The sequence below is a fragment of the Hemiscyllium ocellatum genome, chromosome 23, assembly GCF_020745735.1.
Source record: "Hemiscyllium ocellatum isolate sHemOce1 chromosome 23, sHemOce1.pat.X.cur, whole genome shotgun sequence".
Taxonomy (NCBI): domain Eukaryota; kingdom Metazoa; phylum Chordata; class Chondrichthyes; order Orectolobiformes; family Hemiscylliidae; genus Hemiscyllium; species Hemiscyllium ocellatum.
Genome location: NC_083423.1, coordinates 48269899 through 48414077, shown reverse-complemented (window position 1 = coordinate 48414077; position 144179 = coordinate 48269899). Strand labels below are relative to the sequence as shown.

The 144179-nt window shown below is 42.0% G+C and overlaps 1 protein-coding gene across 1 annotated transcript; it reads left to right on the top strand.

Moving 5' to 3' along the window:
- The first annotated feature begins 36090 nt into the window (after positions 1-36090).
- On the top strand, positions 36091-140488 carry LOC132826925 (serine/threonine-protein kinase 33-like). Its single transcript, XM_060843225.1, has 13 exons — positions 36091-36308; positions 38620-38739; positions 91521-91634; positions 100517-100621; positions 118199-118337; positions 122130-122218; positions 127032-127125; positions 127233-127308; positions 128684-128796; positions 130126-130211; positions 133679-133873; positions 139161-139367; positions 140363-140488. Exons 2-12 carry the CDS (start codon positions 38659-38661, stop codon positions 139338-139340), a joined length of 1272 nt encoding a protein of 423 aa, XP_060699208.1. The 5' UTR covers positions 36091-36308; positions 38620-38658; the 3' UTR covers positions 139341-139367; positions 140363-140488.
- The last annotated feature ends 3691 nt before the right edge of the window (positions 140489-144179 follow it).

The following is a 144179-nucleotide window of genomic DNA, read 5'->3' as shown; positions in this document are numbered from 1 at the left end:
AGGACCTGGAATGATCAATAAAATGTGTAAGATTTTAATAGAGCAATTTGATTGACTGCATTATCATTGTGGTTGGACTGGAGCAGGACTCAGAGAGGAAAACAGAATGGACGGATAATTGGCTAATAGAATTTAATGCAGAGGATGTGGGAGGATGGTGGCACAGTGGTATTCCCAATTCCTTCGTCTCCGCCGCATCTGCTCCCAGGAGGACCAGTTCCAATACCAAACAATACCTCTGTATTGGGGAGACAGGCCGCCTACTTGCAGAACATTTCAAAGAACACCTCTGGGACACCCGGACCAACCAACCCAACCACCACGTGGCTCAACACTTCAACTCCCCCTCCCATTATACCAAGGACATGCAGGTCCTTGGACTCCTCCATCACCAGACCATAGCAACACGACGGCTGGAGAAAGAGAGACTCATCTTCCACCTAGGAACCGTCCAATCACAAGGGATGAACTCAGATTTCTCCAGTTTCCTCATTTCTCCTCCCCCCACCTTGTCTTAGTCCCAACCCTCAAACTCAGCACCACCTTCCTAACCTGCAATCTTCTTCCTGACCTCTCAGCCCCCACCCCCACTCCAGCCTATCACCCTCACCTTAACCTTCTTCCACCTATCGCATTTCCAACGCTTCTCCCCCAAGTCCCTCCTCCCTACCTTTTATTTTAGCCTGCTTGGCACACTCTCCTCATTCCTGAAGAAGGAGTTCATGCCCGAAACGTCGATTCTCCTGCTCCTTGAATGTTGCCTGACCTGCTGCGCCTTTCCAGCAACGCATTTTCGGCACAGTGGTAGTGTCAATGGGTGAATAATCCAAAGGGTTAGACTAATGCTTTGAAGATATGGGCTCAAATTCTGCCACAGCAAATATTGGACTTTGAATTCTGGAGTATAAAACTAGTCCCAGTACTCATGACCATTACAGTTAGCATCACAATTGCTATCATAGCCCATCTGGTTCACAGATGTCCTTTGGGGAAGGCAGTCTGCCAACATTACCCAGTCCAAACCCTGTGGTTGACTCCTAGCTGCCCTCTAAGCCCCTCACTGTTACATTTGGGCAACTAAAGCTGGGACTTGCTTGTGATGTCCACCTCCCCTCAAAGAATGTTTTTTTTTAAAAGTATAATATGATACAATTTGGGAGAAGGGATTGTTTTAAAAACAGTGCAGGGACAAAGGAATCATCTTGAAGATAGCAGGAAGTAGAGAGGCAACAAATATGTGGGATCTTTGGGTTCATTAAATAGAGATGTTTTGTACAAGAACTGGAATATTATGCCAAATCTGTATAAAACGCAGGTTAGGTCCCATCTAATGTATCACACCCAGCCCTGGTCAGTGCATGTTAGGAACTACATGAAGATTTTGGAGAGGGTGCGGGTAACAGCTGGGGAGAGGGTGGGGTTGCCATTCACTCCCAATTAACACCTCTTGTTTGGTTCCTTGAGAGGGCACATCGAGGGCAGCAAAAAGGGAGGTTGGCCTAGGAGTAATTGGATGACGGGTGGCACAATTCCTCCAGAGATGTGACAGTGGATGTGTGAGGATGGTTCAAGACAGCTGAGTGTGGCAGGAAGACCTACACGGAGGACTGTAGGAGGACACTACTTAAAGAGCTTGATATGGGGTTGGGAAGGACATTTCGAAGTGACAACTAAGAAAAGTGCTTGCAAGTATCAGCTGGAAGGAGCAGTGCAGGGAATCATTATGTGATGTGGCTGATGGATCGAAGTAATGTAACAAACGCAGCGGGTCAGTACCTTCTGATTGACTATTTGGTCGCTTCTCTGTACTGTGACACCACTGGCTCTCTGATCTATACTTGCTCTATTCTGCATGACAGGGGCAATGTGTGATGTGCCTGTCAAAGGCAATTCAGAGCCAGTTACTGCTTCTAAAGGGTGGCCTGCACCATAAGTTGGCTGCCATGCTTGCCTCTGGTCTGGTTGCTTTCAGAACACACACACACTGTGGGATTGAGACTTGGAAATGATCTTAGTATCAGGCCGTTGACCCCAGACTGAGATTCAGACTCTGCACCTCCTTATTTCTTATGGTCCAGTCTCGTTTCTAATCAGACTTACAGAAACATAAAGTTTCACTGAAATACTAACATTTCATTATAGCAGAAAGCGGCTTTGATGTCTGAGGCTGTTTATTGGTTTTCAATTCAGTGTGACCCTTGGGCCTTGTGGTCAAATATTCCATGGCTCACAAGTGCTATACTTCACCACAGACTAGCAATCATGTCTATTGGTTAAAATAAAAACACCTCCTACAACTATTAACAAGTCACTCTGGTTTGAAGAGCCTTTTGGCTTTTTGCAGTGCATGCAAATTTAGTCCATTTTGCCCACGGAAAAAAACTTCCTGTGTTTCATTTGAACTATCCATGTTCTTCCTGGGCTGGGTAGCCTCACATGTCTCAACCACATCTTCCAATGTTACCAATGCTTACTCCCCTGACTGAAAGGCACCTCTGAGAGTGCAGCATCTTTCAGTACTATATTGGGGTGTTAACCTTGATTTCTGTGCTTAACTGGGACTTGAACACACAACCTTTGAACTCATAGGCAAAAGTCCTACTAATTCTGAGCCACAGTTGGTTTCAACACAAGGGTTTTAAGGAGGCAGGAACGTTACATAGAATAGAATGCGGATGATTGATTTGTTAGATTGTGAAGACAAATAGTGAATCAACTAGCTCCAGAGTGGGAAAGCGAAAATGAGATGTGACTGAAACTAGCCCATTGCTGCACACATGCCCAATGTGCAGCTGGGATTGTTCTATTAATATTAACTATCCCAAAGAAAAAAGGCCGAGATTCTGCAATGTCACAAACGGGGAATTGGAGATGGATGGAGACAGCCTCACTGAAGGCTTGGGTCAAGTGCAGTTCAAGCAGCATAAAAAAATCAAACGTCGAAGTTGTTTGGGAATAGCTGGAAGGCAGTGGCCTAGAGGCAATATCACTGGACTAGTCAGAACCAAGGCTTGACATAGGTTAAAATGTCACGATAGAAAATGGTGAAGATTGACTTCAGTTTGGTGAGAGGCCCTCTTGTAGCACAGTGGTAGTGTCCCTAATCTGGACCAAAAGTCCCAGAGATGCATAATAATATTTCTGAACAGGTTGTTTCGTAAAATAGGTTAATTGTTTTTTAAGTCATGAAGCAGATCCAGTCTGGGGGCTCTTGTGGTACAGTGGTAGTATCCCTTACTTGCAGGCAGGAGGCGTATGTTCATGCTCCACCTGCTCCAGAGGTCAGTAGCATCACCTCTGAGCAGGTTGATTAGAAACAAAATGGAACAGGGAGTTGAAGTAATCACTCACATAGGTCTGAATCCTGCTCAGAACTATTTGGACATGTTTGGCAGAGTCCTGTCCATCTTGACCTTTGATGTCTTTAATCTAGAACAATGTAGTCTTACTATGCAAATAGGATGTGACCGGGAACAGATAAAAGAGGGTCACCCCTTGAGGCTTTTCTAGAGCTTGCACAGATTGGAGAACAAGAGGTACATGGACATTTGTGTTAATTGGATCTTACCTCAAGAGGAAGTGAGGACTGCAGATGCTGGAGATCAGAGCTGAAAAATGTGTTGCTGGAAAAGCGCAGCAGGTCAGGCAGCATCCAAGGAGCAGGAGAATCGATGTTTTGGGCATAAGCCCTCATTCCTGAAGAAGGGCTTATGCCCGAAACGTCGATTCTCCTGCTCCTTTGATGCTGCCTGACCTGCTGCGCTTTTCCAGCAACACATTTTTCAGCTCTTACCTCAAGAGGTTTTGCTTCAGTAACAAAGCCTCCAAAATGTCCCCATTTTCACTGAGTTGTTTCCCATCATATATTTCCAGCAAATTCTCTTTGTATTTTGGATTTTCAGCAATTGTTCTTGGATCATCCAATGTAGCATATGGTGAATGTCGTGTTTGCTTTTTAAAACTGTTGGGAGAAAGCAAAGATCAGAACGCGATGGCAAAGAGCAAAGAAGGAGCTGAGGGGAAAAGGGACCTTTTCATCCAGTCACGAAGCAATGAACGAACGAATGATTTATTGTCACTTGTACCTTACGGTCATAATACAGTAAGGTACAGTGACAAGCTTCAATAGTTGTCACAATCCAGTACCATTTTAAATAGTTTAAGAATAAAAAGGATAAAAGATATGACTGAAAGAGAGTTCTGAGCTAGCTCACCAACAATGTTTGCACTGCTATCCCTCCCCCACCGCTTTGCTGCTGCCTGCACTGGACCCACCAACGTATGAGTCACCATTCTATAGCTGCCATCTCTTTGCCGCTGGGCTACCTTTGCCGATACAGTTGTTGATGGTGATGCTGGGTCCTGTGCTGAACCCACACTCACCCTGCAACTAGCACCCATACCTCTTGGTGTGAGAGTCCTGGGTGTGGGCATACCACGCTGTCGCCGTAGCAACCGAGGCCTTGCCATCACCAGAAGCCCCCGCTCTGGACCTACTGAAACCAGGAGACCTGGCTCCACTGCTAGACCAGGCCGCCGCTGCCTCACTGAGAGTTCCCGCTCTGGCTTCCCTCCTCCAAGATTTCACCTTGCTGGTGCTGCCATCTTGAAAGGTCGTCGCCTCCAATCGCTGGAGAGCTTTGCTGTCTCTGTCACCACTGGCCCCAGAGAAAGATGAACAATCACAGTAACATGGCAGAATCTCTGCCTTCTTTACTTCTGGCATTTCTAAAATTAGATTAAGGATTCATGAACCGATTACAACAGCAGTGGGGGAGCATAATTTCCAGCATTGGCAGTTTGGGGCTTTTGAGAACATACAAATATGAAAAGCAATTGACTAAGGACAACTCATAGTCAGTTCATGCCTAGAGTCATAGAGATATACAGCATGGAAACATACCCTTCAGTCCAACTTGCCCATGCCAACCAGATATCCCAACCTAATCTCGTCCCATTTGCAAGCACTTGGTCCATATCCCTCCAAACCCTTCCTATTCATATACCCATCCAGATGCCTTTTATTTACTGTAATGTTACCAGCCTCCACCACTTCCTCTAGCAGCACATTCCATACACGTACCACCCTCTGCGTGAAAAACTTGCCCCTTAGGTCCTTTTTATGTCTTTCCTCTCTCACCCTAAACCTATGCCCTCTGGTTCTGGACTCCCCCACCCCAGGGAAAAGACTTTGTCTATTTATCCTATCCATGCCCCTCATGATTTTATCAACCTCAATAAGGTCACCCCTCAGCCTCAACCTCTCCCTGTAGCTCAGACCCACCAGGCCCAATCAACACCCTTATAAATGTTTTCTGAACCCTTTCAAGTTTCACAACATCTTTCCGATAGGAAGGAGACAAGAATTGCACACAATGTTCCAAAAGTGGCCTAACCAATGTCCTGTATAGCTGCAACATGACCTCCCAATTCCTGTACTCAATACTCTGACCAATAAAGGAAAGCATACCAAACGCATTCTTCACTATCCTATCTACCTGCAACTCTACTTTCAGGGAGCAATGAACCTGCTGTCTAAGGTCTCTTTGTTCAGCAACATTCCCCAGGATCTTACCATTAAGTGTATAAGTTCTGCTCTGATTTGCTTTTCCAAAACGCAGCACCTCACATTTATCTAAATTAAACTCCATCTGCCATTCCTCAGCTCATTGGCCCCTTGGCTTCATTTTGGTACCTTCTGCACTGTAGTTGGGCACATGTTATGCAGGTGGGTCTTTAATTATTTTGATAAGTCAAGGAGAAATGTCCGAAATGTAATTCCTTAAAGCAGCTCCATTTTATTTATATGATGCAGATGTAATATCACCAACTTCCACCAAGTGGCAACATTGTACTTTGTAAATTCTTTGGTGAGCTGCTCTGTACAAATGCTTTATTTGTGCAATCATATAGAGTCATACAGCACAGCAACAGACCCTTGGTCCAAATCAACCGTGCTGACCAGATGCCCCAATTTAATCTAGTCCTTTTTGCCAGCACTTGGCCCATATCCCTCTAAATCCTTCCTATTCATGTACCCATCCACTTGCCTTTTAAACGTTGCAATTGTATCCCACCACTTCCTCTGGCAACTCATTCCATACACGCACCACCCTCTGCATGAAAAACCTACCCAAAGGTCCCTTTTAAATCATCCTCTCCCCCCCTCCTTAAAGCTATGCCATCTAGTTTTGGACTCCCCTAACCTGGGAAAAATACCTTGGCTATTCACTATTCTTGCCTATCATGATTTTATAAAGTTCGACAAGGTCACCCCTTGGCCTCTGATGCTCCAAGCCCCAGCCTAATCCACCTCTCCCTATAGCTCAAACCCAACAGTCCCATCAACATCCTTGTAAATGTTTTCTACATCTTCTCAAGTTTAACAATATCCTTCCCATAGAAGGGTGACCAGAATTATACATGGTATTCCAAAAGCGGTGTCAACAATACAACACGACATCCCAACTTCTATACCGAACGTTGTGACCAATGGAAGCAAGCGTGCCAAATTTTCACTACAGTTAGTTCTTCTATAATACAATGGTTGGATTCTTGTGCAACCCTAAGTTCTAGAAAAATTGCCCTTTTGAAACTATACTTAAAGTGTTGGCACTGTAATCACGTTACAGCCAACACGTGTTGTAAACACTCATGTTGTAGAAACAGCATCCCCATTTCGTCAATTGTGTTACAGTGAATTCACATTGACGTGTTATAACAGAACAACTTGCATTATCTCGTTCGAAGCACGTAGAGGTTTTGACTCATCACCTCTTCCAATGATAGTACAGCCTAGCTTGAGTTATGGAGTTGGGACTCAGTTCTGTGTCATACATCATGCATTAGCCTGCCCTGGGAATGAGGGGGTGAATAGGATCTAGGTTCTCTGAGGAACAATTTCTGAGGGTATATCAGGAAGAAAGTGCTATCGAACAGGAACATTAGAATAGACCTGAAGCTTGCCTTTAAAGAGGTAGTCCCATTAGAGTAAATGTATATAGAAATTCATACTCCTGTTAACAAAAAAGGTTAAGTAACAATAATGGCTACACTGAATGTGCAGAACAGCGATTGGAGGCCTGCGACAGATCAGTCAAGGCCTTATTGAATGACAGGGCTGGCTTGAGGGGCCGAATGGCCTACAGTTTTTCCTATTTTATACATTCTTATGTGAGGAGAGGATGGTGATTGAAAATGAATTTATAATCTAAAAATTGCCATGCAATTTAAAAGAAAAAATAATACAAATGATGGAGGTGCAGAGGTGGGTAAAAACAGGTGAAACATAAGCCTTTGTTTGAATTCTATATTGAAGAAATAGTGTGTGATAGATCAGTAGGCTTAGTCTTACCATAACATAGATATCTCAAATATTTTATCTCTAAAACAATATTTGATGTAAATATGTCCGCTTTCCCCTCCTTGCCAGAAGACAATGGGAGCTGTATAATAATCCTGAAAAAGAGGCTTTTCTTCATTATTTTCTTTGAATGATCATGAGAGCCAGTAATAAACGTAACACTGCTGTCCACCTTTGATTGAGGCATCCATGTTATAGATCGGCTTGAATCAGGCATCACTCAGGTTTTGGGTCACCGGTATTAACCAAAGCCCACTCATGGCTCAAAGATGTAAGTGAAGGATGCCAATTTGTCAACCGAGCTCATATTTCCATGGCAACCGAACCACCCCAGTGCAGAATCCAACTACTCAATGATTTAGTGCTTTTGGAATCGCAATACTTCAACTCAAATTACTTTTAATCAGCCTGTTCAGAGATACATCGAAACATGGAAACATAGAAAATGGGTGCAGGAGTAGGCCATTCGGCTGACCATGCAATCTCAGTATCCCATTCCCTCCCTCTCCCTAAATCCTTTGATTGCTTCAGCCTCAAGTGTCATGTCCAGCTTCCTCTTGAATGTATCTAATGAACTGGTCCCAACTGTGGGAGAGAATTCCACAGGTTCACAATTCTCTGAGTGAAGAAATTCTTCCTCATCTCAGTCCTGACTGGCTTACCCCTTACTCATAGACTGTAATCCCTGGTTCTGGTCTTGCCAACATCAGGAACATTCTTCCCACATCTAACCTGTCCAGTCCCATCAGGATTTTATACCTTTCTATGAGATATTCCCCTCATTCTTCTGAATCCCAGTGAGTATAAGCCCAGTCGATCCAATCTTTCCCCAGTTACAACATATCTCTGGAGCATTTGGAATTTGAAGCTAGGCCTTCTGACCCAGAGGTATGGACACTATCACTCCAACACAACAGCCTTCTGTATTTCTATTGTACAGTTATGAGTTGAAGAGGGACAGATAATGTATGTAGCTCCCCTTCTGTACCTGGGATCAGCCATTCCACACAGTTTCCACTGGTTACTTTGAGTGAAATTCACCTGAATTCAATTCAACTGAAATGAAAGAGGTAGCAGAAATTCAAGTACAATTTGATTTCACTACCAATCAACTTCCGTTAGTCTTGAAAAACATAGTTTTAAAAAATATAATGTGCTTAGAGTCCAACATGACTTGTGTTTTTTTTTTAAAGACTCCCTACAAGTATGGAAACAGGCCTTTCAGCCCGACAAGTCCACACCGACCCTCCAAAGAGTAAGACACCCAGACCCATTTCCCTACATTTACCCCTGACTAATGCACCAAACGCTATGAGCAATTTAGCAGGGCTTTATCAAGAAGAGTCACATTGGATCCCGAAGGTTAACTCTGTTACCCTCTCCAAAGATGCTTTACAGTTTCTCTCGCACTTTCTGTTTCATTTCAAGTTTCCAGCAAATGAAATATGGTGCTTCTGCTACTGCAGCAAGTTTCCCACCAAAATGGCTGTGCCCCAGCCTACATTATAATCACTTTTCTGAGTTTCTGATAATTGAAAGAATGTGTCAGCTTTGAGGAGATTCTAAATGTTTCGGATTAAAAGGTCAGCTTTAGCTTTATTGTAAGAATATCGACGGACCACATAAGTTGAGAGCTTTGGCATCATGACGTCAGACCATTTGAAACTGGGACATGAGCTGGCCTTTCTGACCATCCCCTTTCAACGACAAAACAAAGAACAAAAAAGTTTCCATTAAATAAGTGGAGCTGCAGGACAAAACAAAATCTTAAAATAAAGTCCAGTAATCATGAACGAGATGATTACTTTTTTTTTGCAAAAGAAAATTGCTGTTACCTAACACAATCTGCAATAACTGTCCAACTTGGGAAGTTAAATCATTCCACCGAGTGAAATATGACTGGTGAGAATAAACAGCTCAATTGTCATCAGCTTCAAGGTTAATGTTATTTCCAAATTTTGCATAGAACTGGACTTTTACATCTCCTATTTGTATTTGCAACCAGTGGTCAGTTTCTGAGCACATTTGGAAAAAGCATCACATTCAATAATGAATTAAATGTTTCTATTAGTAATGTTGTGCCCACAAGAACCAATTTACTATTCACAGAGTGACCAGGTCTTCATTCAAGTGAATGGATATTAAGAGTTAAAGATCACACAACAACAGGCTATAGTCAAGTAACTGATGAAGGAGCAGTGCTCTGAAAGCTAGTACTTCCAAATAAACCTGTTGAACTATAGCCTGGTGTTGTGTGATTTTTTAACTTTTTCTACCCCAGTCTAATACCGAAATATCCACATCATGAATATTATGAGGCTGTTTTGAATAGAAACATATAAAATAGGTGATGAAGTTCTGATGAAGATTCATACCAGACTCGAAATGTTAACTCTGTTTCTCTCTCCACAGATGCTGCCAGACTGCTGAGTTTCTCCAGCAATTTCTATTTTTGTTTCAGATCTCCAGCATTCTCTGTTCAACATATTTTTGAGAGCCATCTACAGTATTTTAAAAATCAGGTTACTCACACATATTATGAGTAAAGCTTACTTTTATTTTGTGGTAAACTCCTTTCCAACTTGATTAATAAAACTGCATCAAGTCAGAAATAGAAAGTATGTGAAGAAATTTTACAGTGGTATGTGGTGGTTTGGATAAACGACAGGCTAACTGACAGAAAGCAGAGAGAAAGAATGAATAAATCAGCTTCGCACTGGCAACCGTAACTCGTGGGGTAAGTGAGGACCACCTTCATCTACCTATCACATTCCCTGGTAGCTTGCTCCTAGCCCCACCCCACCCCATTTATCTCTCAGCCCCCTGCCCCTGTTCCCACCCCTGCCCCCTCCCCCCACATTCTTGATGAAGGGCTTATGCCTGAAACGTCAACTCTCCTGCTCCTTGGATGCTGCCTGACCAGCTGTGCTTTTCCAGCGCCACACTTTTTGACTCTTGGGTGCCACAAAGATGGGTACTGGGGCTTCAGCTGCTCACAATATATATCAATGGTTTGGATGTGCGGACCAAAGGTAATATTTCAAAATTTGCAAATGATACAAAGCTCAGAGGGTAGTGATATGTTGGAATTCTGCATCCCAGTGGGCTGAAGTAGGTCAGCTTTTGAGTACATACCCAGGAAGCTGGCAAACATTTGATTAGCAATGGCATGAAAGGACGGGGTGTGTAAAAGGCATTGATGTGTTTGATCAACTGTGATTAAATGGTAGAGTTCAGTGGGGGGGGGCTGAATGGACTACCCCTGTTTTATGTTCCTATATTTTTTGACGCAAGCTCTTTTTAAAAATATTACGACACTGCCAAATAGTTTAAAGTAACATATTAGAAATTTGACCTTGGAACTAAAATTAATGGATGCAAAGTCCTGAGTTTCACTTCCAAACTGTTTGATATACAGGCACCATGAGCATGAATTCACCATTTAGAAATCGCTTCACAACTTATTTTCTGCAATCTGGGGATTGCATAATGCTCATCAATGACTGGAGCTTCACTCCATACATTCAAAGCATCCATTAAGGGGATTTATTGCTTTCTGAGAAACTTCCTTGTTCCTTGCTAAACAATCTCTTCTTGATGTTATTGTTATGTCTAACCAAGCCACTGAGGTCAGTGAATATCAAAACTTTGACTCACATTTTGGGGAAGACTGCTTTATTCTGTGCTTTAGGGTACAGTTGTTACTAGTGTAATGAGAAACTTCCAGGTGGTATCTCTGGGCTGTCACCATCTACACATACTCATAAGGCTATGTATCCTTATGCTCGACTTCCACTTCTGATGTAATTAGTTTTTTCGTTCTTCATTAGATTACCAATTACTACTCTTTATTGTAGTCTCTAAAACCCCTCTCTTCATGTGCTTTGTCGCGCTTGATGTCTTCTCCTAATCTTTCTGAGTGAAATCAGAGTTATATTGTCAGTTACTGATTGCTTGAGGATCTTGCTGTGCATTTTGCGATGCCTAAATGCACCCCCTCTCCCCCCCCCGCCCTTTGCAGAATTTCCTAAGGTACTGTTTAGAGCATTGTCTTGTCCAGTATAATATGGTCATTGACTTCTATTCCTAGTCTTTTGGTGTTTCGATGGGGTTTTTAAGAGACTCATGGGGTCAATTTGGGGCCCAGCCATCCTCAGTGTTTCTTGGAGTGCTGATGTTGCTTTTTTTCTCTTTGCGTTGTCCTATTAAAACATCGTCCACTGTAGGACCTATGACATATAGGAATATTTTGACTTAATGCTGCTGCTCCTTTGCATGCAAGCATGTTGCCATTCTACTGTACTGAAACTCCTGTTTCCAGAGCTCCCACTGCTGGCATCACTTAGCAGACTTGATGGGCTGAATAGCCTAATTCCTGCTCCTATATCTTATGTCTTATGGTGGGTTGTCCACGTTATCAAATGACAGTAGAATGGCAAAGTTTCTACCAGAACTGCATCCCTATGGGCTATTGGAGCTTTCTGATTGGATGAGAATATTGCTTTTCCTTTCTTAGTGTGGAGCTGTTCCATTTCTGTGCCTTTATTCTTGAGAGTCTTGACAAAATGCAGCTTGTCCTCAAAGTCTTCTCAGGTTTTTTTTTCTCACCCTTCGGAGTCTTTCCACTCTGTTGTCTTGTGTCCCAGGTTTTCTCTGGTTCTTTGCCCAACATTGAAGTCTTTTCCCTTTCCACCTTTGTACTCAAAGTCTTCCAAGGTTCTACCCTGCCTGAGTTTTCTAGACCTGCGAGCAATCACCCATTGCCGGCTCGGTCCTGTCCTGCAGTGTGGTTTAGATTAGACTTACAGTGTGGAAACAGGCCCTCCGGCCCAACAAGTCCACACCGACCCGCCGAAGCGCAACCCACCCATACCCCTACATTTACCCCTTACCTAACACTGCGGGCAATTTAGCATGGCCAATTCACCTGAGCCGCACATCTTTGGACTGTGGGAGGAAACCGGAGCACCCGGAGGAAACCCACGCAGACACGGGGAGAACGTGCAAACTCCACACAGTCAGTCGCCTGAGTCGGGAATTGAACCCGGGTCTACAGGCGCTGTGAGGCAGCAGTGCTAACCACTGTGCCACCGTGCCGCCCGACATTTTATGAAATGTCACAGATCCATTCAGTTCCCAGCTTTGCAGATACACCATAGTCTCTCTAGCTGTTTCTTGAGTTTCAAAATATGAAGTTCACTTTTTGAACCTGGAGGCACTTCCATCATGTAGGCAGCAGAAAATGTCCACAACTCCCCTAGAGCCCAGAATGGGCATTCTGCACAGTGGAGTTATCCTGCCATCCCAATTAACTTGCTTTTGGATGATTCAATTTAAATTGGAGATAAGTCTATGTGCTCAGTACCTTGGCAATTCTTTCCATTCAAGCTTTAGAGGAGGAAAACCTACATAACAAAGTCCTGTGTTCAAATGTCTGTGCATCAATCAGCTATGTCATTTCCTGTGAGCAAACCAGGCCATTAACCTCCAATTCAGAAAGAAAAGAAGCAGAACGACAATAGTTCAGGGACAGACGTGCTTTATTCTGTCACATGTCAAGCAGTTTGATAAATTGTGTACTAAACAGTCCAATGGTCTTGTTACCACATTCAAGGAGGCAATATTGAAGCCTGTGCATAAAGGATTTGCTTGAGCTTCCTTGAGCCCTGTGGAAACTCAGATACAATATGTTTGTGTTTGTTTTGTCTGGACTTGCAACATTTAATGATGTTGACTGAGCAATATATTAGCTCAACAGCAGTGACACAGAATTTCATGTACTGGGCAGGAAGGGCTAAACAGTAATGACAACAACTTTCATTTCGATCACACGCTTAACTTCATGAAATATCTCAATGAGCTTTGCAGGATCGTTAGAAAGCAAAATCTGACAATGAACCAAATAAGGAAATTACAGAGCTGTTGACTAAATGATTGATAAAAATGGTACCTTTTAAGGAGTATCTTAAATTAGAAAGAGAGAGGCAAAGAGACAGAGATAATATGGAAGGGATTAACAGAGATTTAACTGATGGCACAGCCATCGGTGTGGAGTGATACAAATCAGGGATATACAAGACACCAGAATAGCAGGAGTGCAAGAATCTGGAGAATGACCAGCATTACAGAGATACCGTGGGGTGAGGCAGTGGAGCAATTTGAATTTTGAAATTGAGGGTCAATGTAAGTCGATAAGAACAAAGTAAATGGGCAAATGGAATTAGGATACTGTACAGAGGTTTGAATGGGCTTCAGTTTATAAGAGACTGTAAGATTGGAAGTCAGTCAGGAGTGCGTTGGAAGTCAAGACTAGAGGGGACAAGACCATGGATGAAGATTCCAACAGGAAACAAGCTGAAGCAGATGAGTATCAGGTGATGATGTCGACCATCTCACTTGGATTCTCTCCATAGAATATTGAGGCTTTCGAGCATTTGGAATTCTTATTTCACATTTGCAGGTCTTTTGCTTTTGTACTATTGCTTTCTTCACGTGGATTAAAACATTGAGCTATGCTAGACCTTTCTTAGTTCTCTCCTTCTGCAACATGTTTGGTTGTTGTGACCATCAGAGTTGTATAGTTCCCAGTTCTGAATGATAAGTGTTGCTGCTGAGTGGGTGTTGGGGTAGTGTATTAGGCAGTGAATGAGATTAGTGGTGCAGTTAGTGGATAATATTGCTTGAAACATGGACAATCCTGAGGGGACTTGATTAAGGTGGATACTGAGATGATGCCCCCTCCTCCAACATTAGAACCAGCCCACACAGTCTAAAAACAAGGGGGCACCCATTTAAGATATTGATGAACAGAAATTTTTGTCAATGAGTCTCATGTCTCTGGACCTGTCTTCCCCAGAGAGTGGTGGAGACAGGGTCATAGAATATTTTTAAGAATGATTTAGATAGGTCCTTGATTGGCATGGGAGTCAAGCGTATAGAGGACAGACAGAAAAGAGGAATTGAGCTTACAATCAGATCTGCCATAATTTTCTTGAATATGGAATGGGCTTAAGGGGACAAATGATTTATTGCTGCTCTTGATATGTTTGAATGTGAGGTTGAGCTCATCTGCCTTAACAACTCATGTCCGATTACTAAACTTCTGATTGTACTATGTCCATGTTCTTCAACCCATGTCATTGAACTTCACGGCTACACCCTCTTACTGCCTCCTCGGCATATGTCTGGAATCACTTCTGCCTCTCTACAATCCAGGATGTTTCTACTTCCCTTCACCTCCTTGCGCCAAGTGCACAGTCAGTAAATGTCAGGAGTTCGCTGTCATGCATCTTCCTCAAGACACCAGATTAAGCACATTTAAGTACTTTCCCTTTAAGAGTGCAGAATGCCTTAATGTAGAATTGCCCACTTAGAATATCAGCTGATGCAGCAGCAATGAAAGATATAAATAGTGTTGGGTATTTGCGGCAAAAAAAAAACAAGCAACCCCGATTTAATATGATATCTATAATGCAAATGAAAGTGGTCATATCATCAGACTAGTAATCCGCAACCGCAGGCTGGTGTTCTGCGAATGTAGGTACAAATCTCACTGTGGCAGAGAGTGAGATTTCAATTCAATGGGGTAAAAATAATAGGCTAATAGCAAGCGCTGGTGGTTGTCACAAAAACTCATTTAGTTCACTAATGCCTTCGAGGAAAGGAAACCTGCATCTTTCTCTGCTCTGGTCTACAAGTGACTCCAGATCCACAGATAATGTGCTTGACTCCAACTACCCTCTGGGTAATTAGGGATAGACCATTAATGCTGACCTAACCAGCAACGCCCACATCCTACAAACAATTAAAGGAAAAGTCAAGGCTCGTTTTTGAAGGGCTCGTGCTGTTTAAGCTCTAACCTGTGCTGCGAATCCATAGAGAGAAAAGATATCTTGCAAGGCCAGGCATGAGGGGTATCAAAGTGTGCTACAATTGGGCTTCACTGGGCATGGTTTGAAGAAAATGACAATGCGCCTTAATTTCATTTGGTCAGCATCTGCATGTGTAACTAAATCGATGCACCAGCCATGATTGAGTTCATTTAAATACAACCTTCATCAAAACAGTGCTGCTACCAAAACAGCCTCACTAAAGGAGACAGTGATCAGGCAGCAACTCAAGGAGATTTCTGTTCGACACATGTCCACAGGTACAGAATCACACCAAGAAAATGAAACCAAATCACACAATTGATTTTTGTTGATCTTTTTAAAAGAAAACTACAAAAACTTTCATTAATTTTTGTTTTGTCAGTTGAGCTATAAACTATTGCAAGTCTAACAAATTGAATATGTCACCATCAGGCAAGTGATATGATAAACAGCACTACTCATGAGGTGACCATAACTCACTCACGACTTTCTCATTTGAGAGTTCTCTCATCAAGCTCCACAAGTGAAGATATATATCGCTTGTTATGACACATCCCCACTTTTATATCTAAAAATAATTTGAGGAAAATAAAATAAAGCAACTCATAAAACAATAAGGCAAGGCCAACTCTTGCTTGGAAACTGTCTTGAAAGAAAGCCTTCGATAGTGTGTTCATGAGGGAGAGAAAAAGAGATTTTGTTGGGGAGAAGAATGAGATAGTGCAGACTTCAGTCATAGGAATTAGATACAGCAGAAATCATACAGCCAGCATGCAGTGAGCACACAAGAAAATCTGTTCTGAAATGTGAGTAATGATACACTTTGAAAGAGGACTCTGTGACCCCCTCCTCCCACAAGGCCAAGGTGGGATGCCCCAAGGGAGAACAAGTTAGCAAACCATATGCCTTGGGGGTAATAAATCTTCAGCAACTGACTCACATTTCCCCTGTCTGTGTCACTCTCTGCAAACTGTACTGGATCACAGAATCACGCTTTATAGAATAGGAACTGTACTTTCTTAAATCTTGAGCTATGGGGAGATATGATTTCCTGATACAGAGGAAGCCCGATTAACCGAAAGATGGTGGGTGGTGGGGGGGGAGTATTTTGGAAATCGAATCGAATTAATCGAATTCCAGATAAACGAGTGCCGGGTAACATAGTTTAGCCCAAGCTTCTGCACCTTGCAATCTTGCCGGATAATCTAAAATTCAGATAATTGGATGCCGGATAATTGAAGTTCCTCTGTATTTGTTCCAAGAAGGCACGCTCCAGTGTCCCAGGTAACCGGGTAGATATTTTCTCCTAATATTGATCAGGCCAGACAATGTATTGTTAATTCTTGGATGAGCGTTCCCCAAGAACACTGAACATAAATCTTCCTCAAGTTTGAAAATTGATCAGTTTCTCTCTATTTACTGTCACTTAGACAATTTATGCTCACATTGCTACTTGATTTGATTTGATTTATTGCCGCACGTACCTAAGGACAATGAAAAGCTTTGTTTCGTGAGCAGTACTTGCAGATCATAGGCTGTTTAGACACAGCGAGGCCTACAAGGTTAAGGCTGCACAGGAGGTGCACAAAGAAAGATCAACATTAACAACATCAACATTATTTGAAGTTAGAGAGGTCCATTCAGCAGACAAAGATCTGGGATTAAGTACAATGCAGCAGTTTAATAATGACAGAGAAGAAGCTGCTCTTGAACCTGTTGGTTTGTTCCTGCAGTACAATTCACAGGCTGGTTAGTTAGTAACCAGTTAGTTAGTAACCATTTGGAGAATATGTTTATCTCTGATGAATGTTATTTTTCAAGTTTATTGAATACTGGTGAAAGCCCCTTTTCTTCCAATTAGCAGTAATAAAAATAACTGATTGGCTGTTTATCGCAATTGAATACTGCATTTACACTGTTGCTACGGATTGTGAGGCAGTAGGACAAATTCCTCCACCAGAGTTGTAACAATTTGCATAGTGCCTTAGGATCTATTACAAGTAGAACATAGAGTCATAGAGATACACAGCACTGAAACAGACTCTTCAGTCCAACTCGTCCATGCAGACCAGATATTCCGATCTATGGTTAAGGAGTTTTTTGGAAGACAGGTAAATCATTTATTACTAATTTGCTTGAGTTTTTAATGAGTCAACAGAGAGCATTGATGGTGATAATGACATTGATATAGCGTCCATGGACTTCCAAAAGGCACCTGATGAAGTTCCACGCAACAGTCAGTAGCAATGTATTCCAATCATGTCCTCTCTCAGTTTCCTCTGCTTCATGGAAGACAATTCCAGTCCATTCAATTTCTCTTAGAGGCACGGTGTCATATAGCATGGAAACAAACCCTTTGGTTCAATTAGTTCATGCCTACTATAATCCCAAACTAATGTTTGGCCCATATCCCTCCTAACTTTTCCTGTTCATGAACCTATCTGGAAGTCTTTTAAATATTGCAACTGTACCCACATCCACCACTTCCTCTGGTAGTTCATTTCACATACTAACCACTCTCCATGTAAAAAGATTGCCCCTCATGTCTTTTTTAAATCTTTCCCCTCTCACCTTAAAAATATGTCCCCTATTTTTGAATGCCCCTATCTTAGGGAAAAGACCCATGCTATTCATCTTATCTATGCCTCACATGATTTTATAAATCTTCATAAGGTCATCCCTCAACCTCCTACCCTCCAGTAAAAAAGAAGTCTCAGCCGAACTGGCCTATTTTTATAACTTAAACTTCCATTCCCAGCAACATTCTGATAAATCTTTTCTGAACCCTCTCCAATTTAATAATATTCTTTATACAGCAGGGCGACCAGAACGGCCCACAGTATTCCAGAAGAGGCCTCACCAATGTCCTGTACAACCTCAACATGAAGTCCCAACTCCTATACTCAAAGGTCTGAGCAATGAAGACAAGTGTGCTAAATGCCTTCTTAACCAGCTTGACTACCTGTGACACATACCTCAAAGAATTGTGTACCTGAAGGCCTAGCCTTCTCTGTTCTACAACACTGCCCAAGGCCCTACCATTCATTCTCTTCATAACTAAGACTCTCCAGCCCAGGCAACATCTTAGTTAAGCTCCTCTCCTTCCTCTCCAGTACAATCACATCCCTGAGATAGTAAATAGATCATCAGAAGAGAAGTGGTACTAACACAGACGCAAAGGTGTAGGTTGCAGAGAATAGAATGCACATAAGTGTGGAGAATACTGCATTCTAAGCTTTGTCCATCATGGCATAGTGCAAGGAAATTTTGTTAAACTTTCAAACACTGGTTCGTCCTCAACTAGTGTTACTGCATCCAGTTCTGGGCACTTTAAGAAAAATGTGCGAAGACAGTGCAGTAAAGTAACATCATGATAATGATTCCAGGGAGGGGAGTTTACATTATAAGACCTCAAGACATAGGAGCAGAAATTAGGCCATTCAGCCCATCAAGTCTGGTACGCCATTCAATCATGGCTGATAAGTTTCTCAATCTATTCTCCCACTTTCTCCCCATAACCCTTGATTAATTTTCAACTCAAGAACCGATCTTTCTCAGTCTTAAATATATTCAGTGACCTGGCCTCCACAGCTTTCTGCTGCAATGAATTCCATAGATTCGCCACTCTCTGGCTGAAGAAGTTTCTACTTATCTCTGTTCTAAAGGATCTTCCCTTTACTCTAAGGCTATGCCCTTGGGTCCTAGCCTCTCCTACCAATAGAAACATCTTCCCAATATCTAGGCCATTCAGTATTCTGTATGTTTCAATTAGATCCCTCCTCATCCCTCTAAACTCCATCAAGTATAGACCCAGAGTCCTCAAACATTCCTCATACATTTAGCTTTTCATTCCTGGGACCATTCTTGTGAATTTCCTCTGAACACAGTGCAGGGCCAATATATCCTTCTTGAGATATGGGGCCCAAACTGAACACAATACTCCAATCTAGTTAGATTGGAGAACTCAGGACCATTCTTAGAGAAGATATTGTAGAGAGGAGATTTGATTGAGATACTCAAAATCAGAAGAGATTTGGGCAGTGAACCTGTAACAATTGGTGCAAGGATCTGAAATCAGAGAGCACAGGTTTAAGATCATTGTGCAAAGAAGCAATAGCGATGTAAAAAATAATCTTTTCACCCATTGTGTGGCCAGGATCTAGAATGTACCTCTAGGGAGTGTGACGGAGGGAGGGTTAATTGAAGCATTCAAGAAGAACTTGGACTTCAATCCAAAAAGGAAGAATCTGCAAGATTACAAGGAGGTAAAAACAATGACTGTAGATGCTGGAAACCAGAGTTGAGATTAGAGTGGTGCTAGAAAAGCACAGCACGTCAGGCAGCATCTGAGAGCAGGAAAATTGACGTTTCAGGCAAAAGCCCTTCATTAGGAATAGAGGCAGGGTGCCTGCAGAGTGGAGAGAAAAATGAGAGGGGGGGTGGGGTGGGGATGGAGATCGTAGGTCAGAGAGGAGGGTGGGGGAAGGTAGCAAAGAGTACAATGGGTGAATGGGGGTGGGGATGAAGGTGATAGGTCAGAGAGGAAGGTGGAGTGGATAGGTGGAAAGGAAGATGGGCAGGTAGGACAGGTCACGGGGACAGTGCTGAGCTGGAAGGTTGGAGCTGGGGTGAAGTGGGGGAAGGGGAAATGAGGAAACTGGTGAAATCCACGTTGATGCCCTGGGGTTGAAGTGTTCCAAGGCGGAAGATGAGACGTTCTTCCTCTAGTCATTGGGTGGTGAGGGAGCGATGGTGGAGGAGGCCCAGGACCTGCATGTCCTCAGCAGAGTGGGAGGGGGAGTTGAAATGTTGGGTCACAGGGCAGTGGGGTTGGTTGGTGAAAGGTTACAGGGAGGAGTGGACATGTGACAGTAAGTGAATTGCTCCTTCAGAATGCCAACACAGATGCAACAGACCAAATAGGCTTCCTCTGTCCTGTTGAGGTAAAAACAATGACTGCAAATGCTGGAAACCAGATTCTGGATCAGTGGTGCTGGAAGAGCACAGCAGTTCAGGCAACATCCAACGAGCAGTGAAATCGACGTTTCGGGCAAAAGCCCTTCATCAGGAATAAAGGCAGTGAGCCGGAAGCATGGAAAGATAAGCTAGAGGAGTGTAGGATTTGGGAGAGAGTAGCATAGAGTACATAGAACATAGAACATAGAAAAATACAGCACAGTACAGGCCCTTCGGCCCTCAATGTTGCGCCGACCGAATCCTACCTAACCTACACTAGCCCAATAACTTCCAAATGCCTATCCAATGCCCGCTTAAATGACCATAAAGAGGGAGAGTTCACCACTGCTACTGGCAGGGCATTCCATGAACTCACAACCCGCTGTGTAAAGAATCTACCCCTAACATCTGTCCTATACCTTCCACCCCTTAATTTAAAGCTGTGTCCCCTTGTAACAGCTGACTCCATTAGCGGTAAAAGGTTCTCAGTGTCTACCCTATCTAAACCCCTAATCATCTTGTACACCTCTATCAAATCTCCCCTAAAACTTCTTTTCTCCAATGAGAACAGCCCCAAGTGCCTCAGTCTTTCCTCATACGATTTTCCTACCATACCAGGCAACATCCTGGTAAACCTCCTCTGCACTCGTTCCAATGCCTCCACATCCTTCCTATAGTATGGCGTCCAAAACTGCACACAATACTCCAGATGAGGCCGCACCAGAGTCTTATACAACTGCAACATGACCTCAGGACTCCGGAACTCAATTCCTCTGCCAATAAAGCCCAGTACACCATATGCCTTCCTCACAGCATTACTTACCTGGGTGGCAACTTTCAGAGATCTGTGTACATGGACACCAAGATCCCTCTGCTCATCCACACTACCAAGTAGCCTACCATTAGCCCAGTAATCCATCTTCTTGTTACTCCTACCAAAGTGAATGACTTCACACTTAGCTACATTGAATTCCATTTGCCACCTTTCTGCTCAGCTTTGCAACTTGTCTATATCCCGCTGTAACCTGCCACATCCTTCCTCACTATCCACAACTCCACCGACTTTTGTGTCATCTGCAAACTTACTCACCCAGCTTTCAAGCCCCTCCTCTAGATCATTTATAAAGATAACAAAAAGCAATGGTCCCAAAACAGATCCTTGAGGTACACCGCTAGTAACTGCACTCCAAGATGAACCTATACCATCAACTACTACCCTCTGTCTCCTTCCAGCCAGCCAATTTCTAATCCAAACCTCTAATGCACCCTCAATGCCATACCTCCATAGTTTTTGCATTAGCCTACCATGGGGTACCTTATCGAACGCCTTACTAAAATCCATATACACAACATCTACTGCTTTACCCTCATCCACCTCCTTAGTCACCTGCTCAAAGAACTCAATAAGGTTTGTGAGGCACGACCTGCCCTTCACAAAACCATGCTGACTATCCTTGATCACGTTATTCCTATCCAGATGTTCATAAATCTTATCCCTTACAATTCTCTCTAAGACTTTGCCCACCACAGAAGTCAGACTCACTGGCCTATAGTTACTCGGGCTATCCCTACTCCCCTTCTTGAACAAGGGGACCACATTCACCATCCTCCAGTCTTCTGGTACTATTCCCGTTGACAATGACAACATAAAAATCCAGGCCAATGGCTCTGCTATCTCCTCCCTAGCTTCCCAGAGGATCCTAGGATAAATGCCATCAGGCCCAGGAGACTTATCTATTTTCATCCTTTCCAGTATTCCCAAAACCTCTTCCCTACATACTTCAATGCCATCCATTCTAATCACTTGTGACTCAATATTCACACCAGCAACAGTGTCCTGTTCCTGAGTGAATACTGACGAAAAGTATTGATTTAGTGTCTCTCCAATCTCCTCCGCCTCCACGCACAACTTCCCACTACTATCCTTGACTGGACCGATACCTACCCTAGTCATCCTTTTATTCCTGACATACCTATAGAAAGCCTTTGGATTTTCCCTAATCCTACCAGCTAAGGACTTTTCATGTCCCCTTCTCGCTTCTCTTAGCTCTCTCTTTAGATCCTTCCTGGCTACCTTATAACTCTCAATCGCCCCAACTGAACCTTCACGCCTCATCTTTACATATGCCGCCTTCTTCCCGTTCACAAGGGATTCCAATTCCTTATTAAACCACGGCTCCTTCACAAGACCCTTAACTCCATGCCTGACTGGTACATACTTATCAAGGACACTCAGTAGCTGTTCCTTGAACAATCTCCACATATCATTAGTATTCTTCTCTTGAAGCCTGTTTTTCCAATCCACACATCCTAAGTCATGCCTTACCGCATCATAATTTCCCTGCGCCCAGCTATAACTCTTGCCCTGCAGTGCACACTTATCCCTCTCCATCACTAAAGTGTGGAGTGGGTGAGTGGGGGAGGAGATGAAGGTGATAGGTCAGGGAGGAGAGGGTGGAGTAGATAGGTGGAAAAGGAGCGAGGCAGGTTGGACAAGTCCGGACAAGTCATGGGGACAGTGCTGAGCTGGAAGTTTGAAACTAGGATGAGGTGGGGGAAGGGGAAATGAGGAAGCTGTTGAAGTCCACATTGATGCCCTGGGGTTGAAGTGTTCTGAGGCGGAAGATGAGGCGTTCTTCCTCCAGGCGTCTGGTGGTGAGGGAGCGGCGGTGAAGGAGGCCCAGGACCCCCATGTCCTCAGCAAAGTGGGAGGGGGAGTTGAAATGTTGGGCCACTGGGCAGTGTGGTTGATTGATGCGGGTGTCTCGAAGATGTTCCTTAAAGCGCTCTGCTAGGAGGCGCCTAGTCTCCCCAATGTAGAGGAGACCACATCGGGAACAACGGATACAATAAATGATATTAGTGGATGTGCAGGTAAAACTTTGATGGATGTAGAAGGCTCCTTTAGGGCCTTGGATAGGGGTGAGGGAGGAGGTGTGGGCACAGGTTTTACAGTTCCTGCGATGGCAGGGGAAAGTGCCAGGATGGGAGGGTGGGTTGTAGGGGGGCATGAACCTGACCAGGTAGTCACGGAGGGAACGGTCTTTACGGAAGGCGGAAAGGGGTGGGGAGGGAAATATATCCCTGGTGGTGGGGTCTTTTTGGAGGTGGCGGAAATGTCGGCAGATGATTTGGTTTATGCGGAGGTTTGTAGGGTGGAAGGTGAGCACCAGGGGCGTTCTGTCCTTGTTACGGTTGGAGGGGTGTGGTCTGAGGGAGGTGCGGGATGTGGACGAGATGCGTTGGAGAGCATCTTTAACCACGTGGGAAGAGAAATTGTGGTCTCTAAAGAAGGAGGCCATCTGGCGTGTTCTATGGTGGAACTGGTCCTCCTGGGAACAGATACGGCGGAGGCGGAGGAATTGGGAATACGGGATGGCATTTTTGCAATGAACTCAAGATGTCCTCAGCGTGTTTTAAGTATAATACTTCACTGAACCTTTCTGCTTTTCTGTCTAACTCCTCGTTTCAAGGCATTCATTAAAACCCAACTTGTCAACTGAGGTTTTGAGATCCATCCTAGTATTTTCTTTTATAACTGTGTCCAACTTTATTTAGTAATGTTGATCTGAAGAAGAACCTTGAGAACTTTTACTACAAGGCACTTTATAAATCTATCTTGTTGTAGAGTGTAAATAATAGATGGGACACCAGGAAATCTTACTATTTCTTCTTTGAGTAGTGTCATCGGTTGCTGAGGGCATAATGGGCAAATTAGTTTAAGAACTAATTTGAAAATTATTAGCTCTGATAGGGTAGTGATTGTCAAGACTATGTGCTTAACTCTGGAGTGGGATAGAACATGACTCATTCATGGCCTGTAGATTGGTCTTAAGGTTAAATTTCCTTCACAAAAGTGATTATTTTTCTTTGCCAATGACAGTTTGATCTTTATTGTGTTGTTTTATTGCCATGAGTTAATGCATTGGACAAAAGAGAAAAAAAATGACTTCTACTTCCGTAGGAGCTTTTCTGACCTCAACACCTCCCAAGTGCTGTACAGACAGCAAAGTACAATTTCTGATGCATGGTTGCTGTACTGACATCGGAAATGTAATGCCAATTTAAAAACACAGCAGCAATGTGATAATGATCAAACAGTCTTTTTTCTTGCAATGTATATTTAAGAATAAATATTGATCCAGGAGACTTGGCCTGGCCCCCCATTCTTCAAAACTGCACCCTCTGGATCTGTTATAACCATGTGAGGGAGGAGAAAAGGCCTGAATTTAACTTCTCATCTGAAAGATGGCACCTCCAACTGTATACCAATTCTTTAATACCAGAATCCCTAAAGTGTGGAAGCAGGCTATTCAGCACATCAAGTCTACACTGACCCATGGAAGAGCATCGTACACAGACCCACCCCACCAGTCCTGCATTTCCAATGGCTGGCCCACCTACCGTGCACATCCCTGGACACTATGGACAATTTAGAATGGCCAATCCACCTAACCTCCACATCTTTAGATCATGGAAGGAAACCCCTGCAGACATGGGGCGAATATACAAATTCCACACAGATGGTCACTCAAGGCTGGAATGGTCCCTGGCAATGTGAGGCAGCAGTATTAACTATTGAGCCATCATTTCACCCTACTCTGGAATGTTTTGTGCTTCTGTTCATGGAATGAAAGTAAATCTTAACTGTGACCAAAAGGCAACATTATAGCTCAGTGGTTAGTACTGCTGCCTCACAGTGCCAGGGACCCGGATTCAATTCCAGCCTCGGGCACCTGTCTGTGTGGAGTTTGCACGTTCTCCCTGTGTCAGCGTGGGTTTCCTCCGGGTGCTCTGGTTTCTTCCCACAATCCAAAGATGAGCAGGTCAGGTGGATTGGCCATGCTAAATTGCCAAATGTTCAGGGATGTGAAGGCTAGGTGTATTAGTCATGGGTAAATGTAGAGTAATAGGACAGGGGAATGGATCTGGGTGGGTTACTCTTCAGTGGGTTGGTGTGGACATGTTGGGCCAAGTGGCCTGTTTCCACATTGTAGGGATTATATGATACTTCTAAAAGCTTCAGAAGTAATTTAATGACAAGAAATAGCACGTTAAGTGTTGCTGATTATTAGATTTCTTGCCATTCCTCCCTCCCCATCATCCATCTGGCTAGTTTTCACAAGTTCCTCCAAGTAAAATGACAATGAATTGCTATATCCCCCGAATTAGATTAGATTAGATTAGATTAGATTACTTACAGTGTGGAAACCGGCCCTTCGGCCCAACAAGTCCACATCGACCCACCGAAGCGCAACCCACCCATTCCCCTTTACCTAACACTACGGGTAATTTAGCATGACCAATTCACCTTACCTGCACATCTTTGGACTGTAGAAGGAAACTGGAGCACCCGGGGGAAACCCACGCAGACACGGGGAGAATGTGCAAACTCCACACAGACAGTCACCTGAGGCAGGAGTTAGCTAGGCCCATGCTACTTACGACTAGGCAAAAACTCACTCCTGCTACATGTGAATACCCTTAATAAGGCCAACAATACCAAATCAGGACCTCTATGTAAGATGCAAAATATGGAAGTCACCAAAGATTAAAGGAGTCTGGTAGAGCAGTTGGTGCTTTTGTGACAGATAGTGCTAATGGCTGCTTTCAGAGATGAAATAGGAACTTATGGAAGGCAGTACATCTATTTTAAATTTATAATTTGTTGGTCTGTCTGACTCCTTCCTGGATTTCAGCCATAAAGTTAAGTAGAAGGAAAGGTCCAGAGATGAGATAGCTGTCAGGATAAATGAAATCATTAATTTGTTGTCTGGCTGTTTTTTATTGAGATGTTTTATAAGCAGTGAATGTTGGGATGATAATGTACTTGACAATATGTAAATATTGTATGCTAAAGACTGAATGCGTGAGAGAAAATTATAACAAAATGAATCTCATCATATATTCCTACTGTTATTCAACAGATAATACCATTCTTAGTGGTTAGCTAAATAGTGATATAATCATCCCTAATGAGAGAAATTTTTCAAAGCCATTTCAAACCACCTATCTTAATGGCCACAGGGTCTCTTATCAAGACTGTTAACACAGTAAATATTACACTGAAAAGCTCATTTTGTTTTTGTTAAACTGTATTGAAGTCTTTCCACCTCAATTTAGAAACCGTCACTTTGTGACTATTAGACTAAATGCTAAGTTTGACTGACACAATGCGAGTGATTGACACAAAGCAGACACATACTCAAATTTCTACTCATTTGATTGCTAGTTTTCAAATGTGCCACATCATTTTACCGCGAGAAATTGCATTTAGTCACATTTTTGAGTGAGCATCTCACTGCTTCACAAAAGGACTGCCTAATGATGCAAAACAATTAATTTATTTGTCATGTATAAACTGCTGGCGATAATTTGAAGATGCTTTGCACATGCATATTTTTTGGATTTCCACTTAGGTTTATACAAACGTACTCATTAGGAACAGGAGCAGCCACCCAGCCCCTCAGGTTCTGAGGAAGGGTCACTGGACTCGAAGCACTAACTGCTTTCTCTCCACAGATGCTGCTAGATCTGCTGAGTTTCTCCAGCAATGTCAGTTTTTGTTTCTGAGTCTGAATTCTGGAGTCTTGCACAAGAGGAAACATCCTCTCCACATCCCCCTGTCAATCCCCTCCTCTGGATTTTACATGTTTCAATCAAGGAGAAAGTGAGGGTTGCAGATGCTGGAGATGAAAGTCAAGAGTGTGGTGCTGGAAAAGCACAGCCATTCAGGCAGCATCCGAGGAGCAGGAAAATCGACGTTTCGGGCAGAAGTCCTTCATCAGAAATGTTTCAATCAAGTCAACGTTTACTCTTCAAAACTCCAGTGAATGCAAGCCTAGCCTGTCCATGCTTTCCTCATATGACAACTCATCAATTCCAGGTTCTATTGTAGTAAGCTGTATCTGAACTGCTTCCAATGCCTTTACTTTCTTCCTTAAATATGGAGACCCATACTGTGCCCTACTCTCCAGATCTGGCCTCATCAGTGCTCTGTGTAACTGAAGCATAACATCCCCTGATTTCTTCTCCAACTCGCCTCTGGAGTTTTATCTGAGTGTCATTTTCTCTGTGAATTTCTAGTAGAAAACATGGTGAAGGCAGTAAATAAAAGCAAGTGCTGATTAAAACAATCCAAGGTGCTAATGAGCAGTGGAACCTGAAGGGCTGTAATATCAAGATATCCATGAGCTCTGATTATCATTGCATTAATAGATTGGGAGTGTTCAGACACACAAAAATGGCCTGAAGGAATGTAGGTCTGGCATCCCTCAAATGGTCTAATCCCAGATTAGTACTTGAGCTGCAAACTGTGCCAAAAGAGGAAGCGTGGCAGATGGTGCTGTGTCCTGAGTGTGTCATTTATTCCATTTCTGACAGTGCTTTCTCGAAGAGGCTCAGAGTTATGAAAAGTTCTGATGAAGTCGATGGAGCAAATCTGCTTCCACTGGTGGGAAGGCAATAACCAGAGGCCACGGGTTTAAACTAATTGGCAAAGACACCAGGGAGAAAGGTGAGAAGTTTATTTCATTGAAACAGGGAGTTCTCATGATTCGGAACGCACTGCCTGAAAAGGTGACAACAATATAGAGGGAATTTAAAATAATGACTTAGACTTTGAAATTGCTTTCCATTGATCAACTGCTTTCCTAAAATGGAAGATACATTTTCACTAAAGTTAAACACGTTCAAAGATGAAGAAGTATTAGCTGTATTAGTCTTAATATTTATAAGCCAATATCGGGGTTTCTCACATCTCACAAAGTATTACAATAATAGACAACACCGAAACTGGCCAGTCTGCCTGACCAGTCCTTGCTGGTGTTTATATTCCTCTCAAACTCCGCCTATCTTTTCTCATTTAAATCTATCATTCTTATCCTCTATTTCCCTTTCCCTCATCGAACAATAATATTATCCCAGTAAGGTTAGGGGGAGACACAATTAAACCTCTACTTGCCATTGTGAAATTTACTCAAATTCCAGTGTGGCATGAAATCTATCATGTTTTGCATCAAGATTAATTTTTTGGTAGAGGTTTGCATCTCTTGTTTGTTGTCACTGCATTAATGTCAAAAAATGTGATGACATTTCTTTGTTTGAGAAGCTAGAATAAGGAAGATGGTGTATCCTTGCGACTGATGTGGACTGAACATAACTTCACGGTGTTGCTGTTCACTGCTTTAGGGACAGTGGAAAAGAAGTAAGAAAGAAGAAAACAATCATAAAATCAGCAAAGTCAACACAAATGAGAAGATCAGATATGACCTTACCTAACCTGAATGGCTCAACTGTTGAACAGAATGTTTTACTGGGCCACAGGGGAGACCTGAGCCAAGAGATGGTTTTAAACAATGCAAGCAACTTCCTTACTCTTCTCACAACCTGATTGTATTGTGGTCCTAATTCCCTCTGCGGTCAAGTCACCATCATCCCAAGATTGGATGTTCTAAATTGACCCACAGCCTGACAGTAAATTGTCCCAACTAATTTAAACAATAGCCAGCAGCAACAGAGAACAATGGAAACCAGGATCAAAGAGGTTACAAAGTGAAAAGGGGAACCTGTTTCAACCAGCTCAAGGGTCGTGTGTTGGACAAGTGTCAATCAAGTGTTCTGGCATCTTGACTGCCTGAGTATGTGCTGTTTACACATCCTGGCATGGCAACAGTGAAGGATGTTGGCATGACCTGGTCGGATGCATTAAATCCAGCTCATGCCCCCATTGATGAAAGGCTATGGAACATTTTGGAAAATCAAGAGCGAGGGGGGGAATGAGAACACACATCTGGACATTGCCCCCTCATGGAAGCCTTGACCTGGCCCAGCAACAGATCTCCAACCACCTGGAGAGAGAGATAGATAGATAGAGAGAAAGAGAGAGAGAAGATCCACTCTGACATCCAAGACCCACCTTTATGGAAGAATTGAAGAGGAGGAAGATTCTAATAGTCCAGCTCAAACACATGGATGGTTATGGGAAATATCCTTTCAGAAACAGATAGAGCTAAATAGAGAGGAAATGTTGGGGGAAATGTTCTAATGATGTTCTTAATAAAGAATATTTTGTAAATAAAATTGAGTTGAAGCACTAACCAAATCCTGTATCCTTTTATCCACCTCACTAACAAGAGCAATTGGGTAATGTGGTTGTAATATATAACCTGATGGAAGCATTCGAAGCATGGCCAACAACTCACTTCTCCAGTGGTTTGAAATTTTCTAAATTAACACTTTTTGCCACCTCACACTTTCCATTTGAAGTCCTAACGAAGCCAACTTGTGTGAAACAAAAATAAGCACAGTTAGCCGGTTCTAACTGGTCGTGGAACCGAGAAGTAGGACACGAATGGCACAACTGAATTAAAGAGTCGGAGCAAACCTCCTCCTTGGGTTTCTGACTCACCACCAACCTCTCCCGCTGTCAGTGGGGTCAAAGTTAAAACACTGTCCCCAGCTTTTAAAGTAAAGTGGACACTTTGAAGTTATCTTTAGTTGCCTTTGGGCATTGGATTAAACACTCTGGAACTTCTGTTTGAGTTCACAAGATAAAATGTTCACGTTGTATGGAGAGAATGGGTTTGAGGTGTTTTTTTTAACCTGATTTTTTTAAGGTCTTTAAGTCTTCTGCTGTTTTGAATGTCACCTTCATTGCTGGAGGTTCACTCTGCATTCCACTTAGAGGTGGTGCTTTCAGTTGAGTTCCACAAATTCAATCACAAGTTAATCAATAACTAATGTTGATTTGACCCATGTCACACAGTACACAAAGGAAGTGAAGTGTTAATTTAAGTCTTGCTTCTCTCCATAGGTTACTACAGTTGAGTCTCCATCTTTACATTGCTAACTCTATCTTTGCCTTTTTGTTCCTCTGTGGTATCTCTCTGTGAGCAAATTTATTTTTATCCAGCTTCTATTCCTTCTTTCTGTCTCCAGCTGATATTATAATAGAGCACAATGTCACTTACTTATTGACAGTGTTTTTGTGGAAGAATAATTTGCTTTGGTAAATGTTATAAATATTTTTTATTTTTAAATATTCCATAAGTAAGTTCAAAGATTATTTTTCAGTAGTTGGACAGGATGCTCTATTATGTCTTTTCATCACTAATGTATATGGTCAACAGGCTAATATCTCCAAGAAGTAGGAGATAGTGAGGACTACAGATGCTGGAGAAGTCAGAGTCAATAAACTTTGGCATTGGAAAAAGCACAGCAGGTCAGGCAGCATCCGAGGAGCAGGAGAATTGACATTTCGGGTATAACCCTTCATCAAGATTAGACTTTTGAAGTCCTGATGAATGGTTATGCCCAAAACATTGACTTTCGTGCTCCTCAGATACAGCCTGACCTGCTCTGTTTTTTTCCAGCACCACCGTTTATTGACACTAATACCTCCAGACAGGTTTCCTTGTTAATCCTTTGGGAAGAAAACTCCCTTCACAATGTTCGCTAAGGTGTTATTGGATCCTTTGGCTTTGTGGGGTTCTGAGGGAACTATTTCACCATGGTCATGAATAAGAGGATATTTGAGAGAGCCCAAAATGTCTTTAGCTTCCATCTTGCTCCATCTTTCTCTACTTCTACAAGTCTCTGTAATACATGTAAACAGACAAACAAAATGGTCAGGAATAGACTCACTAATGCATCAACCCTGTCCCAAAGTATTTGAAGCACACCTTTAGAAATATCAGTAACTTTGGCAACAACCGAGGGTTAACATTTCAGGTTAGCTTTAACAAGAAATGCTCAATACAGGTCACTCTGCTAACTTCACCCCATCACTCATGCGCAGTGTCCAATTCTCAATATGACAGACTTCCCACTCTTACTCAGCACAGTTCTTTGTTGCTCTTTCTACTTGGTTGGGTCTATGTTCTCTGGGGTTTAGAAGAATGTAGGGTGATCTCATTAAAACTCAATGCAAAATTTGCCCATTTTGAGTGAAAGTGTTTTGTCGAGTGAGACTCAATGCGCCCAGAGCACTGATCACCTTTTCTCATGCAATCTCCCATGCTTCACCTCACTCATTATGCAAACATGTTCCTGGGCACCTTTAGCAGGAGGTTGCATGACCAGAGATGTGGAAGTGTTCACCACTGCCATCACATTCTGGTCTGTATACACTGCCAACATATTTAAAACCCACTTCAGATGCTACAAGCCAGGAACTGGCCCTCAGGGTGTGGTCTTTACATTCAGGACATGTGCCGGGACAGAAATCCCTTTCACAGACTGGACCTGGAGGTGATGGTGGGTGGTTTGGACGAGAGGAGAGCAGTTCTTTGTCTAGTTGACCTCCACAAAAGCTAAATCATCAGACAAAGCCATCCTGAGCATAGATAAGAGATCAGGTCAATGTTGTGTGAAATGGGAAGCCCAGCAGTACAGCAAGAACGCCAGGGAATTCCTGATAAGAGCCACCGCCTTCTCTCTGCTATCTCACACTTCCCAGGCCAGCAGTCATTCTAACTCTTGTTATTGTCATCTCACCATGATTCATGGACTACAACTCTCACTACATCAGACATCACATCCTTTTCATTGGCTCTCACCTACCTCATCCTCTCAAACTACAAACCCTCCTACAATTTGAGCTTCCTCACTTCCTACTCCTTCAAGGCCTCCAGTTCATGCATTACCTTTAAATGACCTTTCAACCAGTTCCATCATTCTCAATCCTTCCCTTTGACTCATCACAGGAAATAAATTGGCATGTCACTGAGCTGAGGAATCCAAGACTGTTTTGAGGGTTGTGGGGGAGAGGCGGGAGGGGGTGCGCACTGGTGGACTTCAGGCCCTCTCTCCCTATGAGGAGAAAGTTCTAGATTTGGCTGGAGCAGAGCATAGGTGCTTATGTGAAGAGAGGTGCCCTTGATGGAGTAAAAATGCAAAAAGCCTCAATGTGTTGTGTTCAGTTGATCTCCCATTATGAGGACTGCAGATGCTGGAGATCAGAGTTGAAAAGTCTGGCACTGGAAAAGCACAGCAGGTCAGGCAGCATCTGAAGAGCAGGAGAATCGACTTTTCAGGCATAAGCCCTTCATCAGGAATAGCTTTTGCCAAAAACGTCGATTCTCCTGCTCCTTGGATGCTGCCTGACCTGCTGTGCTTTTCCAACACCACACTCTCGACTCTATTCTCCCATTATCACCAGCAATAATGAATTATTACCCTGCACAATTTTTTAACCATCTTAGAAAACTAATTGCCTCTTTTCTCTGAAGCAGGGATTAGTGGCACTCAGGGAACCCGCACAAAGAGGCCAGTGGCAGAGACCCTCAGCTCCATCTTCACCTCAGAAGAGGACCATTCAAACCCTCAGAGGATGCACTGGTGGGCTTTCACTTGTGTCCTCAGACAGTTCCGGGAATTTCACCTTGGTCAGTACTCTATCTGGATTCAGAGTCAGGAGCACCTCACTGACAGGTCTCCCCAGCTGGTCAAGAAGGAAGCACCTAGGTCTGTGATGGTCAGAGGACAGCCCATGCCTCAGCAGCTTAAATGGCAAATGCACTGTTTGTGATTCAGCCAAACATCTCAAAGCCTAAGGGGAGTAGTTCTCAGCCAAATAAAATGTAACTGTCATCAATTCTTCATATTCCCTTCTGAGGTGCTGTCCCTTTGACCTTATGAAGTTTCAGCCCCTCTCCATTTCCACTGAGTCCCTTTGTGTTACTATTATTTTGCTCACTCTACCGAAAGAGCCCATGTTGGTCCTACATCCTCTTTGTGTAGAGGCCAGAGATATTACAACCTGCTTGAACATCCCCATTCTTGAACTTCCAGTTCTGTCCATCCTATTATTACAATTGCCCCCAATCACTACCACCATTCCCGCAGTGACTGAGTACAATGAAACTTATCCCCAGACTTGAATTTCCCACTTTCCCCAAGATGCCATGGATTTGATCCTTGAGTAGTCCCCTGGCCACTCCCCAGGACTGATTGGACTGAATGATCCCTGAACTGACTTGGCAGGACAGCCTTAACTGAATGGCAAACCGCCTGGACTGGTATCGGATGAGCTCATTGACTGACTGTGAAAAGAGGTATGCAGGTCATTGGTGTCTCTCAGCTCCAAAGTAATCTGTCGAAGGTTTGAGGTGATGTTTGGTTGGAACCAGGAGCAAGCTTGGTGATGTGGTGAGGATGGTGATTTGCTGATGCTGACTTGGATGATGAGTCAGGAGGATGGTGGCCATGGAACACCTGGGGACGTTGCTGTGAAGAAGCAGTTGAATGATGACTGGGGCAAGCATTCAAGCCTGAACTGCCAGATACCTGCTTGTGCACCATTAGTTTCTCAGTGAAGGTGAGGAGAATTGCAAGTGGCATATGACTAAGATGACTTGGGCCTTTAAGGAATTGCAAATGCGTGAAAGTAGTCATCACTTGATGGCAAGGTTCTGAAGAGGTCATATGAGCCTTGAAGGGAAAATTAGGAAATTCTTTCTTGACATCAAATATCTGATAGTTTCGTCGTCTCTGTATTTGACTTTACCCACCATTACCTCTGCCACACCAGGGAGGGGAAGATTCTGCCCATGTTAAAACTTAGATGGAATTACTGGGCAGATGGTGTGGAGGCTATTTCTCTATGACTGGAGAGTCGAAATCGAGGGCCATAGTTTCAGGAAAAGGAGTCAGCCATTTAGAATTAAAATGAGGAGAAAGCTTTTCAATAAGAGCATTGCAAATTTTAGGAACTCAGTTGATGGGAGTGATCAATTGATGAGCATTTTTTCAAAGAGGTCAATAGTGTTCTGGATATTAAGAAAATCAAGGGGTGGGAAAGGAGAAAAGTTGAAGTAGAATTCAGAGGCAAAACCAACAAAAAGCTATAATACTGGGAAATAAATCTAACTGCCTCCAATTTTGATATCTACACCATGAGCCAGACCAGTACATGTCATGCATAGATTTTATTGTTTTTTTTCCTCTTTGAAGATCCACCTGATTGTATTGAATGGGTACAGAGGCTTGAGGCCTACTCCTGCTCCTGTTTCTTATGTACACATTGGTAGTTCTTGGACCGGCTGATGTTCAGCTCTACTACATTGACAGAAGTAAGTTGAAATTTCTTTTACCACTCATAAAGCCTGGTTCTGCCCTGTTGTAGGCCGTTTTATTCTGGAAGGGAAGGATTGAATTGGGGGAAGAGGGTTGGGCGAGAGCAAGTGAGGGAAGATCTTGCCGGCAAGAGTGCGAGTGGCAGAGCAAGAACCTTGGTGGGAACTATGTTGCAGGAGCAGAGATACACGGAGTGTATGGTGGCTGAGAGCAAAGGTCATTAATCCTCCTTCGGCATTTCTGCCTTTTCCTCTGCTCTGTAGAGTTGGAACTGAATTGGGAGGCAACGTCGGTAGCAGGCTGACAGGGTCTGGTGGAATGGCCTCCTCAGTCGATTGTCTGGGAAGAAGACTCCTTCCCTTTAGACCACCCCATGCACCAGGCCGTCCAGGTACCCTGAAGGAGAATCACTGTTCCAGCTCCTCCTTGTCCAATATGTCCCGACTCTTTATGTCGATGAGCATGGACCTTCAGAATACCAGCGTTCATCCGGGGTCACAAGAGGCTTTTAAAGGTGGCACAGTCACAAAGGATGCTGGTCTTACGGTGAATATCTGCTGAATGGTGAGTTGCTCTGGGAAAAGTGTGTGGTATACTGGGGACAGATGTAACTACACAGACAGGATAGATCATTAAAGCCGCAATTTTGGTCAAATACAAACAGAAAAGCTTTGTGGTGTAAACCCCTCCCAAAGAAAACCTTGGATCAGCAAAAAAAGTGCCAGATTCAGCCTAGTAACCTGTCTCTCTTTCTGTTTTTTACAAGTACGTATCAGCAAATTCTTATTTCATTTGTACATGGAGAATCCTTGATAAAACTTCTGATCAGACTATCACATTTCAACAGCAAACTATCTCATCCCACCATCAAAAGGAATGAGGTAGCACAATGAGCAATTTATGAAGTTTAGTGATTAATATAACTAGTAAAGCAACTATTATTGTTCCCACTTTGTAGAGTTCAAGAAAAAGTTCTCACTTTTTAAAAAATGGAATGACGCTGCCTTTAAAAATTAAATTACATTCTTAAAATCATCCCTGTAAGAATGTAATGATTGCATCCTTTTTAAAGCTTATTATAATAATTTAAGCTGAGCAGTCACGGCCCAAAATATATTTTAACCTATTCCTTGGCATTGATCACCAGTAAAGCCATGACCACACCAGCATTGTGATTTAAAGGGGCATTGTTCTCAGGAATTTACAGCTGATGAACTGTGGCACTGAGTAAACCTATGATTATTTTCCCATTTGCAATACTTCAACCAGTTTAGAGATGTCCATCGTTTGCAATATATTGGCCTTTCATAAACAGCTGTCGCTACAGCATCACATAGGAGGGGGAATCCTAATCTGTCCCTAATTCAGTTCAGATCAGAGATTTGAGACAGTTTTAAAGAAAGCACTATTCTCTAGTGAGACTACTGAGCATCTATGACCACCACCGTTTGTCAACAAGACATATCTGAGAGCACCTTTAAATCACTAACAAAAAAAGGATGAATCAAATGTGAATAGTGCCTCCGAGGCAATCAATGTCGCTTATGAATAAATTAAACTCATTAGCTGAACATGCCAACAGTCTATAAAGCAAGTAGAAATGAGTTGTTTCCTGAAAATAACTATTGTTTTATTTCCTTCAAGAATTCTGGCAAGGTTCTTGGTGAGAGCTGATGATTGGTGGGTGGGTCAAGTTTTTTTTTGGTGGTTTCATTGCATAAACTCTAACAAAGACTTGTGGAAGCATTACATGATCCACATCAGACGTTACTACGCAACGTGAAACAGGTTGTGGGACAAGAAAGGATTAGGTTTCCATAAAAAGTAAGCTGTTGAGTAGAAACTTCCAACAGAAATATGAACCAAAATGAACGACTCGGGAGGTGATTAGAGGCAGCTTCCTAGTTGGGTGACTAAATTATTTTGTCGAGTAGCTTTTTGCTGTGTGGCATTTCAGAATGATGTACTAATGGGAACTCGTTATCAGAAAGGAATGAAGAAGTAAAAGCTTTTTTTGTACTGGACTCAATAATGTCAAGAGTGTAAGTATTTTCAGATCATCCTGTTTAAGTAATATTCCTGTACCATCCTATCTGTTATTCGTTTTAATGTGATAGCAAATAATTTAGTTGCTAAGTCAGAATTATCTGTTCCCTTTCAGATTGTAAGAAGTTTTAAGTGTCTTGTTACAGTTTGTTCATACAGCACACAGGTAGGGTATGTCTGTGAACTATACAGTCGCAATGCAAGGTATTGAACTATACAAACCCAAACATTGGCTGAGCTATGAAGTTAAATCTCCCTGGGACATTATTGATTTATTAAAGACAATATCATGAAGTATTTAACAGAAACGTTATTATAATGTCACAATTTATTGGCACAATTGCATGCTAATGCTTCAGAAAAAAACTAATGACTGCCATACCGAAAAGGTGTTAAAAACTTTTGTGTGTGATTTGGACCTCAGATTCATGAAAACAAGTGTTGGCATTAACAATCACTTTGTTTTTCTTGAATGTAGTAAAGTTTTATGAAACATTTTCCTTTTATCCATTGTACAAACATCCTCCACTGTGATAGTGCCTTGGTTTCACCTTCCGATATTCCAGACTGGGATTTAATGTAAGATTGACAGCAGGTTTTATATCTGACATTGATAGATTTTTATTGTCGGAAGTTATTATTGAATATTGGCCAAAGGTGAGTCAGTGATTTGGGCCCACAGATCAGAAATGATCTCACTGAATGGTTCAACTGGTGGAGTAAGGGGCAGGATTCTCAGCTAGCAGCAGCATCAGAATTGGAGACACAATGTTGTCCCACTTGACATAGTATTTGTTCAGTAGCAGGCTCCTGATCCAAGCTTCATTGTGTTTGGAATGAATACTTGTCTACAAGTGATGCAGAGTCAATTGTGAGCTATTAAGATCGCTTTATTGCACCTACTGAGATTACCAATCAGCTTGTGGACTTTACACATTAGGCCAAGAAACAGCCAAAGAAGGAGGGGACTGTATAATTAATCCCGTAGGGTTTACCCCAATCTGAACCTCACATCCCAATCATGGCCACTGAACTCTTGGGTCTGTTGCACCAGATTGTGCACATCACTTTGGTTCCAGCCATATGCACGCCATTATATAACATTTATGTCATTGATCCTTGAAGGACCTTCCTGTTCTTTTCGGCAACACAGCAGCAGTCCCCACCAGGGCTACCATCTGCCTTTGCTGCAGATGCAAAGCAGGCAGCTCCCACCTTTTGAAGATGCTGGACACTGCTAATTGGTTTGAGAGCATACCTCCATCCCCAAGTTGAGCAATTATATTTCAAAATTGCGACTCACGAACACAGCAATTGAAGTGCAGCAGTGGGATTGTTACTTTGACGACTTTGCAAACACGACCTCATGTTTGAATCTAAGATGATGGGGAAACCAATTTGATTTGGCATGGGGGTGGTGGGGCGGGGAAGGAAGACGAGGGGGTAAGGGCAGGAAGGGGAATGCAAAGGGAGCAGAAGGGACTCAAGCTCATCCAGCACATAACTGCATTCGTCCAGACTCAGAATCAAAAAATGGACGCCCCACTGATTGTGCCTCTCAGATCACCCAGAAATGGAATTGGAATTAGATTTTGCAGGAGTACAGTGAAAAGTGTCGAGAGTGTGATGCTGGAAAAGCACAGCAGGTCAGGCAGCATCCGAGGAGCAGGAGAATCGACGTTTTGGGCAAAGGCTTTTCATTAGTCCTGATGAAGGCCCTTGCCCGAAACGTCGATTCTCCTGCGTCTTGGATGTTGCCTGACCGGCTGTGCTTTTCCAGCACCACACTCTCGATTCTAATCTCCAGTATCTACAGTCCTCACTTTTGCCTACAGTGTAAACTGTACAAAGTCACCAATCTCTTTGCCATCTTAAAATAGAAAATACAAAACCAGAATTTTAAAAATAACAAGAAGAGAAGCAAAAGAAGCAAAGTCAAAAGAAAAAGAAAAAAAAAATTCAGATTTTAAAGTCCTTATCCAAAAGAAAAGGAAAAAGTCCAGCTTTTAAAGTTTTATCTCTCTGGGCCTAGGCCTGGCCTGGAGTTTTGATCAGCCTCCTCCTGGGAGAAGCTCCACTCATTGGAGAGGTCAGTCCTTTCCATTTCTGCATAGTCCATGTAAATCAAACACGGCAACTTGTGTGTTAGACAAAACAGCAATGGGTTGGAGCCACTTGGAGTTTAAAAGCTGGATTCCCATGTTCAGAACTGTGTGTGGTCTTGCAGACCTTAAATTAGGCTGAATACAGCCTATGCCCGATGAATGCTGGTTAAAATATATGTTCCTTCTCCTTTTCTCATTAAAGGTGATAGTTGAACAGATACTAGATTGTCAAGGCACAAAAATGGCTTTCCAGCGATCTCGTAACAACAGTACAGAAACCACTGTACCTCATAAAAGGATAGAGGATGAGTCTGTTATCAAGGTAAGGTTTCTCCATCTACCTTCAGAAATATCCCAGGACTTGTAAACACAGCCAGCTGTACAATGTCTATAAATTCCAGCAAGAATAATAATGTAATTTAATCATGTACGTGTGACAGGCTTGGTGGATATTCCTCGTTATCAAATAAATATACTGGCCAAAAGTTGATGGAGAGATCAAGTTGAACACGCAAAGTACATAGCAACCGTTTGATCTTTAACACGCTTTCATAGAGTCATACAGCATGGAAACAGACCCTTTGGTCCAACCAGTCCATGCTGACCATAATCCCAAATGAAACTAATCCCACCTGCCTGCTCCTGGCCCATATCCCTCCAAACCTTTCCTACTCTTTCATGTTCCCTGTAAATCAGTAACAGTGGATTGGAGATGCAAAGTTATCCAAAGTTAAATTATCCAGTTAAAGATGTTCAAGATGGGAAACTCAGAAACAAAGGGAATTTGGAAATAAAAATGAAGAAACTATTTTCACTGGTGGGAAGATTGATATCCAAGGGAGACAAAGCATTGGCAACTTATCCAAAAGGGCAGGTGAGGAGAAACCCTTTGCAATAGCAAGCTTTAGGATTTGGAATGTGCTACCTCAGGAGGTGGTCGAGGCAATTCATTAGTTACTTAGTAAACTTTAGATGGAAAACTTGCAGCATTATGGGGAAGGGAAAGGGGAAAGATACTGATTGTACAGTGGAAGTCTTGTGGAGATAATATCCCTACCTCTGGACCAAAAACTATGTGTTCAATATCCACATCAGCACCTGATGGCTGCAGGAAGTGTATCATAACACGAGCAAGCAGGTTGATTGTCAATGTGCAAGTCCATCTGGCATACCTATGGCAGGCGTTGAGAATGAGAGAGTTTCCTGGTCAGCCACAACCAGTTGGACAACAGTCTCCTGATCTTAAAAGATTCTACTTGCCTGTTCTTGGCAAGGGCTTGCCACATTTCTGTAACTAGTTTCATCCCTGGTTCCTGCCAGGGAAATGAATGGAGAATGTAATCAGGGAAGGAGTTTATGAGGGAACCAAAAGAAAGACTTTAGACATCCAAATATCTAACTGGAAGAAATTTCTACTCATTCAGCACTAGGTGCCAGCTAAACAATTTGGTAATTTAGCAAGGGGTGGGTGTGGGGGTAAGAGGAGGAGTCAAGAGCGATAATGGAGAAGAGATCATCAACTTACACAAGAAAACCACTTTCAGTTAATATTGCTGAAGGGTAGTGTGTAGTGAAGTTTGAGAAGATTTGTAGTTCAGTTGAGGTTCTGGATATAAGATTACTCACTGAGCTGGAAGGTTCATTTTCAGATGTTTCATCACCATGCTAAGTAACATCACCTGTGAACCTCCAGTGAAGTGCTGGTGTTATATCCTGCTTGCTATTTATGTGTTTAGATTTCCTTGAGTTGGTGATGTCATTTCTTGTTGTGATATCATTTCCTGTTCTTTTCTCAGAAGGAGGTAGATGGGATCTAAATCGATGTGTTCATTGATAGAGTTTCGGTTGGAATGCCATGCTTCTAGGAATTCTCATGTTTGTCTTTATTTGGCTTGTCCTAGGATAGATGTGTTGTACACACAGATAGTGTGCAAATGAGGAATAGAAACGGACCAAGGATATTCCTTGAGGAAACACTGCAGGTATCATTGCAGGAGCAGGAAGAGAAGTCGGTGCAAGTGATTCTCTGAGTATGGTTAGACAGATAAGAATGGCACCTTTTGCATGCAAAAAATTCTAGCATGAATTGACATGCCTATAATCTGAACATCATGATCTCTTGTTCTGGGTGTCCCCCTTCTCAGATCCATTTATATTTTAAATTACAGTAGTACAGGATCATTTATGCAATTGGTCCTCATAATGTAAGTATTTCCACCCTGCTACCATTGGTAAATCTCTTCTACTCCAGGATTGGCCAGGGACAGAGGCTACATCAAGGCCTAATAATAAGGGCCCAAAGTTCTGGGGAGTTAGGAGAGTAGTACTGCTGCTCTTGGTTCAGGGGTGGGCTGGGGACAAAGACTATGAGCAGCACCAGGGCCCACGATTTCTATCCCAGTCCCTGATTTAAAGACTAATAGATCCTTCCTGGCAGGAAGTTGCCCAAAACAGAACACAATAGTCTGGATAGGATCTGAATGAACTTCTGTTCAACTGAAGCATAACTTCCTCTGCTTTGTATTCCAATCTCTTCAGATAAATCCCAATGTTCCATCATCCTTCTTAATTTTTTACGTGCTGATGGAACAGATTTTAACATATGCACTGGTCCCATAAACCCTTTTCTACCTCCTCAGTCCCTGGTCTCTTGCCATGGAATATTCCAATTTATCCTAATTGGATCGCCATTCATCTAAAACGTGGATCGCTCATTTCTCTGTGTTTAAGAGGATTTTGGCCAATAACTTGATCTCTATATGGGCGAAGAAGGATTTGCTCAGGGGCCATATCAGAGACTGTCTGTTCAATGATAATTGTATGGTATTGCCTTGCAAGGTTCCTCATCCTGGCATGAAACACACTGAAATAAATCATGACTTTTAGAATCAGATCAAAGAGTTTTAGCTGCAACATGGAACTACAGTCCTGACCAGAAGATGAAATGCTGTGAAAGGACAAAATAACACAGCATTTTTAATAACACCGCCTTCTGATTGCCAGATTCTGTCTAAATTACTCATGTTTGGATATATTTTCTAAAGAATTTGATGAGAATTAATTGAGAATATGCATTTGATGTGTAATTTTTAACAAATTGAATCTATATAAAAACTGAAAAAGTGTCTGAAATGATGGATAAGAACCAATTAACCCTACTCTTCATCCTTAGATTCCGGTTACCACTGACTTGAAGATTTAATTATATAAGAGACTGTGGGATTAGGAATGAGCTGTTATACACTTGGTTGAATGCAATAGCCTCCCTAGGATATTACAGCCCTCTCATCACTGACTTGAGACAGACACTTACTAAATTTAACCTCTTGAAAATTTGTGAGGTTTTTTAAGCTGATGTATTTGATAAGATATCGAAGTACTGAAATTATGAGTCTTTTTTCCAGACATTCCAGTGATCTCTGAACCTGGAATCTAATTTGAATTCTCATCAAAAGGGATCTATCCTGTAATAACAACAGGAGCTTGCCTTTACATAGCCCCCTCTTCGGATTTTAGATCTTCCCAAATAAACTCAAGGTGCACTTTTCTGTGTATTTCATTGCTGGAAGATCAGAAATGTGTTGACTAATTTTCAGATGCTTCCTTCTGGTGTTCAGAAGGTTAAGGTCCAAAATATTATATTTCTGCTCAGGTTTCAAAATATCAGATGAAGTAGGGGGCGCTTCTATAGGTTACATTAAAATATTTGCATTTAGCTTATATTTCATGTTCATACATTAAATTCTTATGTTAGATTTTAAATACACCTACAGCACCCTCTTATTCTTTTCAGGTGTAAGATATAAATTGATATCCATCATGAAACATCTATTTCAGTCTGCCTACAATCATCTGCATTTATGTAGCACCTTAAACTATCCCCAGGTGCTTCACAAGAGCATTATTGCACAGAATTTGACTTCGAGCCACATTAGGGGAGATGACCAAAATCTTGGTCAAAGAGGTAGGTTTTAAGGAGCATCTTAAACTTGTAGAGTGAGTTAGAAGTTTTAGTGAGGTATTTCCGGTATTGAAAGGCTTTTGGATCTGAAGCAATGGCACGAATAGTGGTGTAATGAAAATTGAGGATATTCAATGAGCCGGAATCCAAGAATTTTCTAAGGTTGAAGGAGGTGATATAGATAGGAAGAGGTGTGACAATGTTCCTGTGGTATATAAATGCAATTAACCCTACTCTTCATCCTTAGATTCCGGGTACCACTGACTTGAAGATTTAATTATATAAGAGACTGGGATTAGGAATGAGCTGCAGGACTGAAACTTGAATAGCATTAAGGTATTTCAGGTTTATCTTCACAAAAGGTCAAGAGAGCTGATGAAAGAGAGACATGTGGAAGCTATAAAAAGGCAAAGGGAAAAAGGAGAAAAATGGAAGAAAGAAAGGGGGAGAAAAGAGAGAGAGAGAGAGAAATCAGGGCAAAAAGAAAACATTGGAGTTGGGGGAACTACTATATGAGCATACCAGCTCACTACACTGTGAGAACTGCTACTTTTAATGTAGGTTGCTGATACCATCCTCTTTAAGGGTAGGGAGCTTCAGGGCCTGTCCACTTTAGTACAGGAGAGGAAAACCACTTTCTGATGAATCCATTATAGTTACCAAGCACAGTTAATTGTATTATTAGTAACCAGTTACAGGTTACAGTGATACGATTAGACATTATTACAGAGACTTTGAGGAGGAGTTGACATTAAGTTTTGATTTGATTTTGATTTGATTTATAATTGTCACGTGTACCTAGGTACAGTGAAAAGTTTTGTTTTGCCTGCAGTACAGGCAAATCATACAAAGTGCATAAAGGTAATAGAGCAGAGTGAGGAATACAAGTTACAGCTGAAGACAAGGAATACAAAGAGCGATACCAGTATTACATTTAACATTTGAATGACACATTCAGAAGTCTAATAAAGGCAGAGAAGGCATTGTTCTTGAACTTGTTGATACATGTATTTAAGCTTTTGTATCTTCTAACCTTTGTGCTTAAGGTGATGCAGTAAGTGGTGACTTGTAAACTTTTCATTGTACTCATGTGAGTGTATATATAATAATAGGAGTCGAGACTGTGATGCTGGAAAAGCACAGCAGGTCAGGCAGCATCTGAGGAGCAGGCCGAAACACCGGCAGTGCTTTTCCAGCATCACACACTCGACTCTAATCTCCAGCACCTGTAGTCCTCACTTTGGCCACATATAACAATAAGCCTAACTTTAATTCTAATTCTATTTCTATTGCTTACCTTATACTTCCTACCAAAATGCATCATTTCACATTCTCTTGGAATTAAATTTCAGCCGAGTCTTATGTCATTTGTACTGTTGTGTCTGGATGAGGAGGGCGTGATGATCCCAGCTAATGTTATTCCTAAACATTCAAATGCCAGACCAAATTCTGGCTTGCGAGATTATATTTTGTCTTGATTTTTGTTGGTTTCAGTCAGGTGGTCTTTCACAGAAACGCAAGCACACAATTTTGCATATTTGGTTTTATCAGTAAAACAGAAGTTTATTGTGAAAAAGAAACCAAGATAAAATAAAATAAGGCACTGCTGACAACCAGGAGAAGCTGTGCTAAGCAGTATGCAAAGACTGAAGTACTGTGAGCCTTTGAAGTCTTGCAAAACGGCAAGGCAAAGCAGGGATGATGTGAGCATTAAAGTCATTAAAGTCTGTGACAGTAAGCAAGCAACCCTGAGCCTGGTCCAATTCATGTGCACAGTATTCTACCAGCAATATTCCCATCAAAAGTGCCATTTGATTCAAAAGTGCAGCATTGAAGTGCAGAACAGTATTGGAAGGGATTGGAGATGTACCATGATGATGCAATGAGACTGCATGTCAGATGCCAATGATTGCAGACAAGGGGTGGGTGTGGCCACTGTCCCCGGTCTGTGCCCTCATTGTTAGTGATTGGTGTCCAAGATGGAAGCCTAGAGGAGCAAGCAGTCTACTTGAATCACCACTCAGATTTTCATGTTGGGAATTCTCAGCATCTAGTTTTTATACAGCCAGTGGTGAATTGGGAGTTTGCCAAATTGTGAGGGGAGATTAGACAGTATTGAGCATGATAATGAGTGGCACTGCATGTTCAAAGGCCTCTCATCATTCAGTAGTGAGAATTTTGTCTTGTCATTCAACTGAAAAATGGGATTTCTTGCTCTCAATGTGAAGTTCCTGACTTATCAACTCACGCGATTTTTCAATCTTTCTCTGATTCCCCATGTCATTCTGGAAATTGGACTATTCTGCCAAGCAAGTCTTACAGCTTTTGCTTATAAATTAATATTTTCTGCTTTCATGCTAAACAACAGGTGTTGAAATATAGTTTGACGTGTATTTCAGAGTCTAGCTCCGTGGTCTTTCTAACCTGGCTTATTGGTGTGAGAGTCTTTCATCTGACACTACATAAAATTGTCATAGAATTGAATTAAACACAAGGTACAAATTTTCTGAAACTGACTCAGTTGCCTGGTTTTGATGTCTTTATATAAAACCAATAATTTTAGTATGACGGTTTAACATCTTCTAAGTATGTTCCAAAAAGCTCGTCCCAGTCTATGGCCAGGTGACCACGGCAGCCTGTGAAGGTCTATATTCCTACCTTTTTAATATAATTTTAACCCATGACAGGTCTAGTTATAACATTCAGTTGATGGAAGTTAAAATTCAATTGTCCATATTTACTACAGCTGTAACAATGTAAATAAAAAAAGACACAAATTCTTATGCTGACTCATGAGGAACCCAACTATAAAGCATTCTCCTGTTTGCTTTGTTTGCTGTCACCCAGCTAACACCATATCCAAACTGCCACTATCCATTTTATTCCATAGGCCTTAATTTTGCCAACAAACCTCTTCATGCATCATTATCAAACCCCTCTTGGAAATCCAAATACATCATATGAAGCATAGAATCCTCACAATCCATCTCTGTTACCTTAATAAAGTCAACCAAGTTAGTTAACACAATTTGCCTATAACAATCCCATGCTACCTTTTATAGAGTCATAGAGCAAGGAAACAGACCCTTTCCTCTAACTAGTCCATACCCAATATTATCCCAAAGTAAACTAGTCCCACTCGCCTGCTCCTGACCCATATCCCTCCAAACAGCTCCTATTCATGTACTTATCTAAGTGTTTTTTAAATGTGGCAACTGTACCTGCATCCACCACTTCCACAGAAAATTCATTCCACATATGAACCACCTTTTATGCAATAAAGTTTTCCTCATGTCGTTTCAAATCTCTCTACTCTTACCTTAAACATATGCCCCTTAGTCTTGAAATTCCCCAATCTCAGGAAAAGACACATCATAAACTCTGCCTATACCCCTCATGATTCTCAACTTCCTGTGCTCCAGTGAAAACATCCCAGTCTATCCTCATGGGAGACTGTTTAGCAAGGTTAAATCTCATGGAATAGAGGAAGAACTAGCTATTTGGATACAGAACTGGCTCAAATGTAGAAGACACAGGGTGATGGTGGAGGGTTGCTTTTCAGACTGGGGGCCTGAGACCAGTGGTATGCCACAGCGACTGATTTTCATCATTTATACAAACGATTTGGATGTGAACATAGGAGGAATCTTTAGTAAGTGTGCAGATAACACTAAAATTGGACATGTAATAGACAACAAAGAAGGTTACCTCAGAGTACAACGGGGTCTTGATCAGATATGCCAATGGGCTAAGGAGAGGGGCAGATGGAGTTTAGTTTCGATAAATGCAAGGTACAGGACTTATACATTTAATGGAAAGGTCCTGGGGAGTGTTGCTGAACAAAGAGACCTTAGAGTGCCGATTCAAAACTCCTTGAAAGTAGAGTCGCAGGTAGATAGTATAGTGAATAAGGCGTTTGGCATGTTTTCCCTTATTGGTCAGAGCATTGAGTACAGGAGTTGGGAGGTCATGTTGCAGTTGTACAGGACATTTGCAAGGCCACTTTTGGAATATTGTGTGCAATTCTGGCCTCCTTCCTATAGGAAGGATGCTGTGAAATTGAAAGAGTCCAGAGAAGATTTACAAGGATGTTGCCAGGGTTGGAGGATTTGAGTTCTAGGGAGAGGCTGAATAGGCTGGGACTATTCAGTGCAGCCTCAACCACAGGCTATAAACTGGTCACTGGAGTGTCATACGCTGAGGGGTGATCTTATAGATGTTTATGAAATCATGAGGGGCATGGATAGGGTAAATAGACAAGGTCTTTTATCCAGACATAGGTTAAGGTAGAGAGGGGAATGGTATAAAAAAGACCGAAGGGGCTACTTCTTTCATGCAGAAGATAGCGCGTGTATGGAATGAGCTGCCAGGGGAAATGGTAGAGGCTGGTGCAATTACAGCATTTAAAAGGCATAAGAATGAGTATATGAATAGGAAGGGTTTAAAGGGATACAAGCCAAGTATTGGCAAATCGGACTAGATTTGGTTGGCATGGGACCGAAGGTTCTGGTTCAGTGCTGTAAATCTCTATGACTCTATCCAGTCTTTCTTTATAACTCAAACCTTCCAAACCCAGCAACATCCTGGTAAATCTCTTCTGAACCCTCTCCAGCTTAACAATATCCTTCCTATAACAGGGTGACCAGAACTGGACACAGTATCCCAGAAGAGGCCTGACCAGTGTAGAACCTCATCATGATTTCCTATCTCCGATACTCAAAGTACTGAGCAATAAAGGCAAGGGTACTGAATGCCTTTTTAACCACTCTGTGTATATGTGACACAAACTTCAAAGAATTATGTACCTGCATGCCTGGGACCCTCTGTTGTTAGAAAGACCAGTTTATAGCCTGTGGTTGAGGGTGCACTGACAGTTTCTCTATCCCTGATCCAGGAGGCCCAGCATCAAGTTCTACCAGCTCCAGAGGTGTGTAATAAATGTCTGAACAAATGGATTAGAAAAGATATTATTTGATTGCACCATTACCCTCCTCGATAAAAGCCTCTCCTCAAATTACTTGATCCACTAGTTTGACTTGCAACTATGATGCATTTAAGTAAAACAGAACGAAAGGGCTTATGCTCGAAACGTCGAATTCTCTATTCCTGAGATGCTGCCTAACCTGCTGTGCTTTGACCAGCAACACATTTGCAGCTGTGATCTCCAGCATCTGCAGACCTCATTTTTTACTATAAAACAATAGAATTAAAGTCATATGCAATGACTATGGACACCTTTGTGGAAAATCAGTTCAAGTACAAATACTTGGTGAAAGAAGAAACTTCAATTTCTCAACCTGTTTTGGTGTTAAATTTATGTTGTATATGTTGGCCAGTTAAACTGAAGTATTTATCACATTTGATTCTCACCCCAATGGGGTTATTGGCAGTGATTTGATTCTAATGAGTGCTCTGTTACATTCAGGTAGATCTCTTTGAGAGAGAATAAGTAAGGTCTCTTAATAGGAGATGGCTGAATGCTAATTAGAGTTATACCTTTAGGTGCTTTCACTGATACCTAGCTGGTGGAAGGTAAATTACAGTTTATCTTTATGGCCACTGCCTATTGGGACTGATTAGCTATCCATGCCTTCAGTGACTGAATCTTCCTTTATCTAATCATTGTCTCTTTAGGCACTGTTTGCATTGAAGTATACTTGAATTATGTAAGACACGTTTAATACTCTAAGCCCCAAATGTGCACTATAATGCTGCTGCTTCCAACACACCTTGACTTTAACAGCTTCAGTCTTGTTTTTCCTTTGCACTGAGGACATATAACTGAAGGCACCTTACTAATTCATATTCTTTTTAACTTAAGAGCTAACGATCCCATCAGAAGAATGTATGCCTGCAGTATAATAGACTGATCCACTATGCATGAAGGTACAAAGATTCACCACCTTTTCATCCCCCAGTGTCTCAGAGAAACAAAGTATGAACAGAAGAATATGTGTAGGCCATTCAACCCCTTGAGAGTTTTCTGTCACTCAATTAGATCTTGGCTGATTTGCATCTTTGGGAAGACGTGATTGACATGTCAGTTTATTCAAGCTTTTTGGACTTGCTTTAGACTTTAATTATCCGTAGCTGAAGGTTCAGGTTGATTTCTGGGGGAAATATTTTACTTGGCATCATCTAGCTAAATTGTTCTGTCACATATGATCTGTATTAAGCACTAGTCTCCCGACACAGCTTAGTGGTGAGTTGGAGGACAGTCTATCTTCTGATAATGGAGGTTTCATCATCATGAGCTATAGGGAGAGGTTGAATAGCTGGGGCTGGTTTCCCTGGAGCATCAGAGGCTGAGGGGTGGCCTTGTAGAGGTTTTTAAAATCATGAGGGGCATGGATAGGATAAATAGACAAAGTCTTTTCCCTGGGATGGGGAAGTACAGAACTAGATAAATAGGTTTATGGTGAGAGAGGAAAGATATAAAAGATACAAAAGAGGTAACTTTTGTATGCAGAGAGTGGTACGTATATGGAATGGGCTGCCAGAGGAAGTGGTGGACGCTGGTACAACTGCAACATTCAATAGGCATCTGGATGGGTATATGAACAGGAAGCGTTTGGAGGGATATGGGCCGTGTACTGGCGACTGGGACTAGATTAGGTTGGGATATCTGGTCTGCATGGACAAGTTGGACCGAAGGGTCTATTTCAGTGCTGTACATCTCTATGACTCTATATCAGGCTAAGTAAGTTATTCTGGAAAATGTGGCCAATATTTATGGGAAGTGTGCTTTATGTGAGATGTTGAGCATGTACAAGATGTGTGTGTATGAGTCTATGCTTGTGAGAGGTTAGAGGGAACAAAGAAACATTGCTGTAGTCAGTCAGAGGTGGATGCTGATCAGAGTCCCAATATGTACCCAAAATCGGAAACTGCTAGAGAAACTCAACAGGTCTGGTAGCATCTTTGGACAGACAGAACTTCTGAAAAAGGATCACTAAACCTAAAACCGTAATTCTGCTTTCTCTCCTTAGATGCTGCCAGACCTGCTGATTTTCTCTAGCTATTTCAGATTTCCAGTATCTGAAGTTCTTTGTTTTATACAAATGCATGTACCTTAGATGCTATTCACATTGCAGAAGGAGACACACACAGAGAAAAACATGGGGATACTGACCATAATTTCTTGAGATATTCCAACTATTTCAGGAGCCAAGATAAGATTGTGAGCTATTTTACCAATAATAAATCTTGTCCATGGAGCATACACTATCCTTAGGATTATAAACAAGGTTCAAAGATGAGCAACTAAACATTCTCAAGGTGAAGTCATCAACTGCATGAATCTAAAAACTTGTGAACCAACTATTACTTGATAAGCATGTTACTGTGTTTGGGTGAGGGGAATAAATTTGTGTTGGCAATGTAACTCTGTTAGTGTTGAATTCTTTATCACTGATAAGATAATCATTATCAACAATGAAAAATGTACTAAACAAACTATTAGGACTGAGAATAGACAAGTCCCCTGGGCCTGATAACCTATGTCGTAGGGTATTAAAGAGGTGGCAGGGGAGATAGTAGATCCATTGGTTACAATATTCCAAAATTCCCTGGACACGGCAAAGGGTCCAGTGAACTGGAAAATGTCTAATATCACACCCTTATTCAAAAAGGGAGGGAGGTAAAATGTGGGAAATTACAGTCCAGTTATTTTAACATTTGTTTTTGGGAAAGTGTTAGAATCAAACATCAAGGAAGCAATACCAGGATATTTGGAAAGTCAAAACTCTATCCATCAGAGTAAGCACAGTTTTATGCAAATCATGTTTGACTGGTTTGTTCAAGTTCTTTGAAGATGTAACAGGCAAAGTAAATAATGTAGATGTCATATATCTGGACTTCCAGAAGGCATTTAATAAGGTGCTGGACAAAAGGTTAATTCACTCGGCTGGATCATGTGGGATTAGGGATAATTTATGAGCCTGGACAGGTGAGTAGCTGATGGACAGAAGGCAGAGTTGGGATGAATGATTTTGTTTTTTTCTGGATGGCAAGATGCAACTAGTGGGATGCCACAGGGTTCAGTCCTTGAGCCCCAGTTATTTACAATCTACATTAACAACTTGGATACAGGATAGAAGGCTCTACAGCCAAATTTATGGATGATATAAAGGTAGGTGAGATGGTAAATTGCAATGAAGAAATAAGAACCATACAAATGGATATAGATAGGTAGGAGAATGGGCCAAAGTGTGGCAGATGGACTTGAACGTAGATAAGTGTGAGGTCATGCATGTGAGTCGAAAAAATGGGAAGGCCACCTATTATCTTAATGGGGAGACACTTTGGGGTGTTCTGGTGCAGAGGGATCTTGGTGCCCTCGTTGATGAATCACAGAAAACTAGCATGTAGGAGCAGCAGATAATAAAGAAAGCAAATGGAATGCTGGCCTTTATAGTTAAAGGAATAGAATATAAAGGTAAGGAAGTGTTGTTGCACCAGTACAAGACAGTCGTGAGACTACACCTAGAGTATAGTGCACAGCTTTGGTCCCCCTTTTTGAGGTAAGATATAATTCCACTGGAGGCAGTTCAGAGGAGGTTCATTCGATTGATCCCAACGATGAGGGGTTTGTCGTATGAAGAGATATTGAATGTTTTAGGCCTACACTCTCTGGAATTTAGAACAATTACCGAAGATCAAATTGAGGCTTTCAAGATGATAAAAGGTGTGAATAAGATAGATGTGGAGCGGATGCTTCCTCTTGTGGGGCATTCTAGGACAAGAGATCATTGTGTTAAGGTAAAGGGTAACAAATTTAAAACAGAGTCGAGGAGAAACTACTTCTCCCAAACGATTGTGAATCCAAAAATGAAGATGTTTGAAATGTGAAACATTGACATTTAGTTTTAATTTCTCGTGTTTAAACACAATAATATCAAACAAAGAATGAAGAATCAGTTGGGTTAAATCAGTTGATTTTAAGAGTGTGAATAAACAAAATAAACTGACTTTTCAACTGAAAGTTATTTGAGGGATGCCTGTGAAAGTCAAACAATCCAGCGAGCGGATGAAAACTCGTGTTATTTTAGTGCTGAAAGGAAATCTTCCATATTGAGATGGTACCCCGTGAGTGTTTACTGGCATAGTATAAAATTACATAACTAGAAGATAATTTCCTTTAATATACACAAATGTAAATTGCATTGTGGACAAATTGAGAACACAGTCAACTAAGATTTTCTAAATCACTTCATTGTCTTGTTTTTTAGTTATTGTATCTATATTTAACTCTCTCTTCTGCTTAAAGTTTCTCTCAGTTTTGGCTATCTGTAAGTCATTTTGTCCTTTCCTGTTTGATTTATTTATTTTCCTTCGCCTGTATCTATTTTATGTTTATCCCTGTGCTTTAACTTTCCTTCCCTTCCAATTTTTTCATCAACCCTTATCTTTAGGTTTACAGTTTCAACTTCAGTTACTGTACTGCTTTTTAATCAATTCTCTCTGTGTCTTCATTAATTTTTAATGTATCTCTTTTCTGCCTCTGTGCTTGGAAGAGACAAGAAACAATAAAGAAAGCAGCTCATGTGAGCAAGAGGGAACATGGGTGAAACATCATGCCCTTCTGCCTATGTGAGTTGGAGATGGGGGGTATTTAATTAGGTGGGTGTGTGATGCAGAGCCTTTCTGTCTGTACCCTGATTAAGTCTGGCAGGGGAAAGGTTCATGAGCAGTTGTCTCATCCTGATACCAATGGAAGTCTTTAAGTGCTCACTTTAATGGTCTACTTAAGGAGAGTTTCCCACTGCCACTGGGATTTCATAGGGACAGATAGGAGAGACGCCACTTCGGAGCTGAAAAAACAATTTCTTTCAGAATTATTTCCAGGTTCCTGAGAACAGGAGAGGTTCTCATTTAAAGAGGGCCTAATTAAAGGACTTAGCATTAGGGTGGCACAGTGGCTCAGTAATTAGCACTGCAGCCTCACAGTGCCAGGGACCTAGGTTCAATTCCAGCCTTGGGTGACTGTATGTGTGGAGTTTGCATATTCTCCCTGTGTCTGTGTCCCACCGTCCAAAGATGGTTAGGTGGATTGTTTATGAGGAATGCATGATTATGTTGTTTGGGGGGGCGGGGGGTTCGTTGAGTGCTGGGTTTCTCTTTGGAGTGTCATTGCAGACCTGATGGCCAGTAGCACTGCAGGGATTCTATAATGAGCAGAGAGCTACCCACTTGCCGCTGATCCCTTTCTGTTTCCCTCACTGTCCTTTGGCATGAGATCCTTAAGGGATTCTGGGTCTGTGATGCGCACATCCCTTTCGGCAGCCACCACTCCTGCACATGCTGCCTGCAACTCATGAGGCAGCAGCTCATTGGGACAGCATTTCCACTCGCGAGAGTGGTCCTTGATCCCATGGAGGACTTCCCAATGTCCATTTTGGCACCATTGGGCTCTGCCAAAAGGCTCTGGGAGCACGTGAAGCTGGCTGTCTCAGGGATGTTGTCCATAATTACATACTGGACAGGACTGATCATGGGAAGAGAGGACAGTGTTGAACCAATGAAATACCAAGGAGGGATGTGAATAATAAGGTGATCATTAAAAGAGTGAAAGCAGAACAAGTCAGGATTGAAAGTGCAACTTCATTGAAATGCAACCGAATGAAATCCCAAGAGACTTCAGCGCCTTGTGCTAGCTCCACCATGACGATGAATCACCACTTTAATGGTGGGAGCAACAAACTATCACCTTGAACTTCCATTCACAAAATAAATAAATCATAATTCTCTGCCAACGCTGCTATCTTCTTTCGGGTGAACGTGGCCCTCCCTGTCATTTACTGTTGAAAATTCAAACAGCTTTCAAGTCTTGTACGTGCAGTTCTGGGCTTCACATCATGGAAAGGGATTTATAGGCACTGGAGAAAGAACAAAAAGGAAAAGATTTACAAGGATTATACCAGAACTGAGAAGATGTTAGTATCAGGAAGGTTTTTATTGTAGGAACGAATAGGAGTGCTGGTAACTTAATAAAGGTCTTCAAACGTTTAAAGGGGTCCAATAGGATAAGGATGGAGAAACCTATTTCTAATTGTGAAATAGACCAAAACACAAAACTACAATTATGAGACAATCATTAATAAATCTAATAAAGGAATGAAGAGTAATGTCCTTGACTTAGGGATTGTTTAAAATAGCTGAGGCAAGCAGTATGGATGCCTCAACATAAAGGTTAGGAAAGACATAAATGAGATGAAATAGGAGAATGTGCAGATAGGGTTAGTCACTACATAGTGGGGCGAGGGTTATGTGGAGCATAAACAGCAATGTTGTCCAGTTGAGCCAAATAGCCTTTATGCTTTGTTCAAAGAATATCAGTCTATGTGAGCTCTGTTGCCCCCTCGAAGCTTTGTGCATCATTGGTGCTCTTGGTATGCCATGAGCCAATTTCTTGAACTTATTGCAGTCTACCAGCACTCTGATAAAGCTCTCTTGCATTTGTTTGACAAATATAAGGTGGGATTTAGGGTTCTCCTCCCACTGTTTTGAAAGCCAGTGAGAACTCCCTCATTGCTTCCATGTGAGAGACCAGATTTACTTTTACTGCCATCAGGCTTTCCATGGGGTGAAGCCCTCTCCTGGGGCAGAAATTTTACCCTCAAGAGCTGCCCATAATGCACTGGGGCTCGGCTACAGGATCACCATTGGATCCTTGAACAGGCATCACAGGCAGAGTGTCACTGGAGCTCGGAGATGTAAGAAAAGAGTAGGGGGAGACTATCAGTCCCAGAATGCTACCCAATGTCAGGTTCCTTGATTGGGTACTGAGTCCCTGGCAACGAAGTACCTGCTCCCTATGAGATAACCCAACAGGATTCACTGTGTTGCTTTTGTGAGACAAAGGATGGGAAAGCTAAGTGGGATCCAGTAAGTTCCTTTGCCACCACTACATTTCAGTCAGGTCAGTGATAATTGACGTCAGGTAGTTCAGTCATGGGGCTAATTGAGGTCCTGCCACCAATAGGCAAGATTCTCACATTTAGCCCTTAATCAGGGAATGTTTTCCTGGTGCCACATCTCTTGTGTGGGTACCTTTGCCAATTCTCCCAACCCTCTGGCGTCATGCCACCTTTGCAGACTCTATTAAATTATGTTCATTCATTGAGCAACACTAACTTGGACTTTGACGCACTTGCTTCAAGTTCACAATGTTCTGGATTCAAACCCCATTCAAAGCATGTGAACACATAATCTATGCTGATATCTCAGAGCAGTGCTGAGTTATGCATTGTCAGAGGTGCTGCCTTTCCAACAGGACTTTATGCCAAGTTCCTTGCTCATACTCTGCGTTGATAAACAATTCTATTCTAGGATAGGATATGGTGGCATAGGTTCAAGGTCACGGAGCTGATATTCCTTAATCCTAGTTCTGGGACATGACCTCATATTTCAGCATGGTGCGATTCCTGAAGAAGGGCTCATGCCCGAAACGTCGACTCTCCTGCTCCTTGGATGCTGCCTGATCTGCTGCGCTTTTCCAGCAACACATTTTCAGCGATAAAACATCAGTCTAACTTGGTTGCAACCACTATCAATTCTCCTGAAACCTATCTGGTTGACTCATGCTTTAGTAAGGGAAATCACTTGTTGTCATCTTGTCTGGCCTATGTGTGACTCCAGACCCACAACAATGTGTTTGGTGCTGAGCTGGCAATTACAGATGGACAGTGATTGTTGGCCCAGCCCCTGACCCACATCCTGCGGGCTCATTTAAATGATGTTCTCCAGGTAAATCTGGCCAAAGACTCTCACTAATACCAAGAAAATCTTTTCAGTTGGACCTTGCAATGAACAAATGTGCAGCTGCCTACAAAACAATTGAAAGTTAACCCAATGGCTGTGAAATTATTTGATTTATCCTGATGCAACGATAATCAGTGATCAATAAATCTGTGGTCTTTCAAACCAATTCCCAAAAGTCGGTATTATGCCATTCCAAAATGGACCTGACGTTGACCGCAGAGCAGTAATTAAAGTCTAAGCTGTGATGAAAAGTATCAAAACTGGGATCAACACTTTGATTTTTGTTTGTGTGTTACTATATTCTCCTCTTTCTTCTCACTGAACAGGCTCATGCAGCTGAATGGTCTGCTCCTGTTCCCAGGTTTCCTGTGAACTGTTTTCTTTGATGGTGTCGTGAGTTGCACTGTGAATCCTAAACACAGTTGAGGATTAATCCGTGACAGTACTATAGAAGTTTCACTGAACAGGAGCAACAAGACACAAGCTATGATGACATTCAAACAAATGGGACTTACGATTTAAAAGTTCAAACATTAGTATTTTGACGTGGTCTTAATTGTTTACTGGAATCTAACAAGATTGCTGTCAGCCATTCAGGTTAGAAATTTGCTTTAATGAGGTAGCTGTCCTCGATTTCTGTATCGATTTTTTACACCTGTGTGTTTGAAAGAACCACAATAATCTCCATGATGGATAAAACATGCCATGTGCAGAGTGAGAGAGAGATCACAGAGATGAGGTGAATTCTAATCATCTTTAACCTTCAATACTATTCTTTTTAGTACTTTGCTTTTTATTAGAGATCATTTGAAATGGTCAGAATTGTCTATACCAGAACATATTTTTTCTTTCCAATACCTACAATCATACCCAGAGGAGCCAATTAAATGCCTATGCTGGCAGTTTCTGACTCCCTTATTAGACTTATTATTTTTTTATAGAAAAAGTCAACACATTCTCCTCTAAACTGGGCTTTGTAACAGTTGGAGAGTGAAATCTGTCAGGCATCTCTTTTGTCAATATAGGTTAACAGTTTAAACTGACTTTGTCTGCAGAGGTGATTTAATAATGCCATGCCACAAGTGGAAAGCCACCTTTCATCAAAGTGTGCATTGGAAACAGCAACATAGAAAAATAATTAGGCCATTCCAATAGTTGGTTTGTGTCTCAACTCCATGTATTTGTTTAGCTCCATATCCTTAACAAATAAAAACTATCTCTCAATTTTGAAACAGAGCTGTCAATCTGCACTTAGTGATAATGTGTTCGTATCTGATTCTGGTAACATCATACCATTCCAAATCTCTGTCCACCTTGGTCCAAAATGGACAAAAGAAATCAATTCCAAAGGTGAGGCAAGAGTGATTGCCCCTGACATTAAGGCAATATTTAATCTTTGTGGCACTGGATAGTCAGAGGAAAGCACTCCAAAAGCTGCTGTTATGCCAAGGGCATGGGAAGATCGTTGTTATTGTTTGAGATCAATAATCTCAGTCCGAGAATATCATTGCAGCAATTCCTCAAGGTGATGTTTCGAAGATCCAACCAGCTTCAAGAGTGACCTTCCTTCATCACAATCTCAGAAGTAGAAATGCTAACTGGTGGCTCATAGTGTTCAGTTCTATTTGTAGTTCTTCAGGTACTAAAGCAGCCCATCCCCACATGCAGCAAATCCTGAACAACATTGGCCTGATAAGTGGCAAGTAATATTCATGAAACATGAGTGCCAAGCAATGATTTACCCCCTTGAGTCACTGCGACTGAACCCATCACAATCAAAGAGACCTATTACAGGAATCAGTCACATAAATGCTATGGCTACAACATTTTGTTGGACCACGATTTTAAACCCGAGATTAAGTTTCTGGTTTACCAAGCAACAACGATCCCCATGCTCCTATGTACTTCTGAGACTTGGCAGAGATATAATAGACAACTTAAAGAACTCGAGGTATCCCACCAGTAGGCCCTTCGAAAGAGCTTCTCAATCCAGTAGCAAGAAAGAGGGTCCCACAGCTGTGTTGTTTTGCCCAGCATCATTCAAAACTATCTCAAATGACTGGGTGCACTGTGGTATTAAAGATGGTGCAAGCGTAAGGGATGCCAGAGTTTCAGCAGTTATATGGTGTGTGATAAGTTGTTGTGGGAAGGACTTGTGGTAAGATGAGGTGGAAATCCACACTCTAAGGGCATGTTAAGGAATTAATGAGGCGATTTTGGTAAAATATAGTGAGGGAATGCGGTAGGCCTCAAAGAGAATAGACAGGCATTTCTGCAGCTGCAAACGAAAGCCCAGGGATGATATGTTGCCTCCCTGCAGCAAGGGTCAAGGATATCTCGGAGCAGCTGGAGGACATTCTGGGCAGGCAGGGTGAACAGCCAGCTGGCATGGTACATGTAGGCACCAACAGTATAGGTAAAAAAACATGGCTTGAGGTTCTACAGGCTGAATTTAGGGTGCTTGGAGTTAAACTAAAACTAAAAAAAAGTAGGACCTCAAAGGTAGTAATGTCAGGTTTGCTACTAATGCAACAAGCTAGCCAGAGTAGGAATGGCAGGATAACTAAGATGACTGTGTGGCTTGAAGGATAGTGCAGGAGAGAGGGATTAGAATTCCTGGGACATTGGAATCAGTTCTGGGAGTAGTGCAAACGGTACAAACCGGATGGCCTGCACCTGGGGAAGAATAGAGCCAATGTCCTGGGGGAGTGCGAGCACTGTTGGTGAGGATTTAAACTAATATAGCAGTGGGGTGGGAACCAGTACAGGAAGCTGGAGGGAAGTGAGTGGGGACAGAAACAAAGGACAAGTAAGGGGAACAGCGAAAGTGGAAGGCAGAGAAACCAAAGGCAAAAATCAAAAAGGGCCACATTTCACGATGATTTGAAAAGGGCAGTAATTTTTAAAAAAATGAGCCAGAAGGCTCTGTGTCTCAATGTGAGGAGCATTTTAATAAGGTGAAGAATTAACTGAGCAAACAATGACTAATGGATTTGGTATAATTGGCATAACAGAGACCTAGCTCCAGGATGACAAGGGTGGGAATTCAATGGCCAGCATTATTCAATTTTCAAGAAAGACAGACAGAAAGGAAAGGGAGGTGGGGTAACATAGCTTGTTAAGGAGGAGATTAACATAATCATAAAGGAGGACATCAGCCTGGACAATGTGGAATCTGTATCGGTGGAGCTGTGAAACACCAAAGGGAAATAAGACATTAGCTGGAGTTGTGTAAAGATAACGAAACAGTAGTTGTCAGGTTGGGGATTGAATCAAACTGGAAATTAGAATGCATGCAGTAAAGGCACAGCAGTTAGTATGAGTGACTGCAATCTGCATATTGATTGGACTAATCAAACTGGTAGCAATGCAATGGAGGAGGATTTCCTGGAATGTATGAGGGATGGTTTCCTGGACCAATATGTCCAGGAATTACCTAGAGAGCAAGCCATCCCATACTGGGTATTGTGTAATGAGAGAGGATTTATTAGCAACATTGTGGTGTGAGATCCTTTGGGGAAGAGTAACCATAATATGGTAGAATTCTTTATTAAGATGGAGAGTGACACAATTAAATCTGAGGCTAGGCTCCTGAACTTAAAGAAAGCTAACTTCATTGTTTTGAGGCGTGCATTTACTAGGATAAACTGGCCAAGGATTCTTAAGGAGTTGATGGTGGATAGGCAATGGCAGACATTTAAAGGACACATGGATGAACTTTCACAATTGTACATCCCTGTCTGGTGTAAGAGTAAAACACGGAAGATGGCACAACCACGGCTAACAAAGGAAATCAGGAACAGTCTTAAAGACTAAGAGGAGGCTTGTATTTGTCCAGAAATAGCAAGAAACCTGAGGACTGAGAGAAATTTAAAATTCAGCAGAGGCAAAATAGAATATGAAAGCTAGCTTGCAAAAAACATAGAAACTGACTGCAAAAGCTTCGATCGATACATGCAGAGAAAAAGACTGGTGAAGACAAATGTAGGTCCCTTGCAGTTAGATTTAGGTGAATTCTTAATGGACAGCAAAGAGATGACAGACCAGTTGAACAAATATTTTGGATCTGTTTTCACTAAGGAGGACATAAATAACATGCCAAAAATGCTAGGGGACGCACGGTCAAGCGTGAAGGAGGAACTGAAAGAAATCCTTATTAGTCTGGAAATTGTATAGGGGAAATTGATGGGATTGAAATGATAAGTCCCCAGGAGTCTGAAACTGTGAAACCCAGAGTACTTAAGGAAGTGACCATAGAATGCATTGGTAGTCATTTTCCAGCATTTTGTAGACTCTGGAAGAGTTCCAATGGACTGGAGTGCAAATACTGTAACTCCACTCATTAAAAAAGGAAGGAGAGAGAAAATTGGTAATTATAGCCTAACAATGGTGATGGGGACAATGCTGGGGTTATCATTAAGGATGTAATAACTGAGCGTTTGATAAGCGGTGACAGATTCAGTCCAAGTCAGCATGGATTCACTAAAGGAAAGTAATGCTTGACAAATCTTCTGGAAGTTTTTGAGGATGTTACCAGTAGAGTAGACAATGGTGAATCATAGATGTTGTGCATCTGGACTTTCAAAAGGCTTTTGACAAGGTTCCACAAAAGAGATTAGGAAGGAAATTTAAAGGTCATGTATCAGTGGGAATATATTGACATGAATAGAGAACTCATTGGCAGACAGAAAGCAGAGAGTTGGAATAAATGGGTCATTTTCGGAGCAACAGGCAGTGATGAATGGGGTGCGGCAGGGTTCAGTGCTGGGACCCCAGCTGTTCACAATATACGTTAATGATTTAGATGAAGGAATTGAATACCACATCTGCAGATTTGCAGATGACACAAAGCTGGATGGCAATGTGTGCTGTGAGGAGGATGTTAAGAGGCCACACAGTTACTTGGACAGGCTGGCTGAGTTGTCAAATACTTGACAAATACAACATAATGTGGGTAAATGTGAGGTTATCCACTTTGATCACAAAAACAGGAAGGCAGCTTATTATCTGAATAGTGGCAGTTTAGGGAAAGAGGAGGTACAACAAGACATGATGGAACAATCGCTGAAGGTTGGCATGCAGGTGCAGCAGGCAGTGCGGAAATCTAATGGCACGCTGGCCTTCATAGCGAGTGGGTTTGAGTATCAGAGTAGGGATGTCTTGCTGCAGTTATACAGGGCCTTGGTGAGGCCACACCTTGAGTATTGTGTGCGGTTTTGGTCTCCTAGTCTGAGGAAGGACATTCTTGTTATTGAGGGAGTCTAGCAAAGGTTCACCAGATTGAATCCGGGATGACAGGACTGACATATGAGGAAAGATTGAATTGACTGTGCTTATATTCACTGAAATTTAGAAGAACATATCAAATCCTGTTGGCATTGGGCAGGCAAGTTATGGGAAGAATGTTCCTGATGTTGGGGAAGTCCAGAACTAGGGTTCACAGTCTAAGAATAAGGGGTAAGCCGTTCAGGACTGAGATGAGGAAGAATTTCTTCACTCAGAGAATTCTCTCCCACAGGAAGCTGTTGAGGTCACTTTAGATTAGATTACTTACAGTGTAGAAACAGGCCCTTCAGCCCAACAAGTCCACACTGACCCACCGAAGCGCAACCCACCCATACCCCTACATTTGCCCCTTACCTAACACTATGGGCAATTTAGCATGGCCAATTCACCTGACCTGCACATCTTTGGACTGTGGGAGGAAACCCACGCAGACACAGGGAGAACATGCAAACTCCACACAGTCACCTGAGGCGGGAATTGAACCTGGATCTCTGGCACTGTGAGGCAGCAGTGCTAACCACTATGCCACTGTGCCGCCGACGGAATTTATTAGATATATTCCAGAGGGAGCTGGACATGGATCTTGAAGCTGAAGGGGAGAGAGTGGGAATGGGATGCTGAGATTGCATGATCGTATTGAATGGATATGCAGGCTCAAAGGGTCGAATGGACTACACTTGCACCTGTATTCTATGTTTCTAGGTTTCTATGGCAGAAATCCCTCCAGAAAGCTTGATGCAATTCAGATTCAGCCAAACTAGATGTAACATTAAATCCAATATTTTCTCTGATAAAGATGGAGATAAAATAGGTAAAGGTTGGCAAAATGTAACAGAGGCAGCATCCTTGGAGAAAGAAAATGATTTGTTGTTAAACTCATTAACCTTTCAACAGAACTGAAGACTGAGATTATGAATTCCTGATTCTAGGATTAAGTGAGAATAGCCCAATGTCAGGAATTATTTCTTAATTTGCTCATGCAATGTGGGCATGACTGACTATGTCAGGGTATATTGCCCAACTTATTTGCCAAGACGTCAGTTAAAAACTAACCATATTGCTGTGGCAATGAGACCACAAAAAGACAGAAAATTTACTTCTCTGAAGGACATAAGTGACCAAATATATTTTAATGACTTCATAGTCAACATTAGACTAGCGTTTCTATTCCAGATACTGGAATTTCCAGTTTATTTCACCATATGCCAAGATGGGATTTGAACCAATCAACCAGGGGTTTTGGAGTACTAGCCCAATAGCATGACCATTACACCCCCATGTCTCCTATCTATAATACTAAATGATTACTGTATTAATCTCAACTTGTAGAAGTTTGGCCAAAAGTCAATACCTTTGCAAACGTTTCTGGTTATTGATGTTTATCAGTGTTTAACCATTAATGTTAACCAAGCCCCTCTTTCGTCCCATCATAAGCTGACAGCATGGGTGTGGCACTGTATTTCATCTTTAAACCATTTCTCACTTTATTGGTAAACTACACTCAAGTCCTGAGAGGACAAACAAAAAGAAACTGCAAGTGTGGAAATGTTGAGCTAAGGATCCCTTAAATGGAAAGGGTAGGTTTGTTTTCAAATAAAAGGACACCCGTTCCATAATATTAGCGTGTAGTGGGGATGTAAGTTTAGAAATTGTGGTTATACAGTCTATTACAGATACACTTTAACTTCCACGTAGGGGAAACTGTGAGCTATTTTTAAGTAGTTGGATGGTATAATGGCTCAGTGGTTAGCACTGCTGTTTCACAGTACTAGGGACCCAGGTTCAATTCCAGCCTTGGGTGACTGTCTGTGTGGAGCTTGCACGTTCACTCCATGTCTGTATGGGTTTCCTCTGACAGTCCAAAGATGTGTAGGTTTGGTGAATTGGCCATGCTAAATTGCCCATAGAGTTCAGGGATTCTGGAGGTGAGGTGCACTAATCAGGGATAAATGTAGGGGAATAGGTGTGAGAGGGATATTCTCCGGAGGGTCGGTGTGGACTTGCTGGGCTGAAGGGCCTGTTTTCACACTGTAGGGATTCTATTCTATAAGCTGATGATAAAACATTCAGTGGCAAAGTGTCTGCCCCTGAAATGTCAGTAATCTCTGGCTTATGTCACACTGAAATGGATGCGAAACATTATTAGATGATAAGTGTTTTTGTTATTTCAATGGCACATCTATTCTATTAGGACAGATTTCATAACTTCCCCTCCACCCATGCCCCAGCGCTGGACATGAAGACTACACCGTCAGTGGAGATCATAACCATAACAACTTCAAATATTCTCTCATGGGATGTGGACATTTCTGGCTAGGCTAGCATTTATTTTCTTTCCCTAATTGCCCAGAGGGCAATTAAGAGTCAACCAAATTGTTGTGGGTCTGGAGTCACATGTAGGCCAGACCAGGTAAGATAACAGATTTCTTTCCCAAAAGGATATTAGTAAACCAGTTGGGTTTTTCCAACAATGGTTTCATAGTCATCATTAGACTTTTAATTCGAGGTTCTTTGTTATTTTCAAATTCAACCCATCCCATGGCAGGATTTGAACCTGGGTCCCCAGAGCATTAGCTGAGTTTCTGGGATTAATAGTCTAGTGATAATAACTCAAGGCTGTTGCCTCCCTACTGCAACAACTTCATTGGACTTTAACTTCCTGGGAGGGTGGGATTGAATTGAAAATGCAATTAGCTTTTACTAGTCTTATAGCCTGGGCAAGACAGACATTTCAGTGGTAAATCAAGGAGCAACCTTGCCTTATTGGCCCAGCAGTCCAAGCAGCATTGAGCCATATTCAGGGAAGTGGAATGTTAATTTTATTAACCAACAGTGCCATTAGTAACTATATTAATTGGTTTTTGAGTACTCTTTCTGCGATTTCTCTCATTGAAACTGCTCTTTAGGATAAAACGAAGGTTTTTGCTATTTGTGGGAAGGAAATAGATTGATCTGATCAAGGCAGTTTTCCAAACAACTCTGCATGGGATTGATATCATAAACACACAAACATTGTGCAACTTAACTTGGTTGCTGAGTCAATATGCCAGCTCTCCAAACAGTTGATTAGAGCTACACCTTTGTTGCGATGGAATTTCATACATACCCCATAATGCAAGTCAACAGACAGGTTCCAAGTAAGTAAGGACAATGTGCTGGCCCCATTATGCTTGGAAACACAAAGTGAGATGCCAAATGATAATTCCATAAGAATATTCCTTCAAATTTTCTTCGGCTAGAAATATCAGTCATTGAAATATTATGTGCAAGTGGGTTAAACATATTTAAAGTCTATTTCTTATCGTTAATACCACTTCAAACTGCCAAAGTAGTTTGGAAAAGCTTCACAGGTAGTAATTTACAAGTTGCATTCTGCCAGTAAAGGGGATAGGCTGGAAATAGGGCTGTACTGTAGTAGTGATTCTTTGTCCAACACTTTCTTTAGGCCAGGAGTGCAATATTCAGCCAAAGTATTCCATTTTTATTTGGAATTGATTGATCCCTTCTAAAACATTGATCACATTTCATATATCCCTACAGTGTGGAAGCAGGCCATTCAGCCCATCAAGTCCACACCAACCATTCAAAGAGCATCCAACCCACCTTATTCTTGTAACCCTACATTTCCTAATGCTAATTCACCCAGCAGATACATCCTTGGACACTACTGGCAGTTTAGCATGGCCAAACCACCTAACCTTGGCACCTTTGGACTGTGGGAGAAAGCTCACACAGACACGGGGAGAAGGTGCAAATTCTATGCAGAAAGTCACCCAAGAGTAGAATCAAACCTATGTCCCTGGTGCTGTGAAACAGCAGTGCTAACCACTGAGTCATCATGCTGCTTTTCACCCTTTCCATTTGAATTAGATCATCTGAGATTTGAATACTTTTGACCATTTAGAAAGAAATATATAAGTTAATACTTAATAGGTAATATTGTTTGTTTGCAGTTTAAGAAATAAAAGTAAACTATTACTCATGTCAAATGGATGTCATATATTTATTTTCATTGTTTAGAAAATTAAATTACTTTTAGCTTATGACAAATAGTTCATACAAGCCTTTGGCATTGAGTCTGAAATCAGTCATATTGTGATTCATTTCACAACAAACATTTGATTAGTTGCACAAAGGGACTTATTCCCTTCCATCTTTTGCCAGCTCGGCTGGCACGCTTACAGTAATTTTACAAGAACAACTCATTATTTTCTGATTTCATAGTGGGAGGCCAAAAGAAATATTGAAGTAAATTTGGCAAAATCCTGTTAGACATCATATCCAGCCAATGCACATCAGAGAAGAGTGGGGCCTTGGGATTCCACATTTCATCCATTAATATCAGTTCAGATTCTAAGGAGGTCAGGGCTCTGATGATTCTGAAGTGGATAATGTGCCTGTTTTCTGAAACAACATTAGTTGGGTACAAGTTCCTTCCAAATCAGCATCAAAAATGTATCTTTGAGATTAGAGCTTTGACCATGCTTTTAACTTTTATGCAGGATGTAATTCAATGACCCAGCAGTTAATTGGTCCATTGGATGCAAGTATGAAGATGTATTTATAGATAGAGTGAATGGCAAACCCGTGAAAATTGGGTTTTGATATAGAAAACTGAGATTCATAGACTCTAAAAGGACTTTGTTTTTGAATGCTGGTGATTGAGGGAGGACATGACAATTCAATCCTCTTTCTTGAATAGTTTCCATGGAATTTAACATCTAACTGAACAGGGAGAGAGAGCCTCAATTCAATGTCTCAATCTAAGGACCTTCTCAAATGTCATACCCTAAGATAAATATCCAAAGCAAGGTTGTTTATGCTCATGAACTTGCAAAGAACCTATGCCTGTCCAAGCACATTGACAACTCTAGGGTCCTAAGTCCAAATCATACCATGGCATTTCACAAAAGTGAGTTTTAAACAATAAGGTAACTGTGGGGCTAGCACCAAAAATTATCAAGGTAAATGCCAGATAATGGCAAGAACTGAATTAAATTCATGAGTATCTTTAAGACAGGGAACTCAACTTTCTAATATCTGGTCCAGTCTTTATGTAAGTCCCTTTGCAGACTAATGCATTTGATTGTCAATAGTGTCAGGACTATGAGGGATGAGTAATACCAACACTCTCGAATATTTTTTTCTGTGATTATATAGACGATTAGTGAACCTGTAGACTGGAAGAGTTTGAGAAACCAATGAAGGAAGATCAAGGGAAATAGAAAATGACTTTAAATTAGCAAGGAATAGACAAACAGCCTGTTGGAGGTTTACACATATTATAAACTGGAAAAGAGCTGCAACTTAGACATGGGTCCCTTCAGTGCTCAGAGGAAATTTAAATGGAAATAAGGAAATGGAAGTCACATGCAACGAATATTTTGGATCTGTATTCACAGTAGATAATGTAAAAATTAATAAACCAAATTGTAAAGTGACTGACGTGCTTAAATGAATTAATATGAGTAAAGAAATTGTGACAAAACAAATAATGAGACCAAAAGCCATCAGATACTCTATGTCTTGATGATCTACATTGTTTATAAAAGGGGGATTTTCAGAGAATGCATTGGTTATGAACTTCCAAAATTCCCTAGATTCTGGAATAGGTCACAGGGAATTAGAAATTAGAAAATGTAAACAAGGCTATTTAAGAAAAGAGTCAGAAAGGGAACAAGAAACTGGGGCTCGTTAACCTGTTGTCCAAAAACTTTTGGACAACAGAGAAGTAAAGAGAAATCATAATGATTAGTTGGTGTTAACATGCTCTTATGAAAAGGTATGAATGTTTGAAAATATATTAAGAATTTTTGAGGATTTAATTACAAAGTGGATAAAGGGGAATTAGTAGATGTAATGTATTTTGATTTCAAAAGGCATTTGATAAGATGCCACATGGAAATGCTTTAAATAGAGACTCATGATTTTGGGGTTTAAGGTCTGGTTAAAGGACAGAAAATGGACTGGGGTAGTCAGGTATCGTTTGGGCTCGTAGTTACTTACAAACTGACTTCATTACTTAAAGGAGGAGACAGGAAGTAATGCATCTTGCTTTAATGATAGTACAAAACTAGTACAAAAGGGAAAGTAAACTGTGAGTGGGATACAGAGCAGGTTTGGATTAAGTAGGTGTCAGGCTTTATTGTTGCTCAATGTCTTGATTCCAACAATGAGCAGTCATGCTTTCTAAGATTGTCAGATCCACAGCAGTGTGCCTTGATGCCTCAATGCTAGTTCCAACATTCCTTCCAAATTCCCCGCCCTGTCTTTCTTCACAAGCATTTGACTTTGTCTAAATCCCCAGGCCATTAATCTTCCCACTAACCTTTGATCCTTTCACCTCTAGGTCTGTAATCTCTTATTAAGAAGAGCAGCATGTGGCACAGTGGCTAGCACTGCTGCCTCACAGCACCAGGGTCCCAGGTTCGATTCCAGCCTCCGGGTGCTCCAGTTTCCTCCCACAGTCACAAAAATGTGCAGGTCAGGTGAATTGGCCATGCTAAATTGCCCCATAGTGTTAGGTCAGTTAGTCAGAGGGAAAAGGGTCTGGGTGGGTTACTCTTCAGAGGGTCGGTGTGGACTGGTTGGGCCGAAGGACCTGTTTCCACGCTGTAGGGAATCTAATCTAAAAAAAATACTCAGGCAGCATATTTTCAGGGAGAAATACTGTTATGCTTCAGATATTCCCATTCCTAACCCTACAACCGCTCCTTACATCATCCATTCCAGTTGACCCACCTACCCTCCTGGATATCCCAGTCAACATCTCTCCATTTCTGGGTTTGACCTCATCCAAATGTTAACCTACCTTGTCTTGTGGCCCCCACCAATATGTTCCCATTTGATTGGAAGTTGAGCCTGTCAATTGGGTTGCCTTCCTGGCAAAGTGCAGGCTACGTTAAGCTAAGGATGGCAAAATGTGAGATCAGTTACTTTGATGAAAATAATTGAATTTTTTTAAAAATGAAGTGAAGCTATTAAATGCTGGTGCTCAGAGGGATTTGTGTGTCCTTGTACATGAAGCACAGAAATTTAACAGGGGAAAGTGAGGACTACAGTTGCTGGAGATCAGAGTCGAGAGTGTGGTGCTGGAAAAGCACAGCAGGTCAGGCAGCATCTGAGGAGCAGGAGAGTCTACATTTCAGATATAAGCCCTCCTAATGAAGGTCTTATACCTGCAACATTGATTCTCCTGCTCCTTGGATGCTGCCTGACCCGCTGTGCTTTTCTAATACCACACTCTCGACAGAAATTTAACACGCAGATACAGCAAGGAACTGGAAAAGCAAATGTGATACTTGTCTCTATTGCAAAAGGCTTGGAGTACAAATGTAAAAGGGTCTCTGCTACAGGGCTTTGGTAAGACCACAACTGAGGTTTAGTGAATACTTTTGTCTCCTGACCCACTGAAGGATATCCAACATGTCACTGCAGCAGTTTTAGACAGGCACAGTTTTAAACCAGCTATATTGCAAATTCAGAACACCATTATGTGTATCCCATGATTGGACAGCATTTGCTCAATAATTTTGAATGTGCAGGGATTTACATTGCTGATCAAGATTGTCAGTTGGGATTGCAGTGTGATGCACTTTGCACATCCTGCAAGTTAAATATTTAAACACACAGAGCCCTGTTCTTTGCAGCAGGATAAACATATCCACTCCTGCTTTAACGCAGCATAACTAGTGACAGTCTTTCTCTGCTTCATTTCTTAGGCCTTGACCAAAGTCAACTTGCCTGCTTTTATAGTTAAAACAAAAATTAATCATTAACTGTAATCATCATTTAATAGGTCCATTTATTATGGCAATGCCTCTACAAATCAGAGTCCCTTTGCCAATAAACCAGCACTCCCTACTCATTCAGTATAAAACACTATTTTCCTTTCACATTTCATGAGAATTGTTCTGATGAATGCAGGATGAGCATTTTTGACAAAATGTCTGGTTTTCAGTTCTGTACTGCCATAGAAAAAAATGATATGGGGTTTAGTTAAGAAGGTTGAGTTCATGTCGAAGATCAACCATGATTACATAGAGGGGTAAAAAATGACCTTATTACCAACTTCTACTCCATCTCACCATCTTAAATATCTGAAGAAGGGCTATCTGCAGTCTCATTGGGGTAACACCTCGAAATTGAGGTGATATCAACAAAAAAACTCATAAGTGGTCTGTCTTTCCCTCTCCATTTTCCCAATCACTTTTACAATCCCAGGTATTAAATTGCAATAGGTACCAGCCTTCTATTCCAACAGGATCATTTGTCCCAGCTTGTGTTTTGTATACACTGTGGTGAGAAAAGCAGATAGCCCAAAGAAAATCAAAACAAACAATTGCCATAGAGGCCAAATCCTCCATTGTTTGAAATCAGATATGAGTAAGCTTTTTTTTGAAAAGAATTGAGCTCCAGCCAACATTCTGCGAAAGGCACACCTCAATAGCATAAGGTTTTTTTATATATATCCTACATTGATTTGACTCCAAAACAGTAGCCATGACCCACAAGTATCCAAGACATGTTGCCAAAACCATAAATTCAATTTCCTCTCCCCCCAGGCTATCCTAATAAATGGTTCACTTCTGGGACACAACAAATCTCAAACTTACATTTTTAAAGAAAATGAAACCAGAGGCAGCTCCTGCTTTGATAGATTGCAGAGTGGGAATGAAGTTTATCACTTAAACCCCCGTATCATTTTAATTACTCGGAAAAAAAAGCATTGACTCTGAAGACTAAGAAAGCATGTTTACACTCCAAACAAAAATCACTTTGCCATGTTTCGCTTCTGTAAGAGTGCTTGTGAATGCTTCTTAAGTAGTGCGATAAGCTAAGCCCATTCTGCCAGAAGTACAGGTATGTGTAAAGCAATCTTAGGGAAAACAGAAGAATCAGATTTTCAGAGGCCATTATCAGAGAGGCTTAACGGGGTAATTTGCGTAGTTTTCACATTACCACATGGTGTCCACTGAATATCAGACTACATCCACCTTTAAAACTGTAAGAAGACTCCAAGGAAAATTATTCAAGTGTAACTTGATCATTGTCAGAAAGTCTTGATATAACTATTTTTGTGTTGATGTTGAACAACTTATAAAAGTCTATGGCACTTTCTGTTTATTACGACATGATGATTGAACTGATGGCATTAAAGTAAAGGGCTTGTATCTAAAAACAGCTTTCACAATGTTTCAAAACCAGTGAAGTACTTCTGAAGTAATTTTACAATAAAGAAACTGTGAAAACCAATCTGCACACAGACAATTCCCATGAAAAAAAGCAAGATATCTGACCTGAATACCCTGTAATCTGTTTTGGTCATATTCATTGAAGGATAAATCCTAGGCAGGGTAACTGGAGGACGCCCCTTCTGGATGAAGCAAGAGAAGGGCGAAAATTAGAAAGAGAGTTGATATTTTCCATTATGGGGCAAAACCAAAAAATGCAGTCACACATACAGTTACCTATGAATCCTCATTTCACATATTCCACGTCTTACTCTTCCCTTCCCTTCACTGACCTCGATTTCCATTTCTGGGAGTTACCTGTCAACCAACTTTGCTATTATGCCACTGACTCCCAGACTTACTTTTGCAAAGGTTCCTGCCTCTATGCTTCCATGAAGAGTTCAATACCATTTCCCAGTTACTCCACCTTCATTGTGTTGGTCTGATGATGCTACTTTCCACAGCATAGCTTCAATTGCATCTTCATTTTTCCTCGACTGAGGATTCCTCTTTCCTGTAACTGTCAGGGCCCTTGCCAATGTCCATCTTAATTCTCACACCTTTACTCTCACCCCTGTCTCTTTACCTCACCCCCACCCCCACCCCATCCATGAGAGCCACAATAGGATTTTCCTTGCAATGGCCTCCTTTTCTCGCAATTGCTGTCATGTGGAATGTTGAATCAGTTGAAACTCTTCTCCCTCTTTCAACTTCATCCATTGATGGTTCAGCCCATTCGTGGAGAATGTACACCATCTACCAGTTTTCCTTTTTAATACTTTACAGTTGTCTGCAGTAGTTTTAATCTTTCATTGTTCTGTTCACTTGTTCATTTTTTTCCCTATCTCACTCTACCACCTCTGAGCTGACATAGCCGTTCCTCTCTTAGTTTGGTGTTATCTGTAAACGTAAGCAACTTTCACTTAGTTTTCGAATCCAAGTCTTTGGTGTAAACAGTACTGGTCTCAACATAGCTTCTTGGGCCAACACACTTAGTATTCCCAGCCATCCCTTTCCAATATAACTTAACTCATGAGATTTCAAACCAGCAGCCAATAATCGAATGTTATCTGGCCGTCTAAGTAAAGTACGCCTTAAGAACACGTGAGCATGAGTAGGCCATTCAGTCCCTCAAGCCAGTTCCATCCATCATTCAATGAAATCATGGCTAATATGTGGTCAAACTTCATATATCTGTTTTTGGTCCATATTCCTTAATACCTTTGCTTAACAAAATTGTATCTATCTCAAGTTTAAAGTTAATAACTGATCCAGCATTCACTGCTGTTCATGGAAGAGAGTTCCAAACATCCACTTTGTGTGTAGAATTGTTTGCTAACATCTCTCCTAAATTGTCTGCTCCTGATTCTCAGACTATGCTTCCTAGTTCAAGAATCCCTGATTGGAAACGATTTATCTTTATCTAACCTGTCTTTTTCAGTTAGTATCTTGAAGACATCAGATCACTCATTAAACTTCTACATTCTATAGAAAACAGGCCTAAGTTGTGTAATTTTTCCTCATAACGTTACTCCTGATGTCCAGGTTTCATTCTTGTAGACCTACCTTGCACTCCATCCAAGGCCAATACATCCTTCCTTAGGTTTGGTGCCCAGATCTGTTGTCAGAACTCCAAGTCGGGTCTAACAAGGATTTTTCATAACTGCAGCAAAACTTGTGCTCCAATTCTTTAGCTGTGAAGGCCAGCATTCCATTTGCTTTCTTGGTTATTTTCCACACCTATTCGTGACTACCCTGAGTACTTGAGAAGTCACTTCCTCAAAGAAGTCAAAGTGGTTGGTCAAACAGTAATGTTTATTCCAAATCCATGATGTGTTGCTATTTGAATCATTATTGTGTGGGTAATCTTTAAAATGTATGCTGAGAACCAATTGAGTTAGGTTTATATTGGACTGAACTGATGCCAGTGGATCTCCAGTTACCTGTGTTGTATTCACCACTGTTTTAAATTATGTGAACCAATGTTGGCCTATTTCCAATACATTTGAGCCTCTCCAATGTAAACTGACTGCCACAAACTAACTCCACAATAATTAAAAATATCTTATTGATTCATTTTGCAGGTGCTACTGGGGGATAGATGATGGGCTGTATAACTCTCTGATTCTGTTGGAATAGTATCAATCAATGCTTTAAATGTTTGTACTGGCCATAAAGTATTCCTTGCTGTTGAACTGAAAAGTCCATTTCAATTATTTGTTCTCGACATGGAAGTTCAGGCAGAGAAAATGAGGGAAATAATTATAGGGGAACCCACAAACATTTCACCCACAGTCAATAATGCCATCAATTGAATAATGGGAACATGTTACAGATAATTTAATACACTAATATTATGTTTAATTATATTGCAAAAATGTAATAGTAATTTGTTTGCCATAAATAGATAATTAACTATTTATGTTCCTTTAAACTTGCCTGCTCCTCACTCTCATGTTAAAATGATAGAACTAATGTTAGTTGGCTTTCCCCTAGGTTGGGAGGTTTCAAGATTAAGGGGCAAATTTTTAAGGTGAGAGGAGAGAGATTTAAAAAAGACATGAGGGGTGTTTTTTTTTACACAGTGAGTGGGTTCACGTGCAGAATTAACTTTTCTGAGGAAGGGCGGATGCAGATATAATTACTATAATTAAAAGACATTTGGATAAGTGCATGAATAGGAAAGGTTTGAAAAGGCCAGGAACAGGCAGGTGGGACAAGCTTAGTTTGGGATCATGTTCAGCATGGACTGGTTAGACTGAAGGGTCTGTTTCTGTGCTACATGACACTAGAATCCTTATATTGTTAACAAATATTGTGACATAGCTTTGCTTTGGACATGTGTTATATTCAATATTTTTTCCCCAAGTCTTTCAATATTGAAATAGATATGAAATAAAAATATTCAATGGCTAAATGTTGAATACATGTTTGGATGAATTTATTAAAAACTCATGTTATGTAGAATATTCAACAGGTCCCAATTTTATTGCTGACTTTATGATGACTGTTTAGTCAAAGGGAAGTAATTACATCCATTAGTTTGTTAAGAGTAATTTTTTCATTACATTTGTTAAAATGAAAGACTGTGAAGGAGTTCTTAAATAATTCTCCAAGACAGCAGATGTAGATTAAAAACAGAAATAGCTACAGCAACACCAGGGATAGGTGTGATTACATATCCTCACCTCAGTAGAGAAGATGGTGCTGCCCAAGTTGGAAAAACCATAACTGAAGCTATGATCAGCAGTGGGGCTGAAACCATAGTAATGAATACTATGCTCCTACTAACTCGCATTCTCACATACCACATTGCCCTGCTCTCAAATCTGTACTGAATCCCAATCTGCCGGGCTGGGAGTGGTAATTGTAACACTGGTGCCCAGCAGCACATTATCTGATCAAAACCCTTGATATCAAAACCAAGGCTTTTACCACATGCAGAAACATTTCCTGTTTATTTTGCAATTTTGATAGCGCTAGAGGACTCAATAAATTCTATAAACTGAGCAGGACCAAATTAAATCAGCTAGCAATGAACCTGAACACAGAAAAAAATATTCCCTTAAAATAATGCTGGAGGACCCTTCATGAGCTTTGTAGACAAATTATTCAATTGGAAACCTGGGTGATTTACTATTTGGGAACTTAATAATTTGGTGGTTAATCGATGGGATAAAATACCAACATGATTTGGCGATGGGAAATAAAATTCAGTTGTGTCTGAGAGCATTCTGGATATAAAATAAAAAGACTGATGGATTGGAGGGGGTCATCAATCCACACTCCTTGCCCGTCTTCCATGGTTATGTTTGTACTAGAATGTCCAGGAGAGACGACATGCAGTGTCCACCAAAACACTCAAAGCTCTCGGGTAGACATGGGCTGGATGAACACCCACTTCCCTACCCTAATTCTAACCCTAACACTACCCTTAATCCTAACTATAACCTTAAATCCTAACCCCATCCCTAATCCTTACCCTAACCTTAACTATAACCTTAAATATAACCATAACTTTGATCCCAACCCTGTCGCCAACTCTATCCATGACTCTAACTCTGACCCTAACCAAAACTCCAACTCGAAATCTAACCCTAATCCCATTTGTAACCCTAATCATAACCTCAAGTCTGACATTAACCCTAATGTGAAGGGGCTGGTGTTGGACGGGGGTGGAGAATGTTAAATGTCACACAACACCAGGGTGTAGTCCAACAGGTTTATTTGGAAGTATACATTTTCATAGCACTGCTCCTTCATCAGGTAGATAGTGGGGTAAGATCATATTACACAGAATTCTACCTGATGAAGGAGCAGTGCTCCGAAAGCTTGTACTTCCAAATATCCTGTTGGACTATAACCTGGTGTTGTGTGATTTTTAACATAAGCCTAATGCTAATCCTAATCCTAATCCTAAACCCGAACCCCATCCCTAACCCAATCACCATTCCAAACACTATCCATAATTCCTATCCATAATCCAATCCCTAACCCTATCCCTAATCCCATCCCTAATCCTAATCCTAACCCTATCACTAACCATAACTTTAACTGACCAAACCCGAAGCCTAGCTCTAACTGTAACCCTAACCCTATCCCTAAACATAACCCTAAATGTGACCTCAATCCTAACTCTCACCCTAACCCTAATCCTAACTCTAACCCTAACTCTAACCCTAACCCTAACTCTGACCATAACCCTAACTCTATCCCTATCCCTAACCATAACTCTAACTCTAATCCTAACTGTAACCCTAAACCTGACCGTAACCCTCAACTCTAATCCTAAAACCATTTTGATTTAATCCCCCTCTCTTCCTCTACATTAGCTTTTTCTTTCTGTAACTATTGCACTGGCCCACTAGGCAGTGCATTTTGTTACTTGTTTAGTTATTAAATTGGGTGATTTTAGTGGTGTCTTTATAATGTTGGTGGGGTGGGAGGAGGGTGGGTATTGCTGTTAAAGGGTGGTCCATGTGTAGGTTTAAAAGAGGCAGCAAAATTAATATTCCAACAATCGAATATTTAAAATATCTAGGCAAGGGATTTATGGGGAATGCTTGCATTTGGTTTCAAGGGAAATTAATAAGATCAAAGGCAAATGAATGGGGTAATCCTACAGAAACAAAATATAAGCAAAAGGTTAATGAAAACAAAAGCAGAAATTGCTGGAAAAGCTCAGCAGGTTTGACAGCATCTGTGGAGAGAAATCAGAATTAACGTTTTGGGTCAAGTGGCCCTTTCTCAGGACTGATGGTAGCTAGGAAAATGTCAATTTATATGCAGAACATAGGGTGAGGGAGGGCGTAAACAGTAAACACTAGGTGGGGACAGAGCTCTAAGAGTGAGGAGAGCAGTGGGATAGACAAAGGAGTGGATAATGATTTGATTAGGAGGGTGAATAGCTATTAATGGAGACTGTTAGTGGCTAACAGTGGATGGTGTGTAATAGCAGACTATTTCATAACAAGGCCTGGTATTTGGGGGTTGGGGTAAGGATATGGGAAAGCTCAAACCCTAAGGTTGTTGAACTCGATATTGAGTCCAGAAGACTGTCAAGTTCCCAAGTGGAAAATGAGGTACTGTTCTTCCAGCTTGCACTGAGCTTCACTAGAGCACTGCAGCAAGCCTGAGATAGAGATGTTGGCCAGGGAACAGTGTGCTGTTGAAGTAGCAGGTAACTGGAAGCTCAGGGTCATTTTTCTCAAAAGGTTAATGTTCTCTTAAGTAAAACAGGGGTTTCTCCTGACTGGGAACTCTAGAATGCAAGGGTTCATCACTTAGGACTGAAGTGACGAGAAATTTCATCACTTAAGTTGATGTGGTTAGAATATTAACCTTTATAAGAAATCAAGGGTTACAGGTAGGGAGCAGCAAAGGAAAGTTGAGGCAGAGGATTAGTCATGGTTGTATTAAATGCCAGAGCAAGATGGACCACAGGAGACTGCTTTTCTTTTATGTTCTTATGACGCGGGACACGTAAATTGACAAAAGATGTGTTCAACGCTGGGATCAGAAAAACAGCCCACCAGAACTAACTCTGGAAAACAAAATGGCTTCTGAACAAATTGATAGAACACAAAGTGAATGAATCACTAGGCCCTGAATATTCATAGAGTCATTGAGAGGTACAGCGAGGAAACAGACCCTTTGGTCAGATTGACCATGCTGACCAAATATCCCAAGTTAATCTAGTCCCATTTGCCAGCACTTGGCCCATATTCCTCTAAGCCCTCTCTTCCTATACCCATCCAGATGCCTTTTAAATATTGTAATTGTACCAGCCACCACCACTTCCTCTGGCAGCTCATTCTATACATGCACCATCCTCTGTGTGAAAAAAGTTGCCCCTTAAAACCCTTTTAAATTTTTCCCCTCTCATCAATAGGAGAGAGATTAGAATTGCATGCAATAGTCCAAAAGTGGCCTAAACAATATCCTGTACAGCCACAACATGACCTTCCAACTGCTATACTCAATGCTCTGAGCAATAAAAATAAGCAAACCAAACACTTCTCCACTATCCTATCTACCCGTGTGTCAACTCTCAAGGAGCTATGAATCTGCATGCTTTGGTCAGCAGCACTCCCAGGACATTATCATTAAGGGTATAAGTCCTACTCTGATTTGCCTTTCCAAAATGCAGCACCTCGCATTTATCTAAATTAAACTCCATCTGCCACTCCTCAGCCCATCTGGTCAAGATCCCGTTGTACTCTGAGGTAACCTTCTTTGCTGCCCACTGCACCTCCAATTTTGGTGTCATCTGCAAAGTTACTAACTATGTTGTTGGAAGAAGCCAAACTATGAGACAATGGAGACTCTCCCTCATCAATTAGTACTTCTCAAATACTCTGCCATGGAAATGGAGAACAGCTCAGACAAGACACTTTGCTCAGAAGAACGGCTGTTTGGTAAGTTCCAGTAGTGTCGTTTGTTTAACAGTTAAAAATTTAAAGTTTTTTTTTAAAAAAGCGCTTAGAAGACCCGGAAGCTAGTGTCGCGCTAGGTTACCTGGGTAGGGTTTTTTTTCCCTTATTTAAATGCGCAGGCGAGTAACCCGAGGCACTACACGAGTAGTGCCTCCCACCCATCCTCCTCCTCTAACCTAATAATAAGACCAGTTGTGACTAGCAGGTAAGTGCTGCATTTTGCTTGTTTGTTTCTTTAGATTTAGTCGTTTTTTTTTAAAAAAGAAAGCTTACTTTTTAGAGGGATGGCAGTGCAGACAATGCAATGTTCCTCTTGCAACATGTATGAGGTGAGGGAAGCCATTAGCGTCCCTGCTGATTACACTTGCAAGAAGTGCACCCATCTCCAGCTCCTCCAAGCCCGTGTTAGGGAACTGGAGCTGGAGTTGGATGAACTGCGGATCATTCGGGAGGCAGAGGAGGTCATAGATCGGACCTTTAGGGAAGTAGTTACTCCGAAAGTTATAGACAGATGGGTGACAGTGAGGGGGAGTGGGAGGAAGCAGCCAGTGCAGGGACCCCTGCGGTCATTCCCCTCAAGAACAAGTATACGGTTTTGGATACTTGTGGGGGGGATGACTTACCAGGGGCAAGCAAAGAGGTTCAGGCCTCTGGCACGGAGCCTGGCCCCGTTGCTCAGGAGGGAAGGGTGGAGAAAGGTAGAGCGATAGTTCTTGGGGACTCAATAGTGAGGCGTACAGATAGGCGGTTTTGTGGGGGCGACAGAGACTCACGATTGGTATGTTGCCTCCCAGGTGCAAGGGTACGTGATGTCTCTGATCGTGTTTTCCGGGTCCTTAAGGGGGAGGGGGAGCAGCCCCAGATCGTGGTCCATGTTGGCACCAACGATATAGGTAGGAAGAGGGGTGAGGATGTCAGGCAGGCTTTCAGGGAGCTAGGTTGGAAGCTCAGAGTTAGAACAAACAGAGTTGTTGTCTCTGGTTTGTTACCCATGCCACGTGATAGAGAGTCGAGGAACAGGGAGAGAGAGCAGTTAAACGCGTGGCTACAGGGATGGTGCAGGAGGGAGGGATTCCGGTTTCTGGACAACTGGGGTTCTTTCTGGGGAAGGTGGGACCTCTATAAAAAGGATGGTCTACACCTGAACCTGAGGGGCACCAGTATCCTTGGGGGGAGGTTTGCTAGTGCTCTTTGGGAGGGTTTAAAATAACTCCACCGGGGCATGGGAACCTGGACTGTAGCTTTAGGGTACAGGACCTTGAGTGTAGGGAGGTTATGAACAAGGCAGCAATCTCGAAGGAGGGTGCCTGTAAACAGAAGGGTGGCTTGAAGTGTGTATACTTCAATGCCAGAAGTATAAGAAATAAGGTAGGTGAACTTGCAGCGTGGGTTGGTACCTGGGACTTCGATGTTGTGGCCATTACAGAGACGTGGGTAGAACAGGGGCAAGAATGGCTGTTGCAGGTTCCATGGTTTAAATGTTTTAGTAGGGTCAGACATGGGGATAAAAGAGGGGGAGGTGTGGCATTACTTGTCAAGGATAGTATTACAGCGGTGGAAAGGACGATGGAGGAAGACTTGCCATCTGAGGTAGTTTGGGCTGAGGTTAGAAATAGGAAAGGTGAGGTCACCCTGTTAGGTGTTTTCTACAGGCCTCCTAATAGTCCGAGAGAAGTAGAGGATAGTATTGCGAGGATGATTCAGGAGAAGAGTGAAAGTAGCAGGGTGGTTGTTATGGGGGACTTTAACTTCCCAGATATTGACTGGGAAAGCTATAGCTCGAGGTCGTTAGATGGGTTGGTGTTTGTCCAATGTGTGCAGGAGGGTTTCCTGACACAATATGTAGACAGGCCAACAAGAGGTGAGGCTATACTGGATTTGGTTCTAGGTAATGAACCAGGCCAGGTGTTAGACTTGGAGGTAGGTGAGCACTTCGGGGACAGTGACCACAACTTGGTGACTTTTACTTTAGTGATGGAGAGGGATAAGTGTGCACTGCAGGGCAAGAGTTATAGCTGGGGGCAGGGAAATTATGATGCGGTGAGGCATGACTTAGGATGTGTGGATTGGAAAAACAGGCTTCAAGAGAAGAATACTAATGATACGTGGAGATTGTTCAAGGAACAGCTACTGAGTGTCCTTGATAAGTATGTACCAGTCAGGCATGGAGTTAAGGGTCTTGTGAAGGAGCCGTGGTTTAATAAGGAATTGGAATCCCTTGTGAAAGGGAAGAAGGCGGCATATGTAAAGATGAGGCGTGAAGGTTCAGTTGGGGCGATTGAGAGTTATAAGGTAGCCAGGAAGGATCTAAAGAGAGAGCTAAGAGCAGCGAGAAGGGGACATGAAAAGTCCTTAGCTGGTAGGATTAGGGAAAATCCAAAGGCTTTCTATAGGTATGTCAGGAATAAAAGGATGACTAGGGTAGGTATCGGTCCAGTCAAGGATAGTAGTGAGAAGTTGTGCGTGGAGGCGGAGGAGATTGGAGAGACACTAAATCAATACTTTTCATCAGTATTCACTCAGGAACAGGACACTGTTGCTGGTGTGAATATTGAGTCACAAGTGATTAGAATGGATGGCATTGAAGTATGTAGGGAAGAGGTTTTGGGAATACTGGAAAGGATGAAAATAGATAAGTCTCCTGGGCCTGATGGCATTTATCCTAGGATCCTCTGGGAAGCTAGGGAGGAGATAGCAGAGCCATTGGCCTGGATTTTTATGTTGTCATTGTCAACGGGAATAGTACCAGAAGACTGGAGGATGGCGAATGTGGTCCCCTTGTTCAAGAAGGGGAGTAGGGATAGCCCGAGTAACTATAGGCCAGTGAGTCTGACTTCTGTGGTGGGCAAAGTCTTAGAGAGAATTGTAAGGGATAAGATTTATGAACATCTGGATAGGAATAACGTGATCAAGGATAGTCAGCATGGTTTTGTGAAGGGCAGGTCGTGCCTCACAAACCTTATTGAGTTCTTTGAGCAGGTGACTAAGGAGGTGGACGAGGGTAAAGCAGTAGATGTTGTGTATATGGATTTTAGTAAGGCGTTCGATAAGGTACCCCATGGTAGGCTAATGCAAAAACTACGAAGGTATGGCATTGAGGATACATTAGAGGTTTGGATTAGAAATTGGCTGGCTGGAAGGAGACAGAGGGTAGTAGTTGATGGTATAGGTTCATCTTGGAGTGCAGTTACTAGCGGTGAACCTCAAGGATCTGTTTTGGGACCATTGCTTTTTGTTATCTTTATAAATGATCTAGAGGAGGGGCTTGAAAGCTGGGTGAGTAAGTTTGCGGATGACACAAAAGTCAGTGGAGTTGTGGATAGTGAGGAAGGATGTGGCAGGTTACAGCGGGATATAGACAAGTTGCAAAGCTGGGCAGAAAGGTGGCAAATGGAATTCAATGTAGCTAAGTGTGAAGTCATTCACTTTGGTAGGAGTAACAAGAAGATGGATTACTGGGCTAATGGTAGGCTACTTGGTAGTGTGGATGAGCAGAGGGATCTTGGTGTCCATGTACACAGATCTCTGAAAGTTGCCACCCAGGTAAATAGTACTGTGAGGAAGGCATATGGTGTACTGGGCTTTATTGGCAGAGGAATTGAGTTCCGGAGTCCTGAGGTCATGTTGCAGTTGTATAAGACTCTGGCGCGGCCTCATCTGGAGTATTGTGTGCAGTTTTGGTCGCCATACTATAGGAAGGATGTGGAGGCATTGGAACGAGTGCAGAGGAGGTTTACCAGGATGTTGCCTGGTATGGTAGGAAAATCGTATGAGGAAAGGCTGAGGCACTTGGGGCTGTTCTCATTGGAGAAAAGAAGGTTTAGGGGAGATTTGATAGAGGTGTACAAGATGATTAGGGGTTTAGATAGGGTAGACACTGAGAACCTTTTACCGCTAATGGAGTCAGCTGTTACAAGGGGACACAGCTTTAAATTAAGGGGTGGAAGGTATAGGACAGATGTTAGGGGTAGATTCTTTACACAGCGGGTTGTGAGTTCATGGAATGCCCTGCCAGTAGCAGTGGTGAACTCTCCCTCTTTATGGTCATTTAAGTGGGCATTGGATAGGCATTTGGAAGTTATTGGGCTAGTGTAGGTTAGGTAGGATTCAGTCGGCGCAACATTGAGGGCCGAAGGGCCTGTACTGCGCTGTATTTTTCTATGTTCTATGTTCTAATTATCAGTCTAAAGTTTAGATCAATGAGTTGAAGATTATTTGTGGACAAAATCATAGAATTAGTCACGATAACAAATAAGCTTTTAAAAATGTCTGAGTTAATCAAAGACAATTAACATGATTATATTAAAGACAAATTGTGGGTGATTAGGCTGTGGCTGGCAATTGAACTTGATGAAATGTGCTTACTTAATGGTGATTAAATTATTATCTTTCATTACTTTATAGTTTGTCTCTAGGCCATATGTACAGAGCCAGCGTACATTGATAATATGAAAAGTTCCTTCTTCTGTTGATTGTCTGAGCCCATACTATAACAAGTTTAGACAATTTCAATGTGTCTTTGGAAAAGAAGATGATCAAAACCTGTTCACCAATTCACAAATTACAGTCAGAAACTGGGTCATTTTCTCTCAGAAATGCCAGGAAGTTGGTTGATATGGAGACAATGGGAAATCATATTAGTGCATTCTGTTGTGGGTGAAATTCCGCATATCATGAACATCATAAATTCTAGAACAACAATTAATGACTACTCTGCTGCACTGACCCGGGGATGGAATCCATAAGCTTCTAATTGTGAAACCCTTGTAAGTGAATTAGTATTATTTTCTTGATGCATTTGTTAATTCACATCACAAACTAAAGATGGGCCAAAAGGTAGATTCTGTCCACTAAATTGTCCCATCATCTTGTCTCTGATAAATGCTGTTGGGAACTGACACTGGGAGTCACAATGTCAAACTCAGATGTAGTGCAACAGCACTGATCCCATCCTTCACAGGGGATCAAAGCAAACACAATCTTTGAGAATATCTGATCCCCATTTTGTTAGTTACTTTCCAACAACAAATGGAATTATTTACAAAAGGAATACATTTGTAGGAGGGACTGGTTGCTATCAGGTCAGACATCTCATGAATCTGTAAGGGAATATTATATAAAACTACACAGAGTAGACAAAACAAAAATAAGTCATTCAGCCTAGCCAGTCCACTTCAGATGTGTATGTTACACTTGGGCGTCTTCTGTTCCTTCTTCATCAAACTGTATTTGCAGCCCTCTCTGTTCATTCTCCTTCATAGAATGTGGCAGCAGGCTAGTCGGCCCATCCAGTTCAAACTGACCTCTGAAGAGTATCCCACCCACTCCCCTATCCCAGTAACTCCACATTTCCCACCTAGCCTGCATATTCCTGGACATTACAGGCAATTTATCACGACCAATCTACCTAATCTGCACATCTTTGGATTGTGGGGGGAAACCCACATGGACAAGAAGAGAATATGCAAAAAGCCACACAGGTAGTTGTCCGAGGCAGGAATTGAACTGGCTCCCTGGTGCTGTGAGGCAGCAACACTAATCACTGAGCCACCATGCCACCCAATCCTCCATATGCTTATCAAAATTCCCCTTAAGTACATGGACATTATTCATCACAACTATTCCATGTGGTGACAAGTTTTACATTTTCATTACTCTGCCATAATTTTTCCGAGTCAACTCCCAGTGGCTCCCAGTGTTAGTTCCTAACAGCATTTATCAGAGTCAAGTGAATCCATCTTAAATTGATGTCTTCTAGTTTTGCACTAACATCAAACCACCTGCAATGATGGTGGAGGCATTGTTTGAAATATTTTGGAACTTTCTGGATTCCAAGAAGGTTGTAGTGGATTGGAAAAATGTCAATCTGACACTCCTGCTTAAATATTGAGACTGAAAGCAGGAAACTGCAGTGAGTCTAAAATCTGTTGTTGGGAAAAAAAACTTGAATCTCTTATTAAGGAAGACATAGCAAGATGTTTAGCAAAGTTCAATACAAAGAGAATCAACATGGTTTTGTGAAAGGGAAATCATGTTTGCCAGATTTATTAGAGTTCTTTGAGGATGTAATCAGTAGAATTGATAAACAGGAACTGCTAGATGTGGTGTATTTAGATTTTCAGAAAACATTCAATAAGGTGCTACATAAAAGATTATTGCACAAGGTAGCAGCTTTGGAGGGTATCGAGGGTAATGTATAAGCATGGATTGAGGATTGATTGACACACATAAAACAGAGTTGGAATTAAGGGGTCTTTCTCAGGTTAAATAAACATAAATAGTGGATTAATGACTTGGAGGAGGGGCAGAGTGTAATGTATCCAAATTTGAAGATGATACAAAAATAGAGGGGAGGGAATGTTGTGATTAGGACATCATGAATCTTCAAGGAATAAGATTAGTTGAGTGACTTAGTAAAATCTTGGCTGATGGAGTTTATTATAGAAAGGAAGGAGCTAAGAATGATCAAAAGGCAGACTAATATTTAAATAGAGAGAGAATCTGATAATGTGCAGCACAAGGGGGATCTGGGTGTTCTTGTTGATGCAGCACTAATGTGAGCATGCAGATGGAACAAGTAATTATGACAAATGGAATTTCAAACGTTATCACACGGAGTTGTAATTTAAATAGAGAGAAGTCTTGTTTCAACAGCACTGGATGTCAGTAAAGCCCCACCTGGAAATTGAGGTACAGTTTAAAAAAGGATGTGTCAGTTCACACTTCCTTGAAGGTGGAGTCACAGGGAGACAGGATAGTGCAGAAGGCATTTGGTACAGTTGCCTTTATTAGTCAGTGCATTCAGTATATGAGTTTGGAATAATGCATCCATTTCTGATCTCCCTGAATTGGACAGATGTTCTGAAACCGTTCAGGGAAGATTTACAAGGATCTTACCAGGGTTGGAAGGTTTGAGCTCTAGGGAGAGGCTGAATAGGATGGAACTGTTTTACCTGCAACATCACAGACTGAGGGGCGACGTTATAGAAATTTATAAAATCATGAGGTGCATGGAACAAGGTTTTATTTTTCCCCAGGGTAGGGGAGCCCAAAACCACAGGGCATAGGTTTAAGGTGAGAGGGCAAGAAAAGGGGATCTAAGTGGTAACATTTCCACACAGAAGATGGTGCATGTATGAAATAGGCTGCCAGAGGAAGTGGTGGATTACAATTGCAACATTTGAAATGCATTTGGAAGGGTTTATGAATAGGAAGGGTTTAGAGGGATACGGGCCAAGTGTTGGCAAATGGGCCAAGATTAATTGAGAGTATCTGGTCAACATGGATGAGTTGGACCAAATGATCGGTATCTGTGCTGTCCATCTCTATGACTCACTGTGAATGCTCTGCCCCAGAAGGCAGTGGAGGCCAGGTTTCTGGTTACTTTCAGGAAAGAGATGAATAGAACTCTTAAGTATAGTGGAATCAAGGATTATGGGGATAAGACAGGAACAGGATACTGCTTGTTGATGATCAGCCATGATCATAATGAATGGTGGTGCAGGCTCGACGGGCTGAATGGTCTATTCCTGCACCTATTGTCTATTGTCTATTGACTTTATGTACTGGCACTGGTGGCAGTTCTAAAGAGGAGTCAGTTGGTTAATTCCTGGGATGAAGGGTTGGCTTATTAAGAATGGCTAACTAGGTTAGTCCTTTATTCATTAAAGTTTAGAAAATGAGAGGTGGTTTTGTGGACACATTCAAGATTCTGAGGAGGCTTGACAGTGTAGCTGTTGAGAAAATGTTTCCATTAGTGGGTAAATCCTGAACTAAGGGCATAGTTACAGAACAAGGGGACATGCAGTTAAAACTGTGACGTGAAGGAATTTCTTCTCCCAGAAGCTAATGAATGTCAGGATTACTCTACCCCAGAGGTTAGAGGAGGCTAGACACTGGAAGTGTTTAAAGGGGAGGTAGATTTACAAATATCAAAGCGTTGAGAGCTGTGTGGCTCAATGAAAGGTGAGGATGGCAGGATATCAGGGCCAAGAATGTCTCAAATTGTAACTGTGCAGAGTGCCTTTCTTTCCAATGGTTAATCAGATGAATAATGGTCAAGGCTTCACAATATAAAGGACAGACTGTTGGCACGGGTTCTGATATCATTCTGATATCATTCCTGATGAAGAGCTTTTGCCCAAAATATCAATTTTCCTGCTCCTCGAATGCTGTACTTTTCCAGCACCACTATAATCTAGACTCTGATCTCCAGCATCTGCAGTCCTCACTTTTGCCTAACAGTGTGGAGCTGATGTGAAAGAAGAGTCAGCCATGAGTTTATTGAATGACAGAGCAGGCTTGTACAGTGAGTGATTGCCTCCTGCTTCTGTTTGTTCAGCCTCCTTGCTCTTAAAGCTTTTGTCCAAATCCTAAAGAAAGAGTGTTTGATCTACTGAAGCTTCATTATCTAGTGTACAATTTCCCAGGTGTATAATGCAACTATATTTTGAACATTTCTGACAGATTTACCTTAACTGTGCTGCCTAAACAGATTATCTATTGTCACTCCAGAGTTCACTGTTTCCCCAAAATGCATTAGTGAGTCAATAGGCATAGAAGTGCCATGGATTGGGGGGCTATCGAGATGGTAGTGGCGAGGCATAAATTTGCATGGGGACATGAAGGGGCAGGAGAGATGGTAGATGGTTGGGGGTCGGTGCAGGACCTGACAGATTGGTATAGCAGAACGTTCCAAGCTTAATTTTCACCAAGTGCCCTTCGGCAGATGACAGTCCACTACATCTGAGGCACAGTGAACCACAAATCATCGTTAGATTGGCCCAGCTCCCTGGATGTCACACAGGACTGAGACATGCCCATCACAGCAATGGAGTTGGCAAGTTATGAACACTGGGTGCAGACTTCTGACCTGCACCAGCCTACAGTCGATAAAGGAGCTGGTGCAGATTGGAGAGCGCAGGAATGAGGCTGGGAATCCTGGAATTGGGAACCACCACCAGTGCCACCCTTGTCAACTCTGACTCTCCAGCATCTGCAGTCCTCACGTTCTCCCAACTGCACAATGATTGAGTCCATATTACATGCTCTAGTCTCCATTGACTTAGAGATGAAAGAGTACTATTGAGTTACAACCAAGAATTCTACTACAAAAATGTTTTGGTGCCCTATGCCTGGTTAAAATGCACTTAATAAAGGCGATGCTCAAGTAACCGACACCTTAACATACACTGCTCACCTTCCAAAGATGGAAAGCACACCTACATGTGGATATTTTGTGGTCCCACACAACGTCTTTTTCAGCAAGTGCATAGCTTTGGCGGCACACCCTCTCCACTATGAGTGATGCATGGATCAATGAAAGGTGAGGATGGCAGGATATCAGGGCCAAGAATGTCTCAAATTGTAACTGTGCAGAGTGCCTTTCTTTCCAATGGTTAATCAGATGAATAATGGTCAAGGCTTCACAATATAAAGGACAGACTGTTGGCAAGGGTTCTGATATCCTGCCTCTCTGGCGTCCTATTTAGATCACTAATGGTAGGTGCCTCCTGATGGCTGTCTCAGATCTGACTCAGGACAGGAGGAAATTGACCTGAATTACATCAAAACGTCCTACATCATGGCTCCAATCTCTCTCCAAAACTACCTTGCTGTAACCACAGGTCTTCGACAAAAGCTGATTTTATGTGAGTTAATGCCTTGTTTTAAAAACATTAGACACATGAAGATAAAGAAAGGGCACTTGATCTGTTGAAACTCCAGTGGTTAGTGTATAGTTTCCCAGTCATTTATTGCAACTGTATTTTGAATATTTATGATATATTTATTTTAACTGACTTACCTGACAGCTTAACAAAGCAATTAAGTTATTCCTTGTTTTACTTTTAGTTACAATGATATGAGCTTGATCTTTTAGATTAGATTCATGTTTTAATTCATCCACATATTGAATATGCTGACAGTTCTATTTCTTTGAGTTGTGAGTAGAGGTTGATGTTTTTTTTTCTTACTTTATAAATGATCGTCTTTCTACCTAAATGGAGTTAGAGGCTATCTTGAGGTATTGTGGTTAGTATCCCTATTTCTGGGCTTTATGTCCCACCTGAGAACTCGGTGACAATGTAGAAGTATACACACACACACACACACACACACACACACACACAATTACACACAATTACACACACACATACACACTCACACGACACACACACACACACACAATTACACACACACACTCACACGACACACACACACACACACACACGCACACACACGCACACACACACAAACAATTACACACACATACACACTCACACGACACACACACACAATTACACACACACACTCACACGACACACACACACACACACACGCACACACACGCACACACACACAAACAATTACACACACACATACACACTCACACGACACACACACACAATTACACACACACACTCACACGACACACACACACACATACACACGCACACACACACACACGCACACACACACGCACACGCACACACACGCACACACACACACGACACACACACATACACACACCAGTTGTACAGTCTCTAGGTCCAGGAGCTTGCTATGTAAATCCACGGTTGTGAATGCCAGGGATCGAGCTCCTCATCTCCAAAGTGCAGTTATGTTGTGGCCTCTGAGGTAGATTTCTCCACCCTGGCTGAACTGGTGTTTCTGAAGTGTGCACAGAGGATGTAATATTGTGCTCCAGGTACTAATGTTCCATTGCCCTCATTCAGTAGGCTGGCTCACTGATGCCTGTATCCATCACTCTGGTTCGGTTTTAGATCCACGATATATCCCAACCACTCACTGAAAGCTCCGCGTGTTTAGGATGGTGTGCTTGGGTGCTAGGGTGGACGAAGGGGGCATCTAATCCCTTTGGACTCTGTAGGTGCTGTCGGGTCAGTAATCTGTTGGGCTGTGGAGACGGAAGGGTCCTATGTTGATATTGTGTGTTTGATTCTGAGGCTGTTTACGATCATTGCTCCCTGTGCTTGCTTATGCGTGGACTTAGTGCAGTTAAACAAATTGTAGGGCTTGCTGGAAGCAACTTGAAAGTTGGCATTTTAAAGCACTGAGAATAAGCATTTAGAAACTGGTGTGATATCTGCGCAGGTGAGAGATGGATACACAAGGCCAGCAACAGCGACAATGGATCTGCTGCCATATGGCTAGATGTTCCCTCCAAAGGTGGGAAACAAGGATTGGGATGGTTCCCAGGTATTGAGGCTACCAGGGGAAGGGGGAGATGATAACAGCCACTCAATAGGATTGTCTCAATGATGTCTCCTAATTAGCATCAGAAAATAGGCTCTCTTTCCAATTAAGGATGGCCAATTGGATCTCAAATCAGGAGGATCAAGCAATCTTTCAGCTTGAGAGCTGTAATAAATGGTAAGAGAATGGGCATTTCTCATACAGATGCCCAGCTTCCAATGTTTTAAAATTTTGAAGTTAAATCTCCTCTCAGGCTCTCACTGCAGAGGGAAGAGCCTCTCTACATAGAGGCACCTGTCCTCTCCAGCACCCAGGTAGGGGCAGGGGAGGCCTTGTGGCCTAGAGTGAAGCCATTCTGGTTAGTCTTCCAGTGCAAGATGTTGACCTTGACTGGCTGTTGCAGACTGGCCCAGTCCAAGTTGCAGGACAACATGCTGAGGGACACACTAAAGCTTAGGAAAGACAGGGAGACCATCATCTGAGACTTTTCAGACAGAGTACAATGGGGGTCCGCTCAATTAGTGGATCTCCTGGTGCCTCAAAAATATGTAAATGGCATCTTGCCTAATTAAGAAATGCTTTAGGTTTCGGGAAGATCAAATTCCAGTATTTGTCTGTTTCTCCATATGTAAAGACTGTACAGAACCAAATTACTTTAATGACTACATTTGTATATGATGTGTTTTTTTATGAATAAAGTATATTTTTGAAATTAAAAAAGAAGGCATTGTGACCTGCCATCAAATGCCTGCCTTTAGGCACCAAAACAAGTCTCACTGATCTGTGGGACTGCAGATCAATCTGAAAACCCCAGCTGGCTTTTGTTAGGTCATAAGCAAGCCTAATCTGCAACTTAAATTCACCCTTCTGAAATGGCCACCCTGAAAATGGCATCAAGAACTCAGCAAACTGGTCACTGCAGGTAATTTACCACCATGCCCGCCTTGATTACCACCTCAAGTAGGCCTAAAACTTCAGCCTGTGGTGTCTGATGCATCTGTGTTCAAGAGCCATTGCAAAGGTTGTTTTGTGATAGAAACAGACTCAGCCTTTCTGGATTACCTCTGCCTTGCCTACAAAGATAGTCCTGACCTTCCAGTTGCTTGCCATTTCAATAAACTATCCTGTTCCCATGCTAATACTTCATTTTCTGCTTTGGCACTCTGCAGCTCTAAGACTCAACATGTGCTGAACAAATTCAGAGTATGAACTCTCTGCTCTATTTTGATCACAAACTACTCGCATCTTCCGACACATCTCATTCATATTTTGTTGACTTTGCTCTTAGTGGATCCATTTTCTTCCCTATGAACCAATCATTAACACTTATTTTATACCTCTCTCACTCCTTTACGATCATTAACATTTTCTTTATAGAATCATTGAATCCCTACGGTGCTGAAAGAGACCATTCAGCCCATTGAGTCCTCATCGAGTCTCCAAAGAGCATCCAACACAGACCCTATCCCCATAGCACTGCATTTACCATGGCAAAATCCACAGAGTCTGCACATTTCTGAACACTATGGGTAATTTAGCATGGTCAATCCACCTAACCTGTGCATCTTTGGACTGTGGGAGGAAACCAGAGCATTAGAAGGAAACCCACACAGAGTCAGGGAGAGGATGTGCAAACTCCATATCGACAGTCAGCCAAGGCTGGAATTGAATATGGGTCCCTGGTGCTGTGAGGCAGCAGTGTTAACCACCGAGCCTTATCTTTTACTCTACTCACCATCTCTTCCACTCACTCTTCCTCCCTTCTGTCAAACGTATAAAAACTACAATTATGCAGCAGACCTGCTGAGCACTTTCTGTTTTTAATTGACAAAATCTTCCAATGATTTCCTATCACTTTCAGTAGGTGTTGTATATAGCGACCACTCAACTTGATTGTCCTCTCATGATTGTTTGAATGTCTATGTTTTTTTTGGGCGGGGGTGGGTGGTGGTTAGGGTTTCAATGCACCAGAATAATGGTCAATAACACTTAGAGAAGTGCACACCACTCTGAGGGAAATGTCTTTCTGGTCAATACTTCTATAAGCTAATTGTTTTGTCTACAATACTTGAATCTTGTTTGTTTTATATTGAAACACTAACATATGATAAGCTACAATTGACCCAAAACCATTCGTAATCATAACTATACTGAGCAATATCGGAATGCTAAAAGGAAAATCGATCCATACCTCCCAGGAATTAGAATGGCATACATTGAAATAAGGCTCCAATGTTAAGGCAGAATAGAGTGGGATTCATCCAGCACCTAATGCTCACAGTACCTGTCCAAAAGTCATGTCATACAGAATACAAGAATAACAAAGGTCCCTTTTGATCTCCTGGATCAATATTTCGCACATGAAGGGCAGGGAATTCACCACTGGATTTTATTTTTGAAGTCACACTACTGGGAATGGGGCTCATTCAGTATGTGCAGACACTGGTATTACATGTTTACAATCTCCATGGAGTTTTCTTTTGCTCAGGTGCTCTGCTTGCAGAGGAGTTCCTCATACCAGAGAGAAATTCCATTACACTCTCACAGACATTGTTGAAAAGTTAACAATCTGTTGGAAATGGATAACAATGGGGATTGGAGAAGTGGTCACTGTTGGAGGGTGAGGCAGAGTGATCACTGACAGAGATCAGCCTCCCTCACTCTCCGACAGTGATCACCTTCTGACAGAGGATGATCACTGTTGAAAGTGATCACTGTCGGAGAGTGAGGGAGAGTGATCACTGTGAGAAGGTGATCACTGTCAGTAAGTGATCACTCTCAGAAAGTGAGGGAGAGTAATCACTGTCGGAGAATGAGGGAGGGATGATTATTAGGTAGGGTGGGGTGGTGCAGGAGTTAGCTCTGTGTGAGGAGGGACTGTCTGAGGTGGGTATTCACACTGAACAAAGAAGTGCCAGTGGGATAATGAACAATCGCATGAGCAACCTTAGAACTTTCAAACTCCACAGAAAACAACACTCACTGCCATGGGGAAGGGGGTTTGAATTCCCCTGACCACTGAGAACTGCAAGGGAACAGTTAAGGTTCAGGCATGCTCCTTATTCCTGAGGGATCTGGGATGAAAACGGCCAGAGAAACCATGAGCTTAGCTCAGCTCCACCGCAAAGGTGTGTGGATGGATTGATTACCACTCCTCAGTATTTTTAATTGACCTACCCCCCGAGGTGTTGTGAGACACCTGTATAGTAGGTGGGGCTTCACAGAATCCCTACAGTATGGAAGCAGACCATTCGGCCCAGCAGGTCCACATCCATTCTCTGAAAAGCATTCCACCCAAACCCATATTCCCACCCTTTCCCTGCATTTCCCAAGGCTAACCCACCCAGCCTGCACACTTTGGGCAATTTAGCAATGCCAATCCACCTAACCTGCACAACTTTGGACTATGGGAGGATGTGCAAACTCCACATACCAGTCACCCAAGGGTAGAATTGAATCAAGGTCCCTGGTCTTGTGAGGCAGCAGTGCTAACCACTGAGCCACCATGCCAACGAGAACCTAGGCCTCCTGGCTCAGAAATATGTTCATGTGTATATATATATATATATATATATATCCTGACTGAATTGTGTTAGTTTGGGTCTCAATTAAAATATAGGTTACACATGATCTTCATGGCTGTGATTTTAAGGACTGTTGCATGAACTGTCAACTGTCAATCACAACATCTCTTTCAATTGCCTTCTAGCTGATCTATCAGTTTGGACGCAATCTGGGGAAAGGCAGCTTTGGTGTTGTTGTCCAGGCAACACACATCTCCACAGATACAACATGGGCCATCAAGAAACTGAACAAGGAAAAGGTAACATTCTTCCTAAAAGATATTGAATCCTCCATTCATTTCATGACTCATTAAACTTGGCCTGTGTTGTCTGTGGGGTGGGGAAATGAATGGGGATGTGGAGTAGAGAACGCTCTTCTCTTCTGAATGACAGAAGGAGAAGTGTGAAGAGAATTCAGATTGATACCCATGTACTGAGCTGCTGCTCCTTGTGTCTGGGCTGTCCAGTTGCCACAGAAGAAACAGTCACCATGCATACCTAGGCCATGGGAATGTTTAAAAAGTACAGGTAAGGGAAAGTACAGTAATGTACTGTTTATCACCATTTATACTGCAAGGATAATAGGCACAGGATGAATCTGTTACGCTCAAAGGTTAGAAGAGGGTCATGTAGGATTGGAATGATCTCTTTTGATTCCCATTCCTGCCATTCATAAAATATTATGGGGTAACATGTACTTTTACTGGTACTTAGTAATCATAATGTGGAAGTAGGCCACTCAGCCCTCCTAAGAGAATCCCAACCCTTCCCTGCTAATCTCCACAGCCTGCACATCATGGGCAAAGGACCATAGCCAATTCACCTAATCTGCACATCTTTGGACTGTGAAAGGTAACCAGGGCACCAGGGTGTACATGCAAACTCCCCACAGACAGTTGCCTGAAAGCTGGAATTGAACCTAGGCCCCTGGTGCTGTGAGGCAGCAGTGCTAACCACCAAGCCACCATGCCACAACATTTTTCAGACTATCAAAAGATTTCAGATATTTTGGGGGCGATTATCTAAGTTCCTCATTGCCAGCAACATGAGTTGGAAGATCATAGAACCCACAATGCTGCATCATCCAATGCAGTGTAACTCAGCGCCAGCTTTGATGCAGGTGATAGGAAGAATTTCCTGAACAGAATATTAAAACATCTTTCTGAGTTAACAAGTAGAAAACATGTTCCTTCTTTTTGCTGTTGTGAAAAACCTCTGGAACTTGTGCTCTACGTTTCTGCACAAACTCATGTGAATCCCTTGTTGCCCACCTCCCATATGGTAATGAGACCAGGGCCATAATTACAGCCAGAATTGGAGAAATCTCCAGGTTGGGAGCACTGGCTGCTCAATTTAGTTTGGTCTTTTCATTCCAACGGATATCACACAACCATAGATTTCTGTGGCATCAAAGGCATATGGATGGGTATACGAATTGGAAGGGTTTAGAGGGATATGGACCAAGTGCTGGAAAATTGGACGAGATTAATTTCAGATTTCTGGTCAGCACAGACGAGTTAGTCTGAAGGGTTTGTTTCTGTGCTGTATATCTCTGTGGCTCTCTGACACTATAAAAGAGCTATCCAATTCATTCTGTATCCTCACCCTTTCCCCAAAGTTCTGCAAATGTTTGTCCTCAGTTGATTTCCCTTTGAAAAGTTCTGATTGAACCTGATCCCACCACACTTTTGGGTATTGTGTTCTGGATCAGAAAAAGTTGTTAATATAGAAATCATCCTCTCGTCAAGTCTCTGCGCCTTTGCCAATGTATCTTCTGGTCATTTCTTCAGCTATTGGGAACATTCTCCTCATTGACTCGAACAAACCTTTTCAAAAATTTGACCGTCTTTATTTGAATACCCTATCACCTTCTCCACGTAATTGGAATAACACAACCTCTCTAGGTCCTGCACATAACCAAAGTTCTTCATTTTTCAGGCCTTGATGTCCTTCTTGAAAATATGGTCCTCAGAACTGACCAAAGTATTGGACCGGTCCAAACAGGGATTTATCAATGTTTAACACAAGGCTTCCTACAATGGGAGCAGGCCGCCAACTGGGATCACGGGCTGAAATTTTAGGATTTGGGGTCAGAGGCAGCAATGTAGCACTGATCTCCATCTCTCACTTTCATAGTGTTTCAATCCTCTGCTCTGATAGCCCTTCTCCTTGCCCTTCCCCAATTTCTTGGTGGTTCCCACAGAGGACTGATGACAATTTTCAAACCTCAAATTTGGGGTCAGACGGAAAACAAAGGTTCAGGATATTCTTGCTTAGCAGAACACCCTCAACAATTATATTTAATGCTTCTTTCTATACTATCCAAGAATGCCATATGTTTTTTAAACAGCTTTTGTGGCACATCTTGCCTCTTTCAAACATTTGCACATACTAATCACCTGGTCTCTTTATTCCTACAATGCCATTAACATGATACTATTTGGACAATATTGTCTCTCATCATTCATTCAACTGAAATGTATCACTTCACAACTTCCTACATGTAAACATATCTTCACTTCTTCCGTTCCATTTCACCAGTCTGCCTTTATGCTTCTGAAGCTGGTTATTAAAAGGTAAAGCCCCCATAATGCTACTAAACCGTAGGGCTCCTCTCCATTACAGAGAGAGAGATGACTGACTGAGTTAAACTGATGAGGGTCACCACACCTCAAGTGAAGGGTTTGGTTGGAAAGGAGACTTCTTCATGGCAACCTCAGTCAGTGTGGGAATTGAACCCACACTGTGGGTACCCCTCTTCATCACAAACCAGACATCTAGCTTTCCGACCCCCTCTGCCTGTATGGTTTACTTCATTTCGGAGTTTCATGTTACCAGCAAACTTTGAAATTACACCCTCAATGTGCAAGCCCAGGCCATCTATAATTTTAAAAAATCTGGAAAGAAAGCAAGGGAGACTTGAATAAAATTGAAAGAACTGCAGATGCTGTAAATCAGAAACAAAAATAGAGATTGCAGGAAAAGCTCAGCAGATCTGGCAACTCTGTTCTGACCCGAAACAGTGACTCTGATTTCTCTCCGCAGATGCTGCCAGACTTGCCGAGCTTTTACTTTTGTTTCAAAGGAGATCTGTACCCTGCTTTGCATGGTGTCATAGAGATGTATAGTATGGAAACAGAGCATTTGGTCAAACCCATCCATGCTGACCAGATATCCCAAATTAATCTAGTCTCATTTGCCAGCATTTGGCCCATATCCTTCTAAACCCTTCGAATCATGTACCCATCCAGATGCCTTCTAAATGTTGTAATTGGACCAGCCCTCACCACTTCCTCTGGCAGCATATTCCATACATGCACCAACCTCTGTGTGAAAACATTGCCCCTCAGGTCCCTTTTAAATCTTTCCCCTCTCATCTTAAACCTATGCCCTCTAGTTTTGGACTCCCCCACCCTGGGAAAAAGTCTTGTCTCTTTACTCCATCCATGCCCCTCATGATTTTATAAACCTCTCTAAGGCCACCTCTCAGCCTCTGATATTCCAGGGAAAATAGCCCTAGTCTATTCAGCCTCTCCCCATAGCTCAAACTCTCCAAACCTGGCAACATCCTAGTAAATCTTTTCTGAACCCTTTCAAGTTTCCCAACATCTTTTCTACAGCAGGGAGACCAGAAGCCGTTGGGATGAGATGAAGTCATGGGATCATCTTTATCCTCAAAGCAGACAGGACCACAATTTGGCTGAAACTTGACATCTCTAACAGTGCAGCCCTCCCTCAGGACTCCATTGATGTATCATTCTTGGGATCAGCCATAAATTCTAACCTTGCTCTCAATGCCAATAACCCAAGAAATAATTCGTTAAAAAGATCTCAATTATATTTTCAGCTCTCAAGAGTGGGGTGTCAAAATCACAACGCTCTGACTCAGAAGCGAAACCGCCACTGTTAATACAAAATAACACAAGCGTTACAGCACAGAATGAAGCCACTCAGCCCATTTATGTCTGTGCTAGCTCTCCAAAGGAGCAATTCAACTCATGCTACTCCCTGACATCTTCCTGTAGCCCCGCACATCTTCCTTTTCAGATAATAATTCACCTCCCTTTTGAATGTCTCAGTTGAATCTGGCTCCACAACACTAACTGTGTTTTGATTTGTTTATTTTCTGTGCGGCCCGGTGGCAACCACTGCTGCCTCACAGCGCCAGAGATCCCGGGTTCAATTCCTGCCTTGGGCAACTGTCTGTGTGGAGTTTGCACATTCTCTCCGTGTCTGTGTGGGTTTCCTCCAGGTGCTCCGGTTTCCTCCCACAGTCCAGAGATGTGCAGGTCAGGTGAATTGGCCGTACTAAATTTCCCGTAGTGTTAGGTGAATGGGTAAATGTAGGGGAATGGATCTGGGTGGACTGCTCTTCAGCGGGTTGGTGTGGACTTGTTGGGCCGAAGGGCTTGTTTCTGCACTGTATGTAATCTAATCTTAAAATGGCACCAGAGAGTAGTGACGCTAAACAACACTCATGACAATAAATAAATCAAATCAAATCTCAAGTGGTGCACTCCAGGTCTTGCTGTGTGAAAATATTTCTTCTTTTGTCAAATACTTTAAGTCTGTGCCCTCTCAAAGTCGATCCTTCCATCAATCGGAATAGTTTTCCCTATCTACTCTGCCTGAAGATGTCCATGATTTTGAATATCCCTTACCAAATTCCCTTTCAACCTTTTCATTTCCACTCTATATGTAGAACTAAATTCCTCCTTCCTGTGCCAATGTTATCACCTACATTTAATTACTTAACAATTAATTCAAACATATCAATAAGGTGTAAGAGCAGGCTTGCTTGACCCTTCAAGCCTATTCTGAAAATGTGTTGCTGGTCAAAGCACAGCAGGCCAGGCAGCATCTCAGGAATAGGGAATTCGACGTTTCGAGCATAAGCCCTTCATCAGGAATGAGAGAGAGTGGCCAAGCAGGCTAAGATAAAAGGTAGGGAGGAGGGACTTGGGGGAGGGGCGATGGAGGTGGGATAGGTGGAAGGAGGTCAAGGTGAGGGTGATAGGCCAGAGTGGGGTGGGGGCGGAGAGGTCAGGAAGGAGATTGCAGGTTAGGAGGGCGGTGCTGAGTTGAGGGAACCGACTGAGACAAGGTGGGGGGAGGGGAAATGAGCAAACTGGTTGGTTGGAATGTAGTTCGGAGTCTGTGTGGGATCAGTCAGTTCCTTAGGCAGGTGCTGAGGAAGGAGATGTGGCTGTGGTAACGAGTCTGTTTGAGAATGCCGGAGTGGGGTGTCTCTCTCATTCCTGATGAAGGGCTTATGCTCGAAACGTCGAATTCCCTATTCCTGAGATGCTGCCTGGCCTGCTGTGCTTTGACCAGCAACACATTTTCAGCTGTGACCTTCAAGCCTATTCTGCCATTCAATAAGACCATGGCCAATCTGCTTTTAACCTCAACTCTACATTCCAGCAAATCCCTGATAATCTTTCATCTCTTTGGTCACTGAGAATCTATCTACACTTACCTTAAACATATTTAAATATTCTGCATCTAGAGTCATAGAGGCAAAATGACATTGGTAGCATGGTAGCCCAGTGGTCAGCACTGCTGCCTTCTAGAGCCAAGGACTTAGGTTTAATTCCAGCCTTGGGTGACTGTCTGTGTGGAGTTTGCACATTCTCCCTGTATAGGTGGGGTTTCCTCTCACAGTCCAAAGATGTGTAGGTTAGGTGAATGGCCATGCTGAATTGCCTGTAGTATCCAGGGATGTGTAGGTTAGGTGCCTTAGTCAGGAGTAAATGTAGGGGAATGGGTCTGGATGGGTTACCCTTTACAGAGTCAGTGTAGACTTGGTGGGCCAAGGGCTTGTTTCCACACTGTAGGGATTTTAATTCTACATCACAGAAACAGACCCTTTGGTCCAGCTGGTCTATGCCAACCAAATATCCCAACCTAACCTAGTCCCATTTGTCAGCACTTGGCCTAAGTGCCAAAGATTCTCAACTCTCTGAAAAACATTATTTTTCTTCATTACGGTCTTAAATGGACAGCCAGTTATTTCTAAACTATGACTCCTAGGTCTAAGTTCTCCCATGTGGAACATGCTTTCAATATCAACCCAGTCAAGTCCCCTCAGGGTATATATGTTTCAATTAAGTCACCTCTGATTCGTAATATGCCAAAGGGATTAGTCAGTGAGTCTGAATTATATCGAAAAAGTGTGGATGTTTGAGTATGGAAATGCTTAAGATGGATTTTTCTTTGGAACCATCCAGTTGGTCCACAGAAACATTTCCAGTATATCACTGTGTGGGGATGAATTTGGCTTCATTTTGTCAAACTTATTCAATCTATTTAGCAATCATCTACTTGGCTTCCCATTTCTCTGCCCCTTGGTTACCACTCCTGGTCATAGGATATTATGTAGTAGCTTGCAACCTGTACTTTTGCTCGGTTTTTGATGTTCCAATATTTCTTCAACACTATCAAAATATTTCAGTTACTTTGTGGGAGATTATCTGCATTCTTTATTGTCACCAGCATATGTTGGAGGTTCATGGATCCCACACCCAGAATTCTAAATCATCCAGGCACCCATTACTCAGTGCCAGTTTTGATGCCAGGGTCAATGAATTATCGAACAGTCAACAAGTCACAGATCTGCACACTTGGCACCAATTCATAATACTTCCAGCAGGAGGCACTGGATAGCGTTCACAGGGAGAAACACTAACATATTTGAATTGTAGGCATCCAAACATCAACTGCACTGCCCATCCAGTTACCAGACCAGAAAATGAAAAGTTCCTTTCTGTGTGTTGTATCTAAATGATTTGCTGTGATATTTAGAACATAGAACATAGAACAGTACAGCACAGAACAGGCCCTTCAGCCCACGATGTTGTGCCGACCACTGATCCTCACGTATGCACCCTCAAATTTCTGTGACCATATGCATGTCCAGGAGTCTCTTAAATGTCCCCAATGACCCTGCCTCCCCAACTGCTGTTGGCAACGCATTCCATGCTCTCACAACTCTCTGTGTAAAGAACCCGCCTCTGACATCCCCTCTATACTTTCCTCCAACCAGCTTAAAACTATGACCCCTCGTGTTAGTCATTTCTGCCCTGGGAAATAGTCTCTGGCTATCGACTCTATCTATGCCTTTCATTATCTTGTATACCTCAACGAGGTCCCCTCTTCTCCTCCTTTTCTCCAATGAAAAATGTCCGAGCTCAGTCAACCTCTCTTCATAAGATAAGCCCTCCAGTCCAGGCAGCATCCTGGTAAACCTCCTCTGAACCCTCTCCAAAGCATCCACATCTTTCCTATAATAGGGCGATCAGAACTGGACGCAGTATTCCAAGTGTGGTCTAACCAAAGTTTTATAGAGCTGCAACAAGATCTCACGACTCTTAAACTCAATATACCTGTTAATAAAAGCCAAAACACCATTTGCTTTCTTAACAACCCTGTCCACTTGGGTGGCCGTTTTAAGGGATCTATGTACCTGCACACCAAGATCCCTCTGTTCCTCCACACTGCCAAGAATCCTATCCTTAATCCTGTACTCAGCTTTCAAATTCGACTTTCCAAAATGCATCACCTCGCATTTATCCAGGTTGAACTCCATCTGCCACTTCTCAGCCCATCTCTGCATCCTGTCAATGTCCCGCTGCAGCCTACAACAGCCCTCTATACTGTCAACGACACCTCCAACCTTTGTGTCGTCTGAAAATTTGCTGACCCATCCTTCAATCCCCTCATCCAAGTCATTAATAAAAATTACATACAATAGAGGCCCAAGGACAGAGCCCTGTGGAACACCACTCACCACAAACTTCCAGACAGAATATTTTCCTTCTACTACCACTCGCTGTCTTCTGTTGGCCAGCCAGTTCTGTATCCAGACAACTATGTTCCCCTGAATCCCATTCCTCCTGACCTTCTGAATGAGCCTACCATGGGGAACCTTATCAAATGCCTTGCTGAATCCATATACACCACATCCACAGCTCGACCCTCATCAACTTTTCTAGTCACATCCTCAAAGAACTCGATAAGGTTTGTGAGGCATGACCTGACCCTCACAAAGCTGTGTTGACTGCATTTAATCAAGCCATGCTCTTCCAGATGGTCATAAATCCCTCAGAATCCTTTCTAACACCTTGCCGATGACAGACGTGAGACTTACTGGTCTGTAATTGCCGGGGATTTCCCTATTTCCTTTCTTGAAGAGAGGAATTACATTTGCCTCTCTCCAGTCCTCAGGTACGACTCCAGTGGAGAGCAAGGATGAAAAGATCTTCGCAAGTGGTGAAGCAATTGCATTTCTCGTTTCCCAAAGCAGCCGAGGCCAAATCTGGTCCGGGCCTGGCAACTTTTCAATCTTAATGTTTGACAAAATTTTCAGCACATCAGCTTCCTCTATCTTCATCCATTCCAGCATGCACACAAAGGTTTCATTCACTACAAAGTTCATTTCTTTCATAAAGGCAGAAGCAAAAAACTCATTTATGGCTTCCCCTACCTCCTCAGACTCCACATACAAATTCTCTATGCTATCCCTGATCGGCCCTGCTCTTTGTTTGACCATTCTCTTATTTCTCACATAAGTGTAAAATGCCTTTGTGTTCTCCCTAATCCCTTCTGCCAAGCCTTTCTTGTGCCCCCTCCTGGCTCTCCTCAGACCATTTTTAAGCTCCTGCCTGTCATCCTGTAGAGTTGAGCTTGACCCTAGCTTCCTCCACCTTATGTAAGCTACCTTTTTCCTTTTGACGAGAAGCTCCACCACTCTCGTCATCCAAGGTTCCTTTATCTTACCACTTCTTGCCTGTCTCAGAGGGACATATTTATTCATCACTTGCAACAACTGTTCCTTAAACAGTCTCCACATGTCTATGGTGCCTTTACCATGGAACAATTGCTCCCAATCCATGCTTCCTAACTCATGTCTAATCGGATCATAATTTCCTCTTCCCCAATTAAATATCCTCCCATTTTGCCTAATCCTCTCCTTCTCCATAGCTATATAGAATGTGAGGCAGTTGTGGTCACTATCACCAAAAGGCTCTCCCACCACAAGATCTGATAACTGCCCCGGCTCGTTTCTGAGCACTAAGTCTAGAATGGCCTCTCCCCTCGTCGGCTGCAGAGGTTGAACAAGATTCCCATCTTCTCATTTCAGGCTGGGAGCCATGCTGTGAAAATGCTGGAGAGGGAGATTGCCATCTTGAAGATGGTGAACCATGAACATATCATTAAACTAGAAGAGGTTTATGAAACAACAAAGGTAATGGCTTTCTAGCTAAGTACTTTGGAAAACTTGAGCTTTGTATAATATTTACTCAGTACATTCCTCTTGATTGCCATTAATGTTCCTTGTGGTATTGCAACTTGTTTTCATATGTGCCACCTTGAGGGGTCTATCTGCCCTTCGTTGATTGATCTTCCTGAAAGGTGAACAGAGGTGGGTGATGGCAGGATTAACAATATACAGGCAGAGGGTATATAATTCAGTTTACTATAAATTACATAATTAAATTCAACCTGGTGAACATGATAAACCCATGCTTCTGGCTCCAAATGACATGCTTTTGGCTCCACTCAATGTATAGCTTATTCCTTCTTTTCATAGCAGTTGCTTCAGTAGTGAGCTTCAGTTTCTCATCTCACAATATTCAGGATTTACTTACTCATTAACTGGGTGCATGCATGAGGTGGATGATACCGGGTGTGTTACAAGGATAGCATGTGACATTTCCACTCTTTGCATCAGAAGCTATTCTAAATTGATGACCACCCACGTCAATGGTTACTTTGGACTCAGTTTATAACATAACCCCTGTTTTTAGAGAAGTTTCTTGAGGCATTGAAAGTTGATTTATATGCTAACATCCACGGTGTTAAAGGGTGAGAAATATTTAAAATATTAATTCATGGGATGAGGGTGTCGTTGGTTAGGCCAAAATTTATTGCCCAACCCTAATTGGCCAGATGGCAGTTTAGAGTCAACCATAGTGCTCTGGTTCTGAAATCATATTTAGGCCAGACCAGGTAAGGATGGCAGATTTCCTTCCATAAAAGACATTAATGAACCAGTTGGGATTTTCCTGACAATTGACATTGGTTTCATGATCAGCATTAGACTCTTCATTCCAGATTTATTTTATCAGATTCAAATTCCACCATTTGCGATGGTGGGATTCAAACCTGGGTCCCCAGAACTTTATCTGGGTCACTGGATTGTGATATCATTATGGCATCACCTTTCTGATACACCCCAAATTGGCTTCCAGGTGAAAGGAAAGAGCCTACCTGCCTGGAGATAGCCTCCTATGAGGAAACCAGAGGCCTAATACTCCACGCAGGCTTAGAGGTTTTCCTCAACTCAACTGGAACCACAGTCAGCTCTGGAGGGGTTCAAATCCTCCAATGGTATTCGGGATGACGAAGGCATTTTTTATGTTAAAGTTAAAACCGTTGGAGAGAGAGAATGCTACCCCCTCGTTCATCTGCAAAGGCATTCTATTGGCTTCCTATTCACAGAATCACAGAATTATCATGGAGCAGCAGGAGTCCATTTGGCCCATCATGTTTGCACCAGCAATGGCACACTAGCTGCCAGAACTCACTTCCTGCCTTTATTTAGACAGCAAGTGCTATTTTGATCAGGAATTGGCCAATTTGAAGAAAACCATTGCTGAGTGACTGTTCCCAACGCAGTGCTTGTTTCTACTAATGTTAAACTTCCTGCTTTGCCATCCTCCATCATTTTGTGTGAAAATTCAGAATGGTGCTTAGCACCACATTGCATTGTTTCAAATCCTGTTTTTCTCAGAGGAATCAAGTTTAATTACTTGAATTTAAATTCACTTGAGAAAACCTTCAATTTACTTGGGGGTAGATGCTGGGGATATACTACAGGTTTCCCAACAGCCAGTGGGAGATAGAGGACAGATGATGTAGACAGATTTTGGAAAGATGTAAAACCAGCAGAGTTGTTGTGGTGGGTGCTTTTAACTTCCCCTATATTGACTGGGCTTGGATGGGGCAAAATCTATAAGCATTCCTGATGAAGGGCTTTTGCCTGAAACATCAATTTTCCTGCTCCTCGGATGCTGCCTGATCTGCTGTGATTTTCCTGCACTACTCTAACCTTGACTTTAATCTCCAGCATCTGCAGTACCCACTTTCGTCAGAATTTGTCAGGACCATTCAGGAGGGTTTCTTGACAGAGTATGTAAACAGTCCAACCAGGGAAGGGGTTATACTGGGAGAAAGTGAGGACTACAGATGCTGGAGATCAGAGTCAAAAAGTGTAGTGCTGGAAAAGCACAGCCGGTCAGGCAGCATCCAAGGAGCAGGGCAGTCAACATTTCAAGCATAAGCTCTTCATCGGGAAAGGGTTAAATTGTAACCTGGCTTTGGGAAATGAGCCTGGCCAAGTGAGTAAAGTTTCAGGGGGGAAGCATTTCAGGAGCAGTGACCATAATACTGTGAGTTTTAAAATACTAATGGAGAGGGATAACAATGTGAATGTGATAAATTAGGGAAAGGCAAACTACAACAACGTTGGAATGATTTGGAGATGCTGATGTTGGACTGGGGTGTGCAAAGTTAAAAATCAAACAACACCAGGTTATAATCCAACAGGTTTAATTGAACTCAGCACTCTGAAAACTAATGCTTCCAATTAAACCTGTTGGACTATAACCTGGTGTTGTGTGATTTTTAACTTTGTCCAACAACATTAGGCAAGATCTCAAGAATTTTGATTGGAGCCGGCTGTTTGAAGTAAATCTACATCGGACATGTGAGAGTATTTCAAATGGCAACTGATAAGAGTTCGGGAGTGGTACATTCCTGCGAGAATGAAGGATGCATGAACCTTGGATGACCCGGAATGTTATGACCTTGGTCAAAAAGAAAAATAAAGCATACGTAAGGTCTAGGAGAATGGGAATGGGAATTGAAGTCCTTGAAGTATATAAGGAAAGTAGCAAAGAACATAAACAAGGAATTAGAAGGGCTAAAATGGGTCACAAAAAGTCATTATCAAACAAGATTAAGGAGGACCCCAAGGTTTCGTATAACAATATAAAAAGCAAGAGAGTAGCTGGGGAAAGGGTTGGTTCACTCGACAAAGGAGGGATTCTATGTGTGGAGCCAGAAGAGGTGAGGTGAGATCTTAAATGAATATTTTGTGTTGGTATTCACCAAAGAGAAGGAATTGGTGGAGGATGATCTCTGGGAAGGGAGTGTAGAATTTCTAAGCCAAGTTGCTATTACAAAGGAAGAGGTGTTAAAAAATATGAAGGTAGATACATCACTGGGTCCTGATGGGATATCCAATCAGGATAACAAATTGCTGGAGCATTGACAGACAATTTTGTATCCTCTTTGGCCACAGGTGAGGTCCCAGGGGACTGGAGAATAGCCAATGTTGTCCCATTGTTTAAGAAGGGTAGCAGGGATAATCCAGGAAATTACAGCCCTGTGAGCCTCACATCATTGGCAGCGAAATTTTTGGACAAGATTCTCAGGGAAAAGATGCATTTAGATGCAAATAGACTTATTATTGATAAACAGTATGGTTTTGTGCACAGGAGTGTCTCACTAACTTGAACAAGATTTTTTGAGGAGGTAATGAAGATGATTGGTGAGGGAACAGTGGTTGATGTTGTCTACATGGACTTCAGTAAAGCCTTTGACAAGGTCCCTCATTATAGGCTGGTATGAAAGGTGAAGTCACATGGTATCGGGGTGAGCTGGCACGATGGATACAGAACTGGATTAGTCATAGGGGACACAGGATAGCGGTGCAAAGATGCTTTTCGGTATGGAGGGCTGTGACTAGCGGTGTTCCACAAGGATCAGTGCTGAGACCTCTGCTGTTTGTGGTCTACATTAATGATTTGGAAGAAAACATAGCTGGTAAAATCAGTACGTTTGTGGATTATTCAAAGATTGATGGAGTTACACATCGTGAGGAGGATTGTCAGAGGATACAGCAGAATATGAATCAGCTGGAGGTATGGGCAGAAAAATGGCAGATGGAGTTTAATCTGGACAAATGTGAGGTGATGTATTTTGGAAGGTCAAGATGGAAATTATACAGTGAATGGCAGAACCTTTATGAGTATTAATAAGCAGAGGGATCTTGGTGTGCAGGCCCACAGATTACTGAAGGTGTCAGCGCAGATAAGGTAGTAATTTAGGCCCATGGCATGCTTGCCTTCATTGGAAGGAACACTGAGTATAAAGATAGACAAGTTATGCTGCAGCTTTATAGAACCTTAGTTAGGCCACACTTGGAATATTGCATACAGTTCTGGTCACCACACTACCAGAAGGATATGGATGCTTTGGAGAGGGTGCAGAAAAGGTTTAGCAGGATGTTGCATGGTAAGGGGAATTTTAGCTATGAAGAAAGGTTGGATAGACTGGGTTTGTTTTCACTGGAACACAGGAGGTTGAAGGGCGATCTGATAGAAGTTTATAAAATTGTGAATGGCATGGATAGAGTGGAAAGTATGAGGCTTTTCCCCAGGGTTGGGGGGTTTGGTCAATTACTAGGGGACACAGGTTCAAGGTGTGAGTGTGTGTGTGTGTGTGTGTGTGGGGGGGGGGGGGGGCGGTTAGAAGAGATGCGTGATGTATATTTTTCACACAACATGTGGTGAGTGCCTGGAACACACTGCCAGAGGAGGGGGTTGAAGCAGACACAATAGCAACAGTCAGGAAAAAACTGGACGAGTACGTGAATAGGAAAGGAATAGAGGGATACAGATCCTGTAAATGAAGACAGTTTTAGTATGGAGGGGCAAAATGTGTCATCGCAGCTTGGAGGGCTGAAGTATTGTTCTTTGTTCTACTTGAGAATCAATTAAATAAAAGGGGGATGCATTTGAGGACTAACTCATTGTTTTGCCCTAAACATGGCAACATATCAATCATTTGTGATGTTTTGCTGCTGAGAATATAGATGGCAGGTTTGAAACACCATAGTAACTTCAAATTTTACTGATTCTCCTGAAATTGGCCAATTACTGATCAAAGGTAGCACTTACTAGCTAAGGACAGTTATCAAGCTCGTGCAACTGTTGTGCCATTAGCTGGTGCAGACGTGATAGGCCATTTGTCTAGTCATATGCATGAAGTCCTGCCCCTGATGTTACAGCATTATACATGCAGTGTTCCTTTTAAAGGCTTCCACAGCAATGTATGTTCGCACCTCACCTATACATTTCAATCATGCACAACTCAGATAATAAGATAGAGAGCCATACATTCAGTTTTGATAAGAATACAACAGTAGGTGACATTGTAAGCTGTGAAGATGGGAGTATTCAATCACAAGGAGATCTGGGTACTCTTCATATAATGTTGCTCCATTATGTACTGTTTCAAATGAAGTTTATTTTCTTTGTAGGGCTATATGGAGAGGCTGAATAGGCTGGGACTATTTTCTTTGGAGTGTCAGATGCTAAGGGGTGACCTTATAGAGGTTTATAAAATCATGAAGAGCATGGATACAGTGGATAGCCAAGGTCTTTTCCCCAAGGTAGGAGATAGGTTTAAGGTGAGAGGGGAAATATATAAAAGAGACCTAAGGGACAACTTTTTCACACAGAGGGTGGTGCGTGTATGGAATGAGCTGCCAGAGGAAGTGGTGGAGACTGGTCCAACAATAACATTTAAAAGGCCTCTGGATGGGTGTATGAACAGGAAGGATTTAGAGGGATATGGACCAAATGCTGGCAAATGGGACTAGATTAATTTAGGATATTTGGTTGGCATGAATGAGTTGAACTAAAGGCTCTGTTTATGTGCTGTACATTTCTAGAGCTTAGAAATGTGTTGCTGGAAAAGTGCAGCAGGTCAGGCAGCATCAAAGGAGCAGGAGAATCGACGTTTCAGGCATAAGTCCTTCTTCAGGAATGAGGAGGGTGTGCCAAGCAGGCTAAGATAAAAGGTAGGGAGGAGGGACTTGGGGGAGGGGCGTTGGGAATACGATAGGTGGAAGGAGGTTAAGGTGAGGGTGATAGACTGGAGAGGGGGTGGGGGCGGAGAGGTCGGGAAGAAGATTGCAGGTCAAGAAGGTGGTGCTGAGTCTGTGGGTTGGGACTGAGATAAGGTGGGGGGAGGGGAAATGAGAAAGCTGGAGAAATCTGCATTCATCCCTTGTGGTTGGAGGGTTCCTAGGCAGAAGATGAAATGCTCTTCCTCCAGGTCTGGCGATGGAGAGGCCAAGGACCTGCATGTCCTTGGTGGAGAGGGAGGGAGAGTTAAAGTGTTCAGCCACGGGGCAGTTGGCTTGGTTGATACGGGTGTCCCAGAGGTGTCCTCTGAAGCATTCCGCAAGTAGACGGCCTGTCTCCCCAATATAGAGGAGGCCACATTGAGTGCAGCGGATGCAGTAAATGATGCGTGTGGAGATGCAGGTGAATTTCTGACAGATATGGAAAGATCCCTTGGGGCCTTGGAGGGAAGTGAGGGGGAAGGTGTGGGCGCAAGTTTTGCATTTCTTGCAGGGGAAGGTGCCGGGAGTGGAGGTTGGGTTGTTGGGGGGTGTGGATTTGACGAGGGAATCACGGAGGGTGTGGTCTTTCCGGAACGCTGATAGGGGTGAGAAGGGAAATATATCCCTGGTGGTGGGGTCTGTTGGAGGTGGCGGAAATGACGGTGGATGATACAATGTATCCAGAGGTGGTAGGTGAGGACCAGTGGAGTTCTGTCCTGGTGGCGATTGGAGGGGCGGGGTTCAAGGGCGGAGGAGCGAGAAGTGGAGGAGATGCGATGGAGAGTATCGTCAACCACATCTGAGGGGAAATTGCGGTCTTTGAAGAAGGAGGCCAGCTGGGTTGTTCAGTATTGGAATTGGTCCTCCTGGGAGCAGATGCGGAGAAAGCAAAGGAATTGGGAATATGGGATGGCATTTTTACAGGGGACAGGGTGGGAGGAAGTGTAATCTAGGTAGCTGTGGGAGTCAGTCAGTTTATAGTAAACGTCCATGTTGAGTTGGTCGCTCGAGATAGAAATGGAGAGGTCTAGGAAGGGGAGGGAGGAGTCTGAGACGGTCCAGATAAATTTGAGGTTGGGGCGGAAGGTGTTAGTAAAGTGGATGAACTGTTCAACCTCCTCGTGGGAGCACGAAGTAGCGCTGATACAGTCATTGATGTAGCGGAGGAAAAGGTGCAGGGTGGTGCCAGTGTAGCTGCGGAAGATGGACTGTTCCACATATTCAATGAAGAGGCAGGCATAGCTAGGGCCCATGCGGGTGCCCACGGCTACTCCTTTGGTTTGGAGGAAGTGGGAGGATTGGAAAGAGAAGTTGTTCAGAGTGAGGACCAGTTCAGTCAGTCAAAGGGGGGTGTCAATGGAAGGGTACTGGTTGGGTTGGTGGGAAAGGAATAAGTGGAGGGCTTTGAGGCCTTCATGATGGGGGATGGAGGTGTATAGGGACTGGATGTCCATGGTGAAGATAAGGCGTTGGGGGCCAGGGATGCGAAAATCATGGAGGAGGTGGAGGGCGTGGGTGGTGTCCCAAACGTAGGTGGGGAGTTCTTGGACTAAAGGGAACAGGACCATGTCAAGGTATGCAGAAATGAGTTCGGTGGGGCAGGAGCAGGCTGAGACAATGGGTCTGCCGGGGCAGTCAGGTTTGTGGATTTTGGGCAGGAGGTAGAAACGGGCGGTGCGGGGTTGTGGGACTATGAGGTTGGAGGCGATGGATGGGAGATCCCCTGAGGTGATGAGGTTATGGATGGTCTGGGAGATGATGGTTTGGTGGTGGGAGGTGGGGTCATGGTCAAGGGGGCAGTAGGAGGAAGTGTCCACGAGCTGGCATTCAGCCTCAGCAATATAAAGATTGGTGCGCCAAATCACCACCGCGCCTCCCTTGTCTGCCGGTTTGATGGTGAGGTTGGGATTGGAGCGGAGGGAGTGGAGGGCTGCACGTTGCAAGGGTGAGAGATTGGAGTGGGTGAGAGGGGTGGACAGGTTGAGGCGGTCAATGTCACGGCGGCAGTTGGCTATGAAGAGATCGTGGGCGGGTAAGAGGCCAGCACGGGGTGTCCCGGTGGATGGGGTGTGTTGGAGCCGGGAGAAGGGGTCGTCAGAGGGTGGGCAGGAGTCCTGGTTAAAGAAGTAGGCACGGAGGCGAAGGCAGTTGAAGAAATGCTCGATGTCTCGCCGCGTGTTGAATTCGTTAATCCGGGAGCGTAGGGAGACGAAGGTGAGGCCTCTGCTGAGGACTGATCTTTCATCCTCAGAGACGGGGAGGTCTGGAGGGATGGTGAAAATACAGCAGGGCTGGGAGCTAGGACCTGGTGTGGGACTGGAGCTGGGAGTGGGGGTGAGGTTAGGCGTGGGGGCTGAGATTTGCATGGGGGCGGGGATCGGCGTGGGGGCGGGGATCGGTGTGGGGGTGGAGTTAGGTGTGGGGGCAGAGACGCATGCGGCGTGGTCGTTGTGCAGGTGTGTAACGTCACTCGGGGTGGAAGTAGATGCGGCGACGTCAACTCCGGGGGCGGAAGTGGCAGTGGCGACTGCAGAAACGGTGTTGTTCCCGGTGGCTGTGGACCCTGCGGAGGCTGCGAATCTGTCAGCGATGGTCCTCCTGGCAATCGTGGAGGCAGTTGTCTGGGTGGCGATCGCGGAGGCTGCAAGGTCAGTGGGGGCGGAAGTGAGGTCATGGTTCGTGGGTGGCAGTTGCTGCAGCAACCACGTGGTTAATGACCCCCGAGTGCTTCCGGAGGCCGATGGAACATTCTGGAATGGTTGAGGAATCCAGAGTGTTGGGGTAAGTACATGAAAGTTTTTGGTACTTACTATCTTTAATTTCCGATATAGCTAGGAAGAACTGTTTGCTCAGTGTATGGATTCTTCTGTGGATGAAGAAGAGTAGAGATCCTTTACAGCTGTCCTGAGCTGGGGTAGGGCTGACTGCAGGGAAAAGAGAGACAGAGTGGTGTAGGAGAGAGACAGACAGAGTGGGAAAGGAGAAAGAGAGACGTGAGAGACTGAAGTCTGTGCAACCCGCAGGGATTTAAACATAAGGCAGAAGCACCCAGCAAGCACACTGCATGGAAACAGGCCCTTCAGCCTGACTTGTCCACGCTGACCAGGTTTTCTAAACCCAACTGGTTCCATTTTACTGCATTATCCCTCTCAACCTTTCCTATCCAAGTACCTGTCCGTATGTTTCTTAAATGCTGTAATTGTACCTGTCTCTACCACTTCCTCTGGCAGCTTGTTCCATACGTGCACTACGCTCTGCGTGAAAACGTTACCCCTCAGGTCCCTTTAAAGTTTATCCCCTCTCACCTTAATCCTATGCTGTCTAGTTTTGGACCCCCCCTTCTCAGGGGAAAAAACGTCGGCAATTCACCCTATCAAGAGATCAAGAGAATTCATCAACCTTGCAATGAAGTTAGATGCATTAAAACGTTCCAAAGCAGGAGAATGAGAAGGCAATATTGCTCGAATGTTTGGGATAACCCCTACAACAGTGAGAACAATCGAGTCAATGAAAATCAAAGCAAGTTACACCTCCAAGTGCTGAGAGGGTGCGTCAACTTAGATACAGCACCATGTAGTCACGGAAAGATTCTTGGCAGCCTGGATCGAAGGCCGAAACCAGTCAAAGAGCCTCTCAACGTCAAGGTCACCCAAGAACAAACCAAAACCCTGAATGACGTCTTACAGAGGTCTCAGTGGGTTAGTTTCCAAGCTTGTTGTGAATGGTTTGACCATTTCATGAATTGTTGTTGTCGGCACAATATGGAAGTGTCTGGTGAAGAGGTTAGTGCTGTCACTAGGCTGAACAAATCCTGCCCAATTGAAGACAGTCATTAAAGAAGGTACCTATTCACCAAAGCAAGGTTTTAACTTTGCTGTGATGAGACTTGGCTAGAGGTAAATATCCCAGTGAACATATAATTCAAAACAGGAGATGATAGGCCAGAAATTAAAGCTATTAAACATCGTTTACTTGACAGGAACATGGCAGGAGATGGAAAGATACTGCCCTGAGGGCTATACATCGGAAATACTGTGAGCACTGAAGAGCCACTCTAAGAAATATCTGCCATCCAATATAACACTCAAACAAGAAAGCCTGGATGATGGACATGCATTTTCAGGATTTGCTTCCTCTGTGTTCTCTCCCTGTTGGGAAGGCATATTGTGCCAGAGAAAATATAACCATCAATTGAAATGTCTGAAAACATGTACATGATTTACCTTCCACCCAACACCAACTATGCATTATTTATTAACCCTTTGGATACTAATATAGAAAGTCACCTATCCAAATAATGAAAGTTAGGTGGCACTGCAGACATTGCAGACGATAGCATAAAAATACCAAAGGGATATTGATACGCGAGATGAATTGGCAAAACTGTGGTGGATGGTGTTCAATGTCAGCAAGTGAGCTGATTCATTTTGGACTGGAAAAGGATAGAACAAAATACTTTCTGGACGGTATTAAGGTACATCCACTGGATGTCCAAAGATTGGGGATTCAGGTGCATAGATCTTTAAAATCCCATATAGAAGTGCAGAAAATAATCAAGAAATGGAATGCTGGCCTTTATACTTAGAGGACTGGAGCACAAGGATGCAGAAAGTATGCTGCAGTCATACAAAACCCTGACGAAACCTCACTTGGAATATTGTGAGCAGATTTGGGCATCACGCCTTAGGAAGGATATATTGGCCTTGGATGCAGTTCATTGTAGGTTTACAAGAATGACATCTGGACTTCAGGGGTTGGGTGATAAGGAGATATTACACAAATTATCTGTTTCTCTAGAACTTAGAAGGTTAAGGGTGATCAGATCAAATTCTTCAAGATATTCTCCGGAAAAGACAGGGTAGATAAAGATAAATTACTTCCACTGGTGGGGGATTCTAGAATTGGGGGGCATAGCCTGAGAATTAGCATCAGATCATTCAGGAGAGATGTTAGGAAGCACTCTACACACAAATGGCGGTAGATGTTTGGAATTATCTTCCACAAATGGCAGTCGATGCTGGATCAGTTGTTAATTTTAAATCTGAGACAGACACAATTTTTGTTAAGCAAACATATTAAAAGATGCGGGCCAAAGGCAGGTATATAGACCACAGGTCAGCCATGATCTCATTGAAAGGTGGAACAGACTCAGGGGCTGAATGGCCTACTCCTGTTAAAGAGTCATAGAGATGTGCAGCACAGAAACAAACCCTTCAATCCAACCCATCCATGCCGACCAGATATTTCAACCCAATCTTGTCCCATTTGCCAGCATTTGGCCCATATCCCTCTAAACCCTCCCTATTCATGTACCCATCCAGATGCCTTTTAAATATTGTAATTGGACCAGCCTCTACCACATGCTCTGACAAATAATTCCATACACACACCACCCTCTGTGTGGGAAAGTTGTCCCTTAAGTCCCTTTTATATCTTTCCCATCTCATCTTAAACCTATGCTCTTTAGTTTTGCACTCTCCTATCCTGGAAAAAAGACCCTGGCTATTTACCCTGTCCATGCCCCTCACGATTTTATAAATCTCTATAAGGTCAGCCTCTGACGCTCTCGGGAAATCAGCCCCAGCCTATTCAGCCTTTCCCGATAGCTAAAACCGTCCAACCCTGGCAACATCCTTGTAAATCTTTTATACACCTTTCAAGTTTAACAATATCTTTCCTATAGCAAAGAGACCAGAATTGGATATAGTACTTCAAAATGGCCTAACCATTGTGCTGTATAACTGCAGCATGACATCCCAACTGCTATACTCAATGCAATGACTAATGAAGCTTTGCCGAAGCTGACAAAGGGTCAGTTAGACTCGAAACGTCAGCTCTTTTCTCTCCTTACAGATGCTGCCAGACCTGCTGAGATTTTCCTGCATTTTCTCTTTTAGTTAACCATCTTCACTGTCCATTATACCTCCAATTTTGGTGTCATCTGCAAACTTACTAACCATTCCTCCTATATTCACATCCAAATAATTTATATAAATGACAAAAAGCAGTGGACTCACACTGATCCTTGGGGCACACTGCTGGTTGCAGGCCTCCAATCTGAAAAGCAACCCTCCACCACCATCTTCTGTCTCCTACCTTCAGGTCAACTTTGTATCCAAATGGCTACCTGCCCCTGGATTCCATGTGATCAAACCATGCTAACCAGTCTACCATACAGAACCTTGCTGAACACCTTGCTGAAGTCCATATAAAGAAAACGTCTACCACTTGCTTCATCAATCTTGTTTTTCACATCTTCAAAAAACTCAATCAGATTGGTGAGACACGATTACGTATAGTGTTCCTAGGTTCCAAAGATAGACCCCATGGATCAGGGAGTCACACAGCCATCCAAAGCTTACTATCCATGTCATACTTTGACCCATTTAATCAAGACAATATATGGTGAGAATGCACCATCAGTCAGGGAGTTTGAGCATGCATACAACATTTTCAAAGCAATCGACAATTGCAGTGGTGCATAGCATGAAACTTTATCATTGTGTCTCAGTGGCCTATGGCAGAAATTGTGGCCCAAGTGTGTCAGTGGCAAAAGAGATTCTCGTGATCCTGTTCCCGAGGTTCAGTGAAATCATGACCATGGCGAGGGAGGCTAGTTTTGATGAACTGAACAAGGCTGATGTGGTGAAATTGTTTTAATTCCATGGAGAGACATTGTTTACTGAGGGCTTAATGCAGCTAAGGAATCCATGATCTGAAGAAGACTGTGCCAGAATACCAACCCCTCGAATGCTGTCGACAAAGAGTGTTGGCGAGAGGTTTCCAACTCGGGGAAGAAGCACTGAAAGTCCTCACAGAAGGTAATCCAAGCAGAGTGCACAGTGCCCAAATGGACAGAATGATAAATTGTAGCATTAATGATTGCAGAGTGACCTGGCAGGAGACGTGAAGGTAAACTATTTAGCAATCCGTGGGTATCCTTTTCAAGCAAATATAACCTTTTAAAAAACTGTATCTCTGCTATATCTAGTCGTAGAATCATACAGCAGGGAAGCAGAACCCTCAGTCCAACACGTCCAATGATTTATTTCATTTTGGAAGTGATTTCAGTTTGTAATGCACATGTATGGTACAGGACTTCCAGGCACGATAACATCTGAAGGAACCTAACTTTGGCTTTAACATCAATTCCCATGGGCCCCATGGTGCACTTAAAATCATTTCACTTAAAGTAGTAATGCTCAGGAACAGTGACACAATGTTAAATGAGGACTACCTGTACTTATCGATTCAGTTTTCAGGCCAAACTGTGTTAGGTGAATTTAGGTGTGAACAAGTGTGTGGTCATCCACTTTGGACTGAAGGAAGACCAGAAAACCTTCTAAATAGTGAAAGGTTCGAAGCAGTGAAGACTGAAAGAGACTTAAGGCTCCATGAACATTGATTTTAAAAATCTCCAGAAGGTATAAGGGATAATCAAAATGTCTATTAGAATACTGGGTTCACATCAATATATAAAAAAAAGGAATCATGATCCAGCCAGACAAAGATTTAAGTGGAGCAAATGGAGTACTGGAGTATTACATGGAGTAGTGTATTTAGGGAATGACACTGCAGGAATAAGGGAGAGCAGCACTGTTTTACTCCAATGAGGAGATCGTGTACTGGGATTGTATTCTCTGGAATGAAGAAGATTAAGAGTGATTCGATCAAAAGTTTGGGGAATGGAGTTTTTTTCTTTTGAACCTATTCCCACAGTTGAGATTTGTTTTATCAATTTAGGGCCAGACCTTTCAGAAATTAAGTTAGGAAACTTTTCTATGTGTATCAATGACAGCAGTTTCAACTCTGGTCTATTATTCATTTAAATTTGCAATTGATAGATTTCAGTTAAACAAAATTATGAAGGAATATAGAGCAAAGGCAGATATAACGTTAGGATATCGTTCTAATGAGGATCTGACTGAATGTCAGGGGAGGATCTGGGACTGAATGGTTGTCCCCTGCTAGTGGCATGTTTTCCTTCAATGGTTCCAAGACCAATTTTCACCCCACTTAAAATAATAACTGGAGAATTTTGCCATTTCAATGTAGCTTTCCGCACCAGTTCTCCATACAAATAAAAGTTCTCGCCAAGGAGATGAATGCAAGGGTTACAGAAAAGAATTGTTGAACTTAGTACATTCTATCTAATGGCCAAGAAAACAAATCACTTTGTTTAAAATGTGAGCATTGTTTCAAAATGGAATCACTTACTCTAATGAGCTTAATACGGAGCACCATTACAAAACATGATTAAGCATTGACGCAAACCCATCTGTCTTCTTAAAAGGAGCTACTATAATTTCCAGAATCTGTGTAACTAGTAGTTCAAAGTCATGTCGCCCTGCACTCTATCTGGGCAGTCTTGAAACACAGTTTGGAAGATGGAGTACTTCCCCTTGCCTCTCTCTCTCTCTCTCTCTCTGTAAATTTCCACAGCTCTTCGCTAATCATTTGAATACAAAGCAACTCCAGTTTTTGCTTATTCAATTTCATTCTTTCAAAATCAATAGTCCACAAACTACTTAATTTAAGACACAAACCTGTATAATTCTCAATGTTATTTAGGGAGAAGCTTTCTTCTTCAGAGGCTGTGTGACAGTGCGGACTCTGCACCAGGTTGGGGAGACTGGAGGCTGGGAGTGAAACAGCATCAGGAACGCCACATGGAGCTGAGTGGAAGCATGCTAATGTCACTGGGCTAATAATCTAAAGTCGCAAACTGTTCAGAGGATACAACAGGTTCAAATCCACTACAGCTAATCAAAATAAATTAATAAAATCTGGTTTTGAAGCTAGCTTCCGTAATGTTAACCATTAGACTAGAGCTTGCAATCATTGATTGCCTAGATCTAGTTAATCACTGAATTATCTGTCCTTTTGGGAAGGGCATCTGCCATCCTTACCTGGTTCGTCCTACATGTTTTTGACTCTTAACTTCCATCTAAAATGGCTGATGGGCATTAGAGAGAAGACAACAAATGATGACCTTACCAGTTAATCCTACAGGGAGAAAGAGAGGACTGCAGATGCTGCAGGTCAGAGACAAAAGGTGTGGTGCTGGAAAAACACAGCAGGTCAGGCAGCATCCAAGGAGCAAGAAAGTCAACGTTTCGAGCATAAGCTCTTCATCAGGAATGAATGAATGCTCGAAACATCGACTCTCCTGCTTCTCAGATGCTGCCTGACTGGCTGTGCTTTGCCAGCACCACACTTTTTGAGAATTATGCCTCCATCTCACGAAAGAACCTAGTGATTACTGCAATTCCTATTCACCATTGCCTCCAATATCCTGAAACTATACTTCTGGGAAACTCTGTTCTTGCCTAGGTCTAACTCAAAGACTTGTATAAACCACTTACAGAAAGCTACAGAGCAAGGTTTAGTTTTCCTCAGGTTACCCAACTCCTTGTATGGTGGAACACATTAAATATACTCCAAAGATTTATAAAGTCATTTGACTAAGAAAGAGAGAAGTAAGTCAGTCATAGTGACAGTTAAGTACTCTCAGTGAAATATAACTGCAGTCTGAAGAGATTGGCCAAACTCAGCAGCTTAATTCAAACAGTTTTAACCACGATGTACCAGTGCTCTTATTGTCAGTAGGATCAGCAGGAGGGCACCTTATCACTGTGAGGCTGACCTTTCCAGTATATCTCTAGCACCTGCCTACAAATGGCATTATAGTGAATGTTACAAGGTCTGCCAAGTGGACATCATAGAATTGAATTCCCTGATTGGGGCTGTTAATCTGGTCCAATCAGGGAGCCCTGACTGACAGATATAAACAGGAGGGTCAGAGGTCCTGCTCACTCAGAGAGTTGGTTCTAAGGGAGTTGAAAGTGTCATGGTGTCTCCACCTGTAGATAAAGGGTGACTTGGTGACAGGTTATTGGCCTCTGTAGAAGGGGAATGGTTGATCACAATTCCCAGTCATGAGTCCCTCAACCCAGCCTCTTCATCTGAAATGAGGGCTTGAGATTTATTTCTACATTAGAAATGTTAAGCAATGAAAGTCAGGGAATGAGTCTGGGAGGCTTACTCTTCGGAGGGTCGGTGTGGACTTGTTGGGCCGAATGGCCTGTTTCCACACTGTAGGGATTCTATGATTGAAATCTGCCCTGTGCTTTTTTAGGTATCGGCCACTGCTGAAAAGAAAGCCCTCAACCAAGTTATCAGTGTCTCTAACCCATGTGCAAATTGCTCAACTGATTAAATCTGCAGCTGTGTTAGGTCCATAGGTTGGGGTAAAACAATTTTACCATCGACCTTCAGTAACACACCGCTGCTGTCACACAATTCACTGGATGAGATGAGAGTGTTTTGAATGTGAGGGTCAAGGGCATGGCTGGCTTCTGCATCAATGAGGTAATGCTACATGCATCCATTCTGTCCTCCAGAATTATCAGACTGATTCCTCAGATTGCAGGATTGACACATGTAGAGAGAAACGATTCACTGGAGTTCAGAAAAATGGGGAAGGAACCTCCTAGAAACCTATAAAATTCTAACAAGATTAGCAGCGTAAATGCGGGAAGAATATTCCCGTTGAGCACTGAGTCCAGAACCATGGGTCACACTCTAAAGATACGGGGTATGCCCTTTAGGATTTAGATGAGGAGAAATTTCTTCACTCAGGGCATGGTGAGCCTGCAGAATTCTCTGCCACACAAAATGGTTGATGCCAAAACATTGAATGTGTTCAAGAGGGAGTTAGATATAAGGCTTAAGGCTAAAGAAATTAATGGGTTTGTGGAGACAGCAGTAAGATGGTACTGATTTGGATGATCCGCCATGATTGTATTGAATGGTGGATGAATCAAGGTCCAAATGGCCCACTCCTGCTCCGATTTTCTAAGTTTCTATATTTTCCTGCCTTGCTATTCGGAGTCATGAGTAGAAAACTAAGTGAATTTCACTTGACTGTTTCCATTCGATCTTCCAACAAGGAAGAAGGGCTTGTGGATGTAATATCAGCAACTGGAGATATTGGGAGAAAGTGAGGACTGCAGATGCTGGAGAGTCGGAGTTGAAAAGTGTGGCTTATGTCCAAAACTTTAACTCTCCTGCTCCCCTGATGCTGCCTGACCTGCTGTGCTTTTCCGGTGCCACACTTTTCAACTGGTGACTTTGGCCCTGTCTTTATCATGGTGTCAGATAGATATAATTTCATGTATCAGCGGTAAAACACAATGGATTGGTGTGATGCACCATCACAAGAACATGCAACAAGCACTTGATTTCTGATGGTTGCTGTTCTCACCTGTGTTAGCCAGGGAGGGTAGTGAGCAGAGGGAAGAAGGATGACTGAGTCACTGACTGAACCAACCCTCCTTTCACTCAGCTGACTAACGCAAGCTCCATTTGGACAAATGCTTTGGAATGGGTTATCTACCCACCCCGTAGTTTTAGTGATGAAAATGTGACTTGCAAGGTAATGATCTATAAAATTATGCATGCAACAGTGGCAGAGTCGATCCACTCTTTTTATAATGTAGTAGATTTAAGAAACGGTTTGTCATTTGCTGCTTCACTCATGAACCCACCATCCATTACATGCCTTGCTTTAGAGAATCAACTCCTGGGTTAGAATCCAATCCTACCCAATGAATTAATATCTCCTGTCTGTGCTGGTGGAAGCTTCCCAAGTGAAACTACCTCTGGCAGTGTATAAAAGGTAGTCAATTGTCTTTCTGACTCACTCACTGAGAGGATTGTTTCACATTCTGCACATTCACTAGGTGACATCAAAATGTGTGACTTTATCGGTTCTGTGACTCTACAAATACAACCGTTAACCAAAGGCCTACTGTTCTTCTCCAATTCTCCTGTCTGATTTAGAAAGTCTATCTTGTCATTGAATTCTGTGAGCTTGGGGAGCTGAAGGGCATTCTGGAAGAGAAAGGCCATCTGAGTGAGTCTGAAACAAAACATATCATATCCAGCTTGGCCAGCGCTATCTTTTACCTCCACAAGAACGGTAAGATGCCCTGCGTTACATTAATGGATATGGCATTGTAGCTAATACTGTTCTATTCATTTAAAAAGTGAGGTCTGCAGATGCTGGAGATCAGAGCTGAAAATGTGTTGCTGGTTAAAGCACAGCAGGTTAGGCAGCATCCAAGGAACAGGAAATTCGACGTTTCGGGCCAGAGCCCTTCATCAGCAATGTTCTATTAATTTATACTGGTTACCTACAACTGATCAAACACAAGTTCCTTATTTGTGCCTCCTATTAGAAATATCAGATAGGAAATGTGACAATTAAACAATGTGACAGTCAATTCATTTAGTACACATCTTGAGTCATTATTAAGGTGTACGTTGTATATGTTCGTTACAAAATGTTGCATTAATTTCCAACTCAATCTATCATGCAAACTTATGCCAATATTGTGACACATCTCACATGTGCAACATATCCTTGAGTTAGTAATCAAGGAACAGGAATTAGCCATTCAATCCCTGGAGCCAATACATGTCTGGCCCATATATGATAGTATAACTGCCCAACTCAGAGAGTTGTGGGTTCAAGTCCACTCCAGAGACTCGCACACATAATCAACTGTGACATTTTGAAGTTATTATTTTCTGAATTGGAATGTTAAATCAAGCAAACTTTGCAACATCACTCTTTGTAAACAATTGGGATCAGCTCAGATGGAGTTTAGAAAAACATTTTGTCCTCCTGGACCATATTACATGAACCATGTAACTTGCTGTAATGTTAAAATCCACCTTCCTGGTAATTTGTATGCATCTTCAGCTCTCAATACTAACATACCTTCATGTTCAAATTTGGGATTTATGCATGTCATATTTATAGACCCAAATAAATCAATACTCTGTATAAATGCTTCAGAAACAATAACAGTTAAATGTTAGACATTCAAAAAAAAATCATTCATGCCATGTGGGGATTATTGGCAAACCCAGCATTTATTGTTCATCCTTTAATTGCCCTTGAGAAGGTGTGATGAGCTGCCTACTTGAACCAAGGCAGATTAAGTGGATTACAGATTTTCAATGTGATTTTGTTACATGTGAGTGACTTGCTACATCATTTTGGAAGGTAGTCAAGAGATAAGTTTATTTTGACCAAAGTGAGTACAGAGAGGTTTCCTTGTCTAAAGCATGTTTTTTTATATATGACAATTCAGTTGTTGCTTGGTGTCCATCAACTGATATCAACATTTTGTTTATTCAATTAATAAACTACGAGTTTAAATTCCTCAGCTGCATTGTTAGGATTTGAACTAATTTCTCAACTTTAATAGACTAGCACTCAGGACTCCTTGTCCAGTAATACAAGCACTGTGCCATCGTACCAAAGAAATCAAGGCACATTCTCTTAAGTTAGTAGATATCAAAAAAAAGTACTAAAACAAAAGGTGGTGAAAATATGAATGAGTGACGAGACGTTGACGTGTTTCCCCAAAGATCAGAAACAATGAGTAATCCATTATACTGCCTCCGTAATCATTGAGCACATCACACCTATTGTACACCAGCCTCAGATAATCATTAATTATATTGTATTATTATTTGAAAAGAAACTGTGTGATCCAATTAGGCAAATCCACTTTTAACTGTTGTTCCAAATGTTCTCTGACTACTTGAGAAATAGTGCAGCTCAATACTTCATTCTGACCTCATTGAAATAAAGTGCAAGCTGTCTACCAAATGAAAAGCAGGAGTAATACATGACAGCATATTCTGAAGAATCAGACGATGAGGTCCTACTTTAGGTACAATCGGTGCTCTGTGTGCAAATTACATGAGCAGTTGGAAAGATTTTCGTTTGACTTTGCCCAAGTTCACTTCGATGTTTCCAAAATTCAAATATTTCATGTGCCCCCATGGTAATCAGGCAGCATTTTAGGTTATAAGTTGTTAAACAATTGCTTCTCCCTGTATTTAAAGAGTGGTAGTAGTATAGTTTTATGAAGAGAGCTGAAAACACACTGACCAGTTGTATAGTGCACTACCCTACCAAAACATTTCACCAGAGAGATAGAAAACAAATTGGTAATCAGGCACAAATGGAGATATTCAGTCAGATGCCCAAAATGTTTGGCCAGAAGGGCAATTTTTAATAAGTGTCTTAAAGAGAGCTAGAGAGGTAGAGAAGGAATTCAGGACTTCAGGCCCAGATTACTGAAGGAATAACCACCAAGAATGCTCTAGAGGCCAGAGTTGGCTGAATGTCTTGGAGAGTTGGAAGACTGGAGGTGATGACAGGTCTTGGTGGGATGAGATTATCCAGGGACTTGAAAATATTTTAAATATCAAGACATCACATGAGTGGAAACCAGTGTTGGTCGAAGCTCACAGAGGTGATGGGTGAGTGAAACCTAGAGCAAATTGGGACACATCAGCAGAGTTGATTGAACTCAAATTTACAGAGGGTAGGATGTGGGATAACAGCCACAAATGTGCAGGAATAGTCATGTCCAGAGGTAACTAAGGTAGGAATGAGGGTATGAGCAGCAGATAAACTGAGGCCAAACCAACGTCAGATGATACTGCAGAAGTGGAAATTGGCAAACTTAGTGACAGGGGAAATGCATGACGAGAAGATTATGACAGGGTCACATGTGACATTAAGTTTGCAAGCAGTCTGGACTGGTCTCAGATGGTTATCAGGAAAGGGGTGGAGTTATCACTGAGCTGCTCCAAAGGGATGGAGGCTCAGAGACAGAGTTTGAAAAAAATGTAAACAATGACAAACATTGGAAACAGTCTTCCCAATATTTATGCTGTTGTCACAAATAAAAACATTTACAAGCTAAGTGTCTAGTTCAGCAATTGTGAGTAACCTGATTTTAAATAATTGAAAGTTACTTTTAAAAACTTTTAAAATTTGTTAATTACATTGGTGTAAAATTTCTTAGTAAACTGAAATAAAGAAATCCCGAGCTACTAAAACACATCTACTAGCCCCCTTGCAATTTAATAAAAATATGTAGATATTAAAATAAAAATTAAACCTTTTGAATGTGTACAGTGAGCACAATAAGTAGGGAATTCACCATGTGATTAATGTAGTTTAGGGATGTGACTAGTGCTTTGACTGGTTTCCAGTCATGTGTTTTTTTTCAGACTAGTACAATCAATCATCACTATTCAATTTACACTGCAAGTAATTTTCACTTGCAATTTCTTGATTTTGATTTGCTCTGGTTTGGCCAATCTTAGGTTAAAAAATATCAGTTCAGCTCAGGGGGAACACTAGACTGAAATGTCCTGCTTATGTGATGAGAGGGTTGTGTACATTCTCTGCTCCCTTGTGTTATACGACCAGGTTGGTTGACATTGGGCAGCATGACCAGAAGGTGATGGGCTTGAGACTAGCCTACAGCGATGGCACTAAATCCAAGGAACTATCAACAGAAGCTTTGAAGAAAATGAACAGCAGCCATTCAAGATTCCAAGCTCAGGAATCTCAAACAAACCAGACCAGCAAAGTTTTGAAACTAAAACATTAAGGATGAATCCATTTTCCCAATGGGAAGTAGCACTCAGGGGATGTTGTCCAGTTATAAGTTCCTTTGATGTCTACCTATCAGCAGTTACTCCCTACTGAATTATGGAATGAACACCAGCAAATGAAAATATAATTGATTAATCTGGGCATCCAGCAGTGGACCTTACGATCCCGAACTGGACAGCCTGACCTTTCTAATTAAACATAGCCATACTGACTTGAAAGCTGTGAAAATTATTTTAGATCAACTCTGTTCTTCTTTTAATCAAATCTCTTCTTTTTAAGATATTATTCACAGAGATCTGAAGCTGGAAAACATCCTGGTAAAAAGTAATAATAATGCAGATGATGAAGAACTAAAACTTAATATCAAAGTAAGTTTTATAAATGATGCACCTGTTTTCATTCATTAAAAATTGGAATCAGCAGATTGTATGATACATTGTATATTACAATAGCTCTCGGTCAACTATGAAAAATGATCAATGAGTATCAAATCTTGACCTAATCCACTAGTTGCATTTTATTGCAAGCACAGGGCATTGGTAGTACATATGTAGAAGCCAAAAATTTAGAAAAGGTAAGCTCTTGAAACTCACTTTAATATTTTCCTCTTTACATAGAACACATCACTTCATTGAAATTCACATTCTCTTCCAGTGGAATCTGGAATCTTTTTTTCCAAAATCTTTTATTCATTCATGGGATAGGGGTGTCCCTGGCTAGGCCAGCACTTTTTGCCCAGAGGTCAGTGAAGAGTCAATCACATTGCTGCGGGTCTGGAATCACAAGTAGGCCAGACCAAGTAAGGATAGCAATTTCCTTCGAGTATCTATGAACTAATAAAGCTTTCAGTTGAATATAATTTTGTCAATAATCAATTTGCGACTAGTGACTTTTGAAGACTGAAACTCTCTGTTCTAGAATATCACTGGATGCAAATACAGGTCCAGAGTGAGACTAAGGCTACACATTGTAAACCAATACCACAGCTATGCCCTGTTCCATGACATAGGCAAGTGTCCAAAATTGAACTCTTTTAAAATGTTTAGGGGGAAGCAATAGTTTTGTGATATTATCAATGAACTGCCAATTTGGAGACCCAGGTAATGTTCTGGGAATTTGGGTTCAAATTTAACAATGTTAAGTCCATGCTCCCAGTTATTTAACAAATCTTAAAAAGGCAATTAGATTATATCACAATATGTGACTCTCTAGAATGAAAGGTCTCACTGTCTGTACAGTCAGTCAGCTAACCAGCCAGTAACTGAATATGTAATGTACTAGTGATATAAGTAAAGATATAACTTGGACAATATACAAATCTAAGCTGTCATATCAGTGTACATAGCTTGTTGTTAATTAATTTCCAGATATCTGTCTCAATAAGGACCCAGGTGTCTGTAGTATACGTTATACAGGCTAACAAATAGAAAAGAACATCAATTGATCTCAGCAAGTGAGCATCACAAAATGCTGATAGCAAGTGAGCATGAGAAACTAGTCATAAGTCAGTACTGAAGATGAGAAGGTGATAATAGTAATGGGGGTTGTGAGAATTATTTAGTTAACTGTCACCAATCATCTGAGTTCAAAGCTGTGATTCATATCTAACAATCAATGCAGATAATGACAATTGTACTAAAATGTGCTCATAATAGCAGAGGAATAGTTGTGAATATGCTCTCTCTCTTTTAGAAAAAAATGTGAGGCCACAGCTTGCCAGTGTTTTTTTAAAAAAAAAGGTTCTAGAATGAAGTTCAACCAAAACATTAGAGAAAAAAAATCTATATTTTGCTAAAGCTTATCTGTACCTAGCTGTCAGTTGATTCCATCACATTGTAGTTTTGGAAATGGCAAAAAGTTTTTTAAAAAGCATGCATTATATCACACCAATATTTGTTCAGCACCAATGCAACATCCAGGCACTGCCCAGCTATTTCTTTCAAAATAAAAGCAAAAGAAATCAGCAACAAGGAGAGAAGAGGAAGATTTTAATTATAAAGATAGTCTGAATAAACTGGGACCTTTTTCACTGGAGTGTAGGTTGAAATGTGACCTTGTATAGGTTTATAAAATCATGAGGGTAAAGATAGGGTAAATGGGAGGTGTCTTTCCCTCGGATGAGGGGATTTCAAGATGAAGGGGCACATTTTTAAAGTGAGAGGATTGAGATTTTAAAAAGGCATGAGGGACAAACTTTTTAAACAGAGCGTGGTTCGCATGTGGAATGAACATCCTGAGGAAGTGATGGATGTGGGCACAGTTACAATGTTAAAAAGACACTTCAGTAAGTACATGAATGGGAAAGATTTGGAGGGATATGAGCCAGGAGCAGGCAGGTGGGACTGGTTTAGTTTTGGATTATGTTCGGCAGGGACTGGTTGGACTGAAGGGTCTGTTTCCTTGCTGTATGACTCAATGACTCTATAGCTCTAAGAACATCATTACACTTCACTGCAGATTCTTTGTGTACTGGCATTCTTAAAGAGCAAAAGCTGCACAGTAAGAACAGAAAGCAAATATCTGATCATGGATTGGCACTTCAGTGACATTCTGTCAGAACTTCAGTTATTCAAAGAAAGAATAAATCTCCATAGACAAGAGCTGTTAAACAAAGGCAGTGAAACCTCTTATCATGTTGGAAAATGAAGGACGAGCAAAATGAAAAGCCCTGATATTTTTTGTAATAACTGCAAATTTCCTAATTTTTAGAAAGTCAGCTTTAGATCCAAACCAACTTCAGGGTACATAAGCTTGTATTCATATTATATTGCCAACAGCCAATGAAACAATCAACCAATTCATAGACAGATATTGATTCACCAAAGCTAACATAACTGAAAGGCTTACGGAATGGTCACTGCCTCTGACCCTATCAAATCTTTCTGAAAGGTAGTGCTTTGTAAAGTTAAAAGTTATTACTTTGACACAAGAAGAAGAATGCAGGCTCAAAGTGAATACAGCAGGACAGCAACACTCACGGGTCTTCCAGTCTACAATGCAATTGCAGCTGTCAATAAGTTCAGCAAAACAGCCAAATCCTGGAAGAGATGTGGGCTGTTTTACCCACCAAAACATTGCCCGGCATTCCATATGCATTTCCTGTTCCACATGAAGTGAGCTGAAATTTACAAGTCCAAGTACTGGGAGAAACCCAAATTGCAACACCTCACTGCACTTGAACATGTGAAGACAAACTAACAAAGTAAATATGTCAAAGACATTTCCAAACTTTTGTTCATGGCATCCAAGCAACTCACTCCATTTATTTTTAGGATTTCCAAGAGATAATGGTAATGATCCGGTACATGTGCTCAATCTGACACACCACATGGATGCTATCAAAAAAAAAGATGAAGCCTTTAACTCCATCCAAGTGGTATATGCCAAAAGAAATATGCAATGTGAGCTATATGCCAAAGTTGACACTGGTGCAAATGCAAATATCATCCCTTTATGCATTTTTCGTGAAATGTACTCAAGAAACTGGTAGAGCATGAAGCAGTCCACACTTGATGAGTTAACAGCTTACAATGAGACTGGCATCTCCTGAATTGCATACTAAACATCAATACATTTCCTTATGATAGACATGAGAAATATTTTATATCATTGATACAACAGGATCTTCTATCATTATTCTAGCAGCATACATAGATAAATATATTATAATCAGGCTAATGAACTCATCAATTCCAACATCAAAGATTCCAGACTGTAGTATCAAATCGATCCTTGACTTGACTAAACTCTACCCTTTGGTTCTATTGGGAACTTTAAAACATCTTTAAATTTTAAAGTGATACAGTGCAACATTGGAAAGATGTACAGCCAAACATCAACTCTCCTTGTAAGTGCTCAAGGTCGAATGGTACAAAGTAACATCATTTGCAAAGTTGAGCGCTAATTGATTGGTGCAATGATTTACTTTTGTTTTGAAGAAAGATGACACTATATGTGTATGTTTAGATTCAAGCCAACTGAACATTGAACTAAAAAGATATCTAACCAACATTCCTAACCTGGAAAAGCTTAATTCCAAGTTCTCAGAAGCAAACATTTTTCCAAGCTGGATGTCAGGGTGTTGGTTCGTACGTCTTTCCTCAGTCATTGGGAGAGACAACGTTTAGAGCACACTTCTATAGATATCGTTTTCACAGGTTACCATTTGGATTAGCTGTGAGGATATATTCCAAAACCATATGGATTACATCACCAAGTATCTACCAATTTCGGTCTGTATTCCAAATTATATCACAGTTCTCCAGAACACGAAACAAATGCATGACACAGCCGTTTCTTCAGAAGGGTCATTGGACTTGAAATGTTCATTCTGTTTTCTCCCCACAGATGCTGCCAGACCTGTTGAGATTTTCCAGTAATTTCTGTTTTTGTTTCAGATTTCCAGCATCCACAGTTCTTTCAGGGTTTTTAAAAATCAGAACAGGTTTCCTGTTCTTCAAAGCATAAAGAGGGACGGTGTATTATTGCCCCCGATCTCAGAAAGGCAGTATACCTTTATACCAGCTGGACGACATTAAAACATGACGTTTTGGTTTAAAAAGTCTTCATCCTACTTTTTGCATAACTATTCTTTTAAATAGCTCATTTAACCTTAATGTTCCTTGATAATGCTGTAAATATTAGCCCGTCATTCCAATTCTGATTGCAAAGTACATTTTAAAAAGAAAACTGTAGACACTGGAGATACGCAAAAAAAACCCAAAAAGTGCTGGAGAAACTCAGCAGGTCTGTGGAGAGAAAAACAAAGTTTTAATTTCTGGGTCACTGGTCTTGAAATGCTAAACTCTGGTTTTCACTTCACAGATGCTGCCAGACCTCCTGAGTTTCTCCAGCACTTTCAGCTTTTCTCCGTTCCCATTCTGATCATTGCTGATGGAATGTTTCCCCTTTGTTGGTAACTATTGATGGCAGATTTCAAGTAATGACATGATTAAATTCAATAGCGAAGTGGTCTTCTGATACTCATTTCCCTTCCTCTCATGTGAAGAAGGTTTATAGTGCTATTGGCCAGAATGAGCAATTAGAGGCACTGGAGCTGAATTCCCCCAGGATGAAGTAGGAGAAGGACTGGAGGCCACTTTCTCTTTGATGAGTTTCTGCCTTTAGGAAGAGGAGAACATGCTGTTATTGAAAAAAAAACATTTGCTTCTCTGTTCACAGGTGACGGACTTTGGCTTGTCTGTATTAAAGGATGGTGCTGGTGTTGGCAGTGAATCGATGTTACAGGACACATGTGGTACACCTTTATACATGGGTAAGCAGTGAATAATTTGCTCCAGGTTATGTAATGGAAAAGGAAATTGTAAAGTAGAACCTATGTTCTCTAATTACATTTCTAATCCTTTTCTCATTATTCAACAGCCCCAGAGATAATCAATAACTATGACTACAGCCAGCAGTGCGACCTCTGGAGCATTGGAATCATTATGTATATCTTGTATGTACTCACTCCATTTATTTTTAGGATTTTCTAACTGTCGTTCTTCCTGTGAAAACCTATGGGCATTCTTATACATATGCACAATTGGCTTAATGGCAGGAGACAGAGAGTGGTAGTGGAGGGTTGTTTTTCGGACTGGAAGACTATCATCATCAGTGTTCCACAGGGATTGGTTCTGAGTTCTCCTTGTTTTGTCATAGATAAAAATGATTTTGATGAGAATACAGAAGGGCATGGTTAGTAAGTTTGCGGATTATACCAAATTGGTGTCACAGTAGATGCTAAAGGAGGTTAGGCTGGGACTTTTTTTCACAAGAGCATAAAACATTGAGAGGAGTCCTTATAAAAGTTTATAAAATAATGACAGGTTTACATAGAGTTAATGGTAGCTGTCTCTTCCCAAGGTTAGGGGATTTCAAGATGAGGGAGCACATTTTTAAGGTGAGAGGAGAGAGATTCAAAAAAGACATGAGGGGCATTTTTTTTATACAGGGGGTGGTTCACATGTGGAATGGACTTCCTGAGGAAGTACTGGATAATAGCCCAATTACAACTTTTAAAAGACATTTGGATAATAGGAAAGGTTTGGAGGGATATTGGCCAGGAGCAAGCAGGTGGGACTAGTTTAGTTTGGATTGTTGGACTGGTTGGACTGAAGGGTTTGTTTCCTTGCTGTGTGGCTCTATAAGTAAATCGATCCAAATAAAGCCACTCAGGATTAAAAGGTTAATGTTGAGAAGGTGGTTCCACCTATGAGCAAGTTCAAAACAAAAGGCCATGATCATAGGGAATCCCTAATAAATCCAGTAAAACTGAAGACTGGTGAGAACCAGGAACTTGCTCTCAAATGAAGTTATTGAGATGAATAACAGATGCAATTAAAGGAAAGATAGATAATTACATGTGGATTAAAGCAATACTATTTTGGTTGGATGAAGTAAGATGGTAGGAGATCCTTGGAGGACAGGAACTTTGAATTGCTCAGTTGGCCTATTACTGTGCTTTAAAATTCAATGTAATAATAAAGTGCCCAATTAGTCTTAGCAATTGCCATCCCCCATGCGGCAGTCAAAGACTTTTAATTCCTGACTAATCACAAGATAAGGCTTTGCACCAGGAAAACAGTGAGCTTCATAATTTTCAAACAATCCACTGCTGGTTTGTCCATCAACAGCAGCACTTTGGAGATTTGCAGTTGATAATTATCAATATTCCATTGCCAGTTTTGTCTTCCCAGACCTAATACCCCAAGAGAAGATGATTATACATATTCATCGAAAACAGAAATGTCCAAATAGTCTCTGCATTAATGCATGGTTCTGAGCAAACTGAAAAGCTAAGGATGATGTTTTATTTTTGTTCTGTCTTACAGGCTATGTGGTCAAGCTCCTTTTACAGCTACAACTTCAGAAAAATTGTATGAGGAAATCACAAAAGGGGAGCTAGATTTTTCTCATTCATCTCTGAAGTCTATTAGTGAGAGCGGTAAGATCCTTAAGTACAGTGGTAATGCACATAAGCCCAATGTGACAAAAGAAGGAATGACTGATTACCCTGTCTGAATTTTCCAAATGTTTTGATAAAGTATCCTGTTTCTGTCCTGCATTTTGGTTGAAATTTAGCTTGATAATTTATTAGTTTTTAAAAAAATTGTCAGGGGTATGTAAGAAATTCAAAGTTACCTGCAAACATCAACATCTTTGGCTAGCTCATTACCTTGTGACACCACACAATTCAAGTACAAAACTTGCTACATGTCTTGAGAAGAGGTGAGTCTGATTAAGAACTATTTAAATTCAGAAAGTGTTCTTTTGGTCTTCCTCTACCTGGTTATGATTGTCACCTTCGCAAATTCTATCTTTGTCACAGAATCATAGAATCGCTAGAGTGTGGAAACAACCCTTCGGCCCAACAAGTTTGCACCAACCCTCCGAAGTGTAACCCACCCAGACCCATTCCCCTATCATATTATGCTATATTTATCCCTGGTTAAAGCACCTAACCTACACATCCCCAAACACAATGGGCAATTTAGTATGGCCAATTCTCCTAACTGCACATCTTTGGATTGTGGGAGGAAACTGGATCACCCAGAGGAAGCCCACACAGACACGGCGAGAATGTGCAAACTCCACAGTCTCCTGAGGCTGGAATGGAATCCAGATCCCTGGTGCTGTGAGACAGACGTGCGAACCACTGAGCCACGGTATCATTGGATAGAAAGTACTAGCCCCCTCGTTCAAATGTGAACACGTTACTGAATGTGTCATGCTTCTTAAGCATGCTAAGTGTCAGTCTATTTATTGACTATAATATGAGTGTGATGATGTACAGAGCAAGGAACAAACTGCTCTATTGCTGGTTCTCCTGTGAGTCAATTGTTTAAATGAAGATGTGATACCAAACATTCAGCTACAATATTTCTTAATTGTAATTCAACTGCTTCACATAACTGAATCCTATTAGTATACTAGAGTGGACAAAGTTAAAAACCACACAATGCCAGGTTATAGTCCAACAGGTTTATTTGGAGGTACTAGCTTTTGGAATGCTGCTCCTTTGTCAGGTAGCTGTGGAGCAGGGTCATAAGACAGAATTTATAGCAAAAGATCACAGTGTCATGCATGCACTAATATCAGATATCGAACAAACCTAGATTGTTAAGTCTAGGTTGCAGGTTTCAGTTCAGTAATACGTAAATCCCAGAACTTCTTTCAAATTACATTCTCGAGATAACTTAAGTCTTCTGTTGGAATACTGTACAATGGAAATATTAACCAGTATTTTCCATATATTATATATATATTTTAACAGCTCGCTCAGTATTGAAAGGCCTTCTGTTAGTGGATCCAGCTCACAGAATGACAGCCAGTGAATTGCTAAATCACCATTGGATAACTGTGAGTAATTATTCATTAAATACTTTGAAAATTTAGACTTATCTGTATATCTTCACCAACAAGTGAAGATTTCACTCATGATCAAATTTCATGCATTAAAAAGTCTTAAATTAAAACTCACATAACACCAGGTTATAATCCAACAGATTTATTTGGAAACACTAATTTTCAGAGCGCTGCTCCTTCATGAGGTGGTTGTGGAGAATAAGATTGTAAACATAGAATTTAGAGCAAACGTTTACAGTGTGATGTAGCTGAAATTATATATTAAAAAAGACCTGGACTGTTTGTTAAGTCTCTCATCTTTTAGAATGACCATGTTGGTTTCAGTTCTTTCATATGTAAATCACAAAACCTTCATAAAAAAAATTACATTCTCAAGTGAACTTTAGCAATTGGTGTCATGTTGGCCCAGATAGTGCATTGAAGGTGTGAGTTTCCCTGTGTGAGACTGTCTGTGCCGTAATGGTCAGACTGATTCTAATCTAAAAAACGGATTTACAGAATCTTACATGAATTCATGCAGTTGTTGAGCAAAGTAAAATGTAATTCTGCAAGTCCAAGTTCACCCCACAAATGTGTGTGTATGTGTGCATGTGTGAATGCATGGGTGGGGCAAGTTTGAGTGACTGAGAGTGTGTGTATGTGTGAGAGTGTGAGTGTAAAGAGATAGAAGTCTGTGAGAACATATGAGAGAGGCTGTATGTGTGAGTGTGTGCGTGTGCGTATCCACCTGTCTGTGTGCATATAGTGCAATGGGGTCACCTGTAGTGTGACATGAACCCATGGTACTGGTTGAGGCCATTGCCATGGATACCACACTTGGCTATCAGCCTCTACTCGGCTACTTTTCATTGTTGCCTGTCCCAAAGTCCACCTTGGAGGGTGGTCACCCGAAGATCCGAGGTTGAATATCCCGGATTACTGAAGTGTTTTCCAACTGGGATGGAACACTCCTGTCTGTTGATTGTTGTGGTGGCCATCCATGTTCTTCTATATTTGTATGTTATGGCTGCAATTTGGGGAACAGTGTATGTAAGTATCTCTGTATGCGTATATACCTCTATCCATGAGAGAAAAACTTCAGTTGTGGATGGAAGTAGACTGCACTGATATGTTGTAACTGGACTATGTTCAATTTCATTTTGAAACTGGTTCATTAGTTTGGTGTGCAGAACATGTTGCCTAAGTTATACAATGACAAACATATCGTGAGTAAGATGACCAAAATGATGATAGTGCTCATTGTAATTTTAACAAGAAAAACATATTCAAATATGCCACTGAATATAACAATACAGAGGAATAGCCTGCCATTAAATAGCCTGGGAGAAAACCATTTATTCTCACAGAATCTTCCACAAAACAGTTTAGTTAACTCCCAAAAACTTTTGAAGTAAATTAAAATCACAAAAACCCATTTGGACAAACTGTTAAACCACAGCATTAAATGTTTTCAAATAATTGTTTTACATTAGACAGGGGCACAGTCCTCAATGAATACTTGTGTCAGACATTGGAAAAGGGAGATACAGGTAGAAACATTAGGGGGAAGACTGTGAAATATTAGAAGTTACCATAGAGCGAGAAGGGGTTAATGGGTTCAGCTGCCTTAACCGTGGATAAATCCATAGGCCGAGATGACATATATCCCAGGCTGCTGAGGGAGGAGGTCCAAGGTCTTTGCAACTTGGTCCGGCTGAAATTTGTTGGTCTTCCAGAACAAGGAGTTGACCTTGACCCAGTTTGCAGGCTAGCACATTGCAAGGTTCAGGACTACGTGGTGAGGGATGCACTCAAGCCTGGGGCAGCTGCCACCAAGGCATAGCGGAGAAAGAACATTGTCTGAGATCCTCCTGCTGAAATTAAACAGGGGTCTGTTCAGTAACCCCACAGTGCCTCAAACACATGTAAATATGGTCTTGTACAAGTAAGAGGTGCCTTTGGTTTGTTTGGATAGAATCAAATTCCAATGTTTGTTTTCTTGATATGCTACTGTGTAGAACCGAACTGCGTTTGTGACTAAGCTTTTTTTGTGAATAAAGTATATTGTTGAAATAAAAAAAACTTCAAATCCTCCCTTGCTACAGATGAGATGTCAGAGGACTGGAGAACTGCTAGCATTGTCCATTATTAAAAAAGGGGAGGGAGAGCTGGATCAGAAAATTCAATAGCAGTCGCTGTAAACCACACTGATGGGAAAGTCATTAGAAAGTAATCTGTAGGATAGAAGAGATTTGCAGTTGGAAAGACAAAAGATACAAATTAGTCAGCAGTAGTCAGCAAGAGTAGGTCGTTTTGACAACTCTGAACAAATGTTTGAGGAGTTAGTCAGTAGTGCGTATGAGGGTGGGTAATGTACTCAATGTGGTCTATATGGATTTTAGTGAAAGCTTTGTTAAGGATCCTCATGACAGACTGGTCAAGAACATAAGAACCCAAAGGATCCAACAAAGTGGCATGTTAGATACAAAATTGGCTGAGAAGCAGGAAGCAGAGGGTGATGGTAGAGAGATGTTTCTGTAACTGGAAATCTATTTCTAGTGGGGTTCTGTAGGGCTTGGTGCTGGGACCATTATAGTACACATTAATGATCTGGAATGAAATGACAGGAGTCTGGTGAAGAACTGTGTGCATGACATGAAAATAATAGGGTAAGAATAGTGAGGACTATAACTGTATACCACAGGAGCATTTCAACAGACTGGTCAGCTGGTAGACCAATGGAGAATGGACTTCAACCTAAAAAAGTGTGAGGGACTGCAGTTGGTAAGTCTAATAAAGGGAAGGGATCACATTATGAACTATATGACCCTGGCAAGTATTAAAGATCATAGAGATATCCACAGATCCTCAAAGTTAGCAGAATAGGGTGGATAAGTGTGTGTGTGTGTGTGGGGGGGGGGGGGGGGGGGGGGGGAACATTAAAGGGCTGTATAAGATCATTGCTAGGGTGGTTGGGAAGGTATTTTATCCATTAGTAGAAGGGTCAATAACCATGAGGCAGATTTAAGTTAAGTAGTAAAAGGAGAGTTGAGCAGATTTTCTTTTCTAGTCAGATGCTGGTGGGAATCTGGACGTTATTGCCTGAAAGAATGGCGAAGTCAGTACGTCTCTCAATATTTCAGCAGTATTTTAGATATTCCACTTGTTGCACCATGGCCTCTAAGAGCTGGAAAAGTGGGATTAGAGTTCTCACCAGAATGGACACAATGGGCTGAATGGCTTCCTTCTGTGTTGAAAATATCTGTGTCTCATAACAGCTGTTAATAATTCACAGCTGCTTTCAAGTCTGCAAGGTCTTTGAAATCTGTAGAGTATCAAATTGACTTTTATAATCAATGTTGATACAAGAGGAATACTAGTAGTAGACTTGCGGAGTGCACCTCGCCATCTTTGATCAGTTGCTGACAGTTCTGCCATATTAAGGCATTTGGCACTTCATGTGTGATTTTGCATGTTCTCAGGGGGATGCCAGTAAGAGCAAACGACCCAAAAATGTGTTGGAAATGATGAAACAGTGGAAACTAGATAACCATAGCGACAATGAGGAGGAAGTGGTAAAAGAGAACGGGGTGAATGAGGATAATGACCTTGCCCAATCAGAAACAGACATGAAGACTGACCTCAACTTCAGCAAAGCGCTTTCACGTACTACAAAGGTATTTTTTTCTAACACTTAAAAAAAATCATTTCCATTGCATGACCCAGGTGCACATTCTCAAGGAAGCACCTTGTAGCTGCTCAGTAAATGAACAAATGGGAAGTTTATTGACACAGGAGTTTCTGTATCTAAGACGATGTCACCAAACAGTAACAAGGTGAATGACTAGATATGAAGATAGCGCAGGTAAATGGCAGTGGATAAGAGGAGGGGCTTGAGAAACTGGGCTCTCAAGGAAGGTTTGCAAGAGACCTTATAACAAAGTTATTAAAAATTATGAAGTGTTTTGCTTATAATTACTAAGACATCAGGATATAGAAGGCATTTACCATAAGAGAAAGGAGGAGGTAATTTTAACTTATTCTCTACCTTGTAGAAAATGAGTGATGGTGAACCAGCAAACAGGCTTTTCAATTTGTAATTGACACCACTTGGATGAAAAAAAAACTTGTGCACACATAAATATTATATTTGAGTTTTTTTGTGATCTCAAGATATCCCAATGTACTTTACACACAATGCTGTAAACACTTTTGAGCTATAGTCACTATTCTAATGTAAAACTGTGGTAGCCAATTTATAAGCAGCAAGCTCCCCAAACATCAAGCATGGAGAGAGACAGCAAGCTAACATTGAGTACATTCAAAATGTTAGCTTGCTCTCTCTCCATGGATGCTGTGTGTCTCGCTGTGATCTCCAGTATTTGTTGCTTTCAGTACAGTTTCCAGCATCTGCAGTAAAATGCTCATTGGATGGTGACTCAGGCATAACTAGTAGCTAAGACATTGCAAGATAAGACCCTTGATCTTCTCTGAAATAGTAACATTGTGTCACTTGGATTCGTCACACATCTAAGACTTAGCTTGACATCTCATCTGAAAGACTGCCCAACAGTGCTAGTGTTTTCTGCTGAAATCACTGCAGTATACCTTGAACCCACAGTCTGATGACTCATGAGGCAACAGTGCTAGCAACTGAGATGTTGGACTGATTGTTCTGCCAGATATGTCAGTAACTTCAGTTCATGTATCTGAAACTACTTCAAGCATCAAGTTAAATTCTGACCAGTAATTCAGAGAGATGAAGGATGTGAAAGAGGCTGAAAATTAGCAAAAAAAAGCCAATCATTTACAAACCAGGCATGTAAATTTAATATTACTTGGCAACAACATTTTTTGTGCCATCCTGTTTATGTTATCCAGTGAAAATTGAATTAGAAACTCTTATGATTTGATCAACCATTTTACATTTGGTTTTTCTTGCAATGCATTTTCTGCTACTTACAGTAAACACTTCAATCTAGACTAAAGAAAATCTCTCAAACAATTATTTCTGTATTATCAATAAGTGATAATGTAACTAGGAAGCTTTGGTTTTAGATATGATAGTTTGTCTTTTCTGGAATCCATGATGTGGAGGTGCTGGTATTGGACTGAGGTGGATAGAGTCAGAAGTCACACGACCAGGTTATAGTCCAACGGGTTTATTTGAAATCACAAGCTTTCGGAGACTTCACCTAATGAAGGAGCAGCGCACCAAAAGTTGTGATTTCAAGTGAACCTGTTGGACTATAACCTGGGGATAGGAAGGAAGGAAGAGCTGTTGATGTCATACACATGGAATTTAGTAAGGCGTTTGATAAGGTTGCCCATAGTAAAGTGATACTGAAGTCACATGGTGCGCAGCTTGTTCTAGCTAGGTGGGTAAAGAACTGGTTGAGCAACAGGAGACAGAATGTAGTAGTTGAAGGGAGTTTCTCGAAATGGAGAAAGGTGACCAGTGGTGTTACACAGGGATTAGTGCTGGGGCCACTGTTGTTTGTAATATACATAATGATCTGGAAGAGGGCACTGTTGGTATGAACAGCAAGTTTGCAGATAACACAAAGATTAGTGGAGTAGCAGAAAGCATAGGGGACTGTCAAAGAATACAGGAGGATATAGATAGACTGGAGAGTTGGGCGAAGAGGCGACAGATGGAGTTCAATCCCGGCAAATGTGAGATGATGCATTTTGGCAAGTCTAATTCTAGAGCAAATTATATACTGAATGGAAAAGCATTGGGAGAAGTTGATGAGCAGAGGGATCTGGGAGTGCAGGTCCATTGTACTCTGAGGGTTGCTGCACAGGTGAACAGAGTGGTCAAGAAGGCATATGGTATGGGATATTGAGTATAAGAGCTGGCAGGTCATGTTAAAATTGTACAAGAAATTGGTTTAGGCACATTAAGAATACTATGTACAGTTCTGGTCGCCACATTACCAAAAGGATGTAGATGCTTTGGAAAGGGTGCAGAGAAGATTTACGAGGATGTTGCCTGGTATGGAAGGTGCTAGCTGTGAAGAGAGTTTGAGTAGGTTAGGTTTGTTTTCATTAGAAAAAAGGAGATTGAAGGGGGACCTGACTGAGGTCAATAAAATCATGAAGCATATATACAGGGTAGATAGAGATAAGCTTTTTCCTGGGGTGAGAGATTCAATAATGACGGGTCACGTTTTCAAGGTGAGAGATGAAAAGTTTAAGGGGGATACACACGGCAAGTACTTTACGCGGAGGGTGGTGGGTGTCTGGAATGTGTTGCCAGCAGAGGTAGTAGAAGCAGGCACGGTAGATTCACTTAAAATGCATGAGTAGGTAGGGAGCAGAGGGATACAGATGCTTAAGAATTGGATGACAGGTTTAGATAGTAGGTTTGGATCGGCTCAGGCTTGGAGGACTGAAGGGCTTGTTCCTGGGATGTAAATTTTCTTTGTGCTTTGTTCTGGTGTCATGCGACTTTGGACTTTCTTTAGAAATCAATTGAGAGGACGGAGGAGAAACTGAACACCTTCCTCCAATCTCGAAGTGACTGACAGGGAACCAGCTGGTTCGGTTGCCTTCAACTATTCCGAGGCATACTGCTTAGTTTACTCAGTGCTACCTCAATTTGGTATTCTTCCACCAGAGGGAAATGATAGGAAAGGAACTATCAATAAAATTAATACAAGCAACAAGAGCTTTTCTTTTACTGGACAGCTTATTATGGTTAAACCTTTCAGTCTAAAAAGGTTATAACCGTTGTCATTACTTTCAATTTCATTTTGGCTCTAATTTATAGTTGCTTATTTATATCCAAGCCAATGACGATCCCACTGTGGTAGGATGGATAGCAAATAACAATGAGTCAGTATACAAAAAGGAGCTAGAGAGCTTGGTGTCATGGTGCAATGATAACAATCGCTCTCTCTCAATGTTGACAAAACTAAAGAACTCATCATTGGCTTTGGGAAAAAAAGAAAGAGGACATGCTCTCATCTATATCAACAGAGTGGAGGTGAAGAAGGTTGACAGTGTCAAGTTCCTGGGAGTGATGATAACCAACAACCTGACCTGGACCTCCCATTTAGATGCAATGGTCAAGAAGGCACAACAATGCCTCTTCTTCCTCAGGTGGCTCAGAAAATTCAGCCTGTCCATAAAAACCCTCACCACCTTTTACAGATACACCATTAAAAGCATACTGGCTGCATCCATAATGGCCTAGTATGGCAACTACTCTGCCCAACACCATCAGTAACCACAGAAGATGGTGCACAGACCAGACCATGACAGAAGCCAACCTCCCATCCATGGGCTCTATTTATACTTCTCAGTGCTGCGGAAAGGCTGCCAATATCATCAAAGACCCATCCCACCCGGTAATGCTCTACTATGACCTCTTCCATCAGACAAATACAGAAAGTTGAACACATGCACCAGCAGGTTGAAGAACAGCTTCTTCCTGCCATTAGATTGCTGTATGGACCGGCTAACTTCAAATAATGTTGATCTTGTCAATGTGATCTTGCCTCGTGAACATCCTGTGTGGTGTAATCTGTGTGCCTTACCTTGTTCAGTTTTTTTTTCCCCACCCTGTGATCTGCCTGTCCTTGCCTACTATGCCTGTACTGCTCACAAACAAAAAGCTTTTCACTGTACTTAGGTACATGTGACAATAAATCAAATCAATTAAACATTATAACTTTCAAGCAGTGAACAGAATTAGAGTGGAGTTTGCTCTTGTTTCAATTTAATTTCATCGTGTTGTCTTTGTAGGAGCAGCAAGTTAATTGAATTTTAAGTACTGCTATTTCTTGGTGGGTGACCAATATGTAAATATAACTGTCTGGATGCCTTCCTATGAAGAATATTATTTCTTGAATCAAAGCCAGAGACTGTAGAGGGGCAATCTTACCTCTAACTTTTGTTTCTTTATTTACAGCCTGCTATGCTTCCAAGCGTTCAGTCTCTAAACAAGATTGCTCACTAATATTGGATAACCAATTAACCTAGAGGTTATGGAAGTGGATGCAGAAACAGGAAGTCTTGAGGTCAAATTCAATAAACTTAGTGGGCTGGCAGTTGAGTGGTGTTAGGGACAAAGCAACTAGACAGTTGCAAAAACCCATATAGCTCCAGTGATATCCTTAAAGATGGAAAACTGACAAACCTATTCGATCAGGCCTCCTCATGACTGCACTCCTACATGAGATGGTTGGCACAATATCCTCAAAGTATTGGTATTATACGTTTCATACTTTGTTTTTAAAAGTTAGGAGAAATTTAAGAACTCTACCAGTTATAGAGTCATACAACACGGAAACAGACCCTTCAGTCCAACTTGGACAAGCTTCCCAAATGAAACTGGGTGGCATGGTGACTCAGTGGTTAGCACTGCTGCCTCATGCGGACCTGGGTTTGATTCCACCCTCAGGTGACTGTGTGGAGTTTCACAGTCTCCTCATATTTGCGTGGGTTTCATCCGGGTGCTCCGCTTTCCTCCCACAGTCCAAAGATGTGCAGGCTTGGTAAATTGGTCATGCTAAATTGCCTATAGTGTCCAGGGAGGTGAGTTAGCCACGTGAAATGCAGGGTTACAGGGATGGGGGTGGATCTGCATGGGATGCTCTTTGGAGGGTAATTGTGGACTCAATGGGCTAAATGGCCTGCTACCATGCTGTAGGATTCGATGAAACTAGTCCCACTTTTGCCTGTGTTTGGCCCATATCCTTCTAAACCTTTCTTATTCATGTACTTGTCCAAATGTCTGTTAAACATTATAACTGTACCTGCGTCTACCCCTTCCTCCAGCAGTTCATTTCATATACGAACAATTTGAAAAAGTTGTCCCTCAGGTCCCTTTTGAATCTTTCTCCTCTCACCTTAAAATGACACCCACTAGTTTTGAACTTGCCCACCCTAGGGAAAAGACCTTTGCTACTCACCTTGTCTATGCCCCTCATGGTTTGAGGTTGTGTGTGCTTTCAGCCAACAGGTGCAGGTGCGAGACAAAAACGCCATTCGATTGACATCGCACCATTGCCGGCTACTTTCGCATCAAAACATCATCTGGTGTTCAATAGAAAAGGCCGACGGATGTCCGAATCGGCAATGAATCCAGGAATATTTAACAAAGTAGCCACTCAGACTTCTCTGCTGAAAAGATAACTCTTCATTGAGGAAGCCCATTATCAGGTACTCTAAAGAACAGCAGATGTCTGTTAAAATCTTTGCAGGAGGCAGAACTTTCAATGTTTCAGCACTAAAATCATCTCACAGCACAACGTTTACTCAACTGGAATGTCAGCCTTGAAAAGATAGCTCAACATTCACCACCAGAGAAGGTGGCACCTTCTTTTTCATAATCATAGTGGAGGAGAGCACAGAAGAAAATATATTTGGGTGCTGTACCTTCAGAGAAATTCCTTTCAGTCTGGTGGATTTTCTGATTCTGAGCTGCACCTCCTGGGTAATTTTTATATCATTAGAAGCAGAAAAAGAATTTGCTATTTTCCACATTTCCACTGTTTAAAACATGCCTGCATTTTGATCCACAAACCAAAAGATCACAAAATTCTGCACATACAGTCAGTTCTGCTTTAACACGGCAGTTCCATTCTCGTGCAATCCCATGTTGTAAGAAAAACATGTAATTGCAGCACCATTTAAACTAATGGGGCAGGAATCACGTTATAACCAACACACACTTTAAAACTTCACGCTTTAGAAACAGCGTCCCCAATTCGTCGATTGTGTTATATCGAATTCGTGTTAACAAAACATGTGTGATAGCAGAAAGCCTGTGAATGGAAATCAGTGTTTAAATAAGTTGACATGTCACAAACAATAAGTCTTCCCTCAACAGGTGCTGACAGATTTTCCAAACATTTCCATCTGGTGTTCCGAATCTTCCCCCAAAGTCCAAATAAGATTTTTTGTTTTAATTTACTCATGGGACGTGGGTGTTGCTGGCTGGGCCCAGTATTTATTGCCCATCCCTAGTTGCCCTTGAGAAGGTAGTGGTGAGCTATCTTTGTGCTGTATGTAGACCACAATGACTGTCGGGAGGGAATAATGAAACATTTATTAAAAGTGTCTCACATTCCGTATTGTCATTTCAGTATCTAATCCTCATTGTTTTTATTCCCCCCTCCACTGCCCCCCTTTGTTCTCTCTGGCACCATCTCCAGTAGCTGCAATAGGTCGAAACCCTATTGATCTCCCCAGTTGCCAGCTTACAACCAGCTCTTCAAGTGTGAAACCTGCTTCAAGCTCAGCATGAGGCCACCTTGCAACCGAGAGAAATAATTATTCTCTGTAGCAACTTGTCTTCTTATTTTGGAAAGCAACTGTTCAATGAAACAATGTTTTATTTACTGTTAATCGTATTTGGCTTTATGATTCTTGTCACACTTAAACATTTGAAATCCTGAAAATGTTACAATTAGATGAATTGAATGCTAACCTAATCTACAATTGTGTGCCACATTGCACAATTTGAAACAATATCACTATTAAACGGCGAGAAAATTAAAAGGATGTTGCTAGTTTTGGTATTAAATTGAAGTAGCATTTTAGATATGAAAATCTCTCCGCACCAAACAAAACACAGGTGATTGAGTTTTCCATGATATGGTTTCAAGATTAAGATGCAATTGCTGAAAGACAAGGGAAGGATCAAAAAGACTTAGACATCACTTCATCATACCCTGAGGTTTCCCAAACATACTTCACAGAGCATTGTTTTTGAAGTGTGATCTCACTTATGTAGATAAACAAAGTATTCAACTTGTACATATCAAATGTTGAATGAACAGATGCTGGAGGGTCAGATTTTTCTCTGCAAAGTATCTGCCCATTAGCAATACTTGCCCCATCTGGGTTTCACACTTTCTGGTTGTCAGGTTGTTGAAAGTGCGAGTCAGTCTCAACGCAGCGATGGAAACCAGGGTTTTTGGGAGCTAGGAACAGGCCATTCAGCCCATCGATGCTACCCCATCATTCCATACAACTGGAGCTGATCAAACACTTCAATGCCTTTCACTCACTCCTGAGTGCCACTGGAAACCTGCAAACCTGGCTGAACAAGAGTAAAAATCTCTATTGTCTTAACCAAAGTGACCAAGCGAGGACTAAGGAGTGTACATCAGAGCGGGCGATTTCAAATTAAATCAGGCACAGAGAGAAACAGCGGGAAAGAAAATTTGGACAGAAAGAGATAGAGAATTTGAAAGAGTTTTATTTTCACATGTACTCACACGAGTTCAGTGAAAAGTTTACAAGTCGTCACTCACAGCGCCATTAGATTAGTTTCCCTACAGTGTAGAAAACAGGCCCTTCGGCCCAACAAATCTACACCAACCCTCCGATGAGTAACCCACCCAGACCCATTCCCCTTTGACTAATGCACCTAACACTACAGGCAATCTAGCACGGCCAATTCACCCAACCTGCACATCTTTGGACTGTGGGAGGAAACTGGATCAACTGGAGGAAACCCACACGGACACGGGGAGAATGTGCAAACTCCACACAGACAGTTGCCCAAGGCTGGAATCGAACCTGGGTCCCTGATGCTTTGGGGCAGCAATAAGTGCTAACCACTGAGCCACCGTGCTGCACAGATTCTCTAATACAAATTCTTAGAGAAAGATTTACCAACCCAATTGACAATGGATTGAAGATCAGCATTAGATTCTTTATTTCAGATATTTATTGAATTCAAATTCCACCACCTGCCGGGGTGGGATGTGAAACTGGGTTCCCAGAACATTACCTGGGTCTCTGGACTAACATTCCAGTGATAATGCCACTTATCCATCGCCTACCGCTTAGGTAGAAGGAGTTTGCACATGAAGCACATGGAGCTGTGTTACAATTAGAAATGTTGGTTGCAAACTCTTCAAACTCAATCACTTTAGTGATTAATGCACTCGCAGCCATAGTGTCACCGAGGTCTACAACACAGAAATACGCCCTTCTGCCCATTGAGTTCGTGCCAGTCAAAAACTACCATCTAGCTTATTCTAATGCCATTTTCCAGCACTTGGCCCATAGCCTTGTAAGCATTGGTATCAGAAGTGTACATCTAAATTTTTTCTATCTCTACCACCCTTCCAGACACTGACCTTCAGACTCCCACCGTACTCAGTGCAAAAAATATATCCTCACATTCCCTCTAAACTCCCTATCCCTTACATTAAATCTATGCCCCTATCATTGACCCCACCAAGGGGAAATGCTTCTTCCCATTGAATCTATCTAGGCGCCTCATGATTTTAAACATCTCAATAATGTGCCTCCTCAACTCTAAGGGAAACAACCCCAGTCTATCCAATTTCTGTTCATAACAAACTCCCCAGCTCAGGCAACATCTTGATAGCTCTCCTCTGCACCCTGTCCAGTGTGATCACATGCTGCCTACGATGTGTATTATAGAACTGCACACAATATTCTGGCTATGCCCTAACCATCATTTTATACAGTTCCAGCATCACCTCTCTGCTCTTACAGTTATAGAGTCATAGAGGTATACAGCATGGAAACAGACCCTTTGGTCCAACTCGTCCATGCCGACCAGATATCCCAACACAATTTAGTCCCATCTGCCAGCACCCGGCCCATATCCCTCCAAACCCTTCCTATTCACGTACCCATCCAGAGTCCTTTTAAATGTTGCAATTGTACCAGCCTCCACCACTTCCTCTTCCACATACGCATCATCCTTTGCTTGAAAAAGCTGCTCTGTAGGTCGCTTTCAAATCTTTTCCCTCTCACCTTAAACCTATGCTATCTAGTTTTAGACTCCCCCACCACAGGGAAACAACCTTGCCTATTTACCCCATCCATGACCCTTGTGATTTTGTAAATCTCTAGAAGGTCACCCCTCAGCCTCTGACATTCCAGGGAAAACAGCCCCAGCCTATTCAGCCTCTCCCTATAGCTCAAAGCCTCCAAACCTGGCAACATCCTTGGTAAGTCTTTTCTGAACCCTTCCAAGTTTCACAACATCCTTTCTGTAGGAGGGAGAACAGAATTGTTCTCTGCCTTGGCCAGTAAAGTCAAGTATTCCACATGCTTTCTTAATCACAATATCGATTGTCCAGATACCGTTAGGGACTGCTCTATATACACAGCAAGGTCCCTCTAATCTTCAGTACTTCCTACAGTCTGACCATTCACTGCGTATTCCCATGCTTTCTGTGTCTTGCCAAACCTCACACTTATGCAGATTGAATACCATTTATCACTGATCATTCCAGCTATACTCTCCAGTAATCTAAGGCATCCCACTAATTTTGGTATCATCTGCAAACTTACTGATTGACGTGCCAAGATTCAATAAAAACCGAAATAACTGCGGCTGCTGTAAACCAGAAACCAAAACAGAAGTTGCCAGAAAAGCTCAGCAGGTCTGCAAACATCGGAGGAGAGAAATCAGAGTTAACGTTTCAGTTTTAATCACAAAGAGCAAGTGCTCCCAACACTGACCCCAATGAACCCTGAGTTCTGCAGGGTTCCAAGTCATAAAAATACCCATCACCCTCTGCTTCCTGCCACTTAGCCAATTCTGGATCCAATTGGCCACAACTCCTTGGATCCCAAGAGGTCTTACCTTCACTATCAGCCTCCCATGCGGGACCTCGTCCAAGCGGACAATGTTGAATGTACACATCTCATCTATATGCCTGATTGTACTTTTCAGAAAGTTAATCAAGTTGATCAGACATGACCTCCCCTTAACAAAACCGTGCTGACTGGTCTTGATTAATCCTTGCCTCTCCAAGTGCAGATTAATCCTGTCTCACAGAACTGCTTTTGACATTTTGATACTGACTTGACTGACCTGGAGTTTCCTGGTTTATTCCTTACTTCCTTCGTGCATAACAGTACCACATTGGTTATATCGAAATAGGCAATTTTATCAAGGCATTGCAACCAATAGACTTTTCTGTTTGTTCTGGAGACTGTACCAGCCTAGCAACATGACCAGCTGGAAGACATTAA

Bases quoted from the DNA above. Each gene is read 5' to 3' on its own strand.
- LOC132826925 (XM_060843225.1), top strand. From the start codon at position 38,659: ATGGCTTTCCAGCGATCTCGTAACAACAGTACAGAAACCACTGTACCT. The intron at 100,622-118,198 runs GTAATGGCTTTC...TGTCTGATTTAG, and splicing joins AGGTTTATGAAACAACAAAG to AAAGTCTATCTTGTCATTGA. The intron at 122,219-127,031 runs GTAAGTTTTATA...CTCTGTTCACAG, and splicing joins AACTAAAACTTAATATCAAA to GTGACGGACTTTGGCTTGTC.